This window comes from Channa argus, chromosome 13 (genome assembly GCF_033026475.1).
Source record: "Channa argus isolate prfri chromosome 13, Channa argus male v1.0, whole genome shotgun sequence".
Classification (NCBI taxonomy): domain Eukaryota; kingdom Metazoa; phylum Chordata; class Actinopteri; order Anabantiformes; family Channidae; genus Channa; species Channa argus.
In genome coordinates, this window is record NC_090209.1 from 7,241,371 (window position 1) to 7,363,908 (window position 122,538).

The 122,538-nt window shown below is 38.8% G+C and overlaps 9 protein-coding genes and 1 long non-coding RNA gene across 23 annotated transcripts; 4 read left to right on the top strand and 6 right to left on the bottom strand.

Annotated features, from left to right (window-relative positions):
- The first annotated feature begins 1,774 nt into the window (after positions 1–1,774).
- On the top strand, positions 1,775–26,910 carry LOC137140250 (chemokine-like protein TAFA-1). Of its 2 annotated transcripts, none has more exons than XM_067528488.1 (6): positions 1,775–2,279; positions 3,465–3,609; positions 22,672–22,812; positions 23,920–24,044; positions 24,229–24,315; positions 24,464–26,910. In XM_067528488.1, exons 2-5 carry the CDS (start codon positions 3,468–3,470, stop codon positions 24,259–24,261), a joined length of 441 nt encoding a protein of 146 aa, XP_067384589.1. In that variant the 5' UTR covers positions 1,775–2,279; positions 3,465–3,467; the 3' UTR covers positions 24,262–24,315; positions 24,464–26,910. The 2 variants fall into 2 exon arrangements, with proteins under 2 accessions (XP_067384589.1, XP_067384588.1); XM_067528487.1 differs by having other exon boundaries at positions 1,776–2,279; positions 3,468–3,609; positions 24,464–26,909.
- A 7,200-nt stretch (positions 26,911–34,110) lies between these two features.
- Positions 34,111–39,396, bottom strand: LOC137139763 (chemokine-like protein TAFA-4). The gene is made up of 4 exons (XM_067527477.1): positions 39,291–39,396; positions 37,654–37,809; positions 37,328–37,452; positions 34,111–35,566 (listed from the first exon to the last, which is right to left on the bottom strand). Exons 1-4 carry the CDS (start codon positions 39,394–39,396, stop codon positions 35,555–35,557), a joined length of 399 nt encoding a protein of 132 aa, XP_067383578.1. The 3' UTR covers positions 34,111–35,554.
- Positions 39,397–41,565: 2,169 nt separating this feature from the next.
- On the bottom strand, positions 41,566–46,137 carry LOC137139287 (NEDD8-activating enzyme E1 catalytic subunit). 2 transcript variants are annotated; one of them, XM_067526316.1, is made up of 18 exons: positions 46,025–46,137; positions 45,885–45,923; positions 45,195–45,318; positions 45,015–45,095; positions 44,838–44,920; positions 44,464–44,544; positions 44,319–44,362; positions 44,166–44,230; positions 43,895–44,050; positions 43,344–43,446; positions 43,122–43,232; positions 42,942–42,995; positions 42,721–42,757; positions 42,545–42,626; positions 42,361–42,461; positions 42,215–42,278; positions 42,049–42,103; positions 41,566–41,962 (listed from the first exon to the last, which is right to left on the bottom strand). In XM_067526316.1, the coding sequence occupies exons 1-18, from the start codon at positions 46,042–46,044 to the stop codon at positions 41,874–41,876; spliced, it is 1,389 nt and encodes a 462-aa protein (XP_067382417.1). In that variant the 5' UTR covers positions 46,045–46,137; the 3' UTR covers positions 41,566–41,873. The 2 variants fall into 2 exon arrangements, with proteins under 2 accessions (XP_067382417.1, XP_067382418.1); XM_067526317.1 differs by having other exon boundaries at positions 45,861–45,923; positions 46,025–46,040.
- A 259-nt stretch (positions 46,138–46,396) lies between these two features.
- Positions 46,397–49,811, top strand: LOC137139288 (PRA1 family protein 3-like). Its single transcript, XM_067526318.1, has 3 exons — positions 46,397–46,664; positions 47,199–47,416; positions 48,363–49,811. Exons 1-3 carry the CDS (start codon positions 46,495–46,497, stop codon positions 48,536–48,538), a joined length of 564 nt encoding a protein of 187 aa, XP_067382419.1. The 5' UTR covers positions 46,397–46,494; the 3' UTR covers positions 48,539–49,811.
- On the bottom strand, positions 48,288–53,028 carry lmod3 (leiomodin 3 (fetal)). 2 transcript variants are annotated; one of them, XM_067526315.1, is made up of 4 exons: positions 52,572–53,028; positions 50,823–52,397; positions 50,629–50,704; positions 48,288–48,472 (listed from the first exon to the last, which is right to left on the bottom strand). In XM_067526315.1, the coding sequence occupies exons 1-3, from the start codon at positions 52,857–52,859 to the stop codon at positions 50,657–50,659; spliced, it is 1,911 nt and encodes a 636-aa protein (XP_067382416.1). In that variant the 5' UTR covers positions 52,860–53,028; the 3' UTR covers positions 48,288–48,472; positions 50,629–50,656. The 2 variants fall into 2 exon arrangements, with proteins under 2 accessions (XP_067382416.1, XP_067382415.1); XM_067526314.1 differs by having other exon boundaries at positions 50,823–52,400; positions 52,572–53,027.
- A 1,593-nt stretch (positions 53,029–54,621) lies between these two features.
- On the bottom strand, positions 54,622–74,125 carry frmd4bb (FERM domain containing 4Bb). 3 transcript variants are annotated; one of them, XM_067526311.1, is made up of 24 exons: positions 73,935–74,122; positions 67,555–67,620; positions 67,071–67,165; positions 66,854–66,946; positions 66,410–66,494; positions 66,012–66,068; positions 65,907–65,929; positions 64,946–65,029; positions 63,655–63,720; positions 63,314–63,371; positions 63,140–63,226; positions 61,615–61,691; positions 61,380–61,518; positions 61,153–61,294; positions 60,881–61,014; positions 60,560–60,676; positions 59,518–59,746; positions 59,374–59,427; positions 59,144–59,291; positions 58,744–58,911; positions 57,741–58,525; positions 56,547–56,685; positions 56,057–56,164; positions 54,623–55,509 (listed from the first exon to the last, which is right to left on the bottom strand). In XM_067526311.1, exons 2-23 carry the CDS (start codon positions 67,618–67,620, stop codon positions 56,059–56,061), a joined length of 2,952 nt encoding a protein of 983 aa, XP_067382412.1. In that variant the 5' UTR covers positions 73,935–74,122; the 3' UTR covers positions 54,623–55,509; positions 56,057–56,058. The 3 variants fall into 3 exon arrangements, with proteins under 3 accessions (XP_067382414.1, XP_067382412.1, XP_067382413.1); XM_067526313.1 differs by lacking the exon at positions 58,744–58,911 and having other exon boundaries at positions 54,622–55,509; positions 73,935–74,125; XM_067526312.1 differs by lacking the exon at positions 56,057–56,164.
- On the top strand, positions 66,878–68,456 carry LOC137139289 (uncharacterized). The gene is made up of 3 exons (XR_010916293.1): positions 66,878–67,016; positions 67,115–67,216; positions 67,462–68,456. It is a non-coding gene; the product is annotated as an uncharacterized lncRNA (long non-coding RNA).
- A 3,076-nt stretch (positions 74,126–77,201) lies between the features above and the next one.
- Positions 77,202–103,644, top strand: mitfb (melanocyte inducing transcription factor b). 7 transcript variants are annotated; one of them, XM_067527804.1, is made up of 11 exons: positions 77,222–77,305; positions 78,295–78,433; positions 89,427–89,658; positions 96,191–96,406; positions 96,539–96,634; positions 97,324–97,441; positions 97,751–97,843; positions 97,939–97,995; positions 98,142–98,217; positions 98,983–99,130; positions 99,690–103,644. In XM_067527804.1, exons 2-11 carry the CDS (start codon positions 78,330–78,332, stop codon positions 100,083–100,085), a joined length of 1,536 nt encoding a protein of 511 aa, XP_067383905.1. In that variant the 5' UTR covers positions 77,222–77,305; positions 78,295–78,329; the 3' UTR covers positions 100,086–103,644. The 7 variants fall into 7 exon arrangements, with proteins under 7 accessions (XP_067383908.1, XP_067383905.1, XP_067383904.1 ...); XM_067527803.1 differs by having other exon boundaries at positions 77,251–77,397; XM_067527807.1 differs by lacking the exon at positions 78,295–78,433 and having other exon boundaries at positions 77,202–77,305.
- Positions 103,645–103,741: 97 nt separating this feature from the next.
- LOC137139909 (2-epi-5-epi-valiolone synthase-like) lies at positions 103,742–106,924 on the bottom strand. Its single transcript, XM_067527811.1, has 5 exons — positions 106,694–106,924; positions 105,405–106,035; positions 104,638–104,862; positions 104,198–104,450; positions 103,742–103,944 (listed from the first exon to the last, which is right to left on the bottom strand). Exons 1-5 carry the CDS (start codon positions 106,798–106,800, stop codon positions 103,856–103,858), a joined length of 1,305 nt encoding a protein of 434 aa, XP_067383912.1. The 5' UTR covers positions 106,801–106,924; the 3' UTR covers positions 103,742–103,855.
- Positions 106,925–109,366: 2,442 nt separating this feature from the next.
- On the bottom strand, positions 109,367–121,767 carry LOC137139960 (forkhead box protein P1-B-like). 3 transcript variants are annotated; one of them, XM_067527926.1, is made up of 16 exons: positions 121,643–121,767; positions 119,056–119,193; positions 115,374–115,511; positions 115,199–115,285; positions 113,984–114,104; positions 113,772–113,877; positions 113,501–113,608; positions 113,140–113,227; positions 112,701–112,778; positions 112,412–112,607; positions 112,215–112,291; positions 111,967–112,068; positions 111,680–111,807; positions 110,685–110,736; positions 110,347–110,513; positions 109,367–110,219 (listed from the first exon to the last, which is right to left on the bottom strand). In XM_067527926.1, exons 2-16 carry the CDS (start codon positions 119,176–119,178, stop codon positions 110,057–110,059), a joined length of 1,734 nt encoding a protein of 577 aa, XP_067384027.1. In that variant the 5' UTR covers positions 119,179–119,193; positions 121,643–121,767; the 3' UTR covers positions 109,367–110,056. The 3 variants fall into 3 exon arrangements, with proteins under 3 accessions (XP_067384027.1, XP_067384026.1, XP_067384028.1); XM_067527925.1 differs by having other exon boundaries at positions 115,199–115,288; XM_067527927.1 differs by lacking the exons at positions 119,056–119,193; positions 121,643–121,767 and adding an exon at positions 117,175–117,186 and having other exon boundaries at positions 115,199–115,288.
- Between the last annotated feature and the right edge of the window lie 771 nt (positions 121,768–122,538).

The window sequence follows — 122,538 nt, forward strand, 5'->3', positions numbered from 1 at the left end:
TGAAATTCCACTCGTTTTCGGTGCCAGGCAACGAAAGTCGATCGGCTGAAGTGGCCAGTTTCATGCTATTTAAAAACATTTTTTGCTCTTGACTCTAAAAACCATTGGGTTAAAACAGACAAAGCAGTTTAATTAGGGTTAGGCACAGAAACATTAAGGTTAGGTAGAGGCAGTAAATAAAGTTGGTTATGATTAGTAAGAAAGTCACGATTCGCCTAAAGATTATTGCTTCTTTGACACTGACATTCTGTGATCCATCGCACTATAGCATCATCCTCCTGATAAACCAAGTCATGTGTCATTAGTACACCACAGCTAGATATCTCTGAATGGAAACATGAATCTGTTGGTAATTTTTAATGGCTGATGCAAAAGTAATTTATTAAACACTCCCTATTTATAACTTGTGTCACTGCTTTGGTTTTATACTCTATTGGATAACAAATAATTTAACATCGCCCACTCATTTTTCACCACACCCATCAGTGATGCTGGATGAGGTCAGAGGTGAAGCAGGCTTGAGATTTTCAACCAGAGAGAGCTACAAAAAAAAGCAGTTTGACAGTAGACATTTCTTTCCAAGTGCTCTGGATAATTGTCTGTGTGTGTCATAGGAATAAAGATCAATAGCATTATTGATTCCGGGAGTCTTTGTTTGAGATAGGCAGCCTCTAGTGTTCTCCAGGAATTCCACACATTTGTGAACCCCCCGAAACAGATGGCTCCAATAAAGTTCGGTCCTTATGTGTCACAGCTCAGCGTCAACATGGGAAAATGTCTATGAACAATTAATGACTGCCCTATCTCTGGAAACTATTGTTCTGCTCAGAACAATTCAGCAATTTATGCTATTTGGCTTCCTCCTCTATGCCCCAAATCCCCTCTGTACAAAGTTGACTGTGCCAAAGCCTCAGACATTAATGCTGTGCTGTAGTGTGCCTACATCTTAAGCAGTTCCTTGCTGTTCTTCTCACTCCGTGTATTCTTCACTCCTTCCTGAACTGGGAATGCACCCTGTCTTCCCGAGCAAGCATCAAAATAAAATGTGAAGTCTTTATGCCGTCGAGATGGCAGTGTGAGCTGCAGGCCTTGGGCATGTTCTGCATGCCAGTGATAAAAAATCCAGACACAATGCAAAAAGTCGAGCTCACCGTGCAGCGAAAGTCACAGGCAATGGGAAAGATTGAGCTCTTTCCCCACACATACTGATCGTGATGTTTTACTCCAGCTAACTGCACCCACCTCCCCTTCTTTTGCTACGATCACCATTACTGTACACCTCCATCACACACTGAAGGACTCACTCATTGTAGCTGTTACCTTCAGCTGAGTGGACATTATTATTTCTCAGCACAATTCACTTTCAATTTTCCTTTCTGCTCAGCATGTGCAAACATGCTCTTTCCTAACCTTCTATGCTCCCCCTCTAACAACATCAAGGTAAGATGAGGACTTAGGCTTTACTTCTTTCCCTCCTCGTGTGCTTGCATCCGCTACAATGACATTGTCACTTTCTTGTTAAGTGTCTTGGATTAACTTTTAATGGCGTAAAAACATTAAGGATGTTCTTAGCTTTCTCAGTGCAGGGCAGAATAGAAAGTGGCTGGCAAAAATGAAAGGAAAGAATTCAAATGTGCGTTGCTTCAGGAGAAAAAGAAATCCAGTCTGAATGTAAATAATTGGTAATCATGTGGTCACAGTGTCGCGAGTGCTGCCAGTTTCCCTGATTTGCATTTGTCAGAAGCATATGATCAGGTGGAGTCCCACCATGCCATCTATACCAGAGGCAGTCTGGCTTTAAGACATGTGATACAGTCTTTACACTCAGCCAGGCTGTACGGCAACATTTGTTTCTTAGTGCTCGCTGAGGGGGGACTCAGCGAGAGCTGCTGCTCAGAGGCTCCCTCTCACTGGAAGGATGCAGCCGGTGAAAGAAGAGAATTCACTACAGTTAATTAAGGAGCACTCTGCACGTGCCTGTAAAAGCAAAGGGGCAAATGAATTCAGTGTCAGTGGGAGCAGCTCCTCAATGGAAAGCAGTGATATTTCAAAGGTGGATTCGAAAGAGCTGTAAATCTGTTTCCTGACTCTGGCTTGACGGTCATTTCTGAATCACTGGACTGTTGCTATCAAAGTGTGGAGCAGGGAGGCAGAGTCAGTGGACTTCCCTCCTCGAGCTAAATTCTCGAGTTACTGGATGGAATCAACATGAGAAGCATTATGGATGGATTTATGTCAGTCTGCTGAGATATTTACACACTTTTTGTTGGGTTGCTCAGGTAAGGTTTTCTCCCTTTTAGTCTGAGCAAACAAAGAATTGATTAAATTGTTGAGAGTTTTGCTTCTTGCATGAGGAAGATGCAAAATGGGAAATCTGCACAAGTGAAGAACAAGTGTTTCGTGATGCATTTTTATTTTGCATTATTCTATGAGTGATTTCATATTGATAATACAATAAATAAGCATTTCATTTAGGATTACTTAAAATAATTATTATGAGCTAATTTGGATTAGTTTAGTCTGGACTTTTCTTTGACTTTTAACACAATGGACACATGAAAGGCCTGGATGTTTCTATCTGTAGAGCATTGTATTTATAGGAAGCCATGGATTAATTAATAACCTAATGGTGGTAATTAATGTGCAAAACACGTTTTTTCCTGCCTAAGGTTTGATGAAAGTTTTTATGTAACCTGAATTTATGCAGTATCATGTTGCAATCATGATATTCATTCAAAAAGATGAAAAATCTAATGTTTGTTTGCAGTTTGTTGCTTAAATAAAATAGTTGTGAATCAATTTCAGGGTTGAAAAATTTTCATATTTTCTCCTTCATAGAATTTCTTTTACAGCCACGCTCCTCTTATGACCAGGAGCACTCGTCACTGCTTCTTATCTAAACAGCATGGTGAAACATTATAGGGCTTTTGATTCCTATTACTGCTGTGTCACTGTCACATTATTCTGACAGACACACACAAAAAAAAAACCTCAGCAGCCAGCTGCTTGTGAAATCTTATCATTCTTTAAGTTTGATTTTGGTTTTGAGGCAGGAGCACAGCTCAGGAGTTGAAGGGAGTCAGCCTGTCAGGGGAAATCTATGCTGCATGGGAAAAACTCCCCAGGGATCACTCCACATTTGCAGTGTTGTGGCTCAGGGACAAGACAGGGCAAACTAGGAAGGGGAAACAGTAAAAAAGTCATACTTATATAATCATGCTAATGATAAATTCCGATGACTAAAAGACTCCACTGAGGGGCGTTAAAGCCAATTATAGACCAAAAGTGCTTGTATAAAATGTGGAAAAGTATTAATTTATTTATTTTGCTCATGACTCCACACTCAGACATGAGTGTGTGTGTGTGTGTGTGTGCATGCCCCTGTGTGTGTCACGAGGGGAGCTGAGGTCATAGGTTGAGAACATGATGTAGTTTGCGTTGACTCCACCTCTGCCGGTTCTTAGCAGATGTGTCCCGTCATGTCCTGGCTGCTCTGCCTGTGCCTCTGGGTCAGTGTGACTGCCATTCAGCTGTGTCAGGCCACTTTCTACGACACCATCCAACAGCATCATGGGACGCGGCCTGGGCGAACCACAGTTCACATGATCGGTGAGTCCCGCATTGCTTCCTCTCCTGCTGCTGCTGCTTTCTCAAAAGCATCAAATTGAGACAAAAAGTTGCCTTTAAGTTGCTCCAATGCTTGGGTAAAGGTGTTTAATTGCTCAATCATGTGCTTGGAGAAAATGGCACTTTATATTTCTGGGTTCTGGGTTCACATTTCAATTTCAAGTTATTGCATTCATTAATGTATTAGCAGTTGAGCTTGGACCAACAACAAGTTATTTAGCAGGCACATTGTGCAGTGGCTGTTTTTCATTAAGATTTGGCCTTGATAGTGTGTGAGTATCTGTACCAAAGATCACACAGATAGACAGTGAATGCCTTTGCACTTTTCTTTCTTGGGCTATTACAGTTGATATTCATGCTACACTGCTCCCCATCAAGTCCGTCTGTGTAATTGTGCTTCACGTAAAATTGCGCTGAATAGAATCTAAGCAAAACACTGCAGTTGAACGTTTGTTTTGTATCAGACAAATGTGAGCCGTGGTAAATAATTGTGATCTCAGGATTCAGCAGAGAAGACGAAGCCTGATGCTGTCAGAACTTCAAAGGAACATGTGCAATCGCTGCATGAGTGTGCAGCTCTTCGGTGTCTGTCTTCCATGCGCTGGTGCACCTTAAGCATGTCAGCAACGTTTTTTTTTTTTTTTTTCAATATTCTCAATAATGTGAGCCACAAGACTTTTTGCTCCAGCACTTTGATTTCATTACATACAGCCTGCATGTGTGTACTGGAGGTGACAAAAAAATCATAGAAAGAAAGGGAAAAAGGAACAAATGGAATATCTACTAGAAAGAGGTCTCGTGTCAACAAAAAAGAAATGAAACTGATATTTCAAATGTTCATCCAGGTATCTCTTTGGAGAAAACAAGTTCAAAGAGAAACAATTTGAATCCTTCAGGTCCCTTTGCTACAAAAAGTGTAAATGCCCTGTCATTCCATTTACCATAGTAGGGCCAGTTCTCACTCCTAGATAAATGAGATGCCAGTTTTATGAGAGGAGGATGGGATGCCTGTCTAGATTGATTCTGACACTGGGACATTTGTTTTTGTGCTGTGTGTTGTGCGCCTGTTGGATTGGTGGGAGGATTGAGGTTGACGGGTCATGAATTGGTGGCAAGAAGGCCATTGGTTGCAGACCACTGGGCCAATCATTAAAGGCAGCGAAATGCCACAAGTTCACAGTGACCGGTATTACCAGAGGAAATCGAGATTACAGAGGGCCAGAGATCAGTTGCGTCCTTGCCAATAGAAATTTAGATCTATGGGGACACGTTGTTTAGAAAAAAGCGCAAGTCAATCAAGTGTGGTGACTTTGTGCACAGTTAAATTGCAACCTTATCTTTTTATCCTTTCAACACTCACAAACTCTAGATGAATTAGTAGTTGTAAATAAAAATGCATGTAGCGTGAAAAGGCATACAAGACAGGAAGATTACAGATTTATCAGTAGCATTGTGCTGCTCACTCTGAACGTGTTCTCGGTAATAATTCCTTTTGACAGCGCATAAGCAACTGTTCCACTGGCTCACCGACATATTGGCAGTCCTATAGCAAAGAGTGTGTGTACAGAAGTCCATTAGCTGGATGACCCATGAGTAGGTGCTTGTGTATGCTCAATGATTCGGAGGAGGCAGCCTGCTTTTCCACCCTACACCTCTACTTACAGATTGCTGCCTGCCACTCTCTCAGATATGCTTAGGGCTGTTGTCTGCCTGCCTAGTACAGGCAGTGTTGCTCTCTGTGGTATGATTCATAAGGTTCTGTATTTATTTGGTGCAAAGAGCGTGAACGGTGGACAAAAGAGAACAGATTGTGTTTGTCGTGCATCCGTAAAGTGCCGGGCAGAGATGTTGCTTTTGGGGTCATGTATTTCTTGACCCCTGAACATGTCTAGAGGAAAGCACAGAAGGAGAAATTTTCTTGCCTAAAACTTTGACTTGCTGAAGTAAAAGAAAAAAAAAAAAGAAAGAAAGAAAAATAACTCTTTCTTGCATCGATTTTACAATCTAGGCCAGCAACTGAAAATATGCATTGCGGGTGTAAAAAATTATTCTTTGTCAGGCGTAACAATTTAGCTAAAGGTAAAGACTGAAATTTATGCTTCACTGCAGAGAGAACAAAGGTGTGTTGAATGTGTAGAGCAGCAGTCTGTTTCCACTGGAAGAAACAGGGCCATTGTTAATGTAGTGCATCATGTGGAGGTGTTAGCAGAGAGTACGACAAAAAGCAGACAGTGGCTGCCTGAGGTGGCCTTGCTCCCTCGTGAACTCCCTCCCACCAACAAGTTGTATTTGCAGGGTCAAGCTGTACGTAAGCGAAAGGTCATCAATTCTCATTTTTTTACCTCACGGTTTTCTTGCTGCGAGTTTATGCGCATAGTGATAAAAAGCATATGTAGAAAAGCAGAACTGGAAACACTAGCAGAAACAGCTCAACTGTAATGGGGAGTCCAAGTAGCCACTGTATTAATTATAATTTAAAATACCCCAAAACTCATAAATACTTTTCTGGTTACTCCATTTCACTGTGTTTCTCTCCTCTCAGGCTGTTACCTACAAATATAATCTTCTATAGTGCCTGTAATTACCCTCCCTCCAGTTGCCAGTGCCTCTTCGACATGTACCTTTTGAACATGGATGTAAATTCAGTGTTAAGTAACTTTTCTTCGAATATATAGAGTACGCCTATAGTTTCATCTCTTTCCAGAGTAAAAATGCCATTATATCCCTCATGTCTTCCTTTTCGGAGCTTTAGCGAGCAGCAGACGATCAGGACTTTTTTTCCCCTCTGCGCACCAACAAAAGAAACCACTCCACACTGCTAAAGCTCACAATGAAACAAACATGAAAAATGGATTTTCAGCTGTCACAAACAAAGGTTGTATCCTCTATGTACTGTTTTAGACACTGACAATTTAATAGCCTTATATAATGCTTCCTGGAGGCAAATTATTTTGACATACATCTTCCCCCACCCCTCCCCTAGACCTTCTCTCAACCCTTCTCTTACTAGTGTCATCGTTGCTCCACAGCAGTGCCAATGGGAAGTGGCATGCAGCCTTAGCCAGAGGCCTCTCCACATCTGGAGCTCAGCATTTTTGTGCTGATGTTGTTACACATGCTACTGTGAAGTAGAAGGTCCACTGACCACACTGTAAAACACTAGACATTTTATCTATAGCCTTTGGAGAGAGTTTGTGTTTGTTATTTATTTATTTATTTATTTATTGCTCTGTTTGGCTTGTGTTACATCGTATATTATACCACCAATAACATCGTGTGTCATTCCCTCGGTTAACCCCGAAAGAAAAATAGATTCTTAAGTAAATGAATCTTAAGACAATTTGCACCATAATTATTACTGTACGCTCACAGCTACAAGTAGGTTTTACATATTTCAGAATTTCCCATTTATTTCCTCTTTCAGGCTCTGAATTATTCATAAAAGAGAGCTCCTCTAAGCTTGTGGATATTTGTTTAAACAGCATGTTTAATTGAAGTCTTTCACCCAATTCCGTACAGGGGCTATGGTTTGTGGTCACAACGCTTATATGCAAAATGAATTTCTGTGGCCCACAGCTTAATTAATTAGCCAACATTGTCTCTGTCCCTCTCTTTCATGACTTGTCTTAGCCAGAATCCTGAAGCATTAGCAAAAGGGGCGTTAAACACTCACAAGGTTTACACGTTTTGTGTGGTTGGTGTTATGGTTGTTCAAGGAGAAACTTATTTTTATTTATTTTTAACTATACATATTATACTTTAGGACCATTTAGAGATATATTCTGTCTGTTACAGAGACTGAGCTACAAATTTAAAATAAAATAGCTTGAAAACTTTTTGGAGTAAATCTAAACCGACCACCATACCCCACCCACACACCCATCAATTCAAACATGTCCTTCCGTAGCCTGTCATATTCTAACTTTATGAATTGTGCTGTTGTATTGGACATGTGTCACTGCAATATAATCTCGCACACTGCTGGCAGCACTCTGCTATTTTGCTGTCAGCTCATGACCTCTGAGGCAGCATTGTCAAGCTCATACTCTACTTCTGTTTCTGGAATATTTGACTGATCATTTGGCCAAAAAAGGAAATTTCTCAGGATATGCTGCTTCAGGTAGGTCTTTGTTTTTAGATGTACTGCCCTAAACCACACTGTATCACATTTGTGCTGTATAATCATGTTATTGCAACAATAACACAAATAAACATCTCCATCTTTTGTGTGTCTGTATGTTCGTGTCAGTGACACAACATGAGAGAAAACAAGAAACACATTATCTCATTTCCCTTGCATACCCTAAAAAAGTCACTCAAATCTCCAAAGACCCTGTAAAACAAAATCATTGTTCTTCAGCGACACTACAGTATGTTACTGTCTCCCTGGGACTGCAATGAACACACCACTACCTTGAATTGTGAAAGTCAGCAACCTAACATGCTCAAAATAATATGTTTATCATGCTGATGTTTAGCAGGTGTAATGCTTTCCATCTTCCTCACTTCGCCTTAGCATGTTAGGATGCTAATATTTTCCAATTAGTATTGAACACAAAGTAACACCTCAGAATGTAGGTATGTTCTTGGCCATAACCATATCTAAAAAACCCTGTGCTTGATGTATGATGTACTCATAGATTGTACTTAAACCAGAGTTTACATTTAGACAAGAAAGCGGAGAGGAGTGGCCATCTGTTATTGGCCTCTGATTACCCACCCCACTGCCCATGGTAAGGTGCTAGGTACTCAGCTTGTGATCTAATAGTAAAAAGTGATTACTAATAGTAAAAAGGATATATAGTAAATAATAAAGACAAGTGAAGACAATAGTCCAGCAAAATTTGCAGTCAGATTTTATCAAATGTTGAATCGTGCAATGAACAACTTTACTCACAGTGACAGAAATTAGAATAAGAAAGTGGCTAATTTCTTTTCTACATCAGTCAATTAGATATTTGCACCACCTTTAATGAAAAATTATCTGGGTTGAAGATGTTTTTTACTGATTGATCTACTATTAGTTGTTATTTATTAATTTAGAGTTTTATCATAATATGCAATGTCTGCGTTCATTTTTTACAGTGCTTGAAATATATAAATCACTGGGATCATTTTATTAATTGTCTTGCCGTTTAAGTCAATTGTCAGCACGTCGTGATTATGTTAACAAAAAACATGCAGTTTTAGGCTTGTTCCCTAGAAAAGCCATTTGCGTGAGCAGTGTAGTTGTATCGAAACCTAATTTTTAGGAGAAAGGGTTGAACAAAGAGACCTGCTAAGCTTTGAGTCATCATTTTCAATAATTTTGACATTCTGACACCAGAAAATTGTTCAAAAAAAGAGGAATACCGGGAACTGGAGGAGTCAGAATAAAATGAATAATTTAGTTCGGGGTAATGTAATCTCTGGTCCTGACCTGAGAAATGAGCCTAAAGGTAAAAAGTGTGAAGAATATTAGATGAGCTACAGATAAACAGTCAACAGCTGAAACACTTCAAAATAGTTATGGTTGGGGCTTTATGATAGTCGTAAAATGGAAACTGTAGCTTTGATTTACACTGTTAAAACTGTTAATACTGTGTTCAGAAGGTGGATTGATTTGAAAGAGTTTGTGCACTAAACCAAATAGCTGAAAAGTGTATAAAATGTGTGTTATTACACCCTAAATTAAAAAGTACATTTATTTTAGAGCCTCTGGCCAAGTGGTTCTGTGAGACTTTATCACAAGTGCACATTAAAGAGACTTGTATTTAGGAGACATTTGCTGTTTAACAACTGCTGACAATAGTGCCACACATTTTGCCTCAGAAGGCCTTTACGAGTTAATCATTGCAAACCACTTTGCCTCAGTTCGGTATTAAGAAGACGCAGTGCATCCTCTCAGCATCATTAGCAAGACTTTTAGACCCTTGTTTTGTTTAGTAGTTAGCAGCAGTGTTTCTAAATATGTTGTTGTGACAGCTGACACATAGCTGAAGGATAGTTGACTGTGAAACCCTCAGTCTTGATAAAAGGCTCCTTCAGCCTGCTTTAATCCAGAAATAGTCCAAAATAAAGCTCAGCTGTTATGGATTCGGTTCTTTTTCTTAAGCTCAAATAGGAAAACAAAAAATGTGTTTTCTATTTTGTCGCATAAAGCAATGTTCGTCAAATTTATTGATGAATAGTAGCTAAATTAGATTATGGTATAGCATTCCTAATATGAATTAATGTGTAATGCTGATGTTAGCTGTAATCATGTTGTATCTGCAGTCGACCAAGCACATTTTTAAAAATGTTTGATTTGGGCGCCTGAATGTCATTTTACATTTTACATTGCATTTGTTCCTGTTCATTTTTCTCTCCAGGGTTTTTTCTTTTTTTAAATTTTGTAGTTCTTTCATTTGCTTTGTGTTGGTTTAACGGTTTTACTATCACCCTGCTCAATGGTCCTTTTGCATATTTTCTAATAGTTTTGTGTCACAGTGTGGTCAGTTTGCCTTTTTGTGTTTATTTTACATCTGTGTGGTAATATTTTGTCTAGTTATTTTGTGTCATGCAATGCATTTTGGATGTTTGGTTTTGTGTATCTGTGGATATTACATCTCCTTTTGTTAGTTTTGTGTCTCTTTGTGGTTAATTTGTGGACTGATGGTTGTGAGAATTGTTTATTTCTTCATTATTTCTTGCTGAAGTTGCATTGTCTCTAATTTTTTCACATTTTGGGTCGCTTTTGTGTTTGTTTTTTTTTTTGTCTTTTGTTTTTAATAGTTGTGTGTCTCTGTCGTCAGTTTCCTCGGACTAGGGACCATTTGTTCGACTTAGTTCTTCTAACTGCATTTCCAACAGAAGAACCAGGATCTAAATTTAGTTCTGGGTCATCCTTAATCTGGGGTTGTTACTATTACTGGGGTGGAGGCTGCAAAGGTGAATTTTAGTGCTCAGGATTGAAGGATTAAGAGATTTTGGCTGCAATGTTCATTTAAAAGCAGATAGTAGGAAGTGAGTGCAAGAGTGTTTTGTTGAGTGCTTCAAGCTTTGGTCCTACTTGCAAGTTGCAAGTTACAATGCAAGTTACAATGCATTTTACCACAAGGGAGGTTCTTAGACTTTAATTCTTTGGAAAAAAGTACCAGGAATTTATGGTGGAAATGCATCTTTTATCTTGTTTTGTGTTTTTACACCTGTGGCCACAAAGCCAAATCCAGTTGAGAGAGTGACAGATGGCAGGAAATGTAACCAGCATGGCGACAGCACTTCAAACGTCTCTTGATTAATACTATGAAAAAAAATGGAGCCAACCTCTTCTATATTTTGTTCTCATGTCAGAGAATGAAAACAAGCGCTCACAATGGAAAGGATCCCACCATCACCACACTTCACAGTAATTGCTGATGTCAATGGTTGCACAAGCCTGTGTGGGTTGATGTATGAGTACTGTTCCTCTTTAATTCAACATTTTTGCCCTGAAACAAAACCTACTGCTAAATTAATAATAGCTTGTGTCCCCAGTGTAAATATTATATCAGGTAGTTCAGACTTCCTTGTCTTGTCGTGCACACTGAGAATTCTTCCTGCAAATAAGTTCCCTGCCAAGGTAAAAAAAGGCTGCCCTGGTGCCAAATGTCCTCCTAACCCACATTAATAAAGAGGTGTAGCGATATAGCAAATTTGTAACAGACCTTTTTTTTCCCCTCCATAGCTTTTTTCTTCTCATGGAGGTGTGGCAGCCCTCAAGCTTTTCCTGCTCTTTAGACAATGAACTGTTTTTTTTTTTTGTCACTGAACTAATGGCCATTTATCGTGGAATTTTAATGTGACTTTTAGGAGGCTATGACCCTCAAAAACTATGTTTTTTTTTGTTTTTGTTTTTTAAATCTAGTTAAAAAACGGATCTGAAGTTGTGTAAGCATGAATAAAAAACTACTTCTATTAACTCATATTCTGTATTTGTAGTGGTACAATGGGACCTTATTTCATCATTTTTGATTCTCTCAATGAAATAAATACTTCTTGCAATGTGGGAATTGTAGCGCGAGAAACGGTTTTATATGGCATTGTGGAAGCCTATTTTAAATGCTTGGCAGGAATATGAAATTCATTATCATTACTTAGACCTCATTAAACTGAAAAGAAGCATCTCAACTTACTAATTGGTTCCAAGGGGGAGGGTAGTATAAGAAATAAGCAAAGTAATTAATATTGCGTTTATCAGTCTCTATTGCAGATTTCAGTTTTCTTCCTGCTGTAATATCTCCTTGGTGTACCATAAGTCCTCTGGCATATTTACACTACATATCCAATTTCCTTTCCTAGAGAGACTGGAGTGTGAAGATGGGGGAGAAAAGTGGGAAAACACTGTTTGTCAAATATGAACAACAAGATAGAAGGATTGACTGAAACATATCATGTCCTACTGCTGAAGAAGTAATCAAATGGCAATAAACTGATATATGGAATTACGTTTGATTTCGAGGTTTATGATTTTGTTGGGTATGTGATTCTTCATTTGACTAAATGTAAAGTAAATGCATTAACTCTATGCGTGGCTCCAAACGTGTGCAGCCGATAAAAGTGTTTTCCTATACAACACATGTTATGTACCTTCCTTAATTGCAGAAAGATGTGATCAAAATGTTGACAGTGTAACATGAGGTGCTGCTTTTTTGTATCGAATACTGAATAAGTATGAATGTCCCCTCAATGTATGCAGGTCTTGCACAATCACAGCCACCATTCCTCCCAAGTGCATGTCACACAGCATGAAAGGTCTTATGGCCTTTGTATTATTACACAGTTTACATGTCGCAGGCACTCTGGCCCCCTGTGAAGATTGTCTGGCCAACAGTGAGAGGGGCCAGCAGTCACATCAGAGGCAAGCAGCTGTTCTCTAAAGGCTTTCTGACTCAGCTCTATCTCTGATTCCTTTTTTTTTTTTTCACACTGAATGAACTCTTTCATCAGAGCAAACAATCTAAAAATATAAAATACCAGTTATGGACATTGACCAGTCAGGGAAAAGGGCTAGACAGAGGAACAAAAACAGTTTGACATTTAAAAATGAATGACATCAAACCAACAAAAGACATACTTTCACATTGTAATTTTTCTGTTTGCCCATTTCAAAAAAGAAAAAAGTTAAAGCTTGCTACAAGTGGATAGTGCCTTTGTTTGCGTGTGTTTAATGGGCATGAAAGCTCGGGTGTGATTGCTGTTGTACAGTCATGCTTAGCAAGTCACACATCTCCACCATAAAAGCCAAATAACCACATTTTTCATGTGTGGGTCCTACTGGTTGAGAGCCTGAATAGCATTTAATTCCCTTGATATGAACCAGTCTTTCAGTGGCTTGGGCCTGCGCTGAGATGACAAGCTTTGAGGCTCACATGCAGATGAAAAAAGCCATTCTCTCCTACTCACTGCTTCCTCTGTTCCATGCAGTTTTCATGCATCTTAAAACAACACCAGCTCCTCTCCGTGAGTAGTCATTTTGCATTTCAATAAAGTATCGCCCATCTTTGGCCCACTGCACAGCACCAATCTCTTTGTGTGACATGTTGTCAAAACCACCAGCTATATTTCATGAATTTCTTGTGGTTTTATTTGTCATGGAGAGTGTGTTTTTTTTTTTTTCAAAGTAGCATTTTGGTAGTTTACTTTGCGTGTAAATTGTTTTGATTCCTTTCTCCGGCAAGCACGTGCACTCTCGCTTACAGACACGAGCCTTAACGTAAAGCACACATGCATTAAGAAGACAAAGTTTTTAAGAAAAAAAAGATCATTTGTTGACACCTTTAATATCTGTAGCTTTGTAATAAAACTGTTTATTCTCAAAACATGTCAGATTTGTCTTCTCAAGCAGTTTTAATTGTTCACACCATTACAGGAGTCTTCTGCATTTTCTCCATTCTTGAAACAAATTTGTTTTGCAGTTTATTGAGTAACATGTCGCTCACTTTCAACCCAGCATTTATGTCTAGAATAACAACAGTACTATTGGGACTTCAGATGTTTTTACAGAAAGCAGGAAAAAATAGTCACTCAACTTGACACCATGCAGTCACATGTTTTGTGCCTCTCACTGTCTTCCATCTGCATTAATTTGACATTCTCTAATCTTGCGCTCCTATTTCCTGTCAGCGACAGAACTGCTGTAGCCTGCTGACTTGGATGTCTGCAGTGAGCATGCAAAGCGAAAGTGGTGCCTATTAGAGTCACCTTGGATGCATTTCTCATTAAAAGGTGACAGGCGTGCTGCTCTACAACACGGACTGCTGTGGTTTGGAGTTCAGGGCCTGCTGTCTCTTGTAAATGACTTTTAAGCACCAATGTAATTATCCAGAGAGACAACAAGCGCTGCATTTGCAGGGACTTGCATTTGACTCTGGGCATGTAGTCGGCCGTTCACATGTCACACAGTTATTAAGATCTATAGTGACATGGCACTTAAATGTGTGTGTGTGAACACAGTCAGGTCAGGGTTACACATAATGCCACTGGTCACCAGTCATTGGAATCTGAAGCTACAGGAAAGAGCTGCTAAATTGAGTCCCTTAGGGTCTTCATGTACGTATTTAACGGTGACTACTCCCATTGCTGTGTGTATGTGTTGTTATCATTAAAAACACATATTTTACTTAGATTGTTAGACCCAAATGATAGATGGTGTTCAGAATTCCTCTATGAATCGCACGTTTAGTATTTTTTTATGTACATGCAGTGTCAAACGCCTGAAACAGATGGCAGAGAAGTGTTACCATTCAGACGGTACACTCGCTATCAGTGTCTCCAGAGACGAGCAAACAGTCTGGACTCATTACAGTAGACAGCGAGTCATTGCATACTTATTGAAAAGTGACATTTCTATTGAGATAGACTGACCAATTCCTCTGCACAATGACTGTTTCATCATGTTTGAAGAACCGTTTACTGGTCCCACATGAACTCTGCTCACATTCATTAGTCAGGCAGAACCGATTCACAGAAATTCCAAATCGGCGCTACACGTTCATGTCATGCATGATTTGATAGCGTTTGCCCGCATCTGGGCTTGTTGTCCATAACTCATCGGATTTTGATGCAGGGTTGTTGGCTTCCAGGGTGACTCATTGTGCCGGAGACCGTCAACTCAATGGCACTCCCTCTCCATCCTGCAGCTGAGACACTGCTGATGCCAGGTGTTGTCATTTGTGTAGATAATAGCATTAAAGTTAAGTGCTCCGACAAATTTCCATGTGGTAAACTTGAACAAAGCAGATCCCTCTGTGAGAAGTTTGTGTAGAGCACCAGAGGATTTGTTAGGTTTCACAAAAGCCATTTTATGCTCACTGATAAATTCATTTAACATTAACTGTCAACACGCTAATTCAGGAAATCTCAATTTGCAGACACAAAAGACGATGTTAGTAACTTTGTGATGGGTTGAAAAACAGGATACAATAGAAAGAGAGGATAGACAGATATAATGGGGTCCAGCTGTCTCCATGAGTTTACTTTTCACCAGTGGTACTATTCAGTCTGCCAATGTTGGTGAAAAGAAATTAATTTTAAGGCATTAGGCATCAAATCAAAGGTAATATTGAATAAAGGGGAAATGTAGAAAATGTAGTGCAGTAATTTGTTGCAGCTTTTCTTTGAGTGGAGTAAATGTATTTATTTACTTTTGACATCTTTTATAATTACAAATGTTTTGTGACTATTACTTTAATGAAATGCAACTCTGGCATGAATTGGGTCCGAAAAACTTGGTTAACTTGTTTTTTTCCCCAAAGAAATGAAACTACAACAAACATAGATGTTAAGGATTTAGGATTAAATATAAAATTAAACTTGACTTTAGAAAACACTTTTAACAAATATATTTTAATGGTAGTAAAATACAAAAATGACTTCATCAGAAGGAAATTCTAGCAGGGAACAAATTAATAGTAATTAATAATTAATAATTAATAGTAATTAATAGTAATAAAAAAGATTATCATACAACTCCAATCCCAAAAAAGTTGGGAAGATATGTAAAACATAAATAAAAACAGAATGCAATGATTTGCAAATCTTATCAACCCACATTTTTTTTTCACAAACGAACATAAACAACATATGAGATATTGAAACTGAGACTTTTTATCATTTCATAGAAAATATAACCAATTTTTTTATTTGTTGCCAGCAACACATTTAAAAAAGCTGGATGGTCCCGCTCCTCTTTAGTCCACAGGACACGGCATCTATGGCTTCCAGAAAGAATTTCAAATTTTGATTCATCTGACCACAGAACGTTTTACATCAGCTTTGGTCCAGAGAACATGGCGGCGTGTTCAGATATGGCTTCTTCTTTTCATGATACAGCTTTAAGATACATTTGTGGATTCCAAATGAATCATATTCACAGACAGTGATTTCTGGAAGTGTTCCTGAGCCCATGCAGTGATGTCAATCAGGCCTGTTTTTAATGCAGTGCTGCCTCAGGGTCTGAAGATCCCATGCATTCAGTTTTGACCTTCAGCTTTGTCCCTTGCACACAGAGATTCCTCCTGATTCTCTGAATCTTGTGATGATATTATTGACTGTAGATGGTGTGATCTTCAAAGTCTGTGGAAGTTTACGTTGAGTACCAATATTCTGAAATTGCTCCAGAATTTTTTTTTTGCACAGTATATCACAGATTAGTGAACCTCTGCCCATCTTTACATTCAAGAGGTTCTGCCTTTCTGAAATGCTTCTTTTATACCCAGTCATGTTGTAGACATGTTGCCAATTAACCTAACTAGTTGTCAAATGCTCCTCCACTTTTCCAGCCTTTTGTTGCAGTTGATCCAACTTTTTTGAGATTTATTTTGGCCATCAAATTCAAAATGAGCTAATATTTACCATGAAATGGAAGATATCTTAGTTTCAACATCTGAAATGTTGTTTATGTTCTATCATGAATACAATATGGGTTGATGAGATTTGCAAATCATTGCATTCTGTTATCACATCTTCCCAACTTTTTGGAATTGGGGTTGTATTTAAATGAACTAGTAACGATGCAATTAAATGTGTAGTGGAGTTTAAAGTGCAATGTTCTCAACAGGAATAGAGTGGAGTTTTTTCTTATCCAAATTAGTTGACTTTACTAGAAAATGGTGTTTAAAAAAACTCACTGTAAATTCTAACTAGTTAATCTCAATTATAAAAAGCATACAAAACCTTGAAAAACACCAGGTAAACTGAACTAGGAACATATTTTGTACTTAACAATGCTAATGCTAAGTGTGGTGCACTTACAATTTAATTTACACAACTAAAACATAACTTCAGATGTCCTTGTAATTCAGTATTCAGTACTTATCATTACTAGTTCAAACAACAAAATCATTTCAAGTTGTGTACTGTATTCCAAAAAACACACTTATTTACATTTGGCCAATTTCCTGCAAATTTAAATGTCTGAGTTGTAGTTGAACAGCAATCTGATTTACTTTTTACCATGCAGACTAATTTCTAATTTATTCTAATTATCCAGTGCACAGATCAATCCCACCATAGTGTAAAAGGTACTTGACACTTTCTGTTGTTGTTTTTATAGAGGTGAAACTAAAAAGGTCAAGTTTTATTAACATAAAAATTTAAATGAATGCTGTTAACAAATCAAGTTAACATTAGTAGCCTTTGCTCAAAATCAGCAGATTTCCCTTTCATTTGACATTTCTCAGGTATTTGATATTTAATATTATTATTTTTGAGGCTCAGTTGGTAGAGTGGCTGCCTACCAACCACAGGGACACTCTTCTTGACCACATGTTGAAGTGTCCCTGGGCAAGACCCTGAGCCCCGAACAGCCCATCCCCAGCCGTGCAGTGCTGGTCCCAAACCCGGTAGAAATTGTGGAGAGCGTCCGGTGTAAAAACTGTGCCAAAATCAACATGCAGACAAAACAATCCTCTGTGGCGACCCTGAACTCAGGATAAGGCTAAAGGACCAAAAAAAAAAATGTTTGTACTTATTATTGTTACGTATTGTATTTGTACCTATTTAATATATAGAATACAAAAACACACAGATAATTTTCATCACGTTATATAAACTACTGTTTTAAAGCTTTAAACTACAAAACAGAAAATCTTCTAATGGAATTTTAAATTTCAAACAATGCTGTTGGGAAATTAAAGTACATGATTAACAGTAAAAGTGAGTAATCCTAGCTTGAAATTACAAAACTAAGATATTTATTCTATTATGTTAATAAAGGCATTAGTTCATTCCACAGAATCCTAGTATGATGGTTTAGAGTGATGCAGAATAAGCAGCACAAAAGCAAAACACTAAAGTTCACCAGAGGTTTTACATATTACGCTTTAAGTTTTCCTGTCACCAGCAGCACTTTTCTGTCTGTGTAGAATGTTGTGGTAAAATAAATAGAGTAGATTCAAACAGAGTAAATAGAGTAAATATATTTAGTTACTTTGAACAACCCTGTACGTACAAATAATGTTTTTACTGTATGAATGTACATGCAAAATTCAGTCAACCTCTTTCCAATGACAAAACCCAATTTGGTTGATTTTTAAAGTGGCATTTATGTCATATTTCTCAAAATTTATAAAAACGGAACATGGCAACTGTAACCCTAGAATTAGATGAAGCTGAAGAGAATTGCAGGCAAAATGCAGACCAGAGAAATCTGGACCGTGGACACTAATTATAGCAGATGTTCATTGTTTCCACAGGGAGGAATATTTTTTCCACAGCTAGAACAGACAAACAAAAGATGTCTCAGCACAACAAATAAATCAGCGTAAGAAACCAAAAAAAAACAAAACAAAAACAATATCAAATCTTTCCCGTAAAAAAAGACGGAGCCTCCACTTCATATAACACAAATTTACAACTTCTTCAGCTCTTTCGGGCTAAAAAGGATCTGTGGTAATCACATGACAGGTTTCCTGCCTTAGAATAATGAGGAGACAGGAGCACTGAGCATTGCGACAAAAACAGGGCATTTCCAGTTGAGACCCTCGGCAACTGTGTGACCTCTAACCTGACAAATGACCGTTTCTGTGTGACCCTTGTTGCCTGTCAATCAAAAAGTTGCCGGACTAGATAGCATGTGCACACACACACACACACACACACACACACACACACACACACACACACACACACACACACACACACACACACACACACACACACAGGTTGTTCGTCATTTGACTTTTTTCAAAGTCACTGATAATGGCAGAAAATGGAAATACAGAAAACAATTATACCCTTGCATGGTTCCAGCCATCACCTGATGAGAGTGTTCATCTCCAGCCATGTTTTCCTCTGTCTCGCTCTGAAATATTTATAATGCAAAGATGGGGTCTCAGAGCATGCAGTGTGTTGTAGTCGGTGACTGAAACCATGGTTGAACTGAAAGAGCGTTCATCAGTGTTGCATAGCGTTTGTTTAAAGGTACCCAGTACACCTGCCAGCTGGAAATACCACACTGATTTGCATTTTTATTTGATTTTAATGTATTCTTCGGAGGTGATGATTTCCAAATATAGTATCCCTATTCTTTGCTCTGTTTGCAACAAGCAATGCAAGTTAATTCTGTTGAGTAGTGTGTTTTTAATAGATCAAAGAGGAAATCTGGGGCTGTCTTATGCAATTAAGGAGATGCATTAAGAAGAACAAACCCCTGTGGGCTGTTGTTTTCAAATGATGCCCCACTGCTTCCACTGGTACATCGAGATTAACGTTGTGCAGACATGCCCTTTTGTTGAGTGCATCAGACAGCAGGCAATATTCTCCCAGACCGGCTACAAGATCTAAATATTTTTTCAGTTAAACCAAAGGCTGTTGATGTTTTCTGAAATACAGAGCCAGCAGTCATGATAACCCTAAAAAGCTCCAAAGACTTGCCAAAAACCAAGGGAAAGAAAAGATGTTATAATTCTATCCACCCCATGAATTGAAACTTGGCTATCATTTCTTTTTTTTAACTCATCTAATCAACACCTTCTGGAGTTGACACTAGTTCTGTTTACTATCACTCGACTTGAGCACAAGCAGATTTACAACCCAGCATTCCACCACACCACAAACTGAATATCCACAGGGCACAAACACTGAATCCTGAATGAAGTGCAATCACGTTTATCACCATCTAATTATGGCTTCTCTTATAGTTAGAAGCGCATAAGAGAAGATGATGCTGATTTTTAGTGGAATGTGGTAGAAGTGAAAGCATCAAGTGCTAGACAAGCCCAGTGATCTATTTCTATCCTGCAGGTCAAGCGGGGCCATGTTGGCTAATCCCCACAGGAGCTTGCATTGATGACTCAATTATACCAAGAACCTGACACATAGGCTAAATCTCTCTGTCTCGCTTTTCAATTTAAAGGTGCAGTGTGTAAGATTTAGAGCAATCTATTAGCTGAAATGCAGTGTCCTATTTACAATTATGTTTATATTAGTGTTTAATCACCTGAAAATAAGGATTTATATTTGCTCTGCTGTCCAAAGAGAGTCACAAATACAGAAACATGTGAAACCATGGAGGTAGTTTTTCAATAAGAGTCTATGGTAGGAACACAATATACAATTAGGACGATATTGTGAGAATATCAACCTAGGTGTATATTGACCAGATGACCTGAGAATGACGACCTCAGATCATCTGGGCCTAAAAAACTTTAAGCAAAACAAACAGTAAAAAGATAACCAGGAGAAATATAACATGAAACTAAATCTTACACAGGTCAACTTTAAGATTTTAGGAAGGGCATCCGGCGTAAAAACTGTGCCAAATCAAAATGCGGACAATGATCCACTGGCGACCCTGAACTCACAGGATAAGCCGAAAGGACCAAAACATAATAATTCAGCTAATAATATGCACAGGTGGCTCAATGGATAGAGCCTCAGGTTGGGATGCAAAAGGCTGCAGAATCGAATCCCACCCCACCAAGTGAGACCCCACCCAGCCTTTAAGAGCTACCTTGGTGCTGGCCCCCAGTCTGGGGGGGGGGCGGGGGTTGCAGCAGAAAAGGCATCCAGCATAAAAAACTCCAATGCCAAATCCACACGTGGAGCACGTTCCCCTATGGTGACCCCTGAGGGGAGGGGCCGATAGTTGTTAATCAATATACATAAATAATCAGCCACTTTCTATGGCTTTAGTTTAGGGTGTAAATGTATGTTTATGCTTTTAAACTTCCCTAAGTTAAAATAATTCTCTGCTTCCAGCTGAAAAACTCCTGAGGTGTTTTTCATCATGAGTAGTTCAGATGACATCAAATGTGCAATACTAATTTTACATATTGCTTAAACATGCTAACATTTTTAAATAAGTGTTAATTATCTTTAATGATAACTGGATTTTGATTAGTCGCACTGCAATGTTGCACTACAGCAGGTTTTCAGGGACAGTGTGCACGGCTGTAGACCATTTACCATTTTTGCTTCTAGAAAGTGCTCTGTATCAGGGCAGCCTCACTAACCAAAATATTCAAATGTAGTAAAGCGATATGCAAATCCAGCCATGACACATTTTATAAACCCACAGCTCATTGTCAAACATAACTTCAAAACACTTTGCCGGCAATATACTAGATACTTTTTCCCCTCTCTCTGCACTTTCTCTGAACAACCTCCTTGATCCCGTGTCATGCTGACGGGTGTAATTGTCAGATGGTCCTTTGCTGCACAACTCTTATATGTGGAGAGTCTGAGCACAGTGGGTGGGAGAGGCCAGTGGCTGAGGTGGGTCGAGTCAGCTCGGTCCAGTCCTCTCATCCTTCAGGGCACAGCCAGTAGTTTGGAGATAATTGCACTGTGGAGCCAGTGTTCATATTCACGATAACCCTGAAACAGGCCTCTTCTCTTGCTAATAGATGTCTTTTTTTTCTGCCCACTCTCACACATCTCTTCAACATCATTTTCCATTCAACAAGCTCCAGGGGCATCGCTCGTTTAAAGAGTAAAGCATAGGAATAATTATTCTTGTTTATGACGAACTCGTGTGATTATTGACAGTTGTTCAAATTGTTTTTTATTAGTGTTACTGCTTGAAATTCACCAGTAAACACACTGTGAATCATATGAATATAGACAGTGAAAATAGAGCGTGACATACATGCCATTAAGTTTTCCAAATTATTACGTGTGTTTGTTCATAAATACCTGATCAACTTATCTTCTCATGCTGTATGTTTTAAATCACTTTGTTAACTGAATTATCTCTAACACAGACTTTTGACTTTAGTAGCTTTAGAAAGTCCTTTTATTTGGAAGTTTACTGAGCCAGATTCCTTCATGCCTCTCTGATCCAGCCTGTCCCCTACTCTACCACCCACTCATCCAATTCTTCTGATAACTGCACATGTTTAGATCTTCCATTGTTTCCATTGTTTCATTGTTTCTCATTTATGAGCAGTCCTTTTCCTCATTGTCCTTTTTGCCCCCAACCCCACCCCAACTTTACCTGCCACCAGGGGATTCGAGGCTTGGGCAGGTTCAGACGCCACCCTGCAGATGCTTTAGTCTGAGTCACGTCATCACAGTGTCATGTCATCTCAAATGTGTCCCAGTTTCTTGTGATGCCTCTTCTAGTTGAGCTAGCTTCGTCTCCAGTAACAACTTTTGTCTTCAATAAGTGACTTACAGTATTTTGATGGATTTTCCTCGTTTTTGAGTAGGAAGCATTTTTTCACCTTGTTGGACCATCACAACCCATCTAATACAGTTTGGTCCACTGGTTACAACAACCAACACCTCCACAGGGCCACAAGATAAATTGTAGGAGTCATGAATAATTATGGGACAGAAAAGAACACATTACATTTATTGGGGGGGAAATTTTATTTAATCTTTGCATTTTGCTAGTCGGTTTTAGAGTTTCAATCCATTAGTCCATTAATTGGGCCACGTGCAAGTGGCTCAAAATGGTATGATTTATGTAAATATATGTAAATTCACAAATGGTTACAAAATTAGGTTTTCAAAAACCAAAATGTTTCCCTGTCTGATCTTTCCTGTGATGCTGACTATATGTAGTTTGTCTGTGTCTTTTCTTCTTTTTCTTCTTATCAGAGGGAGGTACATGTGAAGTCATTGCTGCTCACAGATGCTGTAATAAGAATCGTATTGAGGAGAGGTCACAGACAGTCAAGTGTTCTTGTCTGCCAGGGAAGGTGGCTGGAACCACCAGGAACAGACCTTCATGTGTTGACGGTGCGTATGAAAGTAGAGAAAGATTTTATGACAGTGTTGTCCCAAGGTTGCTCAAAGAAAAATATTTGTTTTGAATGTGCTAGCCTTGCAGGAAGAAAATGGTGTCCACTTTTAAATTGATTTCGACTGAAAATTTACTGTAATGTAGAAAATGTGAACTCATTCCAGACCAAGCTGCTATGTTTCGTAAAGATGCAGAGATTTGTACAAATAAAAGCCCAAGTCATCCATGAAATGCCTTGTCCCAGATAAGATTAACATTACCGGGGCTAATGTCACATCCAAATTCTGCTGCTGACAGGCAGCAGAAGATATCTGCAGGGGTAAGCTTTACTCCAACAGCAGACAGTCAAACACAACTGCTGAATGTAGCATACCTCAGGGAAGGGTAAGAAAGGGGGAATAACATAAAGAGCAAAGAGATGCAAAGGAAAATGGCTGTTCATTATATAGGTACCTGGTAGATACATCATGATGGTTTTATACATGCTTTGACAAATGTCTGCTACACAGGCTCAATCCCTTGTAAGAAATGGATTTGTTGCTCAGGCCTGACACAACTAAAACACATATTGGCTTTAGGAAAATGTCTCACCTGAAGCTTTTATCTTAAATCCTTTTGCAAATATTATAGCAATCTCTGAGCGGACTGGGGGAATTTGAGGTCTCTCGCTGTCAGCTCTGACAGATTTTTTTCCTATGTCACACATTACAAACCATTTACTGTCTACTTACCCTGTATTTAAAGCAATTTTCTCTCCTGACGGCAGAAATATGGCGTGCATTAAAGTCAAGTCACAGTCACACCTACCAATCCACTCACTCAATGAAAAGTCCCAGTTCCGCCCTCTCTGCATTCATGTATAACTGCATTTAATGTAGAAACCACAGAGTAATAAGCAACTGTTTTGCACTGGAAAAGTTGTCTGAAGCATATACATGTGCCACAAAGGCCTTAGTGACATAATATATTTGATAATTAGGATTAGAAACTCCATCCTTAATGGCCATTTCTCCCTAAGCTGCTTTGCTGCGCTACCTGGCTTTGTACTTTGTTAGGGTACAAGGTACCTGCATCACCATTCCTCTTGTCTTTGTTGCCTGTAGCATCCATAGTAATTGGGAAGTGGTGGTGTGAGATGGAGCCTTGCCTGGAGGGGGAGGAATGCAAGACCCTCCCTGACAACTCAGGCTGGATGTGCTATGCCGGCAACAAGATCAAAACCACAAGGGTAAGATAACCTCTCTTGACCGCGGGAAATGAGATGCTATGGCAGAGGAGTGGGAAAGAAATGTACAGCTCTGCGACAAACGCTGTGGCATCAACAAAACTGCATAGTTATTAGGACCGATTTTTAGCATGTTAATTGAGTTGTTGGTCTAACCTTTCTATTTCCTCCTTCCTTTCCTTGTCAGAACACTCAGCCATACACAACATCAACATATTAAAACTTTGCGGAAAGGATGCAAGAGAACGCCTCTAGTGCAAAGATTAATTTCCAGGTCAGTCTCTGTTTTTACACTGAAACACTGATATACTCATTTATTTCTCTTAACTCTATAATTGCATAGTTTATAAATGGAAAAGCACATGATTTATATGCATTTCTTGTGACATTTACATACTTCTGAATGTACCTTTTTATTTCAGCACTGTCACAGGACCAATTATCACAAAGACAATGAACCTCAGTTGCTTTAAGAAATGTGAACACTTCTCAGATTAAAGTGTAAAAAGATGTAGAAAACATAAAGCACATCCTGCTCAAGGCTACTGAAAATACGGACCCTCTGAGCTGCCTGCGGGGAACTTCATCATAACCTTGTAATGAATATATTTTCATCATTTCTTTCTAAGTTTTGAGATGGAACATGAATGTCTGTGATTTGGATTAATATCTGAAGAGCATCTGATGTTCCTCCTCAGACATCAGTGAAACGCTATTAAGCAACGAAAAGGAGAGGAATACCTCAAAGGACATGGGATGAGCAGTAGTTGATGGCCCTCAGGTTTTTCTTTTCCTTTTTTTTTTATATTGTATGAGGAACAATATTGTACATTAAGTGTCTGTCCTTTCTTGTGCACATGAACGTTATTTACTGTATGATGGTGGTAAATATCATTCAAGTCCCTGAATGCAGTCTTGCTCTTCCCAACTCTTAGTCACAGAAACCAACTTAGCCAAAGTTTGACACGTTCACGGACGCAATATGAAGATGAAACAGATGCATTTTGATGGAAAAGTACAGTTTGTGTGTCTTTTTACCATTTGTTTTTCTGGTACTTGTTTGCCTTTGATCACCTCTTTGATGGCTTTTACCAGTCGAACTTGGAAACATGTCGGCTTCCCTGAAACGAATTGATTCACCAAAAATGTGATACCAGTAGGTTGTTTCCGATACTTGAAATGCCTTATTTGTGTCAAATCATTTAAACGAAGATATTGTAAAAATGAAGCCATCTATTGATATGTGCTGAAATTTCATTAAAGTCATCGTTCCTGTACCTTATGTGCATCTCTACCCACGCAAGGTGTCAGTTATCAAGACTCCGTATCTTGACACCAAACGACTGGTTTGAAGGAAGATTCAGTATCCTTATCAGACAACTCATGTGTAGTTCAGAGGCGGAACCAGATACATTTTCTTTTTTTATTGTGGGGGCCAAACCAGGGCACTCGCTCACAATAAGGTGGCACATTTGGAAAATTATTTTAAAAAAGTTACATTTTAAAAACATTTTTGGAAATAATAAACTGTGCATTAACAGGCTTATAGTTTGTTTATAAAATGTTTGTTCAGTGTCAGAAATGAAAAAATTGAACTCATCTACCATTTTTAACTCTATATATTTAGACACACACACACAAACACAAACACTTTTGCCATGTACCCTGAAGCAAAACACCCAAGTAATCAGCTGCAGGTACTTTTGCTTTCTATACACACAGGTATATAAGAATAAGAATGATACACAAATAGATGAATGAGTAACAAGACTCCTTTTTCGTATTTACAACACTTTGATGTAGTATCACAGTGGGATACTAGCCACTGCTTTCACAGTCTCGTCCTCTCTGGAAATTATTCAAGAAGGAACTCTGGGTGACTGCTGGTGTTGTGCAGGGTGTCATCCATCTTGTGGAGTAGTGAAAGCTATTCCTGGAGACTTGTTTCATTATTTTCTACTATACATTACAGTATACTCTGTTCAGCTTTATTTAAAAGCACTGCTTGTTTGTTGACTCAAATGCAAAAGTTTTCCAATTTTATGAGATAATAATGTAAATGCCTGATGCTTTTTCCCCTTTGCTTTTAAACTTTAACTTTGTCTCTTCATCGGACCAATTTGAACCTTTGTTTGCCCATCTCAACACTTCGGAACAGGAATATCGAAACCTCTGTTTCAGTAACCTCTGTTTACACTGCTATAAAAGAGGTTTCTTTCATTGGTTCGTCTGATATGATATGCTCCTGGCTATCTAACAAGGATAAACTGGATTGTAAAAGCATCCCTGAGCTAACAACGAGTTACAGGCCAATATGCTATCGAAATAGGAATGATATGAATTGGAGTCTGCATTTCATATTGAATATATGTCTGTCTTTATAGTTCAACTACAACATTCACTCTGTGCAAAGTACATATTCACCTTGTATAAACACATTTGAAAAGATGAAGTCTTTTCAAACAAATAACTGCCTAGCCACAGTAACCACGCCGCCACTATTATCTATTCACTGCAACAATAAAATAATCTTTTTTTATTGACATTTCTTTGAATATAGTACTTGGAAAACTATGGACATTTGTGTTTACTCAATTAGTATTTGATATAATAAATGATGAATGGGCAACTGTAACATTTAGGCAGAGACAGTAATATGACTTTTCCTACTTGCTACTCACTCTCTACTACTCGAGTCTTTTCTTTATATGTTTCTGACCTTTGCCCTTATTTGACCTCTCCCCCAAGCGGTTGTATAGTGAAGTCAACTGTATGTAACCAAATCAAAACACCAAACCCACAATAAATGCCAACTTTCTACAAAGACTTACAGTACACAAGAAACCCACTGTGCAAAAATCTAGAACCACAGTCAGGTGGAACAGATGCTAACCCAGACGTGGGACAAGACTTTGGCTCTCAATGAAACACATGCTATGCTTATTTGCATAAGCAAATCTGTTGTGACTCATCATACAAGCAGTTGCTACCCCTCTTCATTACCATACAGAGTGTAAATTTGGCAAACTTTAAAACTGCAATGAGGGGAGACGACCGTGTTTAGTTGTAATGACAAGCAGGGCATTGTACTGTAAATCCAGATGTGGTCATATTGATGATGAGTAGTGATTTGATAGGCATCTGAATGGCAGCTATTGTTTCCCTGTTGTGTTTCTGCACTTTCCCTTGCTGTGTGTTGTCTCCATCTGTGCTGTGTATCACTCAGCATAAACACAGATGCCAAATTACAGCACACTGTCCATCATCCATTGTGCTGAAATTACAACATTTGTCTGAGGCAGCAGTGACTGCTAGAGCGCACATGGTTGCAAGAAAACATGCTGTTTGGGACTTGGTTTATTTGCTTTAGGCTACTACAGTTTGAGCTAGCATTTAATATAATGTTTTCCATCCAACACGGGATTGCTAAATGGGCATAATGTTTGCAAGATGGCAGCAAGCAACATCCCGTTTTCTGTCAGTCTGCAGAGTGGCTCTTTGGGCTGCTGCTGTAGGCTCTGATGTCTCACATCAAGCTGCAGAACAGTAAAAAAAATTTAAAAAAAGACACAAGTGATGGTGATGTGCCCTGACTTCTTTTCATGACACACTGGGGACGTCCTGGGAATTGAAGCTCCTATGGGTTTGTTCTGAAGACACATTTCATTCAAAACACTCAAACAGTCTAGTCATGCTCCAGTCTCTGCTCTTAGAAGTTGCTGCTCTGTATCCATGAATATCAAGGTGCAACTTAAGGCAAGACGATCTGATAATAAGGTGTTAAGTGCCAAATGACTCATAATTAGAGTCCCAGAAACACTAATAATTAACGGCTTGAGACCAATTAATGTCTTTTTAATTATGGGTTAATAAAATTGCTTGGCTTTTGCTCGATCTACAGTAGATACTTTACAAGACACAGTTGGGTATACGCATCTGCAGTGTACACGATGTATTTAACAAGGTAAAAGGCACTAACTCCTGTTCGCTGTTGTTTTCTGTGGCATCAAGCAATCGCCAATATTAACAAGTCTAATCACATCCTGTAACTGAGAACTGTCTCCAGTGCCCCTGCAGGATTCTAGGATTTCAAAGTCAAGGTAACACAGACCAAACTGGATTCTAATTAAAGTTGACATCAGGTGCCTCATGCTCCTTTCCCCCCTCCTCCTCAGGCTTTCATCTAAATGATTCATGCAGAGAACACCAGGCCTTTCATGCCGTTAGGTCCTCACAAAGGAATAACAACTTGATCACACAAAGCAAACATGGACAGATTTACAATGACACTGGCACACTGTCTGTTGCGCCCGCTTATATCAAGTTATGTCAGACCAATGTTGAGGCACTCAGCTGATGTTTTGCATTTCAGCTGTTATGTGTTTTTTCTTTTCTTTTTTTTTTTTTCAACACATGTGCATCCTGGCAAATGTGAGAGAGAAAATTAAATCAGAGGGTAAAAATGGTTGGAGACGTCAAGACAAAACTCCACAAAATATTTGGTTTTCAAGTGTGAAAACTTGAATTGCGGTGTAACCTGACGTGATTGTTTGAAAATGAATGTGACAAGTGGGTGTTGGCCATGTGTTGTACCGGGCTCCAACAGAGGCATTGTGGAAGTGGTTCAGTTCGAGCAACTCGCTCTGGGTAAGAGCATCGCCTAGACGAAAACACAAAATTGAACTCCTCTCTCTGAAATTGCAGAGGATACAGGTAGGCTAAATAATTGCTGAATAGAGAGATGAATACTTGGAGGCTTTTTTTTCCCCTTATAAGTGGGAAGAGGATTTATCTCTGTGTGAGAAAGCCTTCCTTGAATTAAAGATGAGCTCCCCTCGCCTTTTGTCAAGCTATTGCGAACAACTACAGGTATGCAAAAATAGGTTTGGTATAATAGTTCAGCTTTGTAGAGAAGCTGAACAGAGTTTCCATGACATAGAGCTGCCTTCAGGCTGAGTAAGAGGGCTGCATGCTCTTATTTACTATATGGGAATTCCAGATTGAAAATGATGCCTCTAAAAAAAAAGACCAGAAGTTGTGTCACTAATGAATACTAACAACTCTAACCAGGCAGTTATAGCCTAGAAAATATGAAGCCTGTAATGCTTCTATAACCAATAAGACCTGTCCCTGCATATTTAGAAGGGACACAATCACTAAGAAACTGTTTGTCTTAGTTACTACTTAATTTGCTGCTGTTTCATGGCAGACAATGACATAATGTGAGCGTCATCGGTTGAGGCAAAGGACATGAAAGGAGCAGCGAACGACTCGTGTCCAATCTGCCTCCTAACTGTGGTGTATTGCTGTAGGTTATTTTCTTCTGCACCACTCTGGCCTCACCGTTATGTTTGACTTTAATGGAGACTGACAGTAAATCACAATTACCCATACAAGACACTTTAAAAATAGTTAAGGAAATTAGGCTGCCGTAATCTGAAGGTTGAACTCACAAAACACAAGCCTCACACTGACCAGAGCTCTGTAAAAGAATATCAAAAATTCATCAGATTTACACCTTCGTCACTGTTTGTCCCTAAAATATTGGAAACATTCTGCTATTGCGGTGTTCAAGACATTTAAAATGAAACATGCTTCTCATCCAAATTAAAGCTTATTAAAAGATTAGATTAAACCTTAGTGGTGTGAAAGACGAGCCTTTGAACAGTAAAGTGTTCATTCATCTGAAAAAAATAATTACATAATTTTCTTGATTGCTCTTTGCTCTGATTTGGGCCTCATCTTTGAAGGAGTAGTTTGACATTTTGGGAAATGATTTGCTTTCATGGTGGGAGTCTTTGTAGATAAGAAAATCAATACTTTGATTCATATGTGTTAAGTGTGAAACTAGAGTCAACAGATGTTAAGAAATGACTAGTCTCTGTCCTAAGGCAACAGACTTTGTAAATGCTCCTAATTAATATGTCATTCTTCATTCGTCATTTCCTAAGTGTTAACTTAGGAAAAAGTGCTACATGTCAGACTGTTTATTTGCCAGGTGCACTGACTTCTTGGATTTTGACTGCTAAAAGAAAAAATATAAGGAATATATTGAAAGGGCAAGGCCAATTTATTTATTTTTGCTACAGACTGAAGACATTTGGTGTCAAGATAAAAAAAGAAATAGATGTGAGACAAAAGTTCAGAATTTCAGCTTTAATTTGATGCTATTTCACACATACATTAAACAACATAGTATATGTATCTTTTGTTTTACTTGAAACAAACTGACTGACAGGTGTTTCTTCTAGGGGTGTCCTGTGATTGCTCGAACAGTAAATAACACTAATTAACTAGTTTTGGTTGTGGCCTTAGGTTTCTAGGAGATAAAAGCCAGTCATTTCGAAATGAAGGAAAAATAGATGAAATGCACAAATACATGACCATGGCTAACACAATATTGGGGAATGTCCTGACAAAGAAAGACTACAAAAGACTAGAAGACTAAGTTAAAGAGGACAAAGTACAAAGTACGGGGACTGACTTCTTTAAGGCAGGGCGTCGTATTTCTTTAAGACACACTGGCTCGTCCAGCCACACCTCCCAGGTAATCTAAAATGCACCTGTGTAGGTGTTCAAGGGGTCAAAGAACTGACAAGTCTCAGTACATCAGAGAACTCACCACCATCTCAAACAAAGACTACATCAAAGGGAAAAAGTGGAAGATTTTAGACTGGCCAGTAAAATCCCCTTAAGACCCTCCCACCCATTTGAACATGTTTTTACCATATGATCATGAGACCCCATGAGACATGTTTTGTCTCATCTTTTGATGCTAAACCCAAATGCCTTCAGTAAGAAATTAAATGGCCCAAAACTTTTGAAGGGAACTTCAACTCCTGTAAGACCATTTTTACATTGTGTTTTGAGTTTATTGTAAAGAGGGCAGCTGTAGCTCGGTTGGTAGGACAGTCGTCCACAGACCACAGGGTCAGTGGTTCACTCCCCGGTCCCAGCTATATATATGTCTCTGGGCAAGACACTGAACCCCCAGCTGTGCAGTGCCGGTCCAAGCCCAGTAGAAGTTGGGGTGAGTTGCGTCAGGAAGGGCATCCAGCATAAAAACTGCGCCAAATCAAAATGCATCACTGTGGCGACCCTGAACTCACAGGATAAGCCGAAAGGACAAAAAAAAAGTTCTTAGTTTGTTGTAAACTAACACAGCAGCTTTGTACTTAGTGCACAGATACTGCATGAGAGTTGTATCAACTCCTGCTGTTACATTTCAATGAAACAAAATTAGGATGACTTCTTTTCTCAAGATATCACCTGTTTAGGGGGGAGGAAGGCGAGCTGAAATAATTTACAGTGAAACCAGTGAAATGAAACCTTATTATCACTTGGGTGAGGGAAGCAGCGACAAAGAAAGAATTATTAGACATTTTAACCGTATCTCAAAAATAGACAAAACACCTTGAACAATGAATATGTAAAATTTACATATTTGGAACATATGCGATTCCCAGGGCATCAGTAGTGAAAATTTAACCTACCGAACCCCCTCCCCTGTATGTCAGTGGCTGTTTCATATCATGCAGCTAGGAGACAAGAATACATGTGAATATATGTGCATGTATCACATACAGCTCATAACATTAATATTGTCCAATTAATATTTGCTCTGTAACATGTCATTGTTCCACTCTTTTTTAAAAACATGTAATCTCCATGGCAGATGTGCACAAACATGATCATAAAGCAATCAGATGAAACCTCTGAGCTATGACCAAACTACAGTGTCTATTGCTCTGAGTCTTCCCTCTACTGGAGTTGCCTGCTGTATAAGAAGAGTAATTTAGTTCACACACACACACACACACACAGAGAGAGAGAGAGAAAATTGTGTTTACATTTTTTATTACTAGTGTCAACTCTAGATGAGGAAAAAGTTGTTAAAGGGGAATAGACCCACGTTTCCATTATGTTTTTCATGTGCCCCAGGACAGTTTATTTTCTATTACTGAACAAGAACTACTGTCCCCAACAGACAGACACAAGAGAGGGACAGGGTCCCTGCCACATATCACCAAATAAGAGCCAGAAATGTGTTGTGAGCAAATCTTTCAATATTAACAAATATGTGGTTTGATATTGCAGGAATCAATCTACAATTGTTTATTGCCTTTTGGATAATATTTCTAAATTGAGGTTATGTCTGGGTTATTTTGTAAATGAAAAGGAGAAAATCTATCTATTGAATGTTTTGTTTATCTTTTGTGAATCTGTGTATTTTTTAAACCCTATGTTGTACACGATTTCTCTTGTCCGCAACAAGTTCCAGTAAAGTGTAAGGATCCTATGATTCCAACCTTAATTACTTTATTTTCCCTTCGTTCATTCTGAATTCGAGATGTGATCATTGTTTTTGAAGCAGTGTATTATGACAGGTGCTCTTACTCGGTTTGTACAGAAGCCCAGAGATAAAGCTCTTTTGATTGGCTTTAAAGCTAATTTTTATAGATAAAAGGTAATCAAGCAGCACTGCTCAATTATCTTAAACCTTTGTAAGAGTCTGTGTGAGTGTCTATGAATCAAAGAGTTTATCTAAGATAAGTCTGAAAGTCACCTAAAGAATGTCACACCAGCTCCTTTGAAAATGAATTGCAAAAAGAAAGCTGTGAGTGCTGCTGGTATTTTAGGAATATAGGCACAAATTTGAGCATGCATGCTGTCATCGCTGATATAAACCCACCGGGGTGTAAAAGATGTTGCCTTATTTTAAGCTTTTATAGCAAAAAAAAACTTTGTTCTTCTTGAAATTTTGAAAAACAAAAACCCTTATTTAACCATATACGTCCATTCTGTAAATGTGGAAGAACATGTTACAGACAACACGTGCTACCATTACAGTATGCAGTAATTAAACAAGTTAATTCCAATACATATGTGAAAAGCAAAACACAGAAGGGAGTGTACGAAAGGCAATAATATAAAAGTCACACATCTACGTATTGAGTTCATTTCCCAGTGGATTCATCCTTTTTGCAGAGTTTGTAGAATCTGTGAGAAACTGGAGCTCTGTGAGTTCCTGATCTTTACAAGGCTTTCTTGTCCAGGTCTACTCAGATTTTAAGAACAGCCAGAGAATCCTGGGACCCTTAACTTCAATGAGCTCTGTATAATATAAATACAAGATGGAGGACGGTTCAGTGAGCAGGAATATGGGATAATTCTGCCGTTGGAAAAGAGGAGAAGCTCGACCAGCTCCTTGGTTCCACTTGCAATATTATGTTAAATCTAACTCCTCTGTGTACAGTTTTCTGGAAAAAGTGACAAATAGATTCACATATTTTTTGGCTTATTCCCTAAATGTATACCTCATTAACAAGATTTTGCCTGGATTCAAGAGATGCTGTCAAAAGCCTATTACATGGCTGCAACTAAAAATGATTTTCTTCGTAGAATTGCCTGTATTATGAAACACAATCCAATACAACAGCATTCACATAAATTCTACACTACCTTTGTCAAACTTATATTGTGTAACACAAGTATTATTTTGACTTTGAGTGCACTATGAGGATGTTGTGACACGTATTATATTGTTAGGTATTTGTTATTGCATTCATCGTTTATGTAGATATATAACATTTTAATACACTAAAGAACTTTTATATGCATCCTGAAGCACCATCATTTAACTTGATCTTACTGATGTCAAATCAGTTTCTTGTTACGGCTGACATCTGCATCACAAGCTTTTAATTGCTTCAGAAAAGTAACTAAGATATAACGCAGAGGTCTTTTTTTAAAGACAACTTGCTATGTTATAAGTTTATAGTGAATCTACAAAATAAATCTTGATTCATTACCAAAGTCATATTCTTTTGGATAACATGATTGATTTAGGTAAGTTTTAAAAAACCTATAGAACATCTGAATATTATTATGTGAATCTTGTAATTATGTAATTTGATCATTGTGATAACATTCATAGCACATTACCAACAAATAATAATTAGGAATTAGATGTTTACAAAGTAAAACCACCTGACAGCTCAGTGACGAACCTTGTCGCTAAGAAAACATAAACATAATGCATAATTCCCTTAAGTAAATGTTGAGCAAACTGCTTAGCGTTCAGCAGCTTTCAACGAGCGCAGCATGTTGCATTCAGACAAGTCTGACACATCAGATGGGATGATTTGCAGTTGTTGCATTTGTGTTATTATAAAATGTATCCTAATTGAAAAGATAAAATGCAAAATGTCTGGCTGAGCTCACATAATAAAAAAGAGGAAAAACACAACAGGCTGGATCCAGAGGAGAAGTTATTATTGATTATATTGAATATAAGTGGTAATAAACATAAACAATCTGCTGTGTTATCTACGATTGGCTTCAGGGCAGAGATCCTCCAATGTTTCCCATCATTACTATAAGCGGAGTCCCCTCTACAGGAGCACTCAGTTTAGAGAGACAAACAAAAGCATGATGTAAATACTCTCAGCAGTGAAGAAGCTCCTCTCCTCTTCTCTCTCCCCTTTCTCCCCATGATTAGCATTTCAAACAGTCCTTGTTTTGCATCAGAGCTTCATGCTTGTGCTCATGCCATCGCAGCCTTGCAGGTGGTGGCCTGTCCAACCAATGGAGTCGAAAAACATCCTTTGTGGGTGTGTGTGTGCAGTCGTATTGCTACTTTTGTGAGGACGAGTTTGAGTTTTATACGTTTGAAGTGAGGACATTTTAGAAAAATTAGGACATTTCAGCTGAATCACACGTTGACGTGCACTCAAAGTGCTGTCTGTGGGTTAACACCTGCTTTAAGGGTTAGGATCACAATACTGATGAGGTTAAGGTTATGGGTTTAATTTGTATGGTTCTGATTGAGGTGAGGGGCAATAATGTCCTCACTGAGACAAAAAACTACAAATATGTGTGTGTGTGTGTGTGTGTGTGTGTGTGTGTGTGTGTGTGTGTGTGTGTGTGTGTGTGTGTGTGTGTGCAGTTGTGTTTATGAGCGTACCACGGTCCAAAGGGATCTGGCCTCTTTATAAAACTCAGAGTACGTCTATGGGACAACATTGTCCACAAATGCTACATAAACATAAATACCTCAGTATTTGTGGTTTTCTGCTTTGATCGACAGAGAGAGTCACTCACTGGATTCACATTCTGCCTTGTGAAAATCCACAAAATCTCTTTTTAAGAGTGTGCCAGCAAGCCCATCCAAACTTTGAGTGCATCACAATGTGCTCAGCATATCAAACACTGAAACAAGGATACAGACTTTTTCAGGAGCTGCTTGTGTGGCTGTGTCCTTTTATCTTAAGTCAATTGCTAATAGATTGTCCACTCCATGGGATTAACCCTAACTAAAATGTTCAAGCCAAACGAAATTAAAATAATGAGTTTGTGCAGCATAAAGCTCAGCCAGGAGATATCTAATTGAATCTATATTGTTCTTTGCTCTATCTGACAAACTGTTCACTGTCCCCAGAGTCCAGTGTTAGTTAAGGTGACTGCTGCAGGCTGGGATGGGCTGCTACTGATTAGATGGAGCTGTTCTCTTGCTACCGCGCCACCTGAAAATAACAAGATTTACAGGTAAACATTTTCACAACACAACAGTTATTCACAATATATTTCATGCAAAGTACAGCCGATGGATATTATATATCCTCAAATCCGTCTGTCTTGTAAAACTGGAAAATACAGTTTGAAAATATGAATGTTGAAGTACATAAAAGTTCACATCTTACCACAATGTAAATACACTCTAAACCTTTGTTCTGGTATTTTGTGAAATCATCATTACTGTCAGATCATATAATCATAAGTTGTTTTGACTTGAAGTATTTTAACTTTTCTAACTAACGATTCCACTCAGTTAATTATTTTCCAGTTTTGAGAAAACAAAACTAGCATTTTCGCAGGCTTCCCAGCATGCATCTTAAAACTCTTTAGAGGCTCATCGTTTTTTCAGATGGAAGCTTTGAAACTGTGGTTCGAAGCATAATAGAAGGTTACATTGTTACTTAAAGTTTGTGAGAGCAGCAATTTCAGATGGTGTGTTTGTACTGATTTTGATCCACCAACAGCTCTGGCTGCATGTTCTTCAGGTTGAAGAAAAGAACTGACTCTTTCAGCTGAGAAATGCCAAAGCAATTAAATGAAATCATGAAATGTGCAGATTTTGAGTAAAATCTAGTAATTGTTAACCTGATTTGTCTACCGCATCCAATTAAACTTTTATAGTAATATGACTATGCGTGTTTCACTTTTTTAAAAATGGAAAATGGTTTAAGGTGATAATTTTCCACACAAGTCAACTAATTCAGGTTAAGAGTACATTTGTTTAACATCTAACATGTGAGAGTGTGTGTGATAGTGAGTGCGAATGGGTGAATGAGAAGCTGTGTAAAGCACTTTGCTTACCAATAGGTAGAAAAGCGTTATATCAGTGCAGACCATTTAACATTTACTGTGACAGAAATTCTCCAGTGAAAAAAAAAAGCAAAGTTCCCATATCAATGGCATGTTCACTACTTTTTGCTTATTATAGATGCAACAATTACACTTGTGCAATTATAAACAGATCAGATATCTTTGTGTAGGGGTTAGTGAACAAGGAAGTGATTTCAGACACAGCCATTACGTGTCCACATTATGATTATTTTAGTCTTGGTAGATACATCTAAAAAATCTTAACAGACTCGAGTGGTAAGTCTGCTTGTTATCATTGTAACATGATTATACACATATGTCTACTGTTTAGCCACTGATATTTGGTCAGTGCTCACTTACTTCCGTGTCACTGGAAAATGTTGCTTCCCAAGAATCATCCATATACACAGTTTATCAAAAAGGCAACTTATAAGAAAGTGTATTTCTAACCGCACTGGGCTTTCCTTTGGCCGTCAGATTTAATTACATGGGTTTTAGTGCATTAAAGTATTAGTTTACTGCTTATTTCATGTTTGCCCTTTTGGCCCCATCATTCACCAGATTATAGAATTAGGTTTTCTGAGCCCACTGTGCCTTATGGAAAGCAAATTGGTTGATATAGCCAGTGGGGGAAGGCGATTATTGTGGAATCTTGGTTGATTGTGGAATCTTTCAGCATCAAAGAAGGGCTTACTCGAATAAAGCTTTATGATGAGCATTCACAAGTCTGTCGGTGCCTGTTTGCAAAAGCGTAAAGCAACAAAAAGGAAGCGACTTATCGTATGGCTGCATTTAAGAGTCTATAAATACTATGTCTTGAACTAAAGCCATTTTGTGTTATGTCTTTTGTACGCTGTTGGTGCCACTGTGACTCAGACTAATGCAGGCCTTTTCCTCACCTTCGTGGTCTTCACTTTGTTCCCAGAGATGCATGACCAACCAGTGAGGTCAGGAAGAACTCGGCACTCCTCCCCCTGCAGACACGGCTGCATTTTACACCACCATTTCTGACGCACAATGGAAGCTGAGAAAAACACACACCACAGCACAAGGTCAGGTTTTAGGGGAAAAAAACATCTCAATCAGATGTCACACTTTCTGCTCCTTAGTAGACTTAGTATCAGTGGAACCTGGTGGAACTGAATAACCTGACTTTGACAAATATTCATGTCAAGTCCGAATATGTCTGGCTAAGAGGGGTAGAAAAGGTTTCCAGTATTATTACCTTCAACACATGAGGGCAGAGCCCTTGTTGTCCCTGCCACCTGTCCTGGGAAACAGGAGCACTTGACTGTTTGAGAGCGTTCTTCAATCTTGTTCTTATTGCAGCAACGATGAGCAGCAACCACTTCACAAGTCCCTGTCCTCTCCTGCATTGACCCTAAAGAAGAAAATTTGAAGAAAAGGTGACAATTTTTCGTAATTAGTTCTGCACGTAAGTAGAGGGCTGGGCAGCTTCAGCTTCAGCCTTTACTGATGGCAGCACTGTAGTAAGATTACAATGATTTATTTATGGTCTATATTAAATAAATACAATATTTTTCTGTGTTACATTTATTCCAATAATCCAGTGAAAAAAGCCAGTGTAGTTCAGATGTAATAGATTTTTCTAAAGCTACAGCGCCACCAAGTGGATAGCAACACATCAGCACTCATTGCACAACCAAGGAAAACATATCAGAATATATATATATATATATATATATATATATATATATATATTACAAGCATGTTCAGGGGATTTCATGTTTCTGACTGTGAACAAAACTGAGCAGAATGAACAGCGTGAGCAAAAAGTACATTGCTCTGCTGAATTTCACAGAAAAGTTCATTTTAGTGATTATTAGACCACTGCTGATCCACGCTGACACTTGTAATAGAAGAATGACAACAGATGTAAAGACAAACTAATTACTTATAAAGTAACATTGGTTCTTTTTATAAATTACATACAAATTACAAGCACACGTGGTTATAGAAGAAAACAGGATTTCCTAACCCTACGGGCTTGTGACCCTTATTACAAATAAAATATATACATTAAAAAGTAATGATAAAAAAAGATTTAATAATAGACAAAAAATTAATACAAATTTGTTTAGAAGACATTTTTTTCTCCCCACGCCATTAATCATACCAACAGCTTTTTTCTTGTGAGCCTTAGAGGGGGCCTTATCACTAAGTTGGTTAACACAGGATGTAGGGCCTGGGTCTCAAGGATCCTTATTTTTCATAACCAATACTTAGTTGTTATACTTTTAATAGCTTTAACAGGGGACTGTACTTTAATGGTAGTATACTAAGTTAAAGCTAACTAAGTTAAATATGGCAGTTTTGAAAATCAAGCATGAGATTCCAATCATTCCACACAGGGTGTCAAATACTGACACCGTGCCTGGACACACAGGCTTTGACCTTCACTGCTTGGCCAGAAATGTGAGTTTCGTTTAAAAAAAACGCAAATGCATTGCATTGCTGCCAGTTTGTTGTGTGAGTCTGTGGTGAAGGAAGCCTCAACACCAGCTCTCCACATTAAGATACGTTATGGAGTTTAAAGGTTGTCACTTCAACATTAATAAGGGACCTCAATACACAAATACTAATGTTCTGTGTCTGCCTTCTGTGGTAATGCAGAGGTAAAACCAATTTTACACCACCTTAACACCAATCAAACATGGAAAACCCCTTTGTTTATAATAATTCCTTTGTTATAATCACATCTGTTTTGTAGTAAGAGGCACAATGAGTCTCAGGTTCCCGTTGCTTAAACTGAGCTCTGTACCAGGCAACCAGGCTGGTGACCAGGAGCCATAGTGAGTCCCTCAGGGTGTGTGACTGGTCTGGTTTGCATCTGACACTTGCCTGTCTGTCCTCTGGAGCTTTGGTTGCCAGTGGACACCAGGTGGCTGCAGAGGCAGAGAAGCAGGAGACCCCAGTGTAATGGTCCAGCCAGTGTGTTCAGCTTCATCTTGCCTGCATAGAGAAAGAGTTTCATGCACACATTGTGCACAGAATCAGAGCGGTTTTCTTAAAGCATGCATGAGCATAATTAAATGTTTCTAAAATCTCCTGACCACTGAGTTGTGGTTCATAAGATCACTGCATCTGTTTGCTCAAGTATGACTCTCACGTCACCAAGTTGAGCCAAGGCAAATTAAAGAAATGTCAACAAAAGCCTCATCAGAGGCAAATTCCAAGAGTAGGTCCGTGCACTCATTCCTGAGTCATGTTGTATTATTTGTGTGAGTCACACAAAAACTGGGACATGGACTTTTATGTCGAATCACAACAAAAACACATACAGAACAGACATGACATGCAGTAACACCTCCATGTTTAGCTTAAGGCCAGGTTTATGGCTGCACCTAAGTCTGGTTTTCATTATCGATTAATAATTTAATCAATAAAATATCAAAAATGAAATAAAAATAGATATTCAACTTACAAATATGTAAAACACGAATATTAGTAAATCCTCACATTTAAGAAGCTGGTTATCCAAATGGAGGCTGTTTATTTTTCTGATTTAATAATAATTTTATTGATTTTTAAAACCAAAACTTTGTGAATATTTATACTGAGTAATAACGGATCCAGTCATCATGAACCCAATTTTTGTCATATGCCAAAACAAAAAGTCAGCATTTATTTGTATTTCATTAAGAATAAACCAAACGATGTCAAAATAAAAAGCTTTTGAATATTCCAGATTTTCCGTGTTCAACCTCTTACCTCTGCTCAAGTTACTGATGCACTTAAGTCGCCATCAGTGGCTGCACACCATGAAACCATGCAGAAGTTTGCAGCAGCTGTGACCCCCCAGATTTGGAAGTTTTCCACCTCAATTTAGACTTTTAGCGAGAAAAAAAAAAAAAAACAGAATCGCGAGAGTGCCCGTCTGCTGCTAAATAACGCTCCAGCTGATGGAGGTAACATCAACACGTCGGCGCTGCGGCTTCACACATCAGCCCCTCTCCCAGGAGTTACTGTAGCTTTCAGGCACGATGTGAAAAATGTATTGGTCTGTGAAGGCAATGGGATCACTCCAACGAGCAAAGCCTTGCAGCTTTTCCTGTCAGGAAAATTAAAACTTAATCAAGACAGAAACCATCTGTCTCCCGGACAATATGTGGCCACTTTCATTAGCGCTTTAAGAAGCTTAGAGGAAGTATCGACATGCTGTCACACAGCGGACTGGGAGGGTAGAAAGTGCATCTCAAAAGGACCAAGTCCTGTGATCTGGCCTGTTTCCCTTTCTCTTTGCATGAACGATTTAGCTGTAGGCTATTTTGTTCTTTATTATAATGGGTTTATTTCACTTGTTTTAGTATTAAAAAAACGACAAAGCATTATCAGATATTTGATATTTCAGTACCTTTTCACGAAAAGGGAAGATTCTACAGTTTTCTCAGAAATACCTTGAAACTGACACAATAAAAGCAAAAAAGTAAAAAAATAAATAAAAAAAAGAAAATTATGGCTTTGCTTTTGATTTTAGATTCAATAATACAACAAAGGCCAAACCAGGCAACAGAAAGAGGATCAGCGTTCAGGAAACTGGAGGGAAGATGACGGAACAAGCTAAACAATAGAATAAAGGTTCGTGTTTTTATATAAAGTACTGTAAAATATAATGTATGATAACATATTATACTGTTTATGTTTTGCCATAGCCATCTTTGTACCTGTCAGTCAAAACATCTTGAACTGAGCATACCTGCTGTTTACAGTCAGCACTTGATCTGCTCTCAGCATGTTTCACAGAGACATGAACTTTTTTAGATTTCTTGCAAAAGGGGAGACAATCTAGGAACCCCTGAGGAACTTAATTACACAAGTGAAGATGTGTGGTGGTAGTATTATTATAATACCAGCTGGATGTTGTGAATACTGGCAGTAGATAGACCATGAGACAAGCTGGTTAGGGTAAGGCGTGGGCAACATTAAGGAAAGCCGAGATCAAGGCCCTGAAACACTAACTTCCAGAAAAAGTTGACATCTTCTGATTGAGGTTAAACTTCAACCATCGCCATGGCACCCAGATAGCTTTGTCTTCAGCCATGTGCCTCTGACTTTTTTGGGTAATCGAGCTGCCGCATTGCTGTTAAAGTGCGAAGAAAAACAAAAATGGGTCCGATTTGCTTCTTCTACAACCATGATATTAAATCTTTATTAGAGCATAGTGCACATCATTTTTATCGTTGGATTGACAGAGAAATCACTACGATATAAGTCAACACAGAGCACATACATTAAGAAGTAAATAATGTTACCAATACAAAAAATGTCAAGTGATATTATGTTCATACAACAACCAATGTTATCCCACAACTGGAGACCTTACTCATCTTATTTACATAATCGCATCAAGTAACCATGTGTAACACTCAGTTTGCCTTCAGATGTAGCCAATCTGACATCAGTGCTATGTTTGGTAATGGAGGTTCAGGCAGTGAAATTGAGCTTGAAGAGAATTGTCTGCGGCGTGGTGACATCTGCCACAGCTAGTTCCTGTCCGTCTGACAAGCCCAGCTCTGCATCAGAAGGAAGAAATTACACATGTTACCATGAACGTCAACAGCTGCTGACTGCGGATGACAGGAGTGCAGCTTCTTATTACCTTTCAAAGTCTTGCAGAGGTTTGGCCTGGTTCGTTCCTCAATGGATTTAACAGACTGGAATAAAATAATAATTCAAAATTTAGGATAAAAACAACAACAGCAACAACAAAAAACACAACAGGCGAACAAGCAACATGCATTAGTCTCAAAGATAAAATTCATTACCTGCAAATACAGTGTCTTGTTCTTCCCTTCCAGGGTTGTGGTGATAGCTGGGGATTTCATTTGTCTGGAAAATATTTAGTTTAATATTTAGTAGATGGATTATTTTTCCTAAAGTGGCATTAAAAAGTCTTTTTCTGAATACTCACAGTGAGGCATTCTCTGTCAGATACTCTAGGACTTCCTGTAATTTGGCAGAAGGAGGGAACTGGAGATCCTGAGGGACCTGGCTACATGCTGAACAATTGTCCTGTAAATCACAGGAGAAGCAGAGTTAGTGGCTGTGTCGAAAGTGCATTTCTCTGCTGACACTCCATTTAGTTCACAACAAACCTTTCGCTCTGCCTCAAAAGTGTAGGTGTACAGTCCATCCACATCGTTAAACACCATGTAGTTATTTAAAGGAATATATGCGCTGTAAGATAAAAGAGTATCTTAAGCAATGTTTACTTTTAAACATGAACAGAGAATTAGGATGGGAGATTCAGAGATGTGGTTCTGCTACCAACCTTGTAGCAATTTTAAAAACTTCAGTGGCACAGGAAGCTGTGGGGAATAATATAATATAAAGTTTAGTTACCTCAATAAATGGTACAACTAGGTCGCACAGGCCTGACAAACTGTCTTACTGCCAAAGTTATTGAGCTTTTTTTTTTTTTATATTTCACAAGAAATATTAGGAATCTCTGAACAGCAACAGCTCCTGCCTCAGTAACATCTGGATATTTACCAGCAATAACAGCATTAGTGGATGCTACAGCAGGTATGATCCTCTTCACAACTCCTGTTGCACAAGAAACAGTGTGTTTATTTCATCACAGTATTACACTGAATGAGACAGGTGTTAAATTCTTATCAGAATGTATCAGTTACGCAGAAAACGCTTTGCGTAAATTATCATTTTTATCACCTTGAGTGAGTCTGTATGTCACTCCTGTAATGTTAAACTCTGTAGCTCTTTCTTGGGCTCTTTCAAACACCCACTGGATGTGCTCTGGGCTGTCTCCATCTAAGCCTGTGTCTGCAGGAGGACAGATGTTAGTTAGCCTTTTAGTCATAATGTACACAGGCAAACGGTGATCTGACTTAAAGTTAAAAAAAACAACAACACACATATATTATATTGGCTTACCTCCAAATGGCTTTTCTTTGGGCCACTGTAGAATTCTGGCATATTCAATGCAGTGTTCTGGTAGCCTTGGCATTGATGCAATGGTGCACATAGGGAAATTTATCTGTGGACAGTAACATTTACCTTAATGTTACTGTCCACAAAAACATTGAAAGTCGACTAGAAACTACACACCCTCTGTAGTTAATACAATGTAAGAAATGCTTGATGTGATTTTTTAATTCGCATAGTCTGTGACATTTTTCCCTAATGTTCTGTAATGTATCTATAGGTGGTGCTATTTTCAGTGGCTCTTTAATCTGGCAGCAATTAGTGCTCATGTTTATGCCCTAGTCATTTATTTGTTCTAAACACAAACAGCTGTTCCCGCAGGTACAACATGTAAATCATCCTGCGCAACAGGTGGTTTCTAGCACCCAAAAAGGCAAACAGCCTTTATATTTATAACAGATGATATACATTTTCTGAAATAGTCATACAACCAAATCTTTTACTGTAGATAATGACTCTTAAAACTTAAACTAAAAGACAAACTGGTGCTGGAAAGTGACCTGTGGTGGGTACAGCTCCAGTGTGCAGTCAATGCATGCAGTCATGCCGGGCAAAATGACACGAGCATTTCCTTTAAAGCCCTCCGTCCCTCCATCGATAAGTGGGGTGATGGAGCTGGGATCAAGGACACCATCTTCATAGCTTAGGAGAGATATCTAGAGAAGGGAACATTAATCACAACTCACTATAGATTACAATGGTATGCAAATGAATCTCAGTGTAAAGACAACACTGAAATAAAATCCACTGAATCTAATTAGTATTTCCTACCAGCATCCCATTCATCCAGCGTCTGGCAATGATGGAGTCCAGACCACAGACAATGATGTGAAACTCTGCAAAGAGATTTTACTCTTTTAAACCTCTGAGGTGTTTACCTGCTTAGCTCTAAAATGCATGGGCCAGGTAAAAAAAACAACTTACGCCTGTAGAAAGACTCATCAAAGTCTTGGATCTTCTTGAAGTGACTGCATGTTAATAAGGAAAAAAAAACAACATAAAATTTTATACAATATAAACTCAACCTGAGTTATTTTTCAACTGTGAAAGCTGTTGCTGCAAAGGATACGCTACTACTTTACATCCAGGGATTCGACTGTTGATGAAGTCAGCAGCCACGTCTGCTTTTGGCCGTCCAACATCTTTGGGCCTGAACAGATGAATTAATCAGTAAATAGGATGCTTAGTTGTCTGTCATGTTAATAATCAGATTTTAATCACACAGGAACTGTTACAGTACTAACATCACTAAGAGACACTCTCATTTCAGACCTATCAGACACTAATTTAGGGCTTATGTTGAAAAAATTATGTACGTTCTTTGATGATCATTAGGTAAATATTTCTCTCAAGTTAATATAATTTTTTCACAGTGATTTTTTCATAGTCTAATAATAAACTGTTGATGCTAAAAGGTAGAGGAGAATTCAAGGTAAAACCTACCTAAAGAGAAACTGCCTGTTGAGGTTGGACACATCGATGGTGTCCATGTCAACCACATGAATAAGGCGAAAGCCAGAAAGAGCCTAAAGCACAAGACTGTTAGAACTTATCTAACCCAGTAAAGACAGTTCCTATTTGCTCAGAATACACTCGACTAAATATAAAGTTATTTCTTACCAGATTTTTGAGGAGTTCACATCCAAGTCCTCCTGCGCCAATGACCAGAATCTTACAGGTCTCCAACAAAAACTGTAGAGACTAAAGAAGACAGACAGACCACGACACTTAAAATATACTACTGTGGTTGAAACATATGAACAGCATTTATTGCGTTTCATTAAGTTATTTCTATGTCACCTCAGTGCTTGGCTCAAAGTCAGGATGGGTGAATGGGCCAGGCCTTTCCAAAAACTTCTTCACATGATTCCATCGGCCATCCCAGTTGCAACCACCATCCCTGTGTCCACCATCTACAGCCATTCTAGAAAAACAGCATAGCAACAAACACTGAACTTGTAGGATTACTTTAACACTTTTATCAAGCCACTTATCTTTGATGTATTATTTTATCATCCACAGACATCCACATCCGCAGACATTTCTATAAACCTGTGTGAAGGCAGCAGTGTAGGAAAAATGTGATGAGCTTAATTAGAAACACCTAATTCACAAGGTCGATTGCCTGGTTATGACAGAATAAAAACAGTAACTGCCTAAATTGTTGGCAGATATTATATCATTTTTTTGTTTTCATTTCTCGTGCAGTCTCTAAGGAATCTGTGTAAGATCCAGGTAGCATGTTAATGGTGCACAGCTATAATGTGCTGCTCGTGCCAGTATTCCCTCATAATGAGGATTCAGGTCTAATGCAGAGCAGGGATTCATTGTGGAAATGTTTGAATTGTACAAAAAGCTGACTGGAGTATTAAAGCTGTCTCCCTAAGGCTAAAATGTGACTTCTACGTCTCCCGGCCCAGCAGTCGCTGCCCACTGTGCAACGCAGAGCTGCTGCCAGTCAGAGACCTTTATTTAGCATTCATCACTAACTTCTCAGTCAGGTCCTCTATTCGCCTTCTTTTCTTCTCCCTGGGAAAACAAAGAAAATCGGTGTCATGCATCCTAGTTAAACGACAAAGGCATAGCATTTAATTGCGAAAATTTAGCATTTTTCATCCATTGAGACTTACGGCTCCTCGGCATCCGCCATACTTTCACGGTCCCATGTCCTCGATTCTGTTTGCTGTGTTCACGAGCGTCAGAGCTGCGCTGCGCAGACCTGGTGCGAGATTCTTCAACAGAAAATAATCATTTTCTCCTGAGGCGCATACTGATGTGAATTCTTATTGCAGGGCCAAGGTGTTAGCTAGAGAGCCACTTCCTTGTATTTGGTGAAGTTAAAACGACTATTAAATAAATAAATAAATAAATAAATTACCCGGTTGCAGACAAAGCTGCGCTTTCTACAACGCAGTAGCACTCTAGTTAGAAGCTGAATCAGGATCTCGCGAGACTAGCGTTTGTTACTTTATTCCCCTCCTACACAAGCACTCGCTCTGGCTTCTATCAGCTGACTTGTCAAAATATTACGCAGCGTGTGGGGCGGATATGTTTGTGTTTGTTTGTCGCTTGGCTACACATTGACGATATAGCACCTAAGATGGAGCTTGAGCCTTTCAGACCGTTGGAAGATTTCTTCCCCGGACTAGATCGTTTTGCCAAACCAGATTTCGGAGATGGAAAAAAGTGGAACAACAGAGTGATCAGTAATTTACTGTACTACCAGACGAATTATTTCGCACTGGTTGTTGTAGTTTTCCTCCTTGTTGGGTGAGTAGTGGCAGAGTGATAACGCAGTCAGGCTAGCAGGCTATGTTTTATTAGCCTGCATAACTTCCAACCCGCGCCAATCATGACAACACAAGCTATTTCTGTACAGTTGGCGTTGTCATGCTAACGCCCTACTGTTTCATAGCTTCTGCCTCTTAGATATTTCCCTCACTGGGTCTTACTATACGTTAAATATGTCCAGAAAATGTTTATTTTAATTAGTTGTGCTATCAGAACATAGAGCTAGCTTTCAATGTGTGCAACTACTTCATTTTGTCAACAGAGGCGCATTAACACATCCTCTTTATTTTAAAATTCTGTGTATCGTGATGCTGATTGTTGAGCATCAGTGATTCCACATTATCTCTTAGAAATCACCACTGCCAGCTGCTTGTGACTTGGCATAAATGGCATATGCTTATATGTCCTCTTATTGTTTACACTAAAAAGATCAGGATGTTGTGCTGTTAAAAAATGTCTAGAGCAAAACAGTGCATGGTTCAAAAAAGGTTATTTTCATGTCCCAACATTTAGATACCTGAACCCATTTGGTATGATCCTGGGAGGGGCTGTGGTGAGTCTGGTCTTCATGGGTGCAGTGTGGGTTGGAGAGAACCTGTCCATAATCAAGAACTACAAAAAGAGGGCCCCCACCCTGTTTGTCATCGGGGTTATGGGCACCAGCTACTTTCTTCTGACGCTGTGTGACTGCGTCATGGTGTTCATCTTTGGAATCACATTTCCTCTGCTGTGTAAGTCTCAGTGTGTTCAGTGCAGTCGGAGTTTATGGTATTTAAAAAATGGGTTGGGCCTGTTGTACACATTGTTTTCCGTTGTGTCTTCAGCAACTTTGTGACTTTTGACACGGAATTCAAAACAGTCTTTCAACTTTGTCATATTAAATACATTTCCTGGCTGTTTTACTTACAGTAACACCTTTTGCGACAAATTAATGTGGAGGCAGCTACAATATTTAGTGGCGATTTATTTTAACTTCTAACTTGTGCTTTCTATGACATAATTTAGACATTTGTTGGCAAATATTATTTGATACTAACTCTTGGGGTAATGGTGAGTCATATGTGGCTGCATAACTGAGGTTTTCCTGTTTCCTGTGATTTTTTCCAAAAACATTCTTACTCTGATTCATTGTAGAACAGAACAGCATGTACAGCAATGACACACATTTACTCATGATACATATTTTGAAATTGAAATATTTTGGGGTTAAGATAAAATCCTAGATTTGAGCTAAAACACTACAGATATGGATTTCTACGGTTGTCTGAATACACATAGACTCAGACTGTAAGCTGAGTGCTTTAGATAATTAATGGATTGGGATGGATCATTAAAGCAAATTTAGCAACTTCAACGCTATGGCAGAAAGGCGATGCACTTTGATCGTTTCCCAGAAGAGTTTGCCCACTGCTGCCTGTGTTGACGCGTTGCTATGAGTTGTTGATGTGGACAGAACTACATTTACTGGTTGATGTCATGCATTCAGTATCTGCCTGACATGGGAATCAAAGATACGCCTAGCCTTACACCTGCTTAGAAGTCTGGGTAGCAGCAATATCACATTGTGTTTTGTTGTTTTTTTAGAGAAAGTTGTGTAGCTGGTTTGATGCATGTAAACTCATAATGATTTTATTTTTCCATTGGATAGAAATAGTAACTCTGTTGTTCGTCCTGCAGTAATCCTGATACATGCCAATTTGCGACTGCGCAACTTGAAGAACAGACTGGAGAACAAGATTGAAGGTGTCGGGCTGAAGAAGACCCCCATGGGCTTCATCTTGGACCTCCTGGATCAACAGGGGGAGAAAATGAACAAGATTCAGGATTTCATTGAAAGCAAACTGAAGGAGTAAGGCTCTGGCAAAGACCATGCCAAAGAAAACTGGTGTTGCACAGTATGGGTTAAAATTCCTGTAGTATTGTCCCATGTGTCAAAATTTGATTCTCCTTATACATATAAAGATACTGGAGTTCCCATAATTTTTATCCATATTGTTTACTTTATTCTCTTACAGTATGAATTTGTGTTAGTTTACACTGTAGTGCACATATAGTTACTAACAACAAGATTTGCAAAATAAACACAAGGATTAAATTAAAAGCAATAGACGGACAATATTACCAAAGGATTGAGCATTCCTGCAATTAAAAAAAAAATTATTTGTTGCACTTTGTTCTACAGGAAGATTGAGTAAAATAAATGGGACTGACTAGACACAATGCAGTTATTAAATATCACTAATATTTGTTTCTAAAATTTAAAAAAATCTTTCAGTTTGCTACCTCAGAAAAATAGCATGATCAATTTTTATGTTACCAAGCAGCCCAATGAACCGTGAATTGATAACTGCTTATTAAACAGCAATACTTGTCATCTCGTTATTTCAGGTCCTGTATGAATACTGATCTGACACAGGGTTGCTTCTCGTGTATGTAGACATTGTTAACCCTATGGCCAGACTAATAATCCTGGGCTTTTACCAGATATTCCTGTTGTCAAAAGATTTGAACATACAGTTCCTGACCCTACAGGCTGGCCTGAGTGTATTCCCTCTGATCAAGCTATGCAAAATTGTAAAATGAATGGCAAGTGCAGCTTTATTGGTTGAGTATTAAGTCATGTTACGTACGTGTTATGTTTGAAGTTGTTTCTGATGAGTCTTTATTTTCGTAGTATAGCATGCAGAAATGTGTATATTGGCAGCAGGATATACTTGAGTACTTGAGGTAATAGGGCACACATTGTGATTGAATTGTAAATTTAAAATTTCATTTACCACTATGTTATAATTAGTAACATGTGAAATAGATGCCCTGAGCTTATTTCCCATCAAATCTCCTTCATTATTATAAAGAGTTTCATTATTAGTCATTAGTATTGTTACTTATATATTTTATACTGCTACTCCTGATATTAAAAGCATTTGTTTCCTGCTGCTTTCACACATTGACAGCAGTTTGTGCATGCTACTTTCACAAATGCCAATTAACATAGAATGTGTATGCTACATTGTATATTGTCTATGGTTTTATGTGACTTATTTCATTCTTGAAAAGACTGAAAGCAAAATTACAGAACTGGAAGTAAAACATGGCCATCTATGAAATTAAAGGTAATTTGATTCATGTTGCAGTTATTCTTTCATCAAGTCTTAACCTTTATTAGGTATTGTGTTATTTGGGCTAAATTCAAAACAAAGTCAAATGTAGGTTATTCTAAAATAAAACTCTTTATTTCTTATTTCTTTATTATCTGTATCCCACTAATCTCCATCCATTTATGAAACATTTATCCCTCTGTAGTGAGGAGGGGTGCACCCTGGACACATCACCTGTTTAAATTAACCTGACAGCATGTCTATGGACTCTGGGAGGAAACTGACACACAGTAAAAACATGCAAACCTCACACAGAAAGGCTACAGCCAATGTGTGAATTCAAACTCCCACAGACTTCCCTTTCAGTAAACCCCTTCCTTTCCGAAAAAACAAGTCATTGTTATTTTCATATTGTATCTGCACCTCAGGCCAACTGCAGTAATTCACTAGGGATACGTAATTTTTCACTGATATTAATTTTAACAAGTTGTTAATTTAGCAATAATGAAAATAAAAGACTTCCCAGGCTAAGAGTAGATAACTCTGTGATCATCAAACAAATATAGTTCCTCTCATTTGTTGGATGCTATATTGCATTTTATGTGTGTTTTAATTCTTTCCTTCTTAAAAGGAGTGACGATGATCAGAGAACTGTAACATAAAGATGGAAAATGATGACATTAAATGGAGGATGTTTGGTGATGAATTTAAAATGTTTTTACTTTTTATTTGACTTTCTGAAAACAACACAAGAGTGGTACAATAACCAGCCATGAAACTACAGCTAATGCTTAATTTTACACAGTTTCAAAGTGACTAATACCAAAGATGTTAAATAGACATACAGTGCAGTGAAGAAATCCTAGCTGAACCTCAGAGGAGACTTGTTTCACTTGATTCCAGGGCTTTAGGGAGTGGCACCTGCAAACAGCAACAAATGAAAAGAATGACAAGGTTTGTTGTATTTGTAAGACATACCTACATTCCTAGATAACTGCTGGTCTAACTGGTCTCAGAGCTCTAACTTTTAGATACTTACAGGTTTGAGATAGGCCACGTTGCTCTTTTTGATCTCATCTAGGAGCTGATCACGTGGTGTGAGGTCTACTTTTGGTGGCACTCGTCTGCGAGGGACTGGCTTCAAAGTCTTTATTACATCAGTGAGGTTGGGTTTTTCATCTGTCATCTCTCCCCTGCTTGCATTCCTCAATTTGGGAGTCTTCTTTAGCTGGACACTGGGTCTCTCTGGTCTCCTGTCATCCCTCAGGTCCAACTCCAGGAGAGGGTCTCGTTTCTTAGGCGTTCTCTTTAGCTGGATGTCCCTTAAGGGGTTTGTTGGCTCAGCACTGGGTTGCTTGGGAATGCTTCTATGTTTAAACTTCTTCTGAGGCTCTGGCTGCTCTTTCTGGTGGTGCATTTCAGGTACAGTGTTACGTTCTGCTGGAGGTGGAACAAGGCCATGCTCCTGCAGAAGTTCCAGGGTTGGTATATACCCAAGCATCTCGAGTAAACCAGGAGGCAGGTTTAGACTGTTCTCATACACCTGCATCAGTTCCTTTTGTTCCTTTAGCTGCTGCTGCCTCTGCTCTTCCTTCCTCAGCTGCCGATGACGGTCCAGATTCCTGGTTAAAATGTTGGTCACCACCATCCTGGGCCCTGGCTGTTCAAAGTGGTAACCCATCTTCAAGAGGGTGTTGTTGGCCTTGAGCAGACGTGAGATCTCCATCTCCGCGTGGTGACCCAGCATGTGCCTCTGGTTGTGGAACCGCAGCTCTGTGAGAGTCTCGTTGAACTGGAGGCAGCGGATGATGGCAACAATGCCCTTTCCTGTTATAAAGTTTGACTCAATGTTCAAAGTCGTAATGCTACGATTTTCTCGTAACATGTTTGCCAGGTTGAACGCTATGTTTTCATCAACACCAGTGTTGGCTATACTAAAAGTTTTCACATATTTATTCTTCTTCAAAGCATTGACGTAGTCCAGAAGCATCTCCTTGGGAATGTTTTCTATATTGTTGAGGTTTACCTCGGTGACAGAAGGGTTGTTGTTGCGGATCTTGTCAAGCGTTGACTCCAAGTTCGTCTCGTTTCCTGAAGGTCTTGATGTCATCTTAATATTATTGAGTGCCAGCTTTGGAATTTTTAATTTGCAAATTTTTTTCTCTTCTTTCTGTGGGAGCTTATCGCTGCTTTCATTTACCTCTGGCTCCTCTTTGCTATCCAAAGAGTCTGTCATGTTAATTCCCTCTTTCTCTTCAACATGTGAACTGCTGTGTTTTGGGGCTAAGCTCTCAGTCTTCTCCTCTGTGCAATCTGTTACTTTTTCTGTGTTTCTGTCTGGAGGACTTGCTTGTTTGTCTGTTTCTTCATGTCTGTCTGTGTTTACAGGTGGCTTTACCTCTTTCTCATCTTTGACATCCACCTCTTTGTACTTTTCATAAATCTCATCGTCTTCAATAATTTCTTCAATTATCTCCTCTATAATTTCCTCTCCATCAGCCCCCAAGACAGCTTCATCATCAATGACTTCCTCTATCACTTCGTATACTTCATATATCACATCTTTTGTGTTTTCCTCTTTTTCTTTATTTTCGGCCTCTTCCCTCAAAGTTTTCTGCTGAAAACATTAAATCAGAACATCACAGTTGGAACTAAGGTAGCCGGAAAAACAGAGGATCACGACTTTGATCCTCAACTGACGTTTCACATTTAAATTAGTAAACATTCTAAAGAATATGTTTCATAATCTAGTGTGATCCTTTTATGAACGTAAGATTTGAACTCTTACCTCACTGGGCAGCAAAGTTGCAGGAACTCTTTCTTCCTCAAGCAAACGCTTGGACTCTTTCTCCCAGTAAAGGTAATCGACCAGTGATCTGTGGTCGAACGTCCCTGTCGGAGGCTTCTCTGTCTGGTCTTTCTGCCTCTGTCCAACGGGAACACTCTCATCTGGCGCTATAATAACGTCCATCTCACTCTGAAGCTCCTTAAGCTCCTCGGGTGAAAGCATAGCAAGGAGTTCATCCTCGTCAATATCTTCTTCATTGAGATCATCAGTGTCTCTGCTGTTTGACATGTTGGTGCCCCTCAGTTTCTTGCTTCTGCTGATATCAAAAGAAAGAATAACTTCTGTCTAATCTATTAGTCAGGCCAGAGCAAAGTGGGAGGCCTCTGACTTTGACTTCAGCTTGAAACAGTTTGTTCCTGCCCCATGTGGAGTCTAAAATTAAACCCTGTGAACTGCATGGAAGATATTTAAGTTACTAACAGGGGAAAGACAAGCTAGCGTTCTTTTTACAGCCCCTTCTTCCAGCTGGCCCAGGCATCATGATCTTTTGGGATGACAGTTGCTTCAGGCAAAGGAAAGTGGAAGATTGACAGCAGCAGGTGGACCATTTTCACAATTTGCCTTATGGGAGGGGTTAAGTCTCCACTGCAAACAGAGCTCCTTTCAGACGTAACCTCTGAAGGGCTGCTCAACAACAAACACATGAGCTGGACTTTATGGAAATAGATACTCAAAGTCGGAGTGATTAACATTTCTCACTTCTTTATATCATAATTGCAGGCCAACTTTGAAACATTCTTTCTATGTTTACCAAATGTTGGACCGTTTCCTGTGGTTCGGCACTTCTTTGTAATGTGGCCAGTAAATTGCTCATGTGTGACATTTAAGGTGGAATTACAGAGACCCCTTAAAAAGTCTGGACAATATTTACAGGGGTCCACATCACCCAGGAGAGTGATGTGTCTGACTGATGTGTTTTAATCGTTTTTGGACAACAACTGATGTCCATGGTCTCAATGACCGTGTGAATCTAGACTGCAGACTGACAGCTAATCAAACATGAGTAGACAAGATTCAGTGTTGGCTTTAGTATATGTATGGTGATCATAAACAGTATGAATAATTTAGAAAATAACCAAATTTATCTTTTAATTAAGCTTCATCATTGTATTGTGGAAAGTTAGATGAGAAGATTGGTACCACGTTCTCTAAGCTTGTTAGCTTAGCTTAGCATAAAGAAAATGGGGAAACATCCTGATTCTAATTACTAAGATTTTATGGTAGTAAAAAAACACATCTTTTGTTTAAATATATCACATTTTCAGCATCTACTTTATACTTACAAACCTTTTTCAGTATAATTCCAACAGATCAGATAGGCCTGTAATTAATTAAGTAAGTAAGTGCCCTCTGACTCGTGTGTGCCAACGGGAGTATATTCTGTGTTTGTTCTGCTTTGTTTTTTCTGTAGTCACTGCATCTTGAAAGGTTAGGTAAATTAAGAAACGTATAAGTGTATGAAGATGTCATCAATGACATCACATTACTGCGTTTGAAGTGCGTACCTTTGATGTTTGCCTACAACAATGTTTTTTTTTACAGCTGGACTACAAGGTAGTGTGGCAGCGCAACAAGATAGTGGTGGAAAGTTGAGTGAGTAGCTGTGGACTTAGTTTGTGGAACCTGTTTTGTGGAAATTTTTGGTTATCAATCATCTCGATGTCTTTCTGTGGGATTACTTTGTTATAAGCTCAACTGTGGAACATGGAATTCAATAAATGTTCAGTGTTTTGTCATAGAACAGCATCTGGAGTGGATAATTGTTAAATTAACAATGAATACCTGCTTATTTCTACCATTTTCAGGAAATTATGTTTAAAATACAGGAGCCGTAAAATAAAAGCACAGGCACCTATAAGTAACAGTATCAGTTGTATCAAAAAAAAAATTACATTTCCCAGCAGTCAAACGTTTCCTTTAAGACTTACTCACTTTCTAAATAACAAAACTTAACCCAGCTGTTTGCCAACAACACAAACTTTTTGAAAAAAGTTACAACAGCCATCTATGTGTCACACATGAATTTATTAATATCCTTATTCCCAGTGGAAAATATTTTATGAGAACAGCTAACCACATATAACTACACAATGACTGTACAAATATGCGAGAAAGCAAACACTGAGACATGTATATGATTTTTATGGCAGTGGTCATCTGTTAATATAAAAAGAAGTTCTTATCAAAAGGCTGATGTTCTCACCATGCATTTAAACACATTACGGCACCAAAAACAAATGGTCCTATAAACAATATTAACATAATACATTCTGATTGAAAGTGTCAACAAAAGAAGAAATGGAAACTCATCTAATTCACAGCCTGCTCTAATGATGATCATTCACATTTGTGAACATTTCAAGTTTGGTTCCTAATTTGGATTTTATATTTATGACTATATTCAATCATACATTACTGAGATGAAAATGGTGAAATCATTTTTTTCTATAACCTACTGTTGTATTGTATAAGGCAGTAGCCAGTTCCTGTTAAAATACATGGACTTGGAGTCGGTAAAAACAACGTTGCCCCTTTTTTTCATCTTTCGTACACAATAGGCTTAAATTCAGATGGCTTGTGCAAGGTCTTAAAGTTTCTTGACACATTCTCATCTGCCTGTACAATCCATCCAATCCAAGGCACATGGGAAAGTCATTCAAGAGTGTCATCACTGTGTTCAGAGGTTACTTTAATGTGAGGACAGCGTTACACCTGCCCACATAGACCGAACAAGATGGAGTTTGGCAGCCAGAACATTTGTGTACAACCTGTTTCATCTTCGTCCCCTTCAAGTGCTGCTGGCAATGGCTTTATCTGTGCCAAAGTTTGGTGTGGTCCTCGTCAGTGAATGCTCATGTAGCTCCCATCCAAGTGAAATCTGCATGGGAAGCAACACAAAAACATGTCAAATCTACTGTAGTTCCTCTGTGTGAGAACAAGGAATACATGGCATAACCATGTGATAAAATGGAGACATGGAAATGGAAATGCAATGAACCAAAAAGTCCACAATATTTTATGGAGTTCTAATACATGATTTACATATATTAATAATTATGATAGAATAACGAAATACTAGCAGTTTAGATTGACCGGTCAGTTACACAGCTTTGGTCCAGACTGAAATCTCTCAGCAATAACTGGATAGATTGTATGACAGTGTTTGGAAGGAGTGTACATATTTTCACTTTCTGGCCATAACAGGATGAATTCTTTCATTATTAGTAAAGAGAAACTGAGCAGTGCTTTTTTTTTCCTTTTAGCTCAAAGCACCACTCTTTAGATACAGCTTTAAAGGGTCACTAAGATGGCTGTAAATGCTCTGTAATTAAATAACTTTTTAAGAAGTGACACACGAATGAGGATGACATATATCAAAATGGAGATGACTAGGAACACAACACAAAGAAACCCACTGGTCTCACCCTTAAGTGTGGGATGGTTCATCTGTACTAGTGGCCTCAGCACCAACCACCTCAACTGACTCAGATTTTTTAGGCATTGTTTCAGACACTTTGTTTTCTGGAGAAAATCTGCACAAATCATCATTAATCACATGTCAGGATATGTAGGAGGTGGGGAAGGAAGGAATGAAGAGGAGCCCATGTGGTTACATTTTCAACAAAATGAATAGTTTAAGGTCACACTGGCTGAACACAATAAAAGGTAAAATAACTTTTCCTTCCAAGTCCTGAGAAAGAAACTCTAATCTTTCAACTAAAGGTAGATCAACACATAAACATGAGCCTGGATCTGCAACAGACATACTTTAAAGGAAATACATCAGGTTACTTTATATGCAGTTTATCTTGAATTAGACAGAAAAAAAGCAAAATCCCCAGTTGTCTGTAATTGACTCACTTCCTCTTGCATTTACAGCTTCATTGTGGAAACTTAGTGAACTGCAGCACTCACCTGGTGTGTGTGGGACTGCGGTTGTAAGGAGAAGCATGAGCTCCAAGGTGGGTGTGTTGAGGTGTGTCAGGTGTATCATACTCTGTCAGGCCGACTGCCAGCTGGTTGCGCCAGTTGCCTGTGCTCTCCACTGACGACACTGCAAATAAGATATAAGCAAAAACACCCAGCTCATGCTACAGTGTTACTCAGAAGTAATTGTTTTTATTGTAAACACTGTTCAAGTATGGCTTAATAATACTAACTCTGATATCATGTGGCAATGTTTTATTATATGTATGTAGTGTATTGGGTGTTTTTTAATTTACTGTTACTGCTATAATTCTACTTAATTACCAATCCCAGTTTCTATGTATTCCTCTCATATATTACTATTACATAAATAAAAAAATATTTCAACAATTTCCATTCCCCAAGTTCTGTTTCCCTGAGATTTCTGAATTTCTAAGACATTTTCCATAGTTAAATTTTTATTAATATTTGATTGTAGAAATATATATTCATGTACAATAATTTATAATTTATATATTTAACAATGTAAATGTATATATTCAAAATACTATATTCAAAAAGAATGAGGTGGCCAAAACATTAGAACCACCTCATCTTATAATGCACTCCAGTACAACTCCACGACCCACTTTGTCCTCAATAATAAGCAGTTAGTAGTATTATCACCTTTTTGACAGTTTAAACCTAAAAACTGTGAAATTATAACCATGTAAAAGTAGAATTCATGCCGGAGCCACTGTACTGAATTGCATTAAATTGCATCCGTGGGCAAAATATTGTGTCTGATCAGTTTATTTTCATGTGTCATATAAAATGATAAAAGATGTCTACCTGGAAATTTATTTTTATACTGATAGAAGAGTCTTTGAACATTCTCAAACACCTTAAGCACGGGAGAAAGTATTGCTAAACAAACCTTGGGGGTTTTCAAAGATTGTCAGGTAATTATTTAAAATAGATTTTTGCTCTATGAAAATTTAAATGTAATACATGAAAGGCACAAACTGGAATGTATGTCATCCCAGAGTTATATTCTTAGCACTTTAGAAGAGCTGACAGATATAAAATATGTCCTGTCCTATTGTAGAAGACGACAAGTGCAGGTTTTATTAAATTAAGTTTCTTTCCTACACCCCAAAATGTTGATATAGTTTTTACAACCTTTCAATGACATCAACTCACCCGAGGAGAAGGAGGTGGTTCTGCTGGAGTGGCTAAAAGCCGCCGGCATAGTCTGATAGCCCAAACTGAGCTGAGACCCACTGTCAAAGTCACATCCAGCCAGCATCCCCCTCCCACCTTCTCTGTGTCCCCTGCTTCGGTGGTACCAGCCTCTCAGATGCTCTGCCACCAGAGCCTTCTGCATGTTCTTGGCTAGCACCTCATATCTGGGCCCCTCTCTGCTCCGCGGTGGCCTCACTGTTGCATAGGGATTCTGAGAAAGATTATCTGCCCTGTCACTGCTGTAATGCCTGAACCTGTCATGTCCATGATACCCATTCATTTGGTAGGAAGGATTGACATTGTAGTGGCCTTCAACTTCATTCTCATACACGTAGGCACCGTTAGCGTAAGGCTCCATGTCTGAGCAGGGGTACCCAGCCACATAGTAGGGACTGGGTGCATAGTGTGCTGAGGTCTCGAATGAATAACTACAACCAGAATGATGCTGGACCAAGTTGGGCATGCTCCCAGTATTTCCATACACTTCCACTTTCCTGTGGAGGCGATGCATGGTTGAGGTCCGGGAGTCCAGTGTACTGTATTGGGAGTTAGCTGCCCCGCAGTATTCCAGACTTGACTGGCTGGTGTAGGAGGAGCAATCTTCCAACACCTCTGTGCTGTTGCTGCGGTGGGCTGGTGCCAAAATAAAGACCGGCTTCTCTGTGTCAGTGTCTTTTCTCAGCCGAGGTTGTGACTCCAGACTTCCACTGCGATGCCTGAAGCAGTGAGCAGACCCCTCTGACCTGGGGAAGGACGCAACAGTAAAACAGCTGCTTTTTAAAAAACAAAATCATTAACTTTAAAGCTAAAAATTTCTGGATGTGTTAGTAAAAAACATGTAGGAGGGTTAAGTGAAAGGTATAGGTAAAAGGTTGGGGGGGGGAGAACAGGGATTTTGGATGCAATTGTTGAAGACAAGGAAGGATACTAGGATGGCAATGCAAGGGAGCAGAGATCACACCTGAGCTGGCTGCTGCTGTAGGCATTGCGGGTCATAACCGGGGTAGGAGGCATGCTGCGTGGATCTCTAGCAGGTCTGGGAAGGGTTTTATAGGGACTACTGTGGGTAGAGGAGTTGTCTCTTTTATTCTGGTAGTAGTGGGAAGCCTCCTCGCCGTCAAAAGCTAATCTAAAGGGGTATGGTGTTAGGACAAGATCAATAAATGGGGTGGGGGGTGGGAGGACAGGAATGAGGGTGCAAACAAGACAAGGCAAATTTTATGAACACTGCCAAAACTGTCAAATTATATCACTCATTCCAAAACCCAGTCAGCTTTAATTAAAATCAAAAGTTGTGAAACCAGTTATTCTTGACCTCAAGGAGACACAAAGGGACTGGGGCAGGATATCTGTGTCCTCACCTGCTGTGGTTCTTGTTATTGTGATTTTCCCTGAGAGATCCCTGTCTCTCCAAATCATATTCTGCCCCCAGCGATCGCATTGGACTGAGCTGTGGGGAACCTTGGGCCGAGCGCGACCGTGGCCTCTGACTGACACTGTCGGAATCATCTGAACAGAAAGGCAAACACAGTAAATAACGCTAGTCACTCAGATAATTTTAACACACCAATATGTGTGGTGTCTGACTCACCATCATCCAGTGGGAGACTAGACAGGGAGCTACAGTCTGAACGAATGAGTTCATCTGGAGAAAAAGAAAAAAAATTCCATGTTCACTGACAATATAACAAAATGTGTCATACAGGTGCCGAGGTCAAGTCACACTATACAGCACCTGCAATGATTACTGATGCTCGCTGCGTGGGCTTTTTCCCCTTCTTGATTCTGTACTGGTTCATCTCATCCTCTATCTGCTGGAGTTTTTGCATGGCATCCAAACAGTTTCTCCTTCTCTTCTTCTTGACTGTTTTGCACAGTTCTGGCTCATTTGCAAGTTTCTTAGCCGCCTCCACAATCTTTTGCTGCAGGGCAAATCTGCTCTCCAGGTTCCTCAGGAAGGGATCCTTCACACAAAACACGAGCCCCCACAATGTAAGTGTGCCGCTAAATAAGAAGCATTCCTCTCTTCATCTCATGTATTCTTTCATTATACATTACAAAGTCAGGCTAATGAGGGTATGATGTGACCTTATTGGAAATAGTTTTGAACAACCTTCAGATGTAATACTGTCATCTCATGTAAATTGGTAAATGGCATTTACTGTAAAAGCCAAGGCTGAAAATATTCTCTATTTTTCTTAATGTAAACAGACCACATGAAAAGACCAAACCTGACCAGTGTGTTACACTCTATCATTATTTCCTTATTGTGTTTCTGGTTTTCAGGTATCTTTATTATTTCAATTGGGGAATTTCCTTATTCATCTCTGGATTCTTAACTGTGTTGAATGGTTGAACCGCACTGCATCATCCACAGTCTACAGTACCAAAAGAATTACATTTGGAATAGTGGCAACAAATCGGATATGGATCAAACATCTGCAAGTTGTGATAGAGGCCCATGCCAATGAAGTGTAGAAAGACAAAGTGAATCTATTCTAAAACCTCAAGGAAAACATGATGGAAGCCAGAAACTGCACAAAGGAACCACAGTGAATGTTAGAGGATTGGCATTGAAAAAGCTGCTGTAATACAGGGGTGTGTCAGCACATTTGCCAGTGGTTCACCCTACGATTCATGAAGTTAATGCTAAAGCAAACTGATGGTGGTTGTGAAATGATGCTAATCCAAACTGGAAGCATTTAGATGAGTGACAGCTCTCATATAAATCGAGCATGAATTAGTGCAGCTCTGGATTGTGTGCCCCGGTTACAGACCTCATTGTAGGGGAATAGGTCATCTAACTTGAAAGCCGTGCCAACTCGTCGTCTGACATGGGGTGGTCTTTCACCTGAAGAGAGGGGATACTCCTTTGGCAGCTTGCCAGTAAGCTCCTGAAAGCATAAAAACAACCAGTCCCATGGTCACTTAAATGCACTGAAACCATCAATCTCCCAGCGGCACAGCAGGGCAGTTTAATTAAAGGAAGTTCAACAGGTTTTCTTTTTTCCTCCTTTTTTTGTATCAACCTATATGCTGCATGCTTTGTAAAATACAGTACCAGTGCAGGGGATGTGCAATACAAAATGATTTCTCACCGCCTCTCTTAGGCAAATCTTTTTCAGCTCTTTTGTCTTCTTGGCCAAAATATCTTGAATCTCTTGCTCTTTTTTTCTCAGTTCAGAGAGTTTCTCTTTCTTCTGTTCCTCACTCATTTCAGAGTCAGCAGAACCTGTGATAACAATAATATAACCAGTTGGATCCAAATATTGAAAGATGCATGTATCTGTGTTATATTGCAATACTATATTAGCATGAGGTGAATCAAATCAGCCGATATTTTTTATGACCTGCAATGTTTATAACCCACCTGTAGACACCAGGCTCCCATTGCTGGCTGTTATAAAATTATTCTTCAGGCCTGCGTCTCCCAGTCTGTTTATTTTCGCTCCTCCATGCTCTGTGAGATCCATGGCAATTTCCTCCACACTCCTTGCTGTTCCTAATTTAGTCTAAAATACAGAGGAACACATGAAGCAAAGTGCTGTAGAGAGCTCTGCTGCAAAAGTAAGTCAGTGACCGATAAATGACACTTACTTTGCTTTGCTTTCTGTCCAAGTAGAACTGGTGCTGACTAATAGCCATGACCCAAATGGTCTTGATCAGAGAATGGCTAGCGTACCATGTGTGGATGAGGAGGCCCGTCTGCCCAAAGGTGCGCTTGGTTACTGCTCTTCTGTTGCAAGGAACACAACACAGAAAAGAAATCTATGTTGAAGTTTCAACAAAGTTTCAAATTAAAATAACTCCTAAAATATCTCCTGCTGCTTACCTGTGTGGATCATTAACCTCTACAGCAAATTTCTTCTCCCTGAAATACAAGTTTTCCAGCTGCTTCCACTGGTATAGCTAGAAGTACAAATGTAGTAAAATGTAGTTAAAAAAAGTCTTATTGTGATGACTCACAACCTGATACGGTATATACAGAGATAACATCATGCAGTGCTAGTAATAATAGCTTCAAGCGTCTTGAATATTTTCATTGCAGGTTTAAATAAACTACAGAATAACATCACTGTAGTCACGCAGGTGTTTTGGCAAAACTGTTTCAAGCACATCAAAAAAAGTCAGACTGTAACATGAACTGTCATTGGAGTCTGGGCCACCTGGCATGCCAAGTCTGCAATAATGCAGGTGTTAGAGAGAGAGGACCCCCTGATGCCAAGACTCACTGCAGTATATAAAACCAAGCACATCATCATGTCAGCCAGGTGCTCATGAACACAGCCAGATATGAACAATCCATGTGGGTCAATGACTCACTCTTTGTCTGGATTAGGTCTGAACGAGGAACAATGTTAAAAAGAGAGTACAGAAAGTGCCTTTGCAGAGTGTTTAGCACCGAATTCAGTGACGGCCACAGAGAGACAGTTTAACTTTTTAAAATGTCATTTAAAAAAATAGGTTTTTAACTTAACATACTAATTTGTGAACGTCAAAGCGCTACAGTATTACGTCCAAAATCAAGCTAACAAAAAAGTAAAATGTCCAGTCTTACCAGTACACGAGATGTTCCCAAATCACGTTTAACTTTTTAAATACTCCTTGGCTTTGCTGTCAGTGCGAACACATATTTTGTTCTCCCTCCTGTCAGCTCCTGACTTGCCTCCTCAGGTATTCTCAGAACATGCACAATAACGCCCAAATCCTGCCCCTTTCTGTTTGACATCCCCAGCTCACTCCCTCCTCCCCTCTTTGGAGCACACCACCGCCTGCTTACAGCCAGCTGGTTGCACAATTTTTGGAACACAGCAGACAAAGATGCTTTGCACTACGTTGAATCATTGCCACATTTTGACAGCAATATACACTGCCAGTAAATTAATGTCGGTTGTGCTGAACTTTCACCAATTTTTACAGCTGTGCTGCACTGCACGTCTGCTTCCCACACAGGGAAGAATGCCATAGACATACAAGCACAGCTTGTAGATAACTCACATAGGTGTTTCTCCAATTTAATCACAACCTCAAACAAGAAATGCAGGTTCATACTGAATGTATGGTTCTCAGGGACTTGATTCAGAACTCATCACTCTCATTTAGACAAGGTGCCAGAGCTCTCTATACTCAGAATTTGCTCCAATATTTTCAAGTCTGGCCATGTCTGCAGCAGCTGAAGCCCAGCCTATGATGGAGGGAAGTAGATGATGCATGAATTAGAGCTGGTGAATCACCACACCGTGTTCAAATACAAGCGATCCTTAGGCACGCTCTGTGGTATGGCGTCCGCAGTCACATTAGTGAAAAACAGAAACGGCAGTGACTGTTTTTTTGGACTGAGCAGCAAAAACATTTACCTTTCGAGGTTTTAATTTATCCTGCAGATCATACTGTCCAATGCCTTTATAGCTGATTCCAAGCCACCATGGGATCCCTTGTTTATCCTGGGAGACAAAAGCACATCTTATTTTAATGACTACATTTTAGGTGCAACAGCTGTCATTTTCCATTAATCAAGACAGGAGACCTACCTTAACTTCATAATAGTGCACGCCATACGTGGGCAATGATTCGACTAATGTCAAATACCTAGAATGAAAGCAATTTGATTAAAACCACCAACTGCTTTGTTTAGGCTCTGCATGTGCTTTACTTTGGAAACATGAAAATGGGAATCTGATCTCTTGGCTGTGAATCCGTGTGATTCAGTGGACTGGAACTGAAGAGAAGATATTGATTTCTCTCACATAATAAAAAAAGGAGTGCCAAAGAGAGGCAGGGAGATGGGAAGCCTAAAGGAGCCGAGAGGAAGATGAATGAACTTAGATCTAAATAACATTCATTGTACGGTGAGGCTTTTTTCAGTACTTACTGCACAATGGCCTGTCCTCGAGAGACTCCTTTTAGTTGTTTATAATATTCAATTACTCGATCCTCACTGCAACATCACATAAAGAAGACACGTTACTGGATCACACAATGTTCTGCATGGTAAATGTGTGTGCAGCTCTATAACAATAAATAGTAAAAGAGTCAAAAATATATCTAAATATATCATTTAAAACTTGTTGATGGAATAAAATTAAAGGTTGCTTAATTAAAATTTTCCATTTATTTTTTTAATTTTTCATGAATCGATTATGTGTGTATTATCAGCCACACACCACCCAACACAACCCAAACCACGGCATGTATTGTAAATCATACATACTGAACACTATGCTGCATCCTTCTTTAGATTCACTGTACAGACAGATACATTTCTTCACTAGAAATATGGTTCAAAATGTATCCTAATGTGCACAGGCACTGCTGAGGCCTCCTGAGACTCACTGGCAGCAGTGAAGAGCTATTCACTTTTGAATTCATTTGAATGAGGCTCCTCTTAATAAGCATTCAGAGAATGTTAATTATTTCTGCTTGATCGGTAAGTTGTGGAACATTTTTATCAATTATAATTTCATCTCAATGATTTGAGGCTCTAGGAGAGGCATGACAAAATGTAGCAGAACAGTAATATGGGGGGTTGGGAGGGGCAGAGCAGATTAATCAAGCACTAGCATGTAGCTTTGAGTATGCCTATACTAACAGATCAAAATGTGAATTGTTGCTTTGGCAGAGATATTGTGAGGTGTTAGTTAATGTGGTATAAAAATCCAATCAAACGTCCACCACTAATAACTAAACACAGTGCATTTGTCAGCAGTATGTCATCTGGCTTGTTTCATCTGTTCATGGTTGTAATTTTCTGAAAAACACATTACTATTGTTGTTTATTCAGTGTTTCTGTTTTTGCGGTCTATAACTAACACCCTTTTCCAGAAATTGATCATTGACATTCATGAATTAAACATCCGAGAGGTCACAGCGAGTTCAGTCATGTCTGTGAAAACAGCAGGACAGAGAGGACTGTGGAAGCTTTTAGGCACAAGAAATTACATGTATGACTAGATTATAAGTTGACACGGACAAATCCAAGTCATAATGCTGTTTGCGGTCACCTATGGGCGCGTTGCCATGCTTGTAGTTTTTGTTTCTGCGTTTAAACATTGGTTAATGTTCAGTCTCTTAAGACAAGAGAATAGCAAGTATTGGAGACCTCAGGAACACATAAAAGAAAGTGTATAGGCACAACTGTAAACAATCATTTCCTAGAAAGATACCAGTATGCAAGTGATGGGTGCTCCTTGAGTACTTTGGTGGGAAGGGTTGGTAGTTTCTTCAAGTCAGCTCTAGTGTTTTCATCACTGGAAATGAAAAGAAAAAGCTGTCAATCACTGTCAATTACTTTGTTACTGTCTTCAAGCTTCTTCCTCTAAGGGTCACCACACCAGATCTGAACTGCACATTTATTTGGCACAGGTATGCCGGATGCCCTTAGTGATACAATTCTTACAAAATTTGCAGTACGTCACAGTGGTGCTCAGAGCACATTGGCTTGTGCAACCTCAACAGCTTGGTGTTTTATTGGACTGTGTGGGGGTTCAAAGTCTTGTCCAGGCATAAGACTAGGAGGAGTTGGGCCTCAAACCACTGACCCTGTGGTGGATTGGAGATGATGTGTCACCATACTGCCAGGATTAACATGGTGGTGGTGAAATACCGAATCCTCGATTTTATTTTGTTTTTTTCTAATGGTAAACTTTCTTCGAGATAGTGAAATCACTGCAAAGCCCAGAAAACTAGAGGGCGTGACCTCAGTGTCCTTGATGCCATGAAATCTAATGTAATTAGAAAGAATTTACCGAATTGAGCAAAGATGATTACATTCTTAAAAGATCTGTCTTCACCAGCTGGTCAAAGCCAGGTGGCGACTTGCACAATGAACTGCAGTATTTCATCAGAACGCTACCAAAAAGCAGCGTTGTTAAACACAGATAATAGCGGCTCTCTGCAGTGTAAAGGTGTCTTCTTGCTGCAACACTTGGCTTCTGTTAGCACTACGAGATTCATTAGTTGCCTGGTGCAAGCTTCCCAGCACTCTGTGGTAAGCCTCACATAACAGTGCTATTGATTTTTGTTGTCTGAAACAAGTGACCTATTGAATGCCTTTGCTAAAAGCTCACTATTAACTTGTACGGCTGTTGTTAAATACTTCTTATACCGCTGATAACGTGATCTTACCTTGTGTAGTCTCCTTTAGCCTCCTAGTGAAAGAAAAAGCACCTTATCAGATGACATCCTTTACGATGCAGTAATTAATGTAGATGAGGCTTTTAAAGCACTAACCTGCAAAGCATTTGCAGCTAATTTGAAGACGTTCTCGCTTTCCACTTCAATAACCCCCTGAGAGACATAATAGATTAACAGTGTGAAAAAACAAATAGGATGCAGAAAATATGGTCCATATGGTGTCCACTAAATCCAAACAAGAATCTTGACTGTGTTGCCCTACAGTAACCTCTCAAAGTGAACGCCTGTGTTTTTCTACTTTCTTATACTGTGTGCTTTACATTCCAGCCAGCAGAGTAAGAAAACTGTGCCCTGCAGCAACTGTCTACTGCGCTGAGGTGCTGTGCTGTGAGGTGGGGTCCGGAGACAGTGAATCATTGTGGCTTGCTAAGAAAAAAAGCAACTATAACAAAATCATTTTTCAAGCACAGACAAAACAAGAGGAAAGCACTTACATTGTAGACAGCAGATTTTGCATTCAGGAAGAATAGCTCCAGGGTTATGATGTCCTTAAGCTGTGTTATGTTTTCCACATAAAACCTGTGAAGGTGAAGCATAAAAGCAAACACACAGATCAAATTAAGGGCTTGACTAAGATAATTGTCACTTTGCCACTGCAGCTTATAGGAAATCCTCAGTTTGCACTTTTTTCTGCTTACAAAAGTGTGTGGTTCTGACGGCTGTGTGAGCTGTGGCTGAGAGTGACAGCTAATGATGATGTTTAAGTGTCTGAGAACTACCAAAAAGACAATTAACAGTCGAGCTTTTTAGCCACCTGATATCTGTTCAAGACAATCAGAACCAGACCCCCCCAAACAGATTGCATCATTCTCTGTTTCAACAAAGTAGCGCTCCCTGGTGGAGAGCTTTAGCTTTGCATAAAAAAGACGAATCACTACCTGACCAAGAAGCTGAGGGCAACGGGCCCGGACTTCTTCGAAAAGTCATGTTCAAGAACTCTGCGGTCCATCTGCAACCACTTACGCTGACCACTGCAAAGGCAAACAGAATGAAGCCATAGAAAGCTGCTGTTTGCACACAGCTGCGAACATGTACACATCTGTAAATATGCAGCACACAACAAAACTGAAAAAATACTCTCAGTGATTTACATACCCATCATCAAAAAAGGCTAATCCAAAGAATTCTTTCTCTTTGAGGTTGAAGTGGGACGACACCAAGTCGAGGAGTTCGTATGACAGCAGCTTAGGCTGTGGGGGGAGAGTTTGATACAGAGAGGAAACCTACTGTAATCACAAAATGTAAGAATACAATCCCAGTAAAAGATTTGTAAAACAATTCAGACAGTTTCCGGAATAAATATCACAGATTCTTGAGGAAATTCTGATTCCTGGTGCTTCCTTTCTTATCCAGAGAAGTCAGACTGATAGGTCAGTGTGGCACTGGAGTGAGGCTTCTGTGCTCTGTTTGAGATCACTTCAACAGTGCAGATACTCAGGTACTCAACTCAGATTGTTAACCTGCTTAACCTGTCATATATTTTCAGGGAATCTGATGGAGGAAAGACCTCCAAACAGACATAACTCTGAATGACAACATAAAGCTGAGAGGAACTGCAGCATCAGAGGAAAATTCATACCTGAACCAGCAGCTCTAGCTTCCTGTCATCCAACAGTTGCACTTGACACAGCCTGCCTTCGGTCATCTGCACAGGAAAATAAAAGGAGGAAGCTCAAGGCTTGTGACATAGATTGAAAGTTATTCATCATCACAAGAGACATTATTTTTCTGGTATGCCCAAACAGCACGCTATATATAAGGTTAAGGGTGGTGAAGTCCTTTTAAACGGAAATATTTAAAAACTGAAGTGAGTTGAGAGAAACCTGATTTCAAAAAGTAGTGTGATAGCCAAACAGGGCAAAGGTCTTGGTGGTAAATGCAGTGATCCTTTTCAAGAAACGAGCACTGACGTTGTTACTGACAGTAAAACCATTGTCTCAAGGATTTGTTGCCATAACAACCAAAGGATGGATTTAAAGTTCTTTCATTGTGAATCTTTCACATTTAACTTTTACTTCTTTAGTCTCTCTTGAAGAAATATAGTAAAGTAGTACAGTAGTACTATATAAAATAAAGTAAAAAATAAGTAGATTTCTTCAAGGACTGTATTTTAATACAGCTTTGAAGTACTTATACTTGTCTTGAGTATGTACATTTGATTATACACTGTCTTTATACTCATAAAACACAAGTTTGATATAAAATAGGATACAACAGATGAACACAAATAGTAAAATTAGCTTTTTCTCTAACAGCTAGACATGAAATCCTGAATTATAACACTCTATATTATACTATAACAGTCACTAAGAGTTTTGTTTGTTAAATCTAAAAACATCTTGTCCATTATTTGTAATAAACTACAACTGAATAACCTTTTTAAAACCCTGACTTGTATTTGAATCATACCGCGCTTTGTGTTTCTTTCTTAGCACTGCACAAATCCTCATTTTCCGTGACAGTAAAACATTGACGCATCCAAGGTTCCATCCAACATGCAGCTGTTTACAGCCGTAAACCACAATCCTGATATCAGATTCGAACTAAACTCTTCATCTATTAAAAGCCCTCTGATACTCATAGCCACTAGATAAGAAAGAAATCATATTTGTTTGCTTGTGTGGTGACACACAAAGCCCTTTAAAGAATGTAGCTCGTGATGATAGAGGCGGGCTAACGAGAAACAGTGAAAACACTACAGTCAAGGTATCAAGTAGCCAGTAGAAGTGATAGATTGAGGTTTACCAGTTTTACGACAGACCCCGCACGCCGAGTAGACTCAACCATCTCCTTATCTGCCAAAATGAGGCTGATTAAAATCTAGGAGTAAACTGAGCAGCTGCTGTACCTGGTAAACCTCTCCAAGAAGAGTGCAGGTGTTGATGCATCCCTGAGCAGAACTCATCCTTCCTGCAAACATCCCCTTTTGCATCCAGACCACCAAACTGTTACCTCTGACTGACTAGCAACAGCTTATGGCAGCCAGGCCGTTGCTGTGTGCAGTGACGGCTTATATAATGTGGCCAGTTTATGGGAAATCAGCAGCTGACTTAATGAGGGCAGGCTAGGTCAGACTTCGGACCACAATTTAGGGTTAACAGCTCATTAATGCACACAATATGGGTCAGACAAACTCATAAATGGTCAGTATGAGGGATGTGGATAAATGCATCCATGTTGTTAGATAATACAGGTTCATTATATTTTTATAATACACAGTACTCATTCCGCTTGGTCGAATGGGTATAAAACTGGATAAAAGAGTAACTTTGCTATTAAACTGTGTTATTTCATAAGAGAACCAGAAGAGATCCTCATTAAAGTCACTGAAACAATTCAAATATGCTCTACTTATACTCTTCTTGTTTAATGCTCTCTTATGCTGCACTAATAAATGATTAAACAGTTTGCTCTGCCTCCGAAAAGGGAGGACATACCCAGTCGCTCCTTAAAATTGCACCATCTGTAATTTTTTAATGAGCACTCAGTCAATTACAGCCCCTGAATAATGTGTCATTCAAAGATGTTCACAATTAAAAGTGCACATTTAATAAACCCAATTTATTTGGAGTGCGACGGCATCTGTCAATCACCAAGAGTAACATTACATTGATGTGAGCTGGATTTAGTCATGTGTAAATCATAGTAGGTTACTCCAAAGCTGCACAGTAAATTTGCAGGCCACTAGATGGTGCAGGGATTTTTATGTTTCCAGTTGAAGGCGTTTATGTGGGAAAATTATCTCTTAAACAGCAAAAACCCCTTAGGAATTTTCATAAGAAGTTATTAGCTCAGCAGATGAGTCCGATTCAGATGGGACAGCTCGTACTTATGTGATATGGGTGAAGTGAGTGGACGGACGAGCTGGGATTTTCAGGAATTTTTAGGAATCATTTGAGAGTTATAATCAGTAGAAGAACTGCTATTTATATCTGAATCAGCAGCCTGCCAAACCCGACTAACCCTGCAATTTCTCAATGTAACTCACAAAGTCTCTCAATCACATATAAGAGACAAAAGGTGACAATGTTTACGAATGAACACTGCTAATCATCTCAGCCTTTATTTCACTGGTGCACGTCATCACAGCACAGTGCGGCAAATTCAACCAAAGTCTGTCTTTACAAGCACACAGACAGGGCCAGACGTGGACCCTCTGGGGTTTAAACAAGCACTGAACCTTCATGTAAATGTGGACAAGTAGAAAAGGGAAGAAAGAAATGTTAGTTTCTGTGTTTGTCTCTCTAGAGACAGGGCAGGAGCTGGTTGCACCGCAGGGTGTAGGCTTGGCTCCGGAGCCTGAGGTTGGCATGAAGACAGCTTGTTATATTTGTGCTACAGTGAATTATCTCAGTGGAGACTTGGGGAAGGAACAGATGTGGCCTCCTTCACAAAGAACGTTCATTACAACAAGACATACTCTGGTGAGATGCAGAGATGTAAATGTGTCTGACGATGAGAAGACATAAACCACAGAACAAGAAATATTCATTTGGATTTTATCACCTTCAGGGGAAATAATAACGCCACATCAAGCTTTAGTGGTATACAAGAACTCTGTCTCTTGAGTAAACTGTCCGCTGGTGTTTAATATGTCATATTGGTTAAATGTCATGTCCAGACTGCCGCCCGTCTTATCTCAGTTTCCTATTTTCATGCATTATTGATGAGGGCTGGTATCGCACACAAGTCAGTGTCTGCTCTCTGTACTTACATGTTGTTTTGAAGAAACCCACTGCGATTGTAAAAACATAATTGTCCATAAATCCTTCTTCTAAATGGCATACATTTTTAAAACCTGTGCATATTATTGAGACAAAATGTTAGAAGAATAAAACCTTCCTGTGGCTACAAACCCATTACCTAACCCAATTTACACCTAAGACCTGGGATAGTGGCCAACTTGAGTTTATCTGAGCTACCTGGTCCTGACTGACAGTGGCACAGAGATCTGCACAGTTAAACAGCAACTCTGACCATTTTCAAAATCTTATTACTAAAAGAAGACGTTCAACCTCCCAAAGAAAGTCAAATAAAGCTAAATAAAGTAAAACTACAAAGGGCTAAGCACAGAGCAAGAAGCCAGCTGGTTAGAGAAGAGCTGCTCATCATGACTCATGTTGTCAGTGGTCAAAGTCTGTTTAACATTATTATATGTATTATCTTCTCAGACAGTACCAGTCTGACTTTTTATGATATCTGGGAAATCCATATACACAGTAAAGGAAACTTACAATCTGGAAGAAATATTGATTTTCTTTTAATAACGCAGTGCATTGATTCTGCAGTGATTCATGTGGATGTCGTCAGGCAGTACAAATGCCTATTATCACCCTGAGAAGGGCGTCTGCAGAGGCAGCCGGGCATTTTGATACATCTTCTAATGGTTGCCCTTAATAGCAGAGCTGTGTGGGTTTTTTTTAAACACACAGAGTTGCTGCTGCTCTCATAACTGTCCTTGAGGGATTGGGACTGTGCTTTTTAAAGAAGATATCTACAACCCCCAATTCCAAAAACGTTGGGAAGATGTGTAAAAATTTTTTGCAAATCTCATCAACTGATATTTTTTTCAATTTCAACTTTTTTGGAGTTGGGGTTGTACATGATCAAAAATGAAGGGGATGCAAGTCAGCGCACAGTGATTATATTTTCATTACTGCTGTCAGGCTTACATATGACTTGAGTCTGTGAAAGTCTCGAGAGTCTGTGAAATCCCTACAATCCTGCAAATGAATTTGCAGAGGAACTCATTCTAGCAGCTTTGCAAGACTGTATGGCCCCAAGGTGATACTTCTAATTTGCCCCCCTCATTCATTTGAAGTAGGCTAGTCAAAACATTAGTCTAATGCATTCAAGGACATTCTGCCAGCCACTATGACTTCACTCATAGCACATAGTAAAACCATCACCTTTCTGACAGTTTCAACCTAAAAACTGAGAAATTATAACCCTGTTAAAGAATTAATGACAGAGTTTGGATTACATTAGATTGTGGAGGTGTACCTAATGAAGTAGACAGTGAGTGATGTATTGGTTGAATGAAAATCAGCCACCCATCATTTTCCCAATGCTCTGTAGCTAATGGCAATTGAACACAATGATCTAACAATGTGTAAACCCTGTTCATATTTTATGCTAGCTTCTCTGTACGATGATGACGTTCTAAAAGTTTCAAATTGTCAAAAAGCAAGATCTCACTATAAAATGCAAATGCCCCAAAGCAATCAATCCCGACAGACGAGTCTGTAAGCAGTGAGCTCTTCCAATTGTAAGAGCTTTGCCGTTTGCCACCAATTGCCCTCATTCTTAGGGTTTCACAGCTGTCCTCACAAACGGCAGAGCTTCATTAGAAAGAACTGCAGTGACTTTTTGCAGAGCTCAGAGATGGGGAGCTGAGGCCCGAACATGAATGGGTGGAGAAAATAACATGACCTGGATGAAGAATCAAAGACAGTCTGCAGCCCTGTGAGATTTTGTCATAGATGTAATAGAATCATACTTATTATCTTTATCCTATCTGAAAGGATTTGTCAAGGACAAGCTGTTTGGATTGGATTTATGTTTGCTTTTCAGGACAGCTGAAAACCAAGCCCCAAGTTCTAGCCCCAAATTTTCACCCGATTTACCTGAGAGACGATGCTCTGCTATAAGCTTTCGCCTTATTACAGTATCAGATCTATTCCCTCTGTGGAAAGTGTATGAATACAAGATTAGTTGCTCATCCAAAAATAGCTGCCTTCCTCTCTGTCTTGAACACATTTCTCAGAAATTCTCAGGAGACTTTGATTCCTAAATGGAAGGTTTCCAACTGAGAGCGGAGACATTTCTCAGCAGCATCAAACAGATAGAGGAGTATCTCTGCCTTGCCAGGCTCTCGTACTGACAAACAAATGATACTGTTCATGCACTAATGCAGTGAATTGCGTGTTTAATTCTGACTGAGTCTGTTAAGTGTAGTGGGAGAGCTGCTTAAATCCAAAAATGGCACTTTAATGACACGTTGCCCATTCAGACACTTTGTCAGAATGCAAGCAAAAGTTGATTGTGGCAATATATATGACCCAGGACATCCTCTGCAACAAATAGGAAGAGCGACAGAGTTTCACACTGGATACATGTGTCATATACACGCAACCTTTACAAAACAATTCCTGTTTACATTGCCCAGAGCTTTAAATACACCCAGGCATTTGACTTTTCCTTCAACTCATAAGATAGGTCAATCTCAACCTTTTCAGAGCTCTTCCCTGTTTTTCTCAAGGAGTAATACTGAATCCAGAACGTGCCGGAAAATGTCATTGAAAAGAAGAAATGATATCATAAAGGAGTGTCAGTGAGGACCTCCTGGCCTACCTGCAACAAAACTCTAACAAATGCTGTAATATGATCGTAAATCCTGACTAAAAGGGTTTAGTCTGGGACCAAATTTGTCACCCTAGTCAAAAATCGCACGTTTCACATTCTAAGTGTGCGGTCAAGCATGATTCAGTGTGATGCATAAGGATGAAATGATGATTCATCCAGCATTTTTAATATTCTCCAAGTCACACATGCTTCCTGCATCAATGTATTGTCAAGTAGCCAAAGCGACTTCCTAATTAACCACACATGTAGCAATGTTTAACATCTGCTTTATCGGTTCTAATCAGCAGTATTTATGCCTATTATCCTGTGAGGAGACCAGCCCACTTCAGGGCCACGGTGCAGGAGAACAATGAATGAGCTACTGTATGGCACTGTACCCGAGGCTAAATGGGTGGTTTCCACCTGAGCCCCATGACAAGACAGACGTGTCAAATAAAAGCCCAGTCGTCCTTGTTTTAACGTGGAAACAGTGCTGAGAGACAAACCCACGTTGCTGTAATGTTCATTGATCGCATGCCTGCCTCGGTGTACTTTGTCTCCTCACAGCTCATTGAGGCGGCTCCACTTTGCTCCATCACATCACAGATCGCTTACCTTTGCACTCTGTATATCCCGCTTTAGGTAGCAATGATAAGGTTCAGCCTCCCTTGCGTGTCGATCACGCTCGTTCAGCTTTCTCCCCGGCTGCTTTTGCCAGGGACGGGAGCCGCCGTGCAGCCGCTGTCCATGCTCATCCTCCTGTAGCGCACACACTCGCCTTGTATTGAGCCACACTCACCACGCCTTCAACAGCCGGCTATTATGCGAACAAGCCCCGCATCCCCACCCTCCCTGACTTTCTCCCTCCCTCTCATCCAGCAGCTGCCGGCCGGCCTGGTTCATGCTGAATCCCCATAATAAAGATGTGCCTTAGCCTGGAGGAGGCGTGTGCTGCTTCCCTCATTTGCCTTAAAACGCTTTGTATTTTTCCTGTTCAGGAGCAGATATCAGTTAAGGGATTGTGTTTTATATAACATTTTTATTTGTCTTTTGACAGGCCTTAAAGCTAAGTATTTGATAAAAAACACTGATCAAACTATATAGATTTGATATCTTTTATCTCCAATATAGAATATTTGTGTGTTGCGCTAGAGCGACTTTATAGATGCTAGATATTTATTGTATCATTGGTTTGAATCAGTGTGTTGTTTTAGTGTATGTCCGTGGGTTGTTACCATGGCAACAGCCATTCTGCTGTCCGTAATAAAAGTATAAAATAAAGCTATAATCACCACATCTATGCTCTAAATAGTACACATAACAGTTACAGCCATTACCAATACAATCGCACTCAGTAAAGTTATGAAGAACATAAATATATAGACAAAACATGTAAATGTAATAAGACATTATTGTTTTGCCTGTATTGTGCTATTCTCAGAAATACCAATTTTCATTTTTTACAACGTATTGCAGATCAAAAGACCCTACATGTGACATTAAGTAGATTACCAGTTGATCATGTTTTATGCAGCTTGTTAGGCTGTAAGCCTTTTTCCCTTCCTCACATAAACCTATGACTTATAGCAATAAACAGGATCTTGTGAGGAAAGGGCATAAACTGCTGAATAGCCTGTATTTAGCATGCAACACAACTGACAAAACACAGGAAATATTGCACAGTCACATTTGCATGACCATCAGCAACCAGCTGCATCTTTAATGGTAAGAAATAAACCACACCATACAGCTCAGCCTGTGGAAAAGGTTGACCTAGACTGAAATGTGGGTCAAAGTCAACATTCAGCACTATTTCCAGTAAAAAAAAAATTGTATGATGTAACATCAAAGGTTCACTCTATTTTTAAATGCTCCTAATGGCTTCTCCTGCTATTAATATATTCCTAAGATATGAATATTAAGAACAAATTCTAATGTCAGTATGGTGGCTGTTATTATGCTTCGAACCAGTTATTATGTTTATGTCACTTTAAACATCAGTTAACATCTTTGATATGTTCAATACAAATAACACAATGGTGGTGAGGCAGTTTCTTAGTCTGTGTTCCTATATTCCTTCCTGCTCAAGGTTGATAATCCACCTGAAATATTCATAATGTCTGCACAGTCATTAACAAAAAAAAATAAAAACAACAACACTAAATGTCAAAAATAATATGATCTGTGTTTCACAGATACATTTTGAGGCAATTTAACAATGAGATAGGTGGTAGCAACCTCCAATGTGCCACAAAGGCAACTCAAAGAACTGCACTGCCAAAACTGGACAGTATATCCTCACAGTCTACAGTAAATGCTGCAGCCTATCAGCAGAGCCGGGCTTCCCCACCCCCCTTACTCTTGGGTTACTGACATCAGACATGAATAAGTATCTCATTAAGATCCCCCAAAACCATCTGTCCAGTGAGTCGGCTCCTTACAGGAAAATACTCCTGAAAAAAAAAAAAAAAAAAAGGATTCCCTCATTACTCTTGTTACCCTCGTTAGGAGTTTTATACTTTCATCAATATATGTACTTTTAATACATTCCGATAAGTGGGGTGCTTGAAATATATTGTTTTTTAGCAACTTGCATGTTAGGTGCTTACTAGACTAAGCACTGTAATCGATGTAAATGTAATCTACTGTACATTTTACAACATGTGAACAAAGTCAGCAGGCATGGATGGAAATTTAACACTGTTGCTTTTCCTTAATTCATTTTATTTTGAAATCTTTAGAATATTTCTGTTAAGATGTCTATAACTACTTCATAACTAATGATCATCGGTTGTTAAAAATAAATATTTCTATGCCACAATGTCATCATTAACATTTAAATAATTTCTACAGTGTAACTAATAGATACAAGACAACTAAACAATTTGGTTGGCAGACGCTTAATGCAAATACAGCTACAGTATACTACACATCAACACATCACCATAACAGAAAGTGAAAGAGAAGTAATCAAAAACAACAACATTTACTAGAAGGAACTTGACCATTTGCCAGTTTTTCTATTTAGTACAAACTGATCTCTGAGTGACAATATGTCAATATCACTAGTTTTTACTACTGTCCTGGAGCACCCGGACACCTTTGGCTCATTCCAGGATGTTGCATACAGGAGGTGTTCTGTATCAAACGGCTGCAAGTCACTGATGATTGGTTGACATCTGTCGCCCATGAGTGAGCCTTGAGTAAAAACAAAATAATGTTGACTGTCTGTATCTTTGCTATTGCTGGCCCACATTTTACTTTATGCTCTGTGTCATAACCCAACAATGTTTGCACTGGCTGTTGGTGCTTATTACATCTACACAACACTATGTAAACAAAGGTTTATTACACTATAATAAATATACACAAAATTACGTGTTCATTTCTCTTCTGGGACGAGGCCAGTTCATCATTAAACATGAACTGTTGGTAATTTGGTATGGCTTTTATGCATATGTTTATGGCAGAATATATCCTAGACAGATAGATAGATAGATAGATAGACAGATAGATAGACAGATAGATAGATAGATAGATAGATAGATAGATAGATAGATAGATAGATAGACAGATAGATAGATAGATAGATAGATAGATAGATAGATAGATAGATAGATAGATAGATAGATAGATAGATAGATAGATAGATAGATAGATAGATAGATACTGTAGCTTTTTTAGTCCGTGCTTTCCAGCAGAAATGCATTTGCATGAAATTTGCATTCGTAAAACGTAGACTTAAACCAGTTCAGCAGGATGAGGCGAATGCAAATATTGAACTTGAATTTACATTGTGTAATAGCAAGTGCCCCCCACTGGGCCACATCACTGACTTCCCCAGCTCTATACTGCCCCCAAACGGTGGCTATGAGAAAAACGTAAGTTGTTTTGTGCAGAATGCAGAGCTAAAGAGACGAGCGGCAAAGTCAGGTCAGTCAGTCTGCACAGGAAACGGATGGAAGCAGAGACATGAGGGTCGACAGGTCTGTTCCAGTTTGGGTGCAATACCTGCATGATTTCACAAGTTTGTGATAGAGCTGCTGAGGCAATAGAGCTGCAATAAATGATTACCAATGTGAGTGCTGCTCGTGTGTGATATTGAGACTGATTTGGGGTTGTTTTGGTGCAAAGGTGGACGTAATTCCCTGCGTGGATGCAGTGTTCAAGCGACCTGCCTGACGATTGAGTCAAGTCCACAAAGGGGATGCATGTATGGAAATGCTTTTTAGGACTGAACATGAAATCACAAGTAGCCTATTCATATTTTCACCGTGTGCTGGCTTTTCAAGGTCACTCTATATTAATTATTGACTGGGAGTTTAGTATTGAGCTGCTTTGCAGTAGGCTAAGTGACCATTTATGTATTTATTTCTAATGCGATATTGTTTGTGCTTTCCCAATATGAGAAACATCTGTCATAGCCTAAACAGGCACATTGTTTGTTTTGGTAAAATGCGCGGGGATGTGGTGGAGCATAATTCAACTTATTTCAGTGAGTAAGTTGACGTTCTGACATTAATATTTCAAAAATATGCATCTAGTATTGTGGTACAGGCAAGTGTAATGCAAGCTTCTGATGTTTAAGATTATAAAGCACTAGACTGTAGGTCACAGATTAGCTGCTGTTTTATAAATAAAACTTAAATTAATGTGAATTGTAACGCTAGAACACTTGTTACTTTATTATTAAGAAGCAAACCTAACTTTATGACACCTCACTGTGAGTATACGCGTGTGAAAAATCCCCACGGCTTCTGCAGCCAATGAAAACCACGATGACATTGACAGCACAGGTGCATCCTGGTAGTTGTAGTTCGAGCGCAGCCTGCAGCCCGTTAGCCGCGGCGAGCTCGCTGCTGTGGAAGACTACAGTCCTCCGGGTCCCGGGCTGAGGCTTGCGTTGTCAGTGGTTGGTACTGAGCGAAGTACGGCGCCACAAACACCGTCCGTCTGTTTTTGTTTTTTTTTTTAGGGGCTCAGCGTTTCCAAAAGTTGACATCTGCAAGCATGCAGTCCGAATCAGGAATTGTTCCCGACTTCGAGGTTGGAGAGGACTTCCAGGAGGAACCTAAAACGTATTACGAATTAAAGAGTCAGCCCTTAAAAACCAGGTCAGTTGTGTGGTGGTGGACAGTTATTTCCCATGCTGGAGCGGTTTTGGAGTTGAGGTGATAATTACACTACAAGTCTTGTATGAGGCTCCTCCAGTCATGTTAGTGGAGCTGGTCCAGGAGCTGAGCTCTGGAGGGCGCTTTCAAGTTGCCTCTAATTCCTTATGGTTTTCCTGGTGGCATGAAGTTATGCAACTTCATTTGGGTGTTGTCTTGTCAACATAATCTTCAAATATTAGCTTGCAGAGGAGCACACAGGTCAGGGTTTGATGAGATGCTGCTCAGCTTCATGTCTAGTTCTGTGCTGAACCAAAGCAGGGTGTGTTGGATTTTACTCAGACTATTTTAAAACTCAACCTGGGAATTACTTTTCAAACACCCCAGTGTAGCAGTATGCATGTAAAAATGACTTCATGACTATCATGTTGCATTCTCTGGATAAAAGTTATGTTTTCATTTACAGCTAAGCCTGTGTTACAACTATTTTCGTTGTGGGCAAATACTTAAAATCTGATACTTTTTCACAGAATATCAAAATGTAAAGATAGTAAAGAAAGTCAAGGAAAGATATTTTTGTGGCCTCTCAGAAAAGAAATACAAAAATTTTACACATAGAATAATGTTTTTTTCAGTTCAGTTTTTTTCAGTTTCAGCACATTGAGCTTATGGGTTATGATTTTACCTTTCAGGCGTGTGTGTGTGTGATGTGTCTGTTTGCAAAAGATGCTACATTTAGGTGCCATGAATACTCATAATCTGTAATTCAATAATAAAAGGGAAATCGAGTTATTTACTTTCATGCTGAGGATTTAATGATACTCTCAACTGTATGCTAACTGAGAGTTAGGTCAGCTTAGCAGAAAGACTGGGAGCGGGGGGAAATGCTAGCCTACCTTAAAGTTAAAAGCATCCACTGAGCAGCATTTTTACATTTTAAATCAAGATGTTCCATCATGTTTTTAATCTGTACAAAATAAAGTGCACAAGTTGTAATTTGTGATGGATTATTGTGTGTTTGGCTGGGTGTAGTTATTTCCTGGAGACTCCTGGAGTCTGATGTTCAGAATTGACATAAGACCGCTGTAAAACCACATACAGCAGATACCGCAAGGTAATAGGTCAGCGTTAGAGATGTCAGTATGTTTGTAGTCGACACCTTTAGATTGGAGAAAGTCAACCTCGCTGATTTCCTCCTTTATTTTTCTGTTTCCCATTTTAATCAGCTGCTGGCTGTAGCTTTATAGTTATCTCACAGCCATGTGACTGACATTAATCTTCACATCTAAGTCTCGGGAAGAAAGCAAATTAAATTATTTCCAAAAATGTTGAACTATTTCTTTTAAGAAAAAGAATCATGAACATTATCTCAAAACTAAATGGATGAATTTTGACTTCTTTTTCAAAATGTGTGTTTAACATACAGGTGTAAAAACAGATTTACTGACTATGATGAAACTATAGGACTCCCTTTTCTAGGTGATTTTAATACATAATAAACACGTTTCAGCTGTGATATAACTGGGAAGTTGTGAAACTCACCACTGCCTGTGTGGTGATGATGACGATAACACATCTATTACCAGAATAGTGTCTAATTGTTTGCACATCTCTGTTATGTTGTTTAGAGGTAGTAATACATGGCCTCATTGTCAGGGCGAAGACAGTGCACCACTTTGTCCAGACAGAGCTCTTACTGCTGATGCTTGGGAGTTACTTTTTCTGTTGGACATTTGTAGTTTGTTTCCGCTTCACTAAATTCAGCCAGTACACAAGTTGAAGGGGGAAAACTATCATCCTAACCTTTAACCCAGTTCTTCGCTAATTTTTTGATTTGTGAAATTTCATTATGCTGTTACACTGGGCTGAATTCGAGCTTGTTGTGCTGTTGCAGGCAGAGCAGCAGTTGCAATCAGCCCCAGTGTAAGTGAAGCAACAGTGCTGGCTGTTATTTAATCACATTAAATCGTGTAAATTACTTAATTAAACGTAATTTTCTATGGTATAGGCAAAGTTCCCTGAAAAGTTGTTTCGTTCGAAGGTATCCCACTTCCTCTTCCCATCACATGAGAATGACCCAGCACAACATTAGTCACAATGGCTGTGTTGTGGGACGTTGCGCAAAATGGTTATAATTAGATAGATCGATTGCTGACTTGTGTGATGTCTTGTCATGGCTGCCCCACTGTTTCTAAATTTGAAATCTAAAGTGTGACAAAAGTCGTCTTAGCATTCGCAGGTCTATTTTGATTTCTTGCAGTCTCCGTATCAGTTTGACAGCACGCTCAGACTGCTATAGACAATGTGCCAGACTTTTTGTGCCTAATATAGATGTGAGACAGGCGGTGAAACTAGTCTTCTATGCAGTGTAAATAAGCTGTACAAATATAGCAGTGGATGTGTTATATCTGAAACCGAGAGTTGGGGGATCGTTTTTTTGCAGGCGTACTTGGCATGCAAATTACTTTCCAATATTGATGTATACGTATGATTTCGAATGCGCAGTGTAACATGCTTATATAATATCCACTATAGTCTTTTAGCTTTGCTCAGCGTAAAAATGTGTCTTTCAACATCAACATTTATTAATTTTTAATTGTAAAGGTGTTTAGTGCCACTTACTGTAGATACAAAGACACATGAAAGAGCTTTGCGTGAGACTAAATCAGTTTTGTTACACCGTGTCCTTTGTCTCCACTTTGTCACACTCTTCTAAGCTCTTTAGATGTCAGTGATGTCTTGTGAAGGTACAAACTTACTAATTAAGAAGAAATAAAGGGCAAGCTACTATAAAAAATCAATTTGGAGGGAAAATCTCTGCTCTGCTGGGTCTCGGAATCTTTTGACAGCAACTCTGTACTTGTCTTACACCCGTCTACTAAATTATTTGCCCAAGAAACATCTAAACTTATCTGCATGTTTTTCAAAACTTCAAAGCATCCTTTTAGAGGAATATTAACAGTAAATAAAAATATGGATTAGGGGATAATAAAAGGAAGAGGAAGTAAAGTACTTTTTCTGCCCTTAAGAGTTAATCATATGAACATATCAACATTTTTATTAAGTCCTCTCTTCTCTCAAAGTCAACCTGAAACTTAAAAGTGGATTTTGAAAAGTTGGAGGGACTAATCCCTCTGCCAGTGTTTATTGTCTGGCTCAATATCAGACAGGTCACTTATTAAAATATTGATCATCTTAAAGCATTAAATACGTGTTTTTTTAAGGTCTTGTATGTTTAAAGAAGGTTTCTATTTTGGTTGTATGCTCGTGTCGACCTTCGTGTTTATGAAAATTGTGGATTGAGCAGGATTGCATTTCAGAGTGTTCATCATGTCAAAAGAAAGTCAAACTGCCTGTGACAGTGAGCTTAGTCAGAGTTTGACAGTTGTGAAAGCTGGTGATAGGAGCAGCTTGTTCCCGAGGGGTGTCCCAGACTGAGATGCCAGGAGGACAAATAGTTTCATCCATGATCTAAGAAACTCTGAAGGGCTAAATGACACAGACAGGTGGTTTGGCTGCAGTAAAATATTATGTCAGAACAGCTTGTTCTGCACACATGACCACGTTCCTGTATCTTACATTTTTCTGTGGCTTTTTTTAAGCACATGTCTGCTTTACATTTGCATGCACTGGAAAAACCCTAAAAAATCTTTTTGTTTTGCTTCTTACGTTTTAATATTAGTTTTCTGTGATCTCTGTCAACCTCTGTTGGTGATTAGGAGAAACTGCAAAACACTGAAAGCACCCGTTTTTGCACAGGAGGTCATATCATCAGGCCTTACTTTGAAAAAGTGTTGGAAAAAAAAAAACAATAGCTTCATGCAAGGCAAAATGCTATTTAATGTCAAGAAGAAAAATAGCCGATTTGTAAAACCATATCTATGTAGTGAATGAATATTCAAATTGTTGAATGTTTGGGTTGAGTCCTGCTGACCAGAATTCTGAGGACACTTCATTTACATTCACATATGTCAAAGAAGCAACAGACACTCACATTTGACAATATAGAAATTGTTAGTACACTGATTTTCTATGAGTAAAAGAAGCTTGCACCTCCTCGCTGTTGAAAAAAGCTTCATTTGGTCCTTTTATACTAAATGTAAAATAACACTCTGTTAGTTGAAAATGTATGGTTATGTTTAAAAATACAGATCATATTCAAGTCATATCCTCAGTCATACGTACACGTCAAAGTTGTTTTATGGAAATGTGCTCAAGGAAAACTGAGGACTCATTTTCCTTGAAGGTGCCAGTAACGGAGCCTCAGGAGTGACAGAAGAAGCTGCTTTCTTATGTTTAAACATGCATCTTTATTTACCTGAACTTGAAAACTGGAGGGATCTCTTGACTGTCCTGTGTTTTCTCTTCAAAGTAGCAGGAGCACGTGCATGTTGTCTTGATGAAAACAAGAAAAAGGAATTGCACCGGGTACGGAACCTAAATACCAAGAAACCGATTATCACTTTGGATTATCACACCCGATTATCAGCTTACAGTACCATGAATCTCTGTAAAAGCAGTGGATTTCCTGCCAGCTACATTATTTTTTCACTTTTTTCACAGTTTTAATGAAGATATGTTATTTTTGAAAGTTCTTGCTGGACCACATTGCATTGGTACTAGCATTACCTAGTTATAGTTGTTTTTCTTCATTAATGGTCAAACCTTAGTTTAAACTGTGTCCCTTGGCTGCAAAGCTAACATATCTGCTGCTACTGATGTCAGGGATGTACAAAGGGTGTACGAGCGGATTACTAGCTTGTTTTAAAAGTGCAGTTTCTTAGCTTTGTCCTCTCTCCTTCCACCCCCCTTATACCTGTGGGATATTCATAATTCATAATTGTGTTCTCTCGCCACTTTCTTTCAATAACCTCTGAAGATCACTGCTAAGAGTAGATGCAATAAGCTAAGCGATGAAAGATCTCGACCTGCTGGGCGAAGCGCTGTAAATGGTTTTGTTGAAAGAAATTGTAAGTGTTTCAGTAGTTCTTTCTCTGTGCAAGATTTTATATCAAAGTAATAAACTTTTTCTTGAGATAATTGATAGTTGTGATAAATGCATTTTGGATAATGGCCCATAACTGGCTTCTTAACCAGAATCTAGGAAATTAGAAAGCTTAGATTAAATTTTAACTTTTCTGTGTCGTAATGTGAAGTCTGCAGATACATTGCTTTGCACAGTAAAGGTCAAACATCAAATATTGTCTTTAGTGGAGTAGGACTTCAAGCTAAATAGCATAATTAAAAATTTAATTAAAAGTTTTGGTATCTAATAAATGATTGTCACAAAGCTAAAAAAAAAGGCTATGTCTTAGCTCACGACCAGTTGTCACTTTGGATACGCAATGTTTACATAACAGCAACTAAACGTAGGTCGTGGGCTGGTCACTCAACGGTGGCGACACATCTTAAAGTGAAACAGTATCTGAGCAGTATCTACAGCAACGTGTTGATGAAAAGTGTGTTTCCAGTGGCTGTGTGCCCTCTCCTTTGCCGTGGTGTTGCTCTTGACGGGGCTGGTCCTCTGCCTGGGACTCTGCGTAGCGATTGGAGATTCCAGGCCGGGCCTGGAGCCTCCCACCTCTGACACACTTTCAGGGCTGCACCACCGGCATGACTTTCACTGCTCTCCAAGGGCGGGTGGTGCACCTTCAGGGAAAAACAAACAAATATGGAGGCTGTAGGAATGCAAGTGTACAGACCCTGCTCATTCGACTATGTGTGAGTATGGCACCTCAGCTTCAGTAATATTGTTGGCATGCATTAAGGCATGTATACACTGTGTGTGCATATACAACACTTTATGTATAGATGAAGGACAGAAATATACATTTAATAATGGCTTTAGAGGATTTCTCCTTGCACAGTGTCTTTTTGCTGAATAGTATGGGCAACAACTGGTTAATAAAATTCTAATTTGTCAGAAAGGCATACAGTTGATTGGCAGGTGATACTCAAGGCTTTTAAATGTTGTGTTACTTTAGGGACCTGGAACAAAGTTAAACAAATGGCCTTCCTAATGAACACTAACACTATTAGTTTTTACACGAGGTCGTTGTTTTACCATCATTTTCCATTAGGCAGAGCTGTTCATTAGTCACAAAGGGGTCATTAGGTATGAAAAGTGGGTGGCAGCCTTCTACCATCTAAAGTCATTTAGCAGCAGTAGTACTGGTGCTGCAGCATCTTCATTACAGAGTATTATCTTCTGACAGCTCAGTGATTTGACTCTACTGAATACCAAAGCCTATCGTCCCCCTCTTAGATGTAAGGCTACTTCATTTTCCTGTTTGGTTACTGTCTCTCTGTCAATCAATAAAACCTGCATCAAAGACTCAACTCTGATTAAAAAATGGGGTGTGCTGTAGTAGTGTAGTGAACAGAATCATGAGTTGGGTGGGTGGGACTCTTCAAGACTGTACAGCCATTGTGTATATTTTTTTCTTCTTTTTTGAGATCCACACAAACATGAGAGGAGGTGTGTGTGCACACACAAGAGTGAAAAAGTTAAAAGGGACAAAAGAGCTTTTTATGTTGCCACAGAGCAGTTGAAAAGAAGAAACAGAGAGAGAGAGAGAGAGAGAAGGAAGCTGAGCTATGCTTTGTCGAGAGGCTTTTGGTCATTCATGCACACATACAGTATACATAAACACACACACACACACACACATATACCCAATCTGAATCATGAGTCCCTACAACTTTTAGTGGATCTGAGCTATAAATCACTCTCTACTATTTGGAAACATGTCAGGATTAATGTCCTAAGTAATTGCTGAAGTAGTTAAATCTCTTCCACTACAGATCAGGGGCTGATATTGTTTAAAAAAAGCTTGTAGGACATTGATATCACATGTATTTGTTTATGGCATACATAGTGACACTGGTGTGAACTGTAGCCCGTGACTGGTAATGAGCAAGAGATTCCATCACAGAAGGACCAAAAATCTCTCAACTCAGTCTCACAATTACCTGCGTTGTCCACCAGAGACCGCCGAAAACTTTATTTTCTAACTGTGTTGCTGACTAGTGGTCAGCTCTAGCTGTAGCATGTTGTCACTCATCGCTGTATATGTATATTTATACTTGCATACAATTAATCATTATCGTCATCAGTGATTTTAGGGATGCACATTTGTAGCACTACTCGCAGCTTCAAATGTGTATTTGTCAATACTTTGGATTATGACACAGTTCCATTAAAATGATTTGAATTGGCTGATTCCTCATAGATGCAGCAAATGCTAGCATGCTTAGGGTTGAGTTGATAGAAAGAATCCTGACTTTTAGGGTTAAGCTTGGGTTTACAAGACAATTCTTCCTATGTTTAAATGCTAGCTGAGATTTATATTAAGTTAGGCTGTACTGTCAGTAAACAACCATTTACTTGTTGGCCTCAGAACTCTGAGCGTCTCCATTTAAAATTGTATTACTTATTAAATAGTCTGTTATTATTCTAAAGTAGGCTAATTGTTTCTGGAAACCCTATTTATCTCATACAGGAGTAAAAGGAAATGTTTGAATGATGCACTGAAGCGCTTGAGTGCTTTTTTTCCCACCCAAGCCTGCCATACCCTAATAATTATATTGATCAAGTGTGTTCAGTCAATCAGAAGCTGAAAGATACCAATTCACTTGGTCTTCCCCCCACTCCACTCTTCACTTAAAGCTCTTGATCCAGGTATTCTGCAGTGGGCAGAATACCCACATAAAACTTTGTGTACATTTAAAACTAACTTATAATGCTCTCAAGTAAACATGAACACGGGGTGCTGTAGGTTACGGCATTGCCTGACATTTGTTGACGAGTTAATAATTTCAAAATAAATGTGGACCTCAAAATTGTATCAATGTTAAGTTTTAAATAGATGACATCTAGATGTTGTGTTATTTGACTGATGCATTGATTAATGTCTGTGGATTGTCACAATTATAAAGAGAAAAACATGTTAATGAGTTACCGATGATATTTTAGGTGAAATTACTGACCATATATTACAAATTCAAGTTTGTTGGTAAACAACTCATCTTTGTTGAAGTGTGCTTTAGTGTGTGACTGTGTTTGCTCTTGTATTGCCAAGTCCCGTTAGGTGAAGATAGAAACTGTTGTATCCTGCCTTATTCCTGGAAGTGCTGCTACACCTTCACGTTGTTGTGTTTAAAGTGACGATGAAAGTGTTGTCACTCAAATTGTTTGGAACGGTGCGAAGATATTTTGATCAGAATGCCATGGCCAAAAATAACATAACTTAGAATGTAAGACTGAGATGAGTAGTCTGTCAGATAAATTCTAAAGCTTTCTGAGATATTTCACAATTAAATGTCTTTGGGTTTTTGTCTTTGAGTTGGATCATAGTTTTAGATGTCTTTTTTAAGCAGGAGTTAAAATAGGAATCAGAAAAATGAAAATCAGTCACATTACAAGGATCTATAAACTGATAGATGTGTTACTGGAAGAATGTAGTCAGTGTGAAGGACGAGGGATGTGTTTTAAAAATGTACCTACACCTACAATAAGATACACAGATATATTCCTTACTGCAAACACAGGACATACACCGGTCAGGCATAACATTACAACCACCTGTGCAATTTAGCGCAGTCCAATGTAGCACCTCTGTCAATGATTCTACTATTACAAGGTTACAATTTTTCAGTTTCAGGTTGAAACTGTCAGAAAGTTGATAACTCTACTCTCGGTTCATTATTAAAGGTAGTGGAGTCGTGTTGGAGTGAATTATAAGAAGAGGTGGTTCTATGTTTTTGGCCCCCTCATCAATTTTCATTGTGTCAGCCCAAACATCACAACCACCTCTTCTTCTATAGTGTAAAACTGCATGGGCTCAGTAACACCTCTGAGAACAATTGTCACTTTTCCATTGCATCTGTAATTGTGAGTTAATTGTGAGCAAGAACCAGAAATGCCACCACCGTGGCAAAATGGACTGAGGTGAAACAGAAAAGTGTCCTGTAGTCTGACAAGCCAAAATTTGTCATTTTTGGGGAAATCATGGATGCTGCGTCCTCTATGCTCAAAGAGGGGAGGGACTGCCTGACTTGTTATCTGTGCAGAGTTCAAAGGCCACTGTCTGTGGTGCTGTGGAGGTGCAATAATGTTTACAGAATATTATATAGTGTCCCAACTTTTCTGGAAATAAGGTTTGTACTTAATGTACAGTGTGAACCTGTGTGTTTATGTGGTTGTTGCATTGGCATCAAAAGATAAGATGTTGCTACTAATTAATATAATAGGGGAATGTCTCCCACTCATTACTGTTACAAATTTAAATACATTGTTTGATGTGAAATCCTTAAAGCTTTTTAACTTAGGGCAGCAACTAATGATTATCTTCATTAGTGATTAATCCGTTGACTATTGTTTTCATTAACATAAATGAATTAATTGGTGATTAATCAGTGGTGATACTTTTTTCCGCTATACTTTAGTGACAGTTGTTATGGTCATTATACCTGTAGTTTCACATTAACTTACAGACCACTTTTTATTTTTGTTACTTGCAAAAAAATGAATTCAAAACCACTTTTGTCTGGAAACTGAGAGAAATGGTGAAGTAGATTAAAGAGAAAAAAGTCAAAGGATTTGGTTTTGGAAGCGGAAACAAAAAAGTAAAGAAGCTGTTTTAGCATTAGATCCAGTCACTTTTGTTTGAAATTTCTGGGATGAAAGGAAACACAGTCACTCAAAGTCACACAGACAAAGGAATTATGCATATGAACACTAAACCTGATTCTATGTATTGGGTGAAGTACAAAGAAACAAAAATAGCTGTTGGTCTGAAAAACCCACAGTGATGAAGTACTTTCAGAGAACAAGGCACAGACTTTTTCTGCTGACCGAATGACTGTAATTCAGTCATCAAGTCCACTAGTTACTTAATTAATCTAGCTAGATCAACCTTATCTCCAGACGTGAATAGGACTGTTAGTGTGGGTCTGCTTTTATTTGAATGCCAATGGTCATAAAATGTGGTTTTATTATTTATTGTAGCATAATTTTGCTGTTGTGTAGGTTTCAGTGGGTGTTTAGAGAGAGAGAGTGAGATTATATGCAGTGTTCGGGGGAGAATTATGGTATATTGAGGGCTCAACACTCATTCAACATGCTGTAGACCGAAGCTGTGTTTGACTCCGCTGGCTAATTAGTGCGATTACTGCACAGCTGGATTGGCCAGACGTTTTACTGAGTTTTATCAAAAGGATCACTCACTCGATGAAGGCTTCATCCCGACAACTTCTGCTTCAGCAGAGTCTCTCTATTTTAGGACTGCAGGGCTCTGTCTGAAGAGAAGCTGTCTAAATTAAGAGAGTGGGAAAACTGAAGCATCCGATTGTGAAAAACTCTTCCTCTTTCTGTTGTGTGTAAAAAGGAGTTTTTTTTGTTCTCCAAAATCAGAACAAGATGACCTGTGTGAAATTAGATTTAGCCTAATACTTTGATATTATTGATGTAGTTTTTATCTTTCTAAAAAGAAATTGCAGAGACGTGAGGCTGCAGTTAATTGGTTCCATTTACCAGCAGTTCATCTTTAAAAACCACAAATAATTAGTTTAAAGTGTTTATTTTGTCCAAAAACCCAAAGTTGAAGAAGCTGAAACCAGCAAATGTTTCACATTTTTGCTTAAACTAGACTAAAACAATTAGCAACTAACTAAAATACTTGTCATTTAATTTTCTGTCAACTAATTAGGGACTAATAATTGTAGCTCTTGTGCCAAGCTTTCCTTTTGATCTGTGCCCTTTTTCTTTCCATCTGCCTTCCCTTCATCTTCTTCTATCATGTTGTGCTCTCCCTCTCGTCTCTTTTGCTTGACCTCTCTTTTCTCGTCTAACCTCTCTCTACCCTCTCTCTGTTATCACTCTTGTGTCTTTTCACCTCTTTTCACCTCACCTTTCCAATGCCCTCTTTTCTTTCCCTTCACATACCCACTCTCTGTGTCTCTGCTCATTCATCTGGCATCTCTCTGCCTTTTGCAGTGGCCAGCATGGCTTCTCCAAGCCCCCGCTGAGCTCCTCAGCCATGACATCACGCATCCTGCTGCGGCAACAGCTGATGCGGGAGCAGCTTCAGGAGCAGGAGCGGCGGGAACAACAGAGACAACAGGCCTCCCAGTACCCGCAAACCACATTGGCCCAGACCCCTGCCATCAATGTCAGCCCCCCGGTCAGTTTACCACCTGCTGCACAGGTTCCGATGGAGGTGCTGAAGGTAAGTTATGGTTTATGATGGTGATTTGGCAGCATGCAGGATTAACAAGATGTTAAAATTTTTACAGTGTATGTAAAAAGTTTCCACCTCGGAAATTAGAAGTTGCGTGTGTCACTGCTGCATTAAGAACAGCCCAGGCGGAACTGTATTTATAGATTTTATTGACTCGTGTGTGTGGACAGTCAGGCAATTGTGGTTTTACTATGGCTGTGTGTAAAAAACACAGGAGTGAGTGAAGTGTGTTAAAATGCGTATATGGGGATTATCTTTCCTGAGAGAATTCCTCTTTAATGCATGCTGTGCCTCCAACCATTTGGATTTAGCCATCTTTAATCCTATTTGCTCAGCTACAGTCACATCTTTTCATAGCTTTGATTCCCTGGCAGTCCGCTGGGACAGGAGACTGGTAAGATTTTTCTGTATGACCAGACACCGTCGTGTATGAGGATACATTTTAATGAGGCAGTTTGGTGAGTTTACCTGCTTTATCTTGTGCTTTTTTTTTTTTTTTTTTCCAGAAATGTTGCAATTTTTATTAAATATTGATTTGAATCTGTTGAGCCATGCTGTGTGGCAATGAGCTTGCTTATCAGCGACTGAGAATCTATTTGAGAGTTATTGATGTTTAACGCCCATATCTTTTCAATTTTGCTTGTACATTTTCCTTTGAGTTACAGCATTGATAAAACTTGCATCAGAAAGTACTTTGAAAAGTTTTTTTAGGATGTTGACAGAAGACATAGTGAGTTCCTCCTGTTTCAGATGTGGGTTTGTACATTTTTGCATAAATAACATAATATGAAAATAATGATAAATGTACAAGGAGTTTATGATGAGGACACAATGCTTGTGTGTCCTTGTTTCTTGTGTTTAAGATTTGACATGTAAGTGTGTAAGTTTGTCATGGATAGGCTATGGAACCACAGATGTTGATGTCTTGCCATGGTCAAAAGAGTATATGAACCTTTGTACAAATATATTATTGTGTTTGTGCGTTTGACTTTTCAAGATTATTTATATCTACAAATTTAAGCACTTTTTGTGCCAAAAAATAGAATCAAACATAATAAACTTTTCAATGACTTAATAAAAGCTGCCTTGGGGATAAGAGAAGTTTATGTTTCCTGTTTCTTAGACATTGCTGTTATAAAATACTGCACTTAGTAAAATAATATAGCTGATGTACTGTCTGTGTGTACAGTAGCTCATAAGTAGTTTTGAGCCCCAGTGGAAATAATAGTTTTAATTGTGTAACTTCTCAACAGAAAATTGTATAAATAGTGCCAGTAAACTGTAAGCTATTAAGTAATCTTTGTTGAGCTAAATCCATCCACACAACACATTCAGAGATTTCATGGTTACTTGCTTAGCTACACTTTCATCACCCTGGATGTGTGTGGCATGGGCCAGCAGTGAAGGACACATACAGTATATCCATTGAAAATACTGGCCTCCTCACGCAGCATAAACATTACTCTCAGTAATCTGCTTCTCTTTGAGAGATTTAGGATGAGCCCCACCCCTCGCCCTGTGTACAATACATCAAGTTAGAGTAATTTCACTGCTTTGGCGACAGCTTACAGACATTCTTCGTTGACTGAAGTCCTCAGATATAAAGGCCGTTCCAGCTTGGCGCTGTTGAGCTGGGTTAACCTGCTCTCCAGTCTGTGGGTAGATTAGCAGGGTCCACACAAAGCTCAGGGGTACCAGGCAGAGCTGCTGGACCTCAAAAAGTGCAAACATTAAGCTCAGATGAGTTTATCTAAAGACTGATTGGACCCTTAATTAACCAAGTGACCTCTGACCTTTTGGGGAATAAGTATGGGATCGGTTTAGGGATCAAGACAAAGGCGAGCACAGCCTTACCACACACCAAACGCTAATTCAGTGAAGAATGCTCGTAATTAGCCCCACTGCTTTCATTCCATGGCATATTTAAGAGAAAAAAAACACTGCTTTGATATTTATGTAGGATAACTTTCTAAAAGGGTTAAAATGATTTCTAGATTTTTTTTTTCCAAAGGATTTGTGGTGCCGTGAAAAGAACAAAGTGCTCTTTAACCCTGCACACACACTTTGCATTTCTGTTGGATTATACAACCAGTGTAACTCAAGATCAATACACATTCATCGATTCTGTAGTAAAATTTTATTTGAAATTGGATTTGGTGATAGATTCAAATTGTGATGTTTAGCATTGAAATTATATTACAAATTACAATTTTGTCTGCACTGTGTTGCAGTCTTATGTGGTAATCAGAGTTGATCTACAAAATTAAGGTGTCAGTCCACAGTGTATTACTCAATAAATGAGTCTATTATTTATTACAGTTGATTGTATCAAAATGCAGAGCGCACAGTCAAAACATATTGTTTATGCTAATTTTAACAAAACCATTCACCATTTTAAGTCACAAGGTTCGTCTTGCGTTGATAATTTGCCAAGCTTCTGCATAATATCGTGACAATACGTCAGAGGCGGAGAAGAGACTCCAGGTCGCTCTGATCTAGCTGTTCACATCAGCATCACAGTTGTTGTCTGCAAGTTCCACAGAGCACGTTAGCAGCTTAACTGTGAGACAAAGTGGCCCATTCTTCTAGTCTGCGTAGCAAATTGGGGCATTCTTGTTAATGCATCCTGGTAGGACCATCGTGGAATGCCTAAAGCATGCAAGTCACCGGAGGAAAAAAAAGTACAAATCAGCGTTTGTCATATTACTCTCTCCCTGTGTCCTCCCTTGGTACAACAGGATGCTTTGTGTGTTTTTCCGCCGTGTTTTTGAGCCCACGGGGCGGTGGATTGCTAAAAATGAGTTGATAAGTAACAAGATGTCTGATTTGCTGTTGTTCCAGAAGCTGTGAGTCAACGGTTAATCCCAAATGTTGTGTCTGTGTAAAATAATGTTGTTACAGATGCAGCAAAGTGTCTTTAATACCTTTACACATCGATCGCCAATATGTACTGTATATATGAACACCTCAATGTGTGACTATTCATACATACTTTATATCTAGTAACAAAATGAAGTTGCAGTGAAGTCCGTGTAGACTTCGTGAATACACCATTATTCACCATGAGCAGCCTTTAAAATCTGGTCCCGAGACAAGTTCATCATACAATTTGTATTAAAAAGGCTGGGATGTTACAGCCTGGGGTCTGTGGCCCTCAGGGGGGCTCCAGTGAACAGTGATTGTCAGATATTATCTTATTATAGAAACTCCTCACAGCTCAAAGACATGCAGCTGGCAATTATGTCATATTATATATCATTTTGTATAATGTGTAGTTGGTGTAATTAAATCAATCATCTAAATATTTCCTTATTAGTTTCTGGCAATCAGTTAATCCAAACATAGTGTCAACAGCCAGAATAAAATAGTAAGACTGAAGACTTTTAAAAACCAACTCAGCTGTTACATCTATGCATGCTGCTTTACTACAGTGAGTTTACAGAGGTGCATTTCATGGTGAGATGTTTACTTTGTCTTGTGCACATAAAGACTTCATTGTTTCTATTTCCTTGTTTCTGTTTTTACACAGTAACTATTATTCCTGTGGATGTGTTTCTTTACAAGGGTCACAGAGTCTTTGTGCATGATAAGCAAATATATTACTGTACATATGTGGATGCTGCAGTGGTTTCCTGACTGGGCTGAATCTGACAGGTCTCAAGATGATAACCTATATAGGAAATCACATGACTGATATATTACAGTTTATAGAAATTGTGATTTTCTCTTCAGGTAGTTATTTGTACCTACTTTACTGTATGTATAGTTAGGAAGCTTAGTGGTGCCCAGTCCACTGTAGCTGTCAAAACCCCTCTTAATGGTCACTGGGTAGATTTAGGGTGTTATGAGATGGTTAGTGGCAGAAGAAAGATCAAATGAAAATGTTCTTAAAACAGGATTCTGTTTTTATGCTTGAATAGATAGATATTCTCTATTTAATGTACTTGATATAATATTAAAATATGAAGCAGTTTGAATGAAACCAATTAAAGGAAAAGTCGCATTTTATCAGATATTCTTATTGAATATGAGTCATTTCAGATCCCTTATTCACTCCATTTAGGTTTCACTTCTGGAATATTTCGTTTTTGATATTGTATGCAACAAATGGTTGATCAGTCAGCAAAAATTAAGCAGAAATTAAAACAATTGCCAGAGTAGTAAGTAAAGTTGAGTACCTTATTACAGAAGTCACAGCAAGCTTCTCAATAAAAGGCAAAATGAAGAGAACGTAAACAAAAGAAGAGGGACATTTAAATGAAAGTTAAAAGGTGATGACAGTATGTCAAAGGTTTCTTAGTTGATTTATTGGGTTGATTATGTGAAACGTTCATAGCAGTGATGATATTACACTAGCGTTAAACACCATAATGTGAAGAAAATCAGTGACTAACACTAATGAATCTCATTGTTTTGCACCTTTGCCCAAAGTATAACATGGTTCTTCTTAATGACTCATTGATGGGCTGTGAACATGACCCTCTCAGTGGTGTCAGTTTTACAGCCCTGTAATGACAATTTACAACCCATGGTGATTTCAGTTATACCTGCAGGATATACTGCTACTTAATGTGCCTCACATGAGCATCCCCTGCAAATCAATGACATTGTCTCTAAGCATGGAGAAGAGGCTCTGAAAGAGTTTTTGTTTTGGTGAGAAGTGTGGAGAAAACTTGAGAAACTCAAGTAGTCTGACCTGATGGCGTCTCACTACCTACTTTATTAAGTGTACACATGTAGTATTTACAAGTACAATATAACATCTCTACCATAAAACCTACCCATACAAGGTTTGTTGATTTTGTTGACCTTATCAGAAAGTGATGCTAAACCAACCATTTTAATTCGTAGCAATATTCAGATGTTATATTTAACTCTTAAAAGGTTAGTGTCCCCATATGATGAATGTCAGTGCTCAGCAGTTGAATACAGCAATAGAGGCTGTCTTCTTCTTGGATCCACGTGTCATGAAACAAGCTGCTGTTGAAGTCAGTACATTTTTTATATCCATTCAATAACCATATCGCTTTAAATGTCAGGAGCAGTGTGAAGGGGTTACAAACGGAGGCTGAGGAAATCTCAGGGGTAGGGAAGAGTTCATCCAGAACCGGTGACCTCCTATCATCTGTGTCCAAGCAGAACAAATGACACTGATGTCTTAACTAAAGTAGCCAAAGTCCTTAGTCATTGGTTTTGAGATGTAGTTGCAGTGTTAAAAAAGAAAAAGCGCATGAAGCAAAGTGACAGCCCCAGGTGAGCATCAGTAAAAGAGGTGGCCTTACAGAACAAAGGCTCTGACTGTTAGATCCACATCCTAACGTCACGTGATGCACCATAAAGGCCTAATTTAAGATTTTACATAAAACAACACACATTTGAAAAGGCTCATTGTAGTTTACTCAGATTTTTTGACATGCATAACTAATCACCTTTCTTGCCTTTTAAAAGATGAGCTTGATGTGTCTTTTCTCAGACTAGCGGGATACTGCAGCAACCAGAAAGGAAGCAGCTCCAGCACTTCTTAGTTACCTTGTGTTTTGTTAGTAAAATAGACGGATCACTTTACTTTAAATCATGCTTGAGATGCTTGGATATTATCCTTATGAGGTATGTTTTTCGTTTTTCGGTGAGGAGGAATTTATTTATTAGCACTACACACAGAGGGCAGCATGACAATGATCAGGATAAGTTCTTTTTTATTTTCTGTCTGAACACCAGTACAGTCACTCCTGATGCATTTTGGTCTGAACTATCTGTAGTGTGTATTTTACAAACTGCAGAAGTTCATCATCATTGCATCGACAAATTTATGCAATAAACGGGAAGTTTTAAATATAGACTCTCCAAATGTGAGCTGGAACGCAGCAGCTCTGTAACAGCCGTGACACACACTGTCTCTGAAGTTTATTTATTTGCCTGCAGTAGGTTTTCTGGATCATTAATGCTGTGTGGGGATTAATGATCCACAGAAATCAAATTCATCCATAAGCGGGTAGTGCAGTGTGGGTCTCTGTGTGTGTGTGTGTGTGTCATTTACTTAAGATGCGTGAACTTTGAATTTCAAAAAGGAGAAATTTGAGCTGAAGAGAAATATTTAGAAAATGTTGCGTGACCCGAGATAACAGCTCTCGACTGTGTTGCACAAGAAAAAAACATAATGCATCACAGGATTTGAACTATGTGTCAGGCTTATTTCAATATTATAGGCATTACTGTGCAATAGGACGACCGGGCAAGACTTTGAGGTATATTTGGTCTAAAACTAAAGATACTTTGTAACCTGCCAAACCAAAAAACATAAAATAGGACAAAACTGTTTTCGTTTAAAGTTATTTTAAATTATGTTCCTTATCTCTGTCATATTTAATTTGTCTGTGACTGAATGATGGAAGCGCATATTAATATGATTTATTTCGAAACCAGCAGGACTTCTAATGAGCTGTAACTGTAATAACACGTTATTTTTGGTCTATTTTGTTCATCTCCCCACCTTCCTACCCTGCTTTTTGTCTTTTCACAGGTCCAGACTCACCTAGAAAACCCTACCAAGTACCACATCCAGCGCTCCCAGCAGCAGCAGGTGAAGCGATACCTGGGAAAGCTTGGCTCTCAGCCTTTGAGCTTGCCCTGCCCCAACCAGTCCTCTGACCACGGGGGCATGCCGCCAGGGCCAGGCAACAGTGCCCCCAACAGCCCTATGGCCTTACTGACCCTTAACGCTAACTGCGAGAAAGAGGTGAGGTTTCATGTGCACAAGCTTGTCACAGTGACAGTGACACACACCCACACACAATCTTTTTTTGAACATGTACACATGTAGTCATATTAATGTGCAACACCCTTTGCTCTGTATGTGGTCTTAATTTAGATGGATGATGTCATTGATGACATTATTAGTCTGGAGTCCAGTTACAGTGATGACATCCTTGGCCTGATGGACCCAGGACTTCAGATGGCCAGCACGGTATGTGATCTTACATCGTTTCATCATCGACACTGATACTGCATACAGATCAAGAAATTCACTCTTTAAAAGGTGACAGCCTGTGGGTGTTTGATCTATGAGACTTCAGAAAACAATCACATAAATCATGGACAAGCTAAGGCTGTAGTTATATGAATGTTAAAACTAGTTCCTTTGTACTACAATCTTTAGCTTATGTCCAAATGTAAATAAATAATTTGGTATTTTTGGAAAACCTCCAGGAATCTAGCTTCTCAGGTTCACAGCAGGGAACACAAATCAGCCAAGAAATCCCCTCATGTATAGCTTAGCATTTACCCTTAAAATGTAATTTTTATAAATTGTCATTCTGTATTAGAGTTTTAGAGTTGCTGGAGAGTGGATTTGTTTGGACAGAGCCAGGCTAGTTGTTTTTTTGGTATTTCCAGACTTTATGCTAAACTAGTCTTAGCAGCTTCTGGTTGTGGAATTATATTTAACAGACAAAAAAGAGTTAACTCACAGCTAAAAGTTGGACTAATCTTTTAACAGTGACATTATGCATACTGGCATAATATAACGGCTGTTGGACCCTGTTTAATTTGCGCATCTTCACCATTTCCATGTTACCAAGAGCTGTGATTCTGATTAGCATCTATACAAGAGAGGAGTGTGATTTTTGGAATAATTTCTTTGCTGTGTCCCCTCAGATCCCTGTGCCTGCTAACCTCATGGACATGTATGGTAATCAGGGTATGTCCCAGCAAGGTCTCCCAATAAGCAACTCCTGCCCTGCCAACCTGCCCAACATCAAAAGGGAATACTCCGGTAAGCAACATGATGTGTCACACCAGGGGATGGAACCTAAATACCTGGCTTCAGTCATCAGAACACAGATGGATGAGCAGTGAAAATGAACCATAATTGAACCATAGTTCAGCTTCACTATTGCATGGAAAATATAGAGTTTTACTCTCCAGGCCTCTGCGGCTCATATTGCAGCCTTTTGTTATTAGTCCAGTTCTTGTTATCATCCTTTGTGTGGGGATAGTGACTGTGCATGTCTGACATGTTTTCTTGAGTGTGTTTGTATCTGGTCTGTATGTTTTGATATTGAAAACCTTATTTATCACATAGTTTCACAATCCCCGGCCATCATGCATATGCTGGATAAGTCTGGATCCTGTGGCAAGTTTGACAACTATCAAAGGCCTGAAGGGTTCCCTGTGGGTATGTCTGGTTAATAAGCTCCAAAATCTATCTGTTTCTGCACAATTTTCTATTTGGACTACACTGCCCATTTTATTGATTATTCATTTTTTCAGAAGCTGAGGTAAGAGCCATGGCAAAGGAAAGACAGAAGAAGGACAACCATAATTTGAGTGAGTTTTTATCGGTTCTCATAAACAGTGTCCTCATCTAAATCTTTTACGTGACAGTATATATAGAAATAATATTTAATAAAAGACATTTTCAGATAATGATTTGTCAGCTAATCAATGGATTTTGTTCTCTTTTTTTTCTTTAGTTGAGAGAAGACGACGGTTTAACATCAATGATCGCATTAAAGAATTGGGAACTTTAATTCCAAAATCCAATGATCCGTAAGTTCCCTATATGACCATTTTACCTCTTTTAAAAACTTATTATTCAACACATTTTTAAAAAACATCATTTTTAACATGCCTTGATAACCAGAATGGTCACTTGTTAATTAAAAAGTGAAATGTTATGAGGTAAAGACAAGGAGAAGGGAATTGTAGATAAAAATTATAGAGATAAAAATAATTAGAGTGCAGACGGATTCTATAGTAGTCCTGTGTATACTCCTGAAATAAATGTAGATTTAAATGTATAGTCCTGTGCAAACATTCTAAAGTTTAGCTGATGCAAATATTAGGTGTTTTTTCAATACAAGATTCTAATCAAGGAAAGATTGTCTGAGAAAACTCACAGACTGTGAGTGACAGTCTGTGAGTGACTGCGGCGTAGGAAGGTAAAGCGGTTGTCGCAGTTGGTGGTTCAATCCCCGGCTCCTCCGGTCACATGTCGAAGTGTCCTTGAGCAAGAAACTGAACCCCAACTTAGTTGCTCCCGGTGAGTGTTGGTCAGCTGCATAGCAGCTCCCCCATCGGTGTGTGCGTGTGAGTGTGAATGGGTGAATAAGAAGCAGTGTAAAGCGCTTTGAGTGCCAATAGGTAGAAAAGTGATATATAAGTGCAGACCGTTTACCATTTACATTTTGTATGTAAAAATGACAGAACATAAGACTAAGGAACAAAAGATTTTTCTTAGTTAAAATCAATAGTTACATCAACACTGCAGGATCCAAGACACTGTGAAACTAACAGGCCCTCTGTGGTTTTCAGAGACATGCGCTGGAACAAAGGCACCATCCTGAAGGCATCAGTGGACTACATCAGGAAGCTTCAGCGGGAGCAGCAGAGGGCGAAGGAGTTGGAGAATCGTCAGAAGAAGCTTGAGCATGCTAACCGACATCTGATGCTGAGGATACAGGTGAACACACTTTCATGAAGCCTGGTTGAAGTTTGTGTCACAGGCTCAAAGAATTGCATTATAAGCACATCATTTGCATAATTACTGCATAATTACTGAATTATCTCCCATTAGTTTAACCAGTGTCTTATCTACCGATTCCAGCTGAGAACAAAGAAATATATGAGGCTTGAGTGTTTCTCTTTGCGTAGCAAAAATCATGTTTTAGGGGGAAGCTGCCTGTTTAAACAGCCATCTTGTTACCAAGTTAATAATTAGACTTATCGGTGGAAAACTGAGAAAAAATGTTTTACAAGTAGGAAATGTGGAGGCATATAGCTCACTGAGTCACAGTCTGAGGGGTTTTTAGATTTCAAACGAAAGTCTGTTAGCCAATAGACTATAGAAACCTTGGATTAGTAAGTTAGAACTTTATCAAGGGGAAGTGATTCTTGACCTGCATTTGAAACAGAACAGTGACGTGAGATTTAAGTGATCCTGACACAAGAACAGACGATTGTCGTAGTGATAGACATTGGGGCAAAGAGTGAAACTCTTCGTCACTCTGTGTCCTTCACAGGAGTTAGAGATGCAGGCCCGGGCTCACGGGCTGGTCATTGCATCATCAGTGCTCTGCCCTGCTGAACTTGCGACCCGAACCATCAAGCAAGAGCCCGCTCTGGAGGACTGTAACCAGGACCTGTACACGCTCCACCCTCATCACCAACGTCACCCTGCCTGCACTCCCGAAGCACCAGGTGCCCTGGAGCTAAACGAAGGCCACTCCAACTACCCTGAGGACAACTACAGCGTTCACAGCAAACCGGGCTCCAAACTCAACGACATCCTCATGGAAGACACCTTGTCTCCAGTGAGAGGAGGGGACCCGTTGCTTTCGTCCATCTCTCCGGACACCTCAAAGGACAGCAGCCGTAAGAGCAGTGTAAGCATGGATGAGAATGACCAATGCTGTTAGCACCCTCTGCTGGAAGATGTCTCACCTGCATCTCCATGTTTCTGACAGCTGCAATCTCACGTTCAGCTGCTGAAGACACTTCCTCTTCTTTGTGTTGTGCCTTTTATTCATTTTTGTTTCCTTCCCCACCTGTGTTTACATGTGTCAACATTTTTCCGTTGTTTAGGGGTTTTTTTGTTTTGTTTTGGTTTTTTTTTTTTGGTAGTTTTGTGATATCTTTGCCCTCAAGCTTGATTTCAAGGACTGATTTTAAAGTGTTTCCTTTAATCGATACTTTGATGACAATGAATTATAAAAATAGTTTTTATATTTAAAAAAATGCATTTATCTTTAAATAGAGACTAGTTTATGTTTATTTCTATTGATTCCAAAGAATCTTGGGAAGTTATAAATCATGGTCAGAAATGTAGATATTTTGTGGTGAGATGAACACTGCTTTTTAAATCACTAGCAATAATAGAAAAAAATCTATTTATTATTGTAGTGCTTTACACTCCTGGTGTCTTAGATTAAATTTGAATGTGCCAATGCCTTATTAAGATGTGTATACAGCGATGTCGTATTGCTATGCACATATTTTGGTTGTTAGCTGAGTCTTTGTCGTCTTCCAGTTGAAATTGCTTGCTTGACAAATAGACAAGTAGATTTTTAATTTATTTATCTTAGTAAACAGGGCTTTATGTACACATTCCCCTTAAAATGTATTTATAACAGAGCTCTTAAAAGAGCCTTAATGATAATGATAGTAAATAAAAGCATATTAAAAAAAACTCTAAAGCAAAAAGGTCTCCAGTAAAGAGAATTAAATTAAAGAGAATAAACACTGATTATGACTAATCCTATTCTATCACTCAGTGCCATGATGAGCAAGATGCAAAACAACAATCGAGGTCAAATTTTTCTACACATGCTTTTTAATGCATCCATTTACTACCTAGTGCTAATCGATCCAGCCATGTGCACCAGATATGTTATTATCACGGCCAAAACTAGAGAAAACTATTAAGACTAAAATAGCTTTGACATGCACAGAAGGAGATGAATATTGTGAAGTTCTACCCATCTTTTATGTGTACGAATAATTTAATTGTGTTTGTGTCTGGAGTGGTCACACTAAGACATAGAAAAATTCTAGTTTTTCAGCACACAGTTTATTGTAAGGGTTAAACTTTAAGTATGTTGATGCAAATGATCCGTCCATTTCCTGAATGATTGTTTTTATTTACACCTTTGCGGTGGCATTTCCCGTGCATTTTTGTTTTGTTTTTTTCATTATGTGAACATATATATTGCCAAGGAGTATAAGGAGATTTGAGAATTTGTATGAAATGCATGACATTGTCAAAACACTGAAGTTTGTTTGCCTGTTTTTTTTTTTTTTTTTTGTAAGCATAAACTAACTATTGTATTTGGCTTTTCAAATGCATACAGAATATTGTATGAGATTATGAATTATTTATGGTGTATGGTTGCTGTATAAGTCAGCAGTTTGTTTTCAACAGTTGTAGCATGTTGGCTTTGTTAGAAATCACCTGCCATACATTGAGAGCCACGTTACAGCACAGCCCCCATTTTGGTAAACTATGCAATGGTTAAAGTTGCACCTGACAGCAACACATCTTTACAATGTGATCTCCTTATGAATTTGTCTAAAACAGCATAAACATGGTTATCTTTTTAATAGTTTTAAGTGCCTTACAGTCATTTCTGTTACCCTGGTGATGTGAGAGGAGTGACGCAACGTTTTGTTGATGTTTAATCATGTGCTTGGTGCTTCATGGATTAACGTGAAAGGTTTAAACTTACCTTAGAGAGTAGTAGACAAGGGGCTTTTTCAGTATAAGATACAACTATATGCCTCACAGACTGAAGAATCAGAAAATGCTTTCTATCCCAAAGTGTTCAAAATTAAATGAATAATTAAGGCATTATGAAATAAATAATACAAGTAAACTGAGCAAAAATATAAAGAAGCCAATCAAATAATAAAATCAACTTATTTTTCTTAAATGTTAATCATCATGTTTGTATATTTTATAATTATAATAATCTCAATAACACTTTTATATGACTAACTATAGCAACTCTCCTGACTAACCATTCTTGTACTGTAGCTTCTTTCTCAGCATTGTTAACAGTGACAGCTGACACCTTCATTCAGAGCTGTCTTAGCAGTGTTGTGCTTCTAAATATAGTTGTCAAACAAGGACAGAAAATTGCCAGCTACTTGGCACTTGTTGAGCTTGCTGAAGCTGGAGCAGTGTAATTGGCTTAAACTGCCACCGGGATAAATATGAAACCATGTACATGAGAAATGATGATGAATCTTTTCCTTTTTAGCCACGTTAGCAGATGGCTCAATAGTTTATGTTGGTGTGTTGGTCAGTCAGTACAAACTAAGGTGTGTGAACAGCTACTGGGCATTTGTGGTGTTAACTTTAGAACTTTTCTTCTAAATACTATCATATGAATGAAGTTCACCTGTGTTCATTGGCCAGATATTTGAGGTGTCCAGAGTTCACCAGTAAGAGCTGTGATTTATGCCAAAAGATTCAATGTTAGCAAATACTTACTCAATATTATTTATTTTTATGTCTCTATGATTTTATTAATGTTGACCACTTTGGGATTTCTTGTTATACTGAATATTAAGCATCTTTTTGCCTGGTACGAATGTAGTTTGCACAACTGCCGAATAATCAAAATAAAGTATGTTTATAAAGATGTTAGGAGCTGCAAACAGCTTAGCTCATGCAACTTTGTCAGGCTCTGTTACAGCAATCAGGCCGTAAGTAAAGGATCAACAGGTGAAATACTTTGTAAAAGTTTGTTGATGAGGACATATGTAGGAAACTATTGTTTTCCAGACCTTTCAACAACATTTTAGTCTTCATCAGCACATGGAGTTAGCTCAGTCACATGGCCTAGGTCTGGAGCTTGTAAATGTATATTTGGTGTCACATCAAACACGGTGCTTACTATCCACTGAACAACTATCCTCTAATCAACAACATGCCTTGTGGTTGAAAGCTCTGGAAAAAGATAACAAATCGATTTTCTTAATTGGTGGAGCACAACTTCAAATGACTGCAAACTGGTCCATGTAGTGACCAAGTCCTGAGCCTTGATAGTGCAGTGACCACAGGCCGGTAAAGGTTTGCCCTGTAAATAGAACCAGATCGACTGTTTTATTAGAACTGAGAAGTCTTTGAAAACCCAGTGAAGTGACTGTTTCGAATCAACAAAATCAGCATTACACATAGTGGTATTTCATTTACAAGCCATCTCTGTGGCCCTGCCAATTGGTATGACACATCATGGGTAAACCACTGACGAGGAACCGTGTTACGTTACGACATCTATGCTTATTCTCATTCCTGTGGGTCAGACAGACAATTTTTTCTCCTGTTGTTGCTACTGTTCTTATTGTTACAGTTTTTTTATGAGATGAATGTAGCAATAGTTGCTGTAGGCACTGGTTTCAGATTAGTGATCATACACTCATCGGTACTTAATATGGAAACAATGTGAGAAATATTAAAAGTTTTATTTGAATGTTGGTGGATTTGTTTTGTTTTTTTAACATTTAATACATTCTCTATAATGCACTACACTGTAGCAAAAAGTGTAGGATATTGTATTGTATTGCGTAGTTATGATTGCGTAATCATAACTGGCTGATGACAAACCCGAAGACCCAATAATATCTGCTCATAATTACATTATAGTGTGTTTGGAAGCATTTATTATGGTTATAACAGTTATTGTTTTCATTTGTTCCCAGAAGAAGCAAGTTCATCAGTCCATTTGTGGTAAACTTGGCAAAGGATGCTATCCTCAATCATGTCGTGAAAGATTTCTATAATATAAAAAAAAGCAAAATAGATTATTTTATGTGGAGATGTGGAGCAAGCATTCAGATCCTTTAGTTAAAGTAAAAAAATATTAGAACACGGTCAGTAAAAAAGTCAGATTTTGTTCAGTTTTATCTAACCACCACTCCAGACTGCTCCTAGTCACTTTCCACCACTGCTTACATTACATTTGAATTGTATTTACTAAGCTCAAAGGAGCAAAACATTGTCAACAGGTTTTATATTTCATCATTATACCTGCACATCCCAGTCCTGTGGGGAGGGGCATCCTCAGAGAGCCTGCCGAGTGCCTGAGACGCTCACTGAGGGATTTCTGCACCAGGGCCAGGGTGCAGTCTTGATGCCACACTGGCAACTCCAAGGCCAGCATGCACTGAATGATTCGGTACTTCTCATCAGCGGTCAGCAGCCCCCTCTGGTGGGCCACATACACCATGAAGGACATGTCGATGTTGACTGCTTCACCGTGAAGTAAAGCCGGCAACACAGTCTGTGCAGTCAGAAAAGATGGAAATGGTCATACTTTAAAATGTGCCATAAATGTAAAATCTTTATATTCTTCACTAGGCCAATCAATAATCAATAAAAGAAGCTCCCACACAGTTTACAGACTTAAGACGTTCTGAGACTCTTCGTGTCCATTCTGTAAATAAATACAGTGGAAACTACTTCTTGACCATTTCTAATTCAGGGCTGATGAGGTGACCAAAATCCACCAGCCTGTCCAGATCATCCTCCCACAAGTTAGGAGCCAGTTCCTCCAGCATGGTCTCTATGGCGATGCGGGTCGATGCTGCCGCACTGTCTTCCTGTTCTGAGCAGGACTGCAGCTTGGAGTGCAGCATCTTCCTGCCTTCAGCTTCCAGCAGCTCAAACAGGCCTCTGTGCTTCATCAGAGCCATCTAAAGTTTGGTTGGAGAATTACAATGACCTATTGTGAACTGCAATGTGAATGCCCTAATACTAAAAAATTAAAATCACATGCGTAAGGTTTTACAATGTATATTGTTGCAGTAAATATAAGTTCTCAGTCATACGATGATTCCATTAGTTGTATTTAGCCTGTGTTTCCAGTACAAAACTTCACAATCATTATGGGGCACTATGTTTTTAAAACGTATGAACAAGATGGACTTTGTGCACACAAATTACTATATGGTTTGAGTTCTAACAATTTACTATTTTGTGTTCAAAATCAAAACCTTATTCATACATTTCAACATACTGTAGCTTATAGGTGCAAGGTTGTTTTTAGTGTAACTGTCAAATTCCAGAGCCCATGTGCTGCTTTCTGCTTGCAGCCAAATTACCATGCACAGTCTTTTTCTCAGCATCAAGAAGTCAGCGTGAAAACATATTTCGCACACTTGTTTATTAATGGGTCACCACATGCACTAACACGAGGAAGATCACTCTCGACCGTTAATCGTGCATCAACAAGCACCTTCAACATCTCAGCCATTCCGTTAGAGATCTGACGTGGTGGCAGCGTTTGGAAGAATGAACGATCTAAAAACGTTGCCACGGGTGGGACGTAACTTCCCAGCTTGTTTTTCCCACCAGCAAAGTTGACCCCTGTCTTTGCCCCCACACTGGCATCAATGTAGGAGAGTAAAGTGGTGGGCACTCGAATATATGGAGTCCTACGGCGATAGAGAGATGCTGCCAAGCCCACCACATCCAGACAAACCCCCCCACCAATGGCTATGATTGGTTCAGAGCGCCTGTCAATACCAAACTTATGAATGTCCTCCAGGATCTTGGTTACTAACTCCAGACCCTTGTTCTCTTCGGTGGTGGGCAGAGAGAGAATCTTGTGAACAACATTTCTGGCCTCAAGGTAGTGAGTAACCTGGGAACCATACAGCTGATTCACAGTTTCATCAATCACTACAATGCGTTTGACAGGTTTGGAGTTATCCATTGTGCCCTTAAGTTCTTCTTTTCCTAAATGACCCCAGAGCAATGTGTCATTAGTGGGATCCAGCAGGTTTTGGCACTGAATGACTCTGTAGGTGAAAACGATGGGGCTCACCACGGTCCAGGAAACTCCATGTTCGGACTTATTTTCATAGCTGAAAATGATTAACAATAAAGCAACAAATGGAAAAAAAAAACAGGTTATGTTGTAGATCCAGTTCAGAGTTTGATTCAGTGCTTAGTTGTTGAGACTAAAAGAAAAACCTGCTGAAATTCTTGTAACTTATATTTTTACTATTACTTTTTAGGTATGTTTACTTAGGCGTTTCGATCATGTACTAATCAACATTTTACATTCGAATGCTGTTCTAAACTTAATGCATTATTGTAGTTTGAACTACCACAGTAGTTGTATAACAGTACTTTGTGTATAATTTTAGACTTTCACTAAAATGACTAAGGAAAATGTACAAAGTAGGACTTTTACTAATAATAGTTATCGTTAAGGTGTAATGTTATAGCATCTAAATAGTTCTTCTTTTGCTACTGTACATATTTGCCATGAGAGGCGTGAACTTAAAATAGAATGATATTTCACCTCCCCCCACTCTGTAGAGCATGTGCACATACAGTTGAAACCATAATTGAAAAGAGCTTCCTTAGTAAAGCATGTATGGTTTTTATCGGTTGTTTTTATTACAGCCTAATTGAATTATTTTATTTTGTACCCGTTAATATTACATATTACAGTATTTATTCTTTAAAAAACTTTTTTATTAGCAGTTTATCAGTTTCTTTACATGCAGTACTCACATTTTAGCCTCTGACACCTTTCCTTCTGCCAGTCGGTGCTGCTCAGCTTGTCTGATCCACGTTCCTCTCACTTGGACCAAACTAAACTTTGAGCTATTAGAAATCATGCTCCCCGAGTACCAACCTGCCTGTGCCGTCGTGCTTCAAGGATGTCGCCAAAAAGAACGTGACCGTGGCTCCACAAACATATCTGTGCTCACACTTGGCTTCCTTGACTCAGGGGGCTGAGGGTAAGCATAACAACAAATGCAGAGGCTGACACATATACATACACACATATACAATGCTACTTCCAAAAAAGTTGGGACAATTTGTTAAACGTAAATACAGGTAGAATGCAATTATTTGCAAATCGCATCAATCCATATTTTATTCACAATAGAACATTTACTACATATCAGATGTTGAAACAGAATTTTTACTATTTAATGGAAAGTATTAGCTTATTGTGAATTTGAAGGCAGCAACACATCTCAAAAAAGTTGGAACAGGGTGATTTTTACCATTGTGTCTCCTCCCCTCTTCTTTTAACAACTGTTTGTAAATGTCTTGGAGGTGTGGAGACCAGTTTTTGGAGGTTAACGAGAGGAATGTTGTGCTAATCTTGCCTGATGCAGCATTCTAGCTCTTCCACAGTCCTGGTCCTTTGTTGCTGGATTTTTTGTTTTATGATGCACCAGATATCTTCTATTGGTGAAAGGTCTGGAATGCAGGCAGCCCAGTTCAGCACCACAGTTTTCCATTTTGCCTCAGATTATTTTAAATGAGCTTTGGCTCAGAGAACAGCCCAGCATTCCTGGATCATGTTCACATATGGCTTCTTCTTTGCATGATACAGCTTTAACTTGTGGATTCCACAGCAAACCGTATTCACAGACACTGATCTCTGGAAGTGTTCCTGAGCCCATGCAGTGATGTCCAGAGGCAGTTTGTCACAGATTCGTGAACCTCTGCCCATCTTTACACTCAAGAGGCTCCGTCTCTCTGAAATGCTCCTTTTATACCCAGTCGTTACTGACCTGCTGCCAATTAACCTAATTTGTTGTCAAATGCTCCTCCATTTGTTTTTCATTTGCAGCCATTACTTTTCCAGCCTTTTGTTGGAGTTTGTGTGTTGAGTTTTGATGTGTCAACAGGTTTGTTGCTGCCATCAAATTCAAAATTAGCTAATATCTTTCATGAAATAGTAAAGTGCCTCAGTTTTAACATCCAATATGTTGTTTATGTTCTACTGTGAATAAAATAGGGGTTAATTAGATTTGCAAATTATTGCATTCTGTTTAATTTACGTTTTACATATAAACTTTATATAAATGCATGCTATATCTTTCATACAGTACATTTCAATATGCAGCACAGGCATGACAAGACAGTGGTGCTGTTTGCCTAATATTTAAGTTTTTAAAAATCTATAATTTTTTTTTCCTTGAAGAGAACTCATTGTGTTCAAAGGTCAGAGGTGGAGGGAAGACATGCAGCAAACAATCAAAGCAGCCAGCAAACCTCTGATATCTCCGCGGCTTGCTCTACAAGTTCTCCTGCCTCGTGACAGGAGCTACAGTCCAATTCCAGCTCATAATTGCAGTTGTCCATTCCCTGCTCATCCCTCTCACTGGACTCCACGTCTGTATAAGGAAAAACAGTGGCCCACTGCCCTCTCACATGTTTCCAGTAGCAGGGGCATTAAGTCATGGAAATGACAATGCAGACAGGCAGGAGTGCTGCAGTCATCTGGTAGAAGAAAGTGTAGACAGATGCAAATAGTTTGGTGTGAAAAACCCTCTAAAAATGTCATCTAGTGTAATGTTGTAAATAATTAACACCAGAGTTTATGGGTTTTTCTTTTTAATTGCATCAAGTGGGTTTACCAATACCTCCACTGTCAGGCTGGTATGAATCATCAGAGGAGAAATGACTCCTGGTGCTGCTGTTAAACTTGCTGGGACACATGGGGAAGCTGGATCCACCCTATTCACTTTCACCCATTGGATCATGGAAGCTGGGATTAGTGTCCATCTTGTCCAATTCTCACTCTTGCATTTTGTTTGCGTACCCCCTCACCCATTCTCTTTCTAGATGGGCTGAAGGCACAAACATTATTGGTGAAAAACCAAACTGGAAACCAGAATCGATTATATTTCTGCCACACTGAGGCAGTTATAATTATTTACAGCACCATGTACACGCAGCGTGTAGTGAAATATTCTATTATTAAGTGTAATTGTATAAAAATTTATTTACTTGACTAAGATGGTTGGAATTTGCTTTCTAGATTATCTGTTTGGTTATTCATCCAGCACATTGACCCTTAACATCTGAAACGTTCATGCCTCTGAGCACACAGCAGCGATCGATACCCACCAACCAGGAAGTTCAAGTAATCTGTGATGGCATAATGCATAGATCTATTTACCTTACGTCAATTGTAAGACAATCTAAGCCATTTATCACCTGCTAGATTGAGCAAGTCATGACATGACTTACATAAAATTATCTCACCAACATTTATTACCCATCAGTGACTCTGACATGACAGTGGGTTTGGAAACCACACCTGCAGACACCACAGGTTTCATTTGCGGTTTCTTTCATAAGAAATCATCATTTCATCATCTGAAACAATGATGAACAGTTATCACCAAGGCAGAAAAAATATATCAATGACACAAAGTATTCACATTTACCATGAAGTATTTATTATTCATAGAGATGCATTGTTTTACAATAATGGTAAATCTACAGTATCTACTCTTACAAGCTCAGTTAGAGCAAAATTCAACAATGTTCATGGAAGTGGTGAAACACCAACAAGTATAAAGAAGATTCATAATCTTTTAATCAACTGATTATACTTAAAATACAAATATATCAGATCATGTTGGCAGTGAACATTTTCATTCCTTTAAGCAACGTTTTCTTTACTTCCTCTACAAATTTTCATACAACTACTAAAATAAAATTAGGTAGTGAGGCCCCAGCATAGCATAGTAGCTACAAAGGGGAGAATCTTTTCATTGTGAAGTGCTAACTATCAATGTTCTCTTTCCTTTGGTTTCTCTGTTCATCATGGTCCTTCTGTGTGCAGATATATAAAATAAGCAAAATCATAAACAGGCAGTTTCACAAATGTGTGTTTGTGATCTCACTCTACTACACAGAAAGAATTAAGAGCTAGATTAAAAGCAATCTAAAAAAAAAAACAAAAAAACAAAAAAGACAAGAAAGGCTGCTAAATGTGGAAAAAAATCCTATCAGATCTGAGTGTTTGGTTATGTAGATGAAACTTTTGTTTGCTGGAATACAATGTCGGACAGCGAGGCTGTGAGTGAGACGGCCTTGCTGTGGACAACTTGAATGTCATAGTCAGAGAGAAGGCACACGATCAAGATGAAGGCTGGGTCTCTGCGGGCTGCCGTGATCTTCATCTTGGTTCATCTCTGGACTGTGGCCATGCTCGTCTGTGCTCTCTGGTGATTCATAAGGATAATTTTCACATATCTCCTCATCCTCCTGCTCCTCTTTAATGCTGGTGTGATAAAAGTCAAGAAAGAAAGGAACTGTATAAATGAACTGGACTTGTTATCACATACAGTAAATCACAGCAGAATCACATCCACTAGATCTGGGAACATGACTCTGGAGATGACCCTTACAAAGCTTGTGGAGGGGACTGTGTTGCACTGCTGTCACTTTGGTATCCAGATCCATTAGCAAGGGCTCCATTCATCTGCTCCTGGAGAACATGAGGCAAAGAGTGCAATGGGATGCTGCCCAAAGAGGCTGGGTTGTGAAGTGAGCTGTTGCCATCTAGACCCACACGCTGAAATACAAATTGACAGTTGTTGAATTTATAACTCTACATGGTATAGTATTACATGGCTATCAGACACATCACTGTCAAATGTTACCTTAGTTTGCCCACTGCAACAGCCACACATTACATACAACATGTTAACTAAACATAGAGCCTGAAATATCAGCCATCCCTTACCTGATGAGCAGACCCAGCTAGGCTCTGGTTCTGGGAGTTCTTCAGCAGAGATCTGTTGTACATAAATATGTGAGCAAGTTGAAAATCATTTACAGTAGCATCAACATCTGAACAACACAAGATATGCGTCCGATAGTGTGAACCAACTTCTAATGTTAACATTAGCCAGCTGTAGCTGACTAAATGTGCAACAAGCTTAATCATTTGTTTACCCCTTCTGAAGTCAAGTGCCAACTGCTTCAGCAAAATGACTGAAAAACAATAATTCTACCACTGGCTTCAATAAAAACTACTTATGAGCTGGGCTATAATGGCAAATTTGACAGGCGTGGCAAAAGTTACTTGCCAATGTACACACTGTAGCTCCAGGGCTGTTTGTTTAATGAAACCCACACAAGAGTTTGAGTCATCATTGCAAAACTTGACAAACTAAAAATTAAACTATCTGATGACATTTTTGATTGCTGATAGTGGTTTAACAAGGGGAGTGGTCAACTCTGTGTTAAAGTCTATGTTTGGCTTGAAGTATTATGCAAACAACAACAGATGTGGCACTAGTTCACAAAATCATGTTTTACAAAGTTTGATTATGTGATGGCCTCTGCAGACAGGATCATTATTCCTGAACCTGCAAGGCTAATATCACGTATACAGTAATTATTAAAGGTTAACTGGGCCCTTGTCCAACTAAATATTACTGTGTTCAAATGTTAAAAAGCAATGGTCAGATGTCCTTCTTCTCTCCTTTAACCATTTTGTAAGTTATTTTTCGTTTTATGTAGGTGGGGCACATGTGCACGGACAACTGAAAAAATGAGATAACATGCCAAATGTTATCTTGGGAGCACAGCCGAGCCTTGAACCTGGAACCTTGTTTACAGTAAACATTGTGTGTATTTATGAGATGTAGCTACAAGGTCAAATACTGACGGGTATCTGAATTCTAGTCATATATTAAAGCCCAGGCTTTTGGCTTCATGTCCAGATGTACATACACATTTCCAGCAGTCTTCTGGGGCCTTCGTCTATGGAACTCAATCTCATCTACGGTCCATACAGCTCCCTTCACATTCTCCAAACGAACAAAGCATTTATGGAGGCTGAGGTTGTGTCTGACAGCATTCTAGAAGATACAAATAGCAATTGAATACATCTGAAGCACTGAATTAGCATTTATGTGGTTACAATAAAAATAAATGTAAATAAGAGTGAACATTTCCAACACACTGTTATATTATATTACATTATATTACAATGATTTTTACGATCTGGCAGTCAATACCTTCCAGGTAGCTGCATTACGCCTAAAATATGCAAAGTTTCTTGTGAACCAGTTGTAGATTTCATTTAATGTCAGCTGATTGCGAGGTGATTCGAATATTGCCTGAAAGAGAAGAAAAGTGTGTATGCTTTACTAGAAACAATAAAAGATGCAGATCTGCTTCATTTACTTTTGGTCATCCAACCCTGACAGGTACAAATGTGGATTTAGATTTTCTCATAGCATTTTAATATCAAGTTAAACGTTACCTGTCTAATGAGAGAGGCATATGTAAATGGAGGTCTAACTTCTGTGCTCAAGTAGAACTCCTTATTATCAACAATATCTGTGGAAAGACATTTCAAGCAGTTTTATTCCATTTATATAAACAATTATGAAACTATGAATCTTAGCAGAAAAATACTTCGATAATAGAATATCAGTTAATTGAGTTATAAGTCATCACCTTGGCTGACAGAGCGGCTGTAGCGTCTCCGTACAGGGGTTCCAGTGAACATGCTATTGGGAGTGAAGACTGAAGGGGATTCAGAGAGTGGTGTCAGGGGTGTAGATGGTGCCGTGGCACTCTGAGACAAGCTCATAGGTGCAGGGCCTTTGGGCAATGTTGCCTGAGAGAAGGATGCATTAGCCACCAGATTCACCTGGAAAAAAAATGAAGCAGGAAAACATCAGTCTGACTACAGGCAAAACAATATTTATCTTAATTGAAGGAGACAGTCATGGCACGTACTTACCGGCTGTGCTGCTGGTTTGGGTTCAGAGGACTTGAGATGAGCCATCATAGCTTGCAGCCGTTCTTTGTCCTTCTTCAGCTGTGTTAGGTGAGAAGACAGAAATAGAAGTTGAGAGCTGGTGAATTCACAGATTGTGTTCAATGACGAAAAGATAGTCGGTGTGGGAACTACTTCTTTTCTGGCATCCTGAAAAGTGTAATTATCTAAAGACATCACTTCTGTTTATAGGCCTGGTGTGAAAACACACCACTGCAAACATCGCTGTCAAGAGTTAATAAAAAGAAGAAGAAAAAAAAACACAATTTGCCTCTCAGTAGTTTTTAAAAAGATTTCTATACCTCACTCTGTTGAGCAATGGCTAAGTAATGTTTGTAATAATAAACAGCTGTTAATTCATTAAACAGGCGCTGTCAATTATATGAAAATAAATGATCCATACCTGCAATTCCAACTGCTGAACAACCTGCATCTGCACACGACACTGTGCTGTACTCTTGTCATCCAGTGTATGTTCATTGTTCAAATGTCTGCAGGCAAACAAATTCAAATTCATTACAAGGTTTATAGAGCAAACAAAAATCATCTACTGCAATTAATTCTCATGCAAAAAAAAAAAAATAATAAGTACAATTCAACTAGGAAAAATAAAAATACCCATTTAAAGCTGTAAATATATTAGTGGTTCATGTGCAAAATACAGATTATATGTATATTTTTCATACATATTTACTTTGTGTGGCATGTGTACCACTGCACATGCCAATAGAAGATTTAGTAAATGTGCAAAGTCTCACACTCACTTGAGAAATGCCTGGAAGTCTCCAAAGACGGTCTCACACCCAGGCCATTTACACATGCCATTGCCATACAAAGGATGGCTATTCTGTGTGTTTTCATCCAGTGAGCCACTGTAACAGATACAACAGTCAACCAACGATGGAGCTCAGCTCAAGCGTGATAAAAACATGTTATGTAGCAACTAAGCTTGGCACAGTACAGTCTACATTTTTAAATTGCTGTAAGTTAAATAAATGTTTAGTTTGAATTCCTATGATTACACTTCTGAAGCACCTTTCTTTCCTTTTCAGGAGTGTGTGATGACTGTTGGCGGTAGAATGTTGACTGGAAGACTCTCTGGTGTCTCCACCAGTGGACAAGATGCTACCATTCTCACAACCTGAAATGTTAAAATATAAATATACAGCTTTTACTCAAAATAGTAACACAAATAGAAAGAGGACAAGAGGCCAGAGCAATGCCGTTACAACTGTAAGATGGCTCACCTGGAGCCGCAGAGGGGCTGGTGGGAAGAACAGACAGCAGGCCTTGCCTCTGCAGGTTGAGAAGATGCTGCTGCTGCATCTGAAGGAGCTGCTGCTGGATGGCAATCTGCTGAGCTGTCAGCTGTGACAGAAGGTGAGCCAGTTTTTACCCATATCCCAAACCAAAAGATGCTCAATTAACAGAAATCCATATCAGAATAAAATAAATGCTATAGATTACACAGAATGCCTAAGACTACCACAGGTACTAATGGTGCAACTATACCAGGTGCTGCCAACCACCCAGCTTAAAGATAATGAATTCACTTACTGTTGTTAAAACAAACCCTCCATTTGAGCTGTGACACAAGTTCTGATGCTTTTTATTTTTATCATAATATTATGAGTTCATAAAACAATGTGGACAGAAAAACTATCACCTTTACTCCATTTGCTTGTACAGCAGACTTTATAGAAGAAATGCCTTTCTGTTTTACCTAAATGGACAAAAACTACATCGCTGTCATTTCACACTGCTGCCCTGTGCAATCAGCCAAGTCCCAACTTGCATTATGATTTCCCGTTAATAGTCAAAAGTAATTACACGTAAGATGCAATTGAATGGAGAGATTTACAATGGGAGACATCCAAGACTGATGACATCATAAGCAGACATAAATTAAGTGTAATGTCTTTTAGCCATTTTTACACACAAAACAAAAATAACTTTAACAGACAGCTAAATGTTAACAAGTCCACAAGTCAGGAAGTACGAGACAGAGCAACATGTAGTTTATGAACACGTGATCTCACTGTAAGCACTTGGAAAAGATCCATGCAGCTTTCAGAGGAATTAGAATTTTTTTTTTTAATAAATGAGTGCTTTGCTCAGTTAAAACCACATCCTATGAAATCCACATCTGTTACTGTTACAGTTTCACCCTCGGGTGCTTTTATTTTACTTACACACCAAGTAGAGCCCAGAACATGTTAGTCCTTGTTGTCAGAGATCAGACATTCTTACAGTAATATTCCAGTCTGTGCAACAAAATTATTATAATTACAGTAATTTTAGGGTTAGTTATTCTATTATTTAACCTTTAGTATTACTGAACTAAGGTTTGTCCCCAATATGGGAACGGATTATTCTTGAAGTATCTTGAAGTATAATGTTTCACTTTAATGACCAAACATGTTGTTCTGATAATAAAAATGATGCTACAAAGGGTTAGTTACCTCTTGGCTTACAATCCCAGCATTCTTCTGCTGAAGCAGCTGTATATTTAACTGGTCTTGTTGATTCTTGAAGACTTCTTGAATTTGCTGCTGCAAAAATGGTAAACGTTCAGTTTAGCAAAATAAAACCAACATGGACATGGACGAATACATCACTTTTCCAAGCAAACCTTACCTGGTGTAACATGAGTGCTTTCTGCTGCTGGAGAAGGGCCTGGAGTTGGTGAGGACTGAGGACCTGCTGCTGTGGTGTCTGCTGCAGCTGCTGCGGTGCCTCTGCTGGTGGGGTCATCATGGACAAAGTGGCAGGAACCTGCATCGTCCAAAACAACATCAAGTTCAAATCTATGCTAGGAAAAAAGAGAAATATAACATGTAGGCTATTCTTAGCGTGTTTGTGTGTACCTGCCAATTATATTTAATCTATTGGGACTGCATTCCAGTGAAAACAACAGGTATGTTTACATGTAAATGAGAAACTGCATATGTTCAATCATGGTAGGGGATTATGAGAGTCGCCGTCATATCTCTTTACATGTAACAGAGTTTCTAAGAGGCTTTCTAACAAGATTAGCAAGAATTAGACTTTAGAATTGAATTGTATATAAAAATAGCAAAGGACAGTATAATTAGTATTAATGCATCCTTTTTTCCTTGTAGCTGTGATTAAATCTGTCAATTATTTGGTGGTTAATCAATTGTTTGTCTGTCTATTAACACCAGAAAATGGCAACAAAAATTGCTTGTTGTAACCCAGCCAACCCAAGATGAAGTCTACGGTTTCTTGTTTTGTCATGCAAATAGTCCAAACCATGCAATATTTACTTTACTCTCATGTGTGACAAAGCAAAGAATGAAAATTTTAACATTTGTGAAACTGGAGCCAATAGCGATCTGACATTATGGTTTAAAAGATGACCAAAACTGTTATCCGACGCATGAAATTAGCTTTGTTTTCAATCTATCAAGTATTTGACAAATGACTATAACTCTACAACTAGGCCTACTAGAAATAAAAAGCTACTCACAGTACTTACTTGTTATTTCAGCATTAGCAGTCAGTTGAGCAAACTGAACTACTGCCATTCCAGCTAAAAATGAGCACAAACAACAACAACACTGGATGGCTTTGGGGAATTAAGAGCTCCATCAAAACAACAACCAGTAACCACAAAAACAACAACAACCAACAACAACATCCTCTGCTAGGGATGCAGCAATTACCAAACCTCCCCCCTCACTTGTCAAGCTTCACAGCTCAAGGGATGTTTACAGTAAACATAAACAGAGTAATCAAAATTGCACAGAGATATAAATAATGAATAAAAAGCATACAGAGCCTGTTTACGAAAACAGAATTTGAGAATCGTATTTTAATTAAGGTCTGAACCACAAACAAACATTTCTCTCCAAGGCAGAGTCTGTTTTGAATCGAGTAAACAAACTGACAGTGAATTTCACACAGGCTTTGGGGCTAACAATAACGGATGACTTCTTTCTGAGTTTGTCCTTTCCTTATGAAATTCAATGCTGCAGAGGTGGCCACCAAAGCAATGAAAACAGGTCTATCCCACAGACAGAGCCAGCTGGCCCCTCTATTTTTCTGTGGACACCATCAACACAGCAACAGCCTTTGCCTAATCCCTGTTGCCATGGCAGCCAGCAAGTCTAAACATCTTCTGTTGTTGTTATTGTTGAAAGTCATACCAGTGAGCAACTGAGTGTAAACACAGATCTGTTCCCGCAAGACTGGTCTTGTGAACTCTGAGATGACTGACAGCAAATAGAAATGCTAAAAACTTGCTGAAAAACAAACACAATATGCCTTCCCTTTTCTGAGTTAACACTTACTAACATGCCCTGATGGGTGTGGCCCAAGTAAGAGTAGCATTTAGAAAACCACATAACTTGTTGAAAACTCAAATAAAGACTTAACATAAATATAAATCTAATCAAACAAAATCCATTTAACAAACCTGGTAGTCTCCACTGAAAAGTCAGTCTGGGCACAAAAAAAAATAATAAAAAAAAAATCATCCATCAGCAATAACAACAGTGCCTGACAAGCTAACAGAACCTTGCTAGCCTACACAATGTGAGCATAAACAACACTAACAATAAGACACTGCTCCCCCCGCCCAGCATGAGCTGTGCTCTCCCTCCTGTTTAAAAACAGTACAACCTTCCCCCATCCCTGTGCTTCCATTCAGCATAAATAAAAAACACAGCACTTTGGAGAAAGTGAGACAGTGAAAGTGTAAGCTTCAGGGATGCCTTTACGTGTAAAAAAAAAAATAAGAATAAGAATAACAACACAACAAACAACCTCACAATAAGCCATCAGCTCTCAGTATGGTGTTATCATTTACCAATGTTTATGTAAAGGGGAAGGATGAAGATGAATGTAGACGCTCCGAATGTTAATGTAACAGAAGGCTTAGCTGAAGTAAAAGCAGCTGCATTAATTGCAACGCACCTTTGCAGCACTAAAATCAAACATTTCCGTAAATAAAAAAAAAAGAACACTTAAATGCTTCGACGCTGAAAGGATTTTCAACTGTTTTTGCTGAAGTAGCTGAAACAAAATGACGCTTCCTTAATACTGGTTAGGCAAACATCAAAGCCAGTAAGCTCTTAATACTTCAAAGGCAATTATGTAACGTCATTGATGATGTCATTGGTATCGTCATATAGTATAAAGTATAAAAATCTTAAAATGTATAAAAGATATTAAAGATCAAGCAATAATTTCCTTCATAGATTAAATGATATGAGGTTTGAATGGTGTTTCTAGCTGAAACTATGCCAAAGTAGTCAGGTGCCAAACAATGTACGGAAGAATAATAATAATGGTTATAAAGATTAGGACAACATTAATGATATCTTTTATTTTTGTTTTGCTTATCCTGTGAGTCCAGGGTCGCCACAGCGGCACAGTATTTACGTCGGATGTCGTTCCTGAAATTACCATTTAAGGCCAAGGCAACAGTTTAATGACCTTTTGTTCCATCAGTCAAAAGTGAAAAGATAAGTACCAAATGTTTAAATGTAAAAAGATGCAAAAAAGAAATACATGGCTTTCTGCTTACAAACTACTTAAACATCTAATCAACTCTCAACACTACAGGTTTCATGTTGAACAATTTGATGACACATCAGGCAACCATTTCACTGTCAGTGAATTTACATGAATTTAAGTAATCGGGTTACAGTCAGCTTTCTCAGAACAGCTGATTTCTTAACTGGTAGACTTCCCTTGTAGAATGCCAACTTCTCAGCCATGTATGCTTGTAGGCAGGTACACCTTCAGCTTTCTCCAACAGCGCATGTGCATAACATACAGTAGGACTCCAGGGTAGCGAAAGGCTGAATGAGGGAGACCTCAATGAGGCCTCCTTTTCAAATCAAAGTTCCCACAAACTCTGACAAAAAAATAAAACTAACATAAAGTGCCTTAATAAGTCACTTTCCACAGCTGATTTTTTTTTTAAATGCAGACAGTTTGCCCCTGTCCCTGCAATGTCCTTCTGCAGCAGCACGAAAACACCAAACAGAAGAAAGACAGTGAGAAAGCAGCATTTTCTGTCAATATAAAGTTAGAATTTGTCAACCAGTCCTCTAAAACAGGTCTGAGGTGGAGGAGAAATCAGAGCACTTGTCTGCTGTATTTCCTTAAATACATTTAAACTTCCCCAATTACCCAAGAACGCTGATTTCTCTGAGTAACCTGGTTAATCATAGTGCATGTAAATGCAGTCAGTTTGAGCAAAGCATAGACTCAGCACTAAATATATTGGTACATGTTTTCTTTAAACCAATGGTGATGTACTATACAGATGCAGATGGGAAAGACTGACCCTTGGTGCCTCTGGAGGAGTCTGGCTGCTGCTCAGTCGACTCTCATTCTCAGTATGACTCCCGTTCTCTGTCTTACTTGCTGGAATGGCGTGGCTTGTTGGTTCTGACCCAGACTCATGCATCTGGACTTCACTGGCCTGAGAAAGGAAAGTGTAAATCAGAACAACTGATTGAAGCACAGCAGTATAATGATATACAAAAAGAAGACAACAAGAATACTACTTTCTGAATAGTTTTATAAAGCTATCACTTCACAAGGTAATTAGAGGTCCATTCTGCATGCACAGTTAAACATTATCCGGTACCCTCTGAAATTACCCAATAATGCAGTCATTCACTATGAAAGAGAAACTGTGTTTAATGTAAAAAGCTAAAGCAAAAAAAAAAAAAAATGAACAACTACAATGTTAAAGCTCTACCCACCAAGACAAACATTCTCGTCTACTAGTGAGAGAGGAACATGCTTGGTCTATTTGTTGAATAACCCAATGCTGCCATGACTACTGTAAACACAGGGGCCCTGGGTCCGTGTTTATGTGCAAACATATCTTCCTTCTGGAACAATTTACCATTAACCAGGTGGTGCGATAAACGGCTGTGGCAGGTAGTACAATGCACAAGTAGGCTTTTATGTATACAGCTTGGGAGTGTTTGAGTCAAAAGCTAAGCAGCATAAACAAAGGTAAATAAAGAAGGCAAACAAACAAAGTGAACAGATGGAAACCTACACACAAAGCTTCAAATGAAACAGATATAGCCTCAAGGTTAATTGCATTATTTTTAGGGCTAGCAAACTATCAAACTCACATACTGAAATAAAGCTGTTATTCCATCGGTAAGGCACCACCGATCATCAACATCAATATCTGGCTAAATCTAACAATCGGTTTAGCCAAAATACACTTAGATACCAAGAGGAAGCTACAAAACAATGTAAAAGAAACATGCTCAGGGTTTCCTGCATTTATATGTGACTAATAGTAATAATGAAATAGGTCTAGATCCGGTGATGTGTCATTCGTAGACAAGTTGTAACATACATGGTTAAATCTGAAGGCATTTTTGCAATCTTAAACATATCTAATCAAAGCAGGCAGCTGTTGGTTAAGTTTCCAAGTTTTCTCTGTTTACTTTTGCTTTCAGGATCAGGATAAGTTCTGAAGACAATGGGCTGTGTTTCCTGTAGACATTTCTGAAGATGTCGGGGGTGATTTTGGTTGGAATAACAGATTGAATATGGAGTTCATTTCACATTAGTTACATTGGGCATTGCAAAAAAAATCCAAACTGGATACTATAAGATTATGGTAACTGAACAGCCATTCTGCACTGCAGCAGTTTTTAGAATTGGATGAATAATAAGCCCATGAAGATTTTTTTGTAATGAAGGCTCTCTCATTAGAGAGCAACTCTGCAGCAGTGGTGCCTGTCACGCTTTAATAAATCTAAAGGAAACACTGCAAAGAGGCCTTTCCTTAAGAGAAAGTAAACAATACACACCTATCCCATAAGATTATATTTTTGACAACTGGTTTCACACATGAACTATTAATCAAAATTGCTATGGTTACAGATGCTTTAATAATGAAAACCCAATTGAAAATATACTTTTATATTAGAAATGCTTTAATACTGGAGAAGTGTGAAGAAACGATTTTCAAATCGTTCACAGACTAAACGTAACATTTCGGCAAGTTCATTTTTCAAAAGGTAACAACATATCACTACAAAACGTATCCACCCTATAGTTTCCATTATCCAGCCAAGTATATTAACTAAATTACAGTCACAATCCTAAGACCTTGAAAAAGTTGGTCAGTATTTTATGATACTCTGAACCTGTCATAGGGGGTCTCGCCCTCAGTCTAGGTTTCAATCCGATCCTTGTCACTGGGAGCTTTCAAAAGAAACCGGATGACTGGTCGAACCGTCTAAGAAAGACTTAGCACTAAAAAAGTTAGACACGTTATATATTCGTTCTTCGTTATTGCAGTCGGGGCTCATTTAGGAAGCTTGGATTAAAATCCCCCACGCTGACTTAGCTACACCGTTCTCCTGAACACAGCCGAGCACTTCAGCAAACGATTACACGTTACACACAAAAAAATCGGAATTAACGTTAACGTCATTCAACGTTATTCAACCTCTGATAAAAGCACTAAGAAAACGTTTGTTTTGCCATTCACGGCAAGCGATTTCTCAGTAAGTTAGCTTAATGCCATATGAATGAAAACGACATCCGTTAACACCAACTACTGCAGTCTGAGATTTGCAGTGAGGAATGGAGCATTTAGCTTGGCATATATCCGGAGCAAACACGAGGTTTTAAACTTCTGTATATTAACGAAGCAGATAACACGGATCTTCAATAACCTGTGCTAACTGGACTGGAAACCAGTTATCGACCCACTTTGTATGTAGCGTTTGGCTGCGTTAACAGTGTAACAAAAGCTAGCAGCCTTTCCTCACGCTAGCATCTAAGAAACGTTTCTCGTCTTATTGCCTGTTAATAACACAATTGAATTAACGCTAAATTCAATATTCATATAACGACTGTGGGCGCGCTGTAGAAAAACGTGTACTCACCGAATTGTGTGCGGACGGACAGTCTGGGACTCGACAGTCTTAGAGAAGAGACCTCGGAGATGTGTCTTCCTTGGAACCGAGCTAGCCACAAGTTGCTAACAGAGGGCGTGGCTACGGTAAAAGTAAACAATGGTGACGTCATGCCACACGCGGGACTGCTTCAGATCGTCTTAATAGTATCGAATGTAAGAAACTGATCATTTATTAGAAATGAAAAGGGAGGTTTGGCTTAACTACAGTAAACTATAATTCATTCTTGCATGATTTCGCTATTGCTTTTTGTTGATTTTTCAAGTTACTCTAAAGTAGTCCAGCTATCATTAACCTTCCATGGTCACGTTTAGATAAACTAACATTTTAGCCCACAAATTTGATGTAGCTATCTAGAAACATTTTGCTCAAAAATAACAATGGACCTCGTTATCTGAAAGTATAAATCTCGTAAAAACAGTTACACTTTCAACGTTTTATAAGATTTTGAGTTTTTTTTTTTTTTTTTTATGAAATATTACATAGTCACATAAAAACTCAATTATTTAACATACAGCAAATGTTCAGATTGTACAGGCAAAGCCATGGTGCAGTTGTGCTGCATATAATGATCCTCCCTGCAAAATTAATATTTATTCACTCCTACATATAGTTACAGTTCATTAAGAACTATAGCCAAATGTAGTCTTCTTTTAAACATCATTTTAGAACGAGGCTTCAAACAACCACAAGAGGGAGACATTTTCTTCCTGCTCATAATGGTTGTTATTCCTAAGGAACAGTGAGTAGAAAAAGTACTTTGGTTATCCCAAAGGGAAATTCCACTGTTGCTGGGGCCAGGTCACAAAAATGACATTCAACAAATGAATTAGGTAAGAAACAAATCCCAATTTAGAATCACAAAG

What these genes read in the sequence shown, in the direction of transcription:
- frmd4bb (XM_067526311.1), bottom strand. Translation starts at nt 67,620, where the DNA reads ATGACCGAAGGCAGGCTGTGTCAAGTGCAACTGTTGGATGACAGGAAG. An exon ending in GAGGTTAATGATCCACACAG is followed by an intron (nt 61,519 to 61,614) that starts GTAAGCAGCAGG and finishes TCCTTGCAACAG; the next exon opens with AAGAGCAGTAACCAAGCGCA. An exon ending in TAGTCTCCCACTGGATGATG is followed by an intron (nt 59,292 to 59,373) that starts GTGAGTCAGACA and finishes CTTTCTGTTCAG; the next exon opens with ATGATTCCGACAGTGTCAGT.
- mitfb (XM_067527804.1), top strand. Translation starts at nt 78,330, where the DNA reads ATGCAGTCCGAATCAGGAATTGTTCCCGACTTCGAGGTTGGAGAGGAC. An exon ending in AGTCAGCCCTTAAAAACCAG is followed by an intron (nt 78,434 to 89,426) that starts GTCAGTTGTGTG and finishes TGCCTTTTGCAG; the next exon opens with TGGCCAGCATGGCTTCTCCA. An exon ending in GCCTGAAGGGTTCCCTGTGG is followed by an intron (nt 97,844 to 97,938) that starts GTATGTCTGGTT and finishes TCATTTTTTCAG; the next exon opens with AAGCTGAGGTAAGAGCCATG.
- LOC137139763 (XM_067527477.1), bottom strand. Translation starts at nt 39,396, where the DNA reads ATGAAGCTGAACACACTGGCTGGACCATTACACTGGGGTCTCCTGCTT. An exon ending in AAGCTCCAGAGGACAGACAG is followed by an intron (nt 37,810 to 39,290) that starts GCAAGTGTCAGA and finishes TTTCTTCTTTAG; the next exon opens with GGTCAATGCAGGAGAGGACA. An exon ending in TCTGCCCTCATGTGTTGAAG is followed by an intron (nt 37,453 to 37,653) that starts GTAATAATACTG and finishes TGTTTTTCTCAG; the next exon opens with CTTCCATTGTGCGTCAGAAA.
- lmod3 (XM_067526314.1), bottom strand. Translation starts at nt 52,859, where the DNA reads ATGTCAAACAGCAGAGACACTGATGATCTCAATGAAGAAGATATTGAC. An exon ending in CAACTTTGCTGCCCAGTGAG is followed by an intron (nt 52,401 to 52,571) that starts GTAAGAGTTCAA and finishes TAATGTTTTCAG; the next exon opens with CAGAAAACTTTGAGGGAAGA. An exon ending in ACGTGGCCTATCTCAAACCT is followed by an intron (nt 50,705 to 50,822) that starts GTAAGTATCTAA and finishes TGCTGTTTGCAG; the next exon opens with GTGCCACTCCCTAAAGCCCT.
- LOC137140250 (XM_067528488.1), top strand. Translation starts at nt 3,468, where the DNA reads ATGTGTCCCGTCATGTCCTGGCTGCTCTGCCTGTGCCTCTGGGTCAGT. An exon ending in AACCACAGTTCACATGATCG is followed by an intron (nt 3,610 to 22,671) that starts GTGAGTCCCGCA and finishes TCTTCTTATCAG; the next exon opens with AGGGAGGTACATGTGAAGTC. An exon ending in ACAAGATCAAAACCACAAGG is followed by an intron (nt 24,045 to 24,228) that starts GTAAGATAACCT and finishes TTTCCTTGTCAG; the next exon opens with AACACTCAGCCATACACAAC.
- LOC137139909 (XM_067527811.1), bottom strand. Translation starts at nt 106,800, where the DNA reads ATGATTTCTAATAGCTCAAAGTTTAGTTTGGTCCAAGTGAGAGGAACG. An exon ending in AAGGTGTCAGAGGCTAAAAT is followed by an intron (nt 106,036 to 106,693) that starts GTGAGTACTGCA and finishes AATCATTTTCAG; the next exon opens with CTATGAAAATAAGTCCGAAC. An exon ending in TCAGCCCTGAATTAGAAATG is followed by an intron (nt 104,451 to 104,637) that starts GTCAAGAAGTAG and finishes CTGACTGCACAG; the next exon opens with ACTGTGTTGCCGGCTTTACT.
- LOC137139287 (XM_067526316.1), bottom strand. Translation starts at nt 46,044, where the DNA reads ATGGCGGATGCCGAGGAGCC. An exon ending in ATGGCGGATGCCGAGGAGCC is followed by an intron (nt 45,924 to 46,024) that starts GTAAGTCTCAAT and finishes TTGTTTTCCCAG; the next exon opens with GGAGAAGAAAAGAAGGCGAA. An exon ending in CCTGGATGTAAAGTAGTAGC is followed by an intron (nt 44,363 to 44,463) that starts GTATCCTTTGCA and finishes ATTAACATGCAG; the next exon opens with TCACTTCAAGAAGATCCAAG.
- LOC137139288 (XM_067526318.1), top strand. Translation starts at nt 46,495, where the DNA reads ATGGAGCTTGAGCCTTTCAGACCGTTGGAAGATTTCTTCCCCGGACTA. An exon ending in GTAGTTTTCCTCCTTGTTGG is followed by an intron (nt 46,665 to 47,198) that starts GTGAGTAGTGGC and finishes CCCAACATTTAG; the next exon opens with ATACCTGAACCCATTTGGTA. An exon ending in AATCACATTTCCTCTGCTGT is followed by an intron (nt 47,417 to 48,362) that starts GTAAGTCTCAGT and finishes TTCGTCCTGCAG; the next exon opens with TAATCCTGATACATGCCAAT.
- LOC137139960 (XM_067527925.1), bottom strand. Translation starts at nt 119,178, where the DNA reads ATGCATGAGTCTGGGTCAGAACCAACAAGCCACGCCATTCCAGCAAGT. An exon ending in CTCCTCCAGAGGCACCAAGG is followed by an intron (nt 115,512 to 119,055) that starts GTCAGTCTTTCC and finishes TGGACGATGCAG; the next exon opens with GTTCCTGCCACTTTGTCCAT. An exon ending in CAGTCCCCTCCACAAGCTTT is followed by an intron (nt 110,220 to 110,346) that starts GTAAGGGTCATC and finishes TTATCACACCAG; the next exon opens with CATTAAAGAGGAGCAGGAGG.